Raw genomic sequence first — 144179 nt, forward strand, 5'->3', positions numbered from 1 at the left:
AACTCTTCCATTTGTTTCTAGAGCTAAGCAAAAACAACTTAAAATAAAATAATAAACCCACTCATTCTCAGCACTGGCATGCAAATAAACATTAAAATGTCCCACTCTGCTTCTAAAATTCTCATATTCCACACAATGGGTTTTGTAAAATGGAGCAGAGCAACTATGGAAATCTAATTATGCATTTGGAAAGGTGGAGAGGGAGTAATGTAGAATGGTAAGCAGTACACGCTTACAACCAATTCTATGGTTTTCAAATAACAGAGCTTGTAGATAATAATGAGCTATTTGCTAAGAAAGGAAAAACAGAGAAACTAGTAATAAACAAACACTGACTGCAACATGTGAACTAGTACAGTACAATTCAGTTTAATTTTATTACCTGTCATTCATACAGAAAACACATTTGTAATTCTCTACAATATAATGAGAAGTTTCCAGGAATGTGTAAGTGCAGCAAAGAGTTGGATAATCTTGTCAAGAGAGGTGCTGCTGTGCTTTTCCCCATACAGCAAAACAGAATTATCTGATATTTCACTCAAGAGGATAATGAAGTTGGCATGGTTCACACTCTGCACAGAGATTGGCACTGAGCCACACACTGCAGTTTCGCATTGACGTTCATGTGCCGTGGTGTTCAATTTGTGTTATAAATCTGTAAGTTTGTAGACTCATCGTACAAGCATAAGAATTGCTACATTGACTCAGAGCAGTGATCCATCTAATCCAGTGTCATGTTTCCAACAATGGTAAGCACTAATTGCTTCAGAGAAGCAGCAAGAAAATCCATACCATTATGAAGACACTGATTATAGGTAAGTTGCCTCCTCATGTGTGTCAGTGTTTAGAGGGCTTATGCCCAGAAGCATGAGGTTATATACTATCTATCTATCTATCTATCTGCAGATGTTCTCAATAATCACATAAATATGTAACATGTTATTGCATCCTGCTTAGTTCTTGACCCTAATGGTATCATGAGGCAGCAAGTTCCATAGGTCAACTAGGTTGCCAGGAAAAAAAGATTTCATTTTATTGAAGTTTTTGCCTTTGGTTTCACTGTATGGCTCCTCATTCTTGTATTCTGAGAAAAGATCAGTGGAAGTACTCATTTCAACTACAATGTTTCTTTCAGTATTTTGCTTTCTTCTGTCATGTATCTTCTTATTGGATACCTCTCCTAATCAAACAGTCATAATTATTTCAAACTTTTCTGATGAAGCTGTATAATTTTAGATAGTATGACAGGAACTAAACACAGTCTGCCAGACAAGAGCATACATTGTATTTACTTATTTTATTATCTGTGTTAGTCTGGTCTTTATGCCTATGTCTGCACAGCAACCTTATTTCAAATTAAGCACTGTTCCCTGTTTAACAGCACCTATTTCAAAATATCTATTTCAAAACAGGAGCTTTTCCTCCTGCAATTAGTTTACTGCTTTAGAACTAATACACCTGCTATTTCAAATTCATTTTTTGGAATAGTGGTCGCATTGTGCATATGCTAGCAAATTTCAAAATAAGGGCTGCTATCTTTCAATAAATTTTCTATGTAGACATAACGTATATTTTCTTCCACTTACATCAATCAAATTATTTTAAATAACTTGCAGTATTACAACACGTAAGGATATTGTGTTTGTTTTGCATCTAACATTTTGTTACATAAGAGCAGAAGAATGGCCCATACTGGGTCAGCTCAAACATCCTCCTAGTCCATTATCCTGCTAGCCAATAGAGACCAATTTAAAGTGCTTCATAGGAAAAAAAACTGATCAAGGAATCATCAGGTGAGCTACCCCCATTGTCTACTCCCAGCATCTAGCAATCAGAGGCTAGGGAATCCTGCTGATTTTCATCTGTCATTTTGTTTCCCTGTCACCAGTTCTGTGAGATCCCTTTGTAAGTCTTCACAGTTTGCTTTGGACATACTGAATGTAATAGATAGGAGTTTTAACATAAACAAAAGGTCGGATTTTTTACACACAATGCAGAATTAACCAGTTGAACTCTTTGCCAGAAGACATTGTGAAGGAGAAGAATACAAACAAGTTCAGAAAAGAACTAGATAAATTCATGGAAGACAGGTGTATTGATGGCTCTTAGCCAGGATGATCAGGGTTGGCATCTCTTGCCTATTTTCCCAAAGTTGAGACTGGGTCATGGAGATAGCTCACTTGATGATTACATGCTCTGTATATTCCCTCTGAAACACCTGGCATTGGTTACTGTCAGAAGAAAGGGCACAAGGCTAGATGGAAGTTAGGTTTGATCTAGTATGGCCATTCTTATGTTCTTATGACTTAATTATCTTCAGTAGTTCTGTATCCTCTGCAAAGTTGCCATACATATACCCATTTTTCCAGATCCTTCCTGAATATCTTGAACTGTTGTGGTCCCGGTGTAGATCCCTGGGGGACAGAGCTATTTACCTCTCATTACCAAATCACAGTCCCTGGTTCTCATGGGAGACTTTAGTCATCCTGACATTTGTTGGGAGACCAATACAGCAGCACACAGACAATCCAGGAAGTTTTTGGAGAATGTTGGGGATAACTTCTTGGTGCAAGTGCTGAAGGAACAGACCAGGGGCCATGCACAACTTGACCTGCTGCTCACAAACAGGGAAGAGCTAGAAGGAAAAATAGAAGTGGGTGGAAACCTGGGCTGCAGCGACCATGGGATTGTAGATTTCAGGATCCAGACAAAAGGAAGAAGGGTGAGCAGAAATATACAGACCCTTGATTTCAAAAGAGCAGACATCGACTCCCTGAGAGAACTGATGAGCATGATCCCTTGGGAAAAGAGGATGAAGGGGAAAATAGTTCAAGAGAACTGGCAGTATTTTAAAGAAGTCTTACTGAAGGCACAGGAATAAACCATCCCACTTCATAGTAAGAAATGCAAACATGGTAGGCAACCAGCTTGGCTTAATAGGGAAATCCTTAGTCATCTTAAACTCAGAAGGATGTGTACAAGAAATGGAAACATGGACAGTTGACTAAGGAGGAGTATAAATGTATGGCTGGAGAATGCTGGGGAGTAATCAGGAAAGCAAAAGCACAATTGGAACTGCAGCTGGCAAAGTTTGTGGAGAGTAACAAGTAGGGTTTCTACAGGCATGTTAACAATAAATGGCTTATCAGCGAAAGTGTGGGGATGTTACTGGATGAGAGAGATAACCTAGTGACAGATGATATAGGAAAAGCTGAAGTACTGAATGCTTTTTTTGCCTCCATCTTCATGGACAAAGTCAACTCCCACATGACGGTCCTAGACAAAGCAATATGGGAAGGTGGAGGGCAGCCATCTGTGGGAAAGGATCTAGTTCTGAGCTATCTAGAAAAACTAGATGTACACAAATCCATGAGTCTGGATTTAATGCACCCAAGGGTACTGAGGAAATTGGCAGATGTCATTGCTGCACCTTTGGCCATTATCTTTGAAGACTCTTGGAAATCAGGGGAGATCCCAGATGACTGGAAAAAGGCAAATGTGGTGCCCATCTTTAAAAAAGGAAAGAAGGAAAATCGAGGGAACTATAGACCAGTCAGCCTTACCACAATCTCTGGGAAAATAATGGAGGAAATACTCAAGGAATCCACTTTGGAGCACTTGGAAGAGGGGAAAGTGATCAAAGTAGCCAACATGGATTCACCAGGGGCAAGTCCTGCCTGATCAATCTGATTAGCTTCTATGATGAGGTAACAGGCTCTGGGGACATGGGCAATTCAGCTGATGTGATATACCTTGACTTCAGCAAAGCTTTTGATACAGTCTCCCACAACATTCTTGCCCGTAAGTAAAGGAAATATGGATTGGATCCTTGGACTATAAGATGGACAGAAAGCTGGCTTGATGGTTGGGCCCAACAGGTAGTAGTCAATGGCTCGAAATCTGGATGGCGGTGAGTTTCAAGTGGAGTGCCACAAGGCTCGGTTCTGGGGACGGTGTGGTTCGACATCCTTATTAACCTGGATGAGGGACTGGATTGCACCCTCAGCAAGTTTGTGGATGATGCAAAACTAGTGGGAGAGGTAGATACATTGGAGGGTAGAAAGAGAATCCAGAGTGACCTGAATAAGTTGGAGGACTGAGCCAAAAGAAATCTGATGTGGTTCAACAAGGAGAAGTTTAGAGTCCTGCACCTGGGGCGGAAGAATCACAACAATTGTTATAGGCTGGGGACTGACTGGCTCAGCAGCAGTACGATGGAAAGGGGCCTAGAGGTTATGGTGGATGAAAGGCCGGGTATGAGTAAACAGTGTGCCTTCGTAGCCAAGAAGGCTAACAGCATACTAGGGTACATTAGGAGGAGCATTTCAAGCAGATCTAGAGAAGTAGTTGTTCCCTTCTATTCAGCACTGGTGAGGCCACCTCTGGAATATTGTGTCCAGTTTTGGGCCCCCCCAGTATAAAAAGGATGTGGATGTGCTGGAGCAGGTTGAGTGGAGGGCAACAAAAATGATTAAGGGGCTGGAGAACAAGACCTACGAGGATAGGCGGAGGGATTTGGACTTGTTTAGATTACAGAAAAGAAGACTTAGGGGTGATTTAATAGCAGCCTTCACCTTACTGAAGGGGAGCTCTAAAGAGGAGAGAAACTGTCCGCAGTGATGTCAGATGGCAGAAAAAGGAGTAATGGTCTGAAGTTGAAGAGAGAGAGATGTATGTTAGATATTAGGAAAAACTACTTCACCAGGAGGGTGGTGAAGCATTGGAATGCATTGCCCAGAGAGGTGGTGGATTCTCCATCCCTTGAGGTTTTTAAGTCCCAGCTGGACAAGGTCCTGGCTGGGATGACTTAGTGGGGGTTGATCCTGCTTGAAGCAGGGGGCTGGACTAGATGACCTCCTGAGGTCCCTTCCAGCCCTATGATTCAATGATTCTATGAAACTGACTCTTTTTTCCTGTTACCTGTTTGCCATCTTTTACCCAAGTTATGGATCCATGAAAAGATTCTGCCTCTTATTCCATGACTGGTTTTTTCCATAAGAGCCATAAGTAGGGAACCTTGTTTAAGGCTTTCTGAAACTCCATTTACACTTTATCTACTGGATCACCTTTGTCCACATGTTTGTTGACCCCTCAAAGAATTCTAAGAGATGGGTGAGTCATGATTTCCCTGTAAAAAAGCCAAAAAATTGGGTTCCTCTGTGTTCCTGATAATTCTGTTTTCCCTATAGATTAATCCAGTTTGCCTCGTGCAGAAATTAGGTTTGCTGGCCAATGGCCAGAATTACCTCTAAAACCTATTTATTTTTTTTTTAATAATATCATTGTATTATGTATTATCCAGTCATCTGGTACAGAAGCTCATTTAAATAACTACAGTGAGTAGTTCTGCAATTTCATATTTGAGTTCCTTCAGAGCTTTTGGTGAATATCATCTATTCATAGTGACTTATTACTGTTTAAATTATGAATGTGTTCCAAAACCTACACAACTGACATATCAGCCTAGAACAAAGCCTCAGATTTGTCATCTGAAAAGAATTTGTCAGGTGTGGGACACTCCGTCACTTGCTCTTCAGCAATGACCAGTCCACAGAGCTTCTCTATGGCCCTGTCTTTTTGGGTTTTCCTTTAGCATCTCAGTCATTCAGTGACCTCACTCATTGTTTGGCAAGCTTCCTGTTTCTTGTGTACTTAAAATAGCTTTTGTGCCTTTATCTAGTTGCTCTTCAAATTATTTTTTGGTCTGCCTACTTATTCTTTTACACCTGAGTTGCCCAATTTTATGCTCCTATTTTCTTCAGTGGAATTGAATTCCAACTTTTAAAGGATTTCTGTGTGACTGTAACTGCTCCCTTTTCTTTGTTTCTTTTACCTGTGATGGAACTTTTTTGGTCCTCTATTTTTTTATTATTTTGGATGTACATTCAATTTGAGCTTTTAGTCCAGGGTTCTTTAAAGTTTCTATACAGCTTGAAGGCATTTCATTCTTGTGGCTGTTCCTGCGAACTTCCATTTAACTAGCTTTCTCCTTTTTGGGTAGTTCCCCCTTCTGAATTTAAATGTGATGGGATTGTTTGGTATTTTCCCCTCATCACCTGAGGAAGTTACATTTAATTACCTGATGGTCACTATTGCCGACTGGTTCAGCTCATTAACATCTTGGACCAGATCCTATGCCTTATGTAGCACTAAATCAAGAATTGTGTCCTGTTGCAGATTCTAGGGTTAGCTACTCCAACAGGCGACTGTTTACAGTGTTTAGATATTTTATCTTTGCATCTTGTCCCTTCAATACTGAGGTTTATTTATGAAAACTTCCTAATCTTTCAGAGCTTTTCACAGTCACAATTAGCATTACCGTCTCAGTTATATTTGTCTTGCTGTACATTTTTTATTCAGCCAGGCCATTTCTATCCATCTTGCTCCTATGGTACAACTTTATTTGTTTAAGATTTTACTGTGTTTGACTCTATGATAGATGGACAAATACTGCAGTGCTTTTACTCAGTTAAGGAGGTCCTGCCCAAAAGCTAGATTCATTGTGCCTTGACATTGTAGCCACTCAGATTCCAGCTGGAATGCAGGTAGTCTGTAGGCCACAAGCTGTTAAATTTGCCAAAACATACATTCTCTTGAGTGAAAAAATAGAAGCTTTTTCTAAGTTTTCCCCCGTTAGATTTCATACATGAGACTGTATTGATTCTAGCACTAGATCAAGGAAGTGGACATGAAGACTTCAGTGTCCTATTTCCAGTTCTTCAGCCTCCTTGCTCTTTGAGCTTGGGCAAGTCTTTTTATCTTTCTGACCTAAAGTTTACTCATTTATAAAGTACATACAGTCAATAATACTTACTTGATAAGCACATTATGAGGACTAATTAATTAATAGTGTAACAGCCTTTGATATGAAAGGCCATAAAGCATTATAAAAGGGCAAATGTTGTTGCTTATTAAAAATACCAATTCACCTTATATCATCCATACCAGGTATGATTAGACATAATGAGATATTAATGCTGTGGCATGCATTTGCCCTATCATATTTTTTCATAGCAAATTTTCTTCTGATTCATAATGATAGAGGAGGAAATGTACCCCATTCAACAAAAACAGCAACTGATTAAGTTATAATGGAATTGGATGAATTATTTCTAATATGCTATCCTTGAAGTTATATTGATTCATTCTTAGCGCTTACTTTATATGTTAAAAATTTATGATGCATTTTTATGGCTATAACTAGTCTCTCTCTCTCTGACACACACACACACATATATGAACTTCAATCCAAGAACAGATTGATGAGTTTTCTATTATTGATGCAAATGAATCTCTGGGTATATCACCTTGAAGGAATATATTAAGAACAAAAGTCAAATCACTGTCTCTGTACACTTACTGTCAGCTTAAACATGCTCATACTTCATTTGAGTTGTGAGTGAAGAAAGCTAATTAAATTGAATACAATTTCAGAAGCATCTATTGGCACTGTTAATCAGTGAACTCACTGGAGAACTGAAATATGGCAGTGCATTTTAGAGCCCAGTATACTTGTAAAAACAAAACTGAGACCAAATCAGAAGAAAATAGCAATGAAAATATTGCAATTAGACTAGAAAAAATATTAAACCATCACATAAATTAGCATGAATTGCTCCACTCTTCCAAAACTTCTTTTCTAAACAACCATTTACTTCAACACAGGATAAGAAGTGTCATCCACAGATAAGCACAGAGGAGTGTGAACCACAATTTAGCTTTTTCAATTCTCAGTGAATCTTATTGATGCTTTCTGTACACATGGATTAAACCCTCAGAGAGTAGCTTAAGTTTAAAATTCTCTTCTAGTCCAAACCATAGAAAATTACAGATAGATAGTTTCATTTTGGAATCCCTGGGACCATATAATGATATGTGAACAGAAGTCCAAGAACATACATATATACAATGACAGGCTTAAGAACCCTTCATCAATAGATCTCCAGCAGCTGGTCCACATTCCAGCAGCTTTTCCAGAAGCACATTCTAACATCTGAGAGTGCAGAGGGTCTCAAATTACAATGCAGTAATCCCTAGAGTTATGCAAAGGTTGCGTTCCTGTGCACCCTTGCATAACATGAATTTCGTGTAAGTTGGGAGAGGTGGCTTTTTTCCCTGGGGGAATGCACTTTCTACAGCTGGGGAAGCAGCAGGAGCACCTGGAGCCATTTTACAAGGTAAATCCTGGAGTTGGGATGGGGCCGTTGGGAAGGGTTAAACCTGCTGGTGGGTTGGGGCTGTGGGAGGGGGCAGAGGGATTAAGCCTTGGATGGGTTAGGGCTGCAAGGTGGGCCTGGGGGTGGTGAGCTGGGGCCGTGTGGCCCTTTGGGGGGTTGAAGTGATGCAGCACTTGGAAGGGGGGTAAGCTAGAGCAACGTGCAGGGAGTGGGGATTGCACCAGGGCTATGAGGGTCAGGGGGTTGACCTGGGGCTGCGTGGGGGCAGGGGAATTGAGCCAGGGCCAGGGGGAACACGATTTTGAGGGATTACTGTATGGTATCTTTAAATGGATATATCTTAGTATCCTGTCACCAGATTCTGAGAGGCTAATACATTTCACAACTGTTTGGGACCTTTGGATTATTGTGACTATGAAGTTGCACCCCCATATTTTTATGGAAATACATTTTTCAGTATGAATATGTATAATTCAGATGTGCTTTGTGTGAAATTGGGCTTGTGGCCTATCATAGGAAAGCTTGTCTATCCTGAAAGTGTATATTCTATTCCTGTATTTGAAGTTAAAATATGTGGTGTAAACCTGTTATTAATCTAGGTCGGTGATGTCCAAAAGAAATTCACCACTTGCCACAGCCCCACCCCACCCCGACCCCCTACAGCCAGGCACCCTCCCCCACCCCCAGCCAGGCACCTTAATCACACCCCCAAATCGACAATGATTCACTAGGGCCACCAATGGAGCTGCGCTGCATGAGCTGCCCAGCCCGCCGCACCGCCCCAGCTGCCCCGAACCGTGCAAGCTGTCTGCACTGCCCAGCTGCCACACAGACTAATCCACCTGCGTGAGCTGTCCTGGCCCCAGCCAGCTTCTGGAGAAGCCTCCTCACTGCAGCCTGTACGTGCTTGTCCCACCAAACGGCAAGGCATGTGTGCACAATGGCGGGAGGGATGCACCGTGTGTGGTTTTCCTGAGCCACATTTGCCACATCCGGCTGCCCATTCGCCACATGTGGTAAACAGACAGCATATCGGACACCACTGATCTAGGTGGAATAGTGAAAGCTATTAGTGTTACTTAACAAACTTAATTACCCTGTGCTCAAGTCAAGGATCTGTGACTAGTCTTTTTTTTCCCCTATATGCCTAAACTAAGGTTGGTCTTACGAAGACATGTGACCATGCCTCTGGTGCTGGCATCCTTCTTGAATTTTGTATTTTCCACAGAGTGCAGGGGAATGAGACAAAGACTTTGAACCCTGGGAAAACTGTATTTGAAATATCAGAAGCAAACTATAGTTATGTCTACATGAGACTAAGTCGATTTCAGATACACAATTCTAGCTATGCCAACTGCGTAGCTAAAACCAATGTATCTGCACTTGGCTAACTTGTCTGTCTATACGGGGAAGGTCAACTGGAGAGCTTCTCCCATTGACCTTCCTTACGCCTCATGTCTTGCTAGGAGTACAGGGGTTGACTGCAACCCCTGTGAGGTCAATCTCATGCACCAATACCAAATTCATAAAATTGAATCCTGGAAGATCTACCATGAGTGGGTTGATCTCCTGGGGTAGGTTAAACGTAGCCAAAGACTGTGTTCAGCTGGCTTCACAGACAGCTCCCAACCATAAGGGGAGTCATGAAAAGCTGCTACAAAAAAAACAAATGAAAAAAAAAAACAACCAATCAGCTCTGGCCTGACAAGATCTTTATCTGAAATAAAAACGAGGGTGCAAAATGATGATTTGTAAAAATTTCTCTTAGGGTTTCTCTACACTAGCCTCTTCCTTCAAAGGGGGCATGTAAATGAGCCAAAGCTGTGAATACCAATGATGTGCTGCACTGCATATGCAGCACCTCATTAGCCTAATTCTCACCCCATGAACTTTGAAGTTGCTAACTTCGAACTGCCAGCAAGCCCTGAAGCTGCAGGCACTTTGAAGCTCCTTTACTCCCAAAACACTATGGCTGTGTCTACACTTGCATTCCTCTTTTGAAAGAGGCATGCAAATGAAGGAAATTGAAAATGCAAATAAGATGCAGATTTACATATCTGACACCTCATTTGCATATGCTTCTTTACAAAGAAGAAAAGTAATGTAGACACTGCGCTTTCAAAAGTAAACCCCCTCTTTGAGACAATACTTCTTCCCATAAATATAGGGGAGGAGGGTTTTATTTGAAGATGGGGTTTACTTTCAAAAGAGCAGTGTCTACGCTGCTTTTATTCTTTCAAAAGAAGAGTAGGCAAATAGTGCCAGATATGTAAATATGCACCTCATTCGCATTTTCAATTTCCCTCATTTTCATCTCTCTTTTAAAAGAGGAATGCAAGTGTAGACGTAGCCTATGTGAAATTCTTAAAATGGTTATCACTGACACTTTTATTACTGTTTCTTTTATATTAAATGTAAGAGGAAGAAGAGCCCACTGTTTTCTTTATCTTTGAATAAGAGATTTCCAGTTTGTTGGGGAAACAGCTTTTAAAACTTTTTTACTTTTCCCCTTTTGCAAATCCATCACATATTTTTCTCTATTTCTGCTATTTCAAGCATTTTCTTTTTTTTACATTCATCTGTTTGAACTCTTGATTCTGCCTTGCTTTTTCTCTTTTGAATCTAGTTCATATGGTCTGCCATAGTATTCTTCCCAGCAAGTTAAAAATGTATTTCTTGAATTGATGGACTGTAAGATGAATAGAAAGCTGTCTATATTACAGAGCTCAACCAGTAGTAATCAACAGCTCTACGTTTAATTGGCAGCCAGTATCAAACAGAGTGCTCCAGAGGTTGATTCTGGTACTGGTTTTGTCCAACATTTTCATTATGATCTGGATGTTGGGATGGATTGCACCCTCAGAAAGTTCACAGATGACACTAAACTGGGAAGAAAGGTAAGTGTTGGAATTCGTTGCCTGGGAGGTGGAGGAATCTCCATCTTTAAAGGTTTTTAAACCAATTTTTCCTTGGTCCTACTTTGAGCAGAGGGTTGAATGAGATGACCTTCTGAGGTCTCTTCCAACCCTAATCTTCTATGCTCCTGACTCTCGCATTACAAAGCATTACATCATGTGTGTTCTTCTTTCACACATACAGTTCGTTATGATGATAGGAATATACATGATGACGCTGGGGGTGATCAATGGTCTGTATATCCCAGTATCCTGTTTTCCAACAGTGTGTTATGCCAGATGGTTCAGAGCAAAGGAACAGCACAAGGCAATTATTGATTCTGTTGTCCACTCCTGGCTTTACCCGTGACCATCTTAGCTGATAGCAATTGATCAATCTATTTTCCATGAATTTATCCAATTCTTTTTTTAGCTCTGTTGTAGTTTCGGCCTTCACGACATTCCGTTGGTAAGTGGTCCCATAGTTTGACTGTACATCTTTTCTTTGTTTTACACTGGTTAACTGTTAATTTAATTGAGTGATTCCTGATTCTTATGTTACATGAGGGGGGTACATAACACATCATAATGGACTTTCTTCACACCATTCATGGTTTTATAGATATCTGTCATATGCCCTTAATTGTCTCTTCTCTGAGCTAAAACATCCCAATCTTTCAGTCTGTCCTTATATGGAAGTTGCTCCATGCCCTAATGATTTCTGTTGCCTACTTCTGTACCTTTAACATCTCTAATGTGTCTTTTTGAGATGGGGAAACTAGAATTCCAGGCAGCTTTCAAGATGTGGCCATACTATGGATTCATATAGTGGTGTTATGATGTTTTCCATGTTATTTTCTGTCCCTTTTCCAACAGTTCAGAACATTCTGTTAGCTTTTGATTGCTGCTCATCAGAGACTATCCAAAACCCCTTACTTGAGTGGTAACAGCATATTTAGACCCCATAATTTTGTCTTTTTGAATGTGCTTTACTTTGCAGTTATCAACATTAAACATCATCTTCCATTTTGTTGCCCAGTAACACAGTTTTGTAAGAACCCATTGTAATTCTTCACAGTCTGCTTTAAATTTAATTATTCTCAATAGTTTTACATAATCTATAAATGTTGCCCCCTCACTATACCCTTTTTTCTTCCAGAATATTCATGACCATATTGAACAGCATAGATCACAGTAAGGATTCCTGGGGTGGGGGCACCATTATGTACTCTGAAAGTCTAGGAAACACAATTTATTCCTACTCTTCACTTTCTATCTTTTAACCAGTTTAACCAGGTCCTTACCTCTTATCCCATGACTGCTTGCTTTGCTGAAGAGCGTTTAGTGAGAGACCTCATCAAAGTCTTTCTGAAAATCCAGCCACTCTCCTATCAATTGGATCACATTTTCCCACAGTTGTTGACACCCCTAAGAAAATTCAAACAGACTGATGAGGCATGATTTCTCTTTACAAAAGCTGTGTTGACTTTTCACCCAATAAATTGTGTTCACCTATGTGTCTGACATTTTGGTTGTGTACTATGCTTTCAACCAATTTGTCTTCTGTTGAATTTAAGCTTACCATAATGTAGTTGACAGAATAGCCTATGAAGCTCTCTTTTTTTTAAAATGGCATCTCATTAGTTATCCTCTCATCAGCTGGTAAAGAAGCTAATTTAAATGATAGGTTACATACTGCAGTTTGCAGTTCTGCAATTTCATATTTGACCTCTTCAGAATTCTTCATTGAATGCCATCTGGTGCTGGCAAAGCATTATTTTTTAATTTACTAGTTTGTTCCACAGCCTCCTCTATTTATACCTCAGTCTGGAACAGTTCCTCAGGTTTATCACCTAGATAAATAGCTCAGGAGTGGGAATCTCCTTGACTTCAACCTGCCTTGAAGACTGATGCAAATAACGCCTTTAGCGTCTCCATAATGGTCTTGTCTTCTATAGTGCTCCTTTAGCACCTCATTCATCAAGTGGCCTCACTGCTTGTTTGGCAGACTTTCTGCTCCTGATATGCTGAAAAAAATGCTGTCTGTTTTCCGAATTGGAGGAAGGACAGAGAAGCTATGGGGGACCACTGGAAGTGACATAAGCACATGCTGAAGGCACACATGAAAAAGTGCAGCATCAGTGTTGATACCTGGGACACCCTTGCCCAAGACCGTTCCCAGTGGAGAATGGTAATCCATGAAGGGGGTGGTGCAATTTGAGTGGTCCCTCTGCAGTGCAGATAAGGAAGGGCAGGGAAGAAAAGAGCATCAAAAACTGCCCTGCACCACTCCAACAGCTACTAACACCTGCCTCTTCTGCAATAAGATCTGCAGCTCCAGAATTGGACTGATCAGCCTTCAAAGGACTCACAAATAGGAAGGTGAAATAAAAAATGTCTTACTCATTATCAAGTGATCACCAAGAAGAAGAATACTTTTTCAGGATGATGATGAGGAGGAGGAGGAGGAGGAGGAGGATGACAATGGAACACCTTGAGAGAACATTGTCTCTCCATTGGCCACTTGTTCAGTCTGTTCTATTTTGCGTACAGCTACTTTATTGACAAGTCAGAAAGTTCCCTGTTCACAATAGCATCCTTATCCAAGAAAGCAATTTGGCACACACTTAAGTCTCACAGATGTCCCTGAAGAAAGTATTTAGCTGTTTTCCTGGATAAGAACAAAAATACATAATAAGCAAAGGCAACGTGGGAAAGAAAGGACAGCTCATTCAATTATATAAATAGACTGACATTTCATACTGCCACAGAGGACAATTATGAATATCAAATATTTTCTATTTAAACCAACATAGCTGAGAAAACAATGTGTTTAAGCACAGTGTTTTGAAAAGAGATGCTATTTTGAACACTGTCTTTTCAATGGAGATTCATAACATCATTTAAATGTTGTTATTACTCTGTTTATTTGTGCACTGTTTATTTTTGTTCAATCACCTATTGTTAGCATAAGGTTTCAATAATTAGGCAAGCAATCTCAATAAATTAAACCTCCTGTCATTTCCTAAACCAAACAAGTGAGTCAACAACTATGATTAAACTGTCAGTGTTAATGTGTAGCTGTCTTTGGAATAATCATAGTTTCCTTTAAAAATGTGGGTAGAAAAATTTCTTCAATTGTTTGCACTAATTAAGTATAAAATTATTAGGATTCTTAAGTTAAAATTAGAAAACTATTTAGACGTATAATATTAACTTGTAATAGCCAAAATTTTAGTTCCCTGAATGTTGTTAAGATCAGATTGAGAATGTCCACTGTGCCTTTATTTTTCTTTTTAAAATATTGACCACATTGTTTGCAGGAAATCAGAATAAGTAATGTTTGTTAGGGGTAAAACCAACAGAAACAAACACAGAAGACCGGTGTTCGAGCCACATTGATAAGCAGAGTCAATGCTGCTAATAGCTAGCTGCTCATTAACATTCAAATATTATGGCTCAAAGATCAGGGGTTGAGCCCTTTCAGGAATGAACTGTTTTAACCTGATGAAAGTTAGGCACTGAGTTTATATGTATTTCAATAATTCCATAGCCCCAGCATCACATTTAAAGGTTTTCTAGTTCAGCATAGCTAATTTTACCTCTGGGTTTGCATTAATCTCAACCCTTCAGCCCCATATTGATACACCGGCGGTTATCCCTGCTCTATTAGCAGAAGACTCCAGGACCCTGTCCACTCTCCCACCTCAGCAATCCTGGGCATGTCCCAGCTGGAGCCAGCGTATGAGAGGCTGGAGAGGCACTCAGTCTGGGCTGACCACTGAGGGAAAGGAGGTACATCACTAGTTTCAGAAAATGGACCACCTGCACTCCAAAGCCTGTGAGGCCAGACGAATCAGAGCAGAGGGGTGACATCACAGAAGTTGAAAAGACCAGAGATTACAGATGCCAAAGACTCCAGCGACTCAGGTAGGAAGTGACCCAGGAAAACTTTGTGGGAAAGGGTCAGCAAGATTTGGACAGATCTTCACAGAGCTGGTGACAGGCAATCCTGCCATCAACGTGGCCCTGGGTCAGGACCTAGAGGATAGAGACGGCCTAGGATTCTGGGCCCTACCCTGGCCACCATCCACACTGGGGTGGTGGCCAAGACTCCCTGTTATAGTCATTCTGACCATAGGACAACACTACCCTGAACACAGAGGTTACAGTGACTCTTATCATGATAACAAGTGCTACTCAATTGACTCTGGCTGATAGGCTACACTGCCTTCCTATTCAGGCAATAGTAAAGGACATGGACACTGAAATGCACAGTCCTGAGACATAAGGCACCCTTTAAACTTGTCCAACAGGTTTTGATATGTCTCTTATGCACGCACACACACCCAGGGTGGTAGGGTGTGTCAGCCCCACAACACTTACCTATAATTATTATATATAATACAGATATGAATGAAGGCATCAAGTTATGTTTGATGTGATCTCTAGAGTTATTTATTACCTGAGAGTATTTGGATGATCACTACATAGCTCGAAAAACATTTGGGAAACCGAGATTTTTCACAAATTTTAGCACAAATCATTGCTCATCTGAAAATTGATACCAGAAGCCACGGTCTACATTATTGATTTATTATTGTTTTTACTTACTGATGTTTCTTATTTATTAGATATTCTTCTATATTGTTATTAAAACTTTCAATCATCTATTCAGGGAGTAACACAAAAATTATGTGAGTTTGGCATGCAGTCACATATGCATACATAACAAAAAGTTAATTGTCATAGCAAATATTTATAACTAGTGCCTGGGTAGCAAATTATATATGATACTTTAAGTCCTGACTAAGTCCTTGACAAAGCTATGGATGGAATGATTTAGTTGAGATTGGTCCTGCCTTCAGAAGGTGGTTGGATTCCATGACCTTCTGAGGTCTCTTCCAACCCTATCAGTATGATTTTATGATTACTGGCAAATATCCCTGTGGATCTAGAGGACACAGCTAAAGTTGGAAATGGAGCAGAGATCAGCCTTTTTCCCCTTTGCTACCCCTGTTGAAATTAAGGGTGTCTATATTGCAGTTGAATACCACTGTCTGAGTCACATCATTGGGCTGGGCTATATGTGGCTGTTTCATTGTTGTGTAGATATTCAGGCTTGGGCTGGAACCTTGCCCTGGGACTTCTCCTTTAGTATGGGGAGAAGAGAAGAAAGAGGGCCTTAAACTGTTTTAGCCTTAGCTCCCAATCTATAAAATGAGAATATAATAGCACTTCTTTTGTCAAGGACTATCTATGCAATGTGTCTCTATCGTATCTGATACAACTGGGCCTGATTTCAATGGGGATTCCAAGTGCTGCTAACAGATATGACAAAAATAATGCCAGCAGCATTAGGCACTAATATTTGGGCAACATTCTTCAAAAATTCAGTAACTTGGGAACTAGCTTTGCACATTGACATCCATATGCTCTGAGGCAGTCTTATTTGCTAGTGTGTTGCTGTCCAAATGTAACAGTTCATTCCCTTTGGCAGGCAGTTCACTGATGTCAACTGTCATGAAATAAGCTGAAACAAACATCACTAAGGGCGCCTATGTCTTATAGTCTTCAACTCAACTGCCAAGTTCACCCTGTATTTTTTTTTTTGTTACCTGCATACACATCTGCATCTAAGGAGGCTTTGCTATTTTGATGAGGCAAGGGCTGCTCGGACAATAACCATTATATTCCCCTTCTTGTTGCACCTCAGCTTTACTCTCTGCCAACACACAGGCCAGAATTCTGCCCTTACAGGACTTTTCAGAAAACATTACACAGAATGAAACTTCAGGGCTATTGTATGTAATATCCTGGTAAATGAATATTAATAGCCCCTAGTTAATGTCAGAGAAAGGCTGTGTCTAGATTGGTTAGAACTGTCGGCATAAGATATGCAAATTAAACAATGCATTTCTGTAATTTTTGCTTACAGTTCTGTCGGGAGAGGATTTTCTGACATTTGGCCTGCCCACATTGGGCTAAATATTGGAAAACTCTCCTCTGTTGGGACATCCTTTCTTCTCATGGCTGTGTCTAGATTGTCAGCAAAAGATACACAAATTTTGCAATGGACTTATGTCAGTGAAATTATGTGCTCATGATGATAATTTATTCATACTCCAAGTGACAATAGTTATGTCAACACTGCTAAATCAGGTGAGAATTCACAAATACTCTCCTTACTAACGGGTTCCCCAGTCATTCTGTCTCTTCAACAGAGAGTCCCTGGCTGGAGCTCATAGTAAAACTCAAGTTCCACATTCTCTTTAGCTTTCAGCCTGACTTATACTGTGCATGCTCAGTAAAATTGTGGAAGTCAGGTGCCCACATTCTGCGCCTGAACACACCACCATAGGCAAGCACAGATCTTCTTCAACCTCTGTTATCCCTCAGTGTCCGTGAAACACACCATAGAGGACCAAGGATTACCCCAATGGAGGGCCCATAGTAAGTAAAGTTAAAAGAGCACACACCTGGATCACAATTAATACAGGAACTGGGACCTTGCACTCACAGCAGACACATCATTTGGTCTTACAGGGATCAGCTTCTGTGTTCACTGGTCTTTGTCTCTGTATTTATGTCCTGACTTCACTCTTGCACACTTCTTGTGATCTATGATGTGGAGTTCCCACAAAGTAATTCCTGGACAGTAACACTGATTGTTTCTGGGCCCTCCCCTGCTCTCAGAATGACTGCAGAGAGTCAGACTATTTTAACTACAATCCCTGTTCCCTTCCTACCTCTTCTCTTCTTTTCTTTGGGCCAAGCAAAATTAAATGCTTCAGTGTAAGTCATGTGGAATATAGTTAACTACAATTCCACTGCCAATGACAAAACGATGACAATTATTAATGACAGTAAATTACTTATATAGTACCCAAAAATGTGTCAGGCAATTGACAGCAAAAACTCAAGCCCCGGCCCCATGTGTTTGCAATTCAGTGTCATTTTTGATCTGAGAAGGGACAACAAAATAGTAGAGAGATGTTTTGGTGGGAAAGACAGGGGCTACGATAATCCAATTGTGTCCTGTGAATGGTTTGCACCTGGGTCCGGGTGGCCTAGTGGCTAGGCCCCCTGGCCAGGCCCTGTTGGGTGGGTCCACAGCCCACACCCAAGAGTCTATGGGTTGAGTTTGGGGCGTGGCCCCAAGAATCTAGTTCCCCCTTTTGGCAGGACAGGAGTTCCCTGGGGAGGGGCTCCCGCTCCCCTGAGTTCCTTGGGGAGGGTGCTGGGCTGTGCCCTCCAGAGGCTAACTGTGTGGCAGTTCTGGCCGGGGCCTCCTGCCTCAGAGCCAGCTCCTGCCTCTTCACTGGTCAGCCTCGAACTGAGCTGGCTTCCCTCCCTTTATACCCCTCCAGGTCTGACACTGGCCTCAGATGAACAGGGGTGGGGCTGATTGGGCTAACAGGCCTTGTTTAATCCCTGCCTTTCCTGGCCTCCCTCTCACCCTCCTATATGGCCTTAGGGTTACAAGGTTAAAATAGTGCCTGGGGACTCAGAATGTCTGGGTTTAATTCCTGGTTCTGCCTTGGATACATCACTAGTCACTGAGGTCTCAGTGACTCAGTTCTCTATCTGTAAATATTTCCTTTGCTGTATTTAGGAGTAAGCTTTTCTTTTTACTAACATATAAGCAGTGATTCCAATCTCTGGATGTCTAAGTGCTATCTTAAAACAAACATATAATAAATAATAATGATGACAATAACGATAATCACATTCTCAGTAAAAGTATTTGCATGGCGTAGATTAACAAAAATATCTTTTTCTGTATATGACTGCGTATCAAATAGATAAAAGCTGGAGGCTGCTTAATGGTCATGGCCAGGGAATTCACTTCACTTAGATAAATCACCAGACAAATGTGTGCTGCCCACAAAGGTGGCATCATGATAGCGAGTTCCCTGAAGTCAACCACCCAGGGTACTATTTTGGGAGGCCAAGGGAGGTTGCAGCTGCCTGTACCAGGGTGCTCTTCCTCCTGTTCCCCTCATGATCAGTTTGAGTACATTCATCTCATTCCTGACTGTTGAAGGGAATGGGCAGAGTAATAAGTGACAAAAGCTCGGTACTTTCCCTTCGCTCCCCGATCCTGAGGAGGATAGGCACAGGACAACTAGCTTCCTGGGAGATTGAATATGACCAGCATTGAAGCCATTATCATTCACCAACAACTTCACTGGACTGGTCTTGTGGTTTGGATGTCTGATCAGGGCCTTCCAAAACAGGTTAGCTGGGTCTATACGTGAGTGCCCTTTCAAAATGGTGAAAATCCAAGTTTGACAGTCAAAATAGGGGCCATCAGAAGGGAGCACTTGCCACCATTATTGGATCAGCATTTCTATCTTCTCATTCGAAGTGCTGCCACAGGTCTTTCAAAAGAGAGGGTCCACATGGATCCTAGCCCTCTTTCAAAAGAAGGGAGGCAGGAAATGCTGCAGACGGGGTCCCATGGCCAACAAGCTTTTCTGGGGCTGCAGCCAGCCCCCTCTTTAAAGGTCTCCTCCCTCCATCCTCCACTCTGCATGAGCCAAGTGCTGCCAGCCTTTCCCAGCCCATTAGAGCCCATCAGAGCCCACCCGTGTCCATGATGGAGGCACAGCAACAGCTCCTGCAGGAGGACACCCTTATTATGGATATCTTGCTGGCAGTACTGGGCACCATCGCTGCAGCTGCACCCGATATCATCAGGTGGCTGGGTGGTCCCCCTGGGGCTGTGGGGCTCCGCCACCCACCAACATCTCTGGACCCACCCCAGCAGCACCGACTGTTGGGAGTGCCTGGTGCTGGGGGGAGTGGGGCGAGGAAAGGTGGCTGAAAATCTTCTGCATGTTGAGGTAGACCTTCGATGAGATCTGCCACTGGCTCGCCCCCGCACTCCGGCACCAGGACACCTGCATGCGGCCAGCCCTCACCCTGGAGAAATGGGTCAGGATCGCCGTCTGGAAGCAGGCCACCCCAGACTCCTACCACACCGTGGGACAACAGTTCAGGGTAGGCAAGGCTTTCTGAAGTGCATCAGCGCTTTGGATGGCAAGCATATCCCCATCCAGGCAGGCAAAGTTGGCCACCAGTGCCCTACAGGGTGGCCAGCAGCCTCTCCCAGGCTGACTTCTGCCACTCCATCTCAGCCTGGGCAAGCCGCAGGTGCTGTTTGGCCACCTCGGCCTGGCACTGGCTGGGTCCTCTTCAACCCGGCAGGAGACCCTCTGGCCATGGCCCTGATGGCATGTCATGTGGGGTGACATCTGGGCGCCTCCAAGGGCTGAGGTGGGGCTTTTGGGGACAAGGGGTGGTGCAGGGCTCTCCCAGCCCACAGATGGTGTGGCTGTGTGCAGAGGAGGACAGTATAGAATCATAGAACACTAGGACTGGAAGGGAGCTTGAGAGGCCATTGAGTCCAGCCCCCTGCCCCAATGGCAGGACCAAGTACTATCTAAACCATCCCTGACAGACATTTATCTAACCTGTTCTTAAATATCTCCAGAGATGGAGATTCCACAACCTCCCTTGGCAATTTATTCCACTGTTTGACCACCCTGACAGCTAGGCACTTTTTCCTAATGTCCAACCTAAACCTCCCTTGCTGCAGTTTAAGCCCGTTGCTTCTTGTTCTATCCTCAGAGGCCAAGAAGAACAAGTTCTCTCCTTCTTCCTTATGACTCCCTTTTAGATACCTGAAAAGCGTTACCATGTCTCGTCTCAACCTTCTCTTTTCCAAACTAAACAAGCCCAATTCTTTCAACTTTTTTTCATAGGTCGCATTCTCTAGACCTTTAATCATTCTTGTCAATCTTTTCTGGACCCTCTCTAGTTTCTCCACATCTTTTTGAAACTGCGGTGCCCAGAACTGGACACAATACTCCAGCAGAGGCCTAACCAGCGCAGAGTAGAGCGGAAGAATGACTTCTCGTGTCTTGTTCACAACACACCTGTTAATGCATCCCAGAATTATGTTTGCTTTTTTTTGCAACAGCATCACACTGTTGACTCATATTTATCTTGTGGTCCACTTTCTGCTGTCATTGTTCATAGACAGTCTCTCCCCATTCTGTATGTGTGAAACTGATTGTTCCTTCCCAAGTGGAGCACTTTGCATTTGTCCTTATTAAACTTCATCCTGTTTACCTCAGACCATTTCTCCAATTTATCCAGATCATTTTGAATTATGACCCTATCCTCCAAAGCAGTTGCAACCCCTCCCAACTTGGTATCATCTGCAAACTTAATAAGCATACTTTCTATGTCAATATCTAAATCATGGATGAAGACATTGAACAGAACCGGTCCTAACACAGACCCCTGTGGAACCCCACTTGTTATACTTTTCCAGCAGGATTGAGAACCATTAAGAAGTACTCTCTGGGTACGGTTATCCAGCCAGTTATGCACCCATCTTATAGTAGCCTCATCTAAATTGTATTTGCCTAGTTTTTTTATAAGAATATCATGAGAGACCATATCAAATACTTTACTAAAGTCTAGGTATACCACAGCTACCGCTTCTCCCCTATCCACAAGGCTTGTTATCCTATCAAAGAAAGCTATCAGATTAGTTTGACAGGATTTATTCTTTACAAACCCATGCTGGCTGTTTCCTATTACCTTACCACCTTCCAAGTGCTTGCAGATGATTTCTTTAATCACCTGCTCCATTATCTTTCCTGCCACTGAAGTTAAGCTGACTGGCCTGTTGTTTCCTGGGTTATTCTTATTCCCCTTTTTATAGATGGGCACTATATTTGCCCTTTTCCAGTCTTCTGGAATCTCTCCTGTCTCCCATGATTTTTCAAAGGTGATAGATAAAGGCTCAGATACCTCCTCTATCAGCTCCTTGAGTATTCGAGGGTGCATTTCATCAGGCCCTGGTGACTTGCAGACATCTAATTTTCCTAAGTGATTTTTGACTTGTTCTTTTTTTATTTCAACTTCTAAACCTACCCCTTTCCAACTAGCATTCACTATGTTGGGCATTCGTTCATCAGACTTCTCAGTAAAGACCGAAACAAAGAAGTCATTAAGCATCTCTGCCATTTCCAAGTTCCCTGTTACTTTTTCTCCCTCCTCACTGAGCAATGGCCCTACCCTGTCCCTGGTCTTCCTCTTGTTTCTAATATATTTATAAAAAGCCTTCTTGTTTCCCTTTATGCCTGTAGCTAGTTTGAGCTCATTTTGTGCCTTAGCCTTTCTAATCTTTCTCCTGCATTCTTGTGTTGTTTGCCTATATTCATCCTTTGTAATTTTTCCTTGTTTCCATTCTTTATACAATTCCTTTTTTATTTTGAGATCATGCAAGATCTCCTGGTTAAGCCAAGGCGGTCTTTTGCCATATTTTCTATCTTTCCTACACAGCGGGATAGCTTGCTTTTGGGCCCTTAATAATGTCGCTTTGAAAAACTGCCAGCTGTCCTCAGCTGTTTTTCCCCTCAGTTTTGCTTCCCATGGGACCTTACCTAGCAGCTCTCTGAGTTTACCAAAATCTGCCCTCCTGAAATCCATTATCTCTATTTTGCTGTTTTCTGTTCTACCCTTCCTTAGGATTGTGAACTCTATGATTTCATGATCACTTTCACCCAAGCTGCCTTCCACCTTCAAGTTCTCTACCAATTCCCTCCTATTTGTTAAAATCAAATCTAAAACAGCTTCCCCCCGGTAGCTTTTTCAACCTTTTGGAATATAAAATTGTCTCCAATACAATCCAAGAACTTACTGAATAGTCTGTGCCCTGCTGCATTAGTTTCCCAACATATATCTGGATAGTTGAAGTCCCCCATCACCACCAAATCTGGGGCCCTGCTTGACTTTGTTAGTTGTTTAAAAAAAGCCTCATCCACCTCTTCCACCTGGTTAGGTGGCCTGTAGTAGACGCCTAGCAGGACATCACCCTTGTTTTTCACCCATCCTAGTCTAAGCCAGAGACTCTCAACACATCCATCTCCTGTGTCTATCTCCACCTCAGTCCAAGTCTGAACATTTTTAATATATAAGGCAACACCTCCCCACTTTCTTCCCTGTCTATCCTTCCTAAGCAGGCTGTACGCTTCAATACCAACATTCCAGTCATGTGTATTATCCCACCAAGTTTCTGTGATGCCAGCGATGTCATAGTTATATTTATTTCTTAGCACTTCCGGTTCTTCCTGCTTATTACGCATACTTCTTTCATTTGTATATAGGCATCTAAGATATTGATTTGATCTTGCCTCCCTGTTTTGCCCTGACGTCTTTTTACTCTGACATTGTTGGCCATGTTGCCTGCCATTTCTGACCCATCACCCAGGTTTCCATGTTCTCCACTTACCTGTGGGCTTTGCTGCCCTGCCCCCGTCGAACCTAGTTTAAAGCCCTCCTCACTAGGTTATCCAGTCTGTGTCCAAATACGGTTTTTCCCCTTCTCGAAAGGTGAACACCATCCCTGCCCAGCAGTCCTTCCTCGAATAGCATCCTGTGGTCAAGGAAGCCAAAGCCTTCCTGGAGACACCATCTTCAAAGCCAGGCATTCACCTCTAGGATGCACCTGTCTCTGCCTGGGCCCCTACCACTGACAGGCAGGATTGAGGAGAATACCACCTGTGCCCCAAACTCCTTCACCCGTGCCCCTAGAGCCCTGAAGTCACTCTTGGCCTGCTCAGCATCATACCTCACAGTATCATTAGTGCCCACATGGATGAGAAGCATGGGATAGTAGTCAGAGGGCCTGATAATCCTCGATAACGCCCCTGTAACATCTCGGATACGGGCTCTAGGCAGGCAGCATACCTCCAGAGATGAAATGTCAGGGCGACAGATGGATACCTCCATCCCCCTCAGAAAAGGGTCCCTGACCACCACTACTCTACGTTTCCTCCTCGCAGTAGTGGCAGCAGACTTCCCAGACTTGGGGGTACGAGGCTTCTCCTCTGCTGTACAGAATGATTCTTTGTCTCCTGTATCAAGTACAGCGTAACGGTTTCCTAGTACCACAGTGGGAGGGTTCTGAGCAGGGGTGGAACACTGCCTACTGCCAGAAGTAACAAGCTGCCAGTGTCCACCCTGATCTATCTCCTCCTCCACCAGTCATTTATCAGCCATCCTGTGTACTGGGACAGTCACCTCAGCTGTCTCCACATGAATACTATCCAGGAACTGCTCATGGAGTCGGATACCCCTCAACCTGGCCACCTCCTCCTGTAGCTCCTCCATCTGTCGCCTGAGAGATTCCATCAGCAGGCACCTTTCACACTGGATGGTCCCCGCAGCCTGGATATGAGTGAGTGGGAATTGCAAGCTACAGTCCCTGCAAAGCCACACCAGGATCTGGGTAGAGGCATCCATGGTCAGGCAGTCTGTCTGGCTACAGGCACAGGTGGAGGAGACAGCAGTAGTGGTGGCAGAGGTGTTGCGGGTCTTCCTAACCATCGTAGGTCTCCCTCTGTCAAACTCCCTCTTAAACTCACCTGTCTGCAGCTCCCTGTCCACTTTGCTCCCCTGGTCGCCCTTGTCTCTGGCTTTTAAAGCCTCCTAGCCTGGGTCAGATCCTCTGCCTGTGAGTTACATAGGGGAAGGCCAATCAAGGGAACAAAGGTCACTGCCACAGAAACTGAAACTGAAACTGACCCACCTGAAATCAAAATGGCAGTTCAAATTCAAACAGATTCAAACAGTTAAGCACACTCACTCACCTCAAAAGCCAGCGCTCTCACCTGGTAGCTTCTGCAGCGGCAGGATCACTTGCTCTTCTTCTTAAACTCCCCTGTCTGCAGCTCCCTGTCCGCTTCGCATGTCAGTAATGTACCCCGGATGGAGGCGACCCACTTGTAACCCACCCACCCGAGCCCATTCCATGGGGTCCCTGTCCCCCCATAGGACACTGACCCCCCCAAAGGGCACTGACCAGGCCCCCATGGGCTGGGCTTCCCAGCCTGGGTGTGCATCCAACGGTCTCTTATTCAGATGGCCCTTCCTGGCCTGCAGTGTGCAGGCACTGACTGGCCACCGCCCCTGTGCAGCTCATGGCTCTGTCCACTGAAAGCGGGTGCTGGGCATCGCTGGTCGGCCACCACGGGGTGCCGCATCCCATGTGGGGGGTGGCCTGTGTGCAGCCCAGGACCACCAGTCCTGTGTGCGGGAGACTAGCCATTTTTATTCCCCCACCCTGTGGAGCAGGTGTGCGCCCCTCCCTGTACATACCGGAGGTTCCCTTGGCGATGTCCAGGGATGTCCAGCTCCTGGTTGCCTGGCTGGAGGAGTGGGAGGGGAGGATGATGGTCAGGTCCCCCTCCTCATTCGACCACTCCGTGGTCCCCTCGCCCTCCTGGGTCCCCGGTCCAGGCTGCTCCTCCTCCTCCGGCTGCAGCCCCTCGGCCGAGGTGTCCAGGAATGACAGGGGTTGGGAGCTATCCTGGGGACCCAGGATGCCCTAGAGCTCCCGAAAGAAGGTGCATGTATGCCCTCATGTGCCAGAAATGTGCCGCTGCAATATACATTGGCCAAACTGGACAGTCCCTACATAAGAGAATAAATGGATGCAAATCAGATATCAGGAATGGTAACGTACAAATACCCACAGGAGAAAACTTCAATCTCACTGGAGATTCAGTAACAGATTTAAAAGTAGCCATCCTGCAAAAAAAAAAAAAGAAAAGAAAATTCAAAAACAGACTCCGAAGAGGAACTGCAGAGCTGCAATTAATTTGCAAATTTGACACCATCAACTGAGGATTGAACTGAGACTGGGAGTGGCTGGCCAATTCCCAAAGCAGTTTCTCCTCTCTTGGCGTTCACAAATCTAAATTAACTCCTGCTAATGGGCCACACCCTCCCTGTCTGAATTGACCTAGCTTCTTCTTTCTTGATGTTCACATCTCCACATTAGGTGCTGATAATGGGCCATGTCCTCCATGACTGAAGTGACCTTGTCAGCCCTCCTCTTTACTGGGACTGCCTCCTTTTCATGAGCCTATAAATTTAGGCCCTCCCCTTCAATCCCCACTCATTCATCTTGTGAAGTGGGCCTTTGACCACGAAAGCTTTTGGTCCAAAATATCAGTTAGTCTATAAAATGCCACAGGACTTCTTGTTGTCCTGGTAGTTGAAACAAATGTTTCTCTGCTGCTGAGATTAAAGTGATCAACAAAACTCTGTGAAAGGTCTATATCCTACGTGTCAGCAGCAAATATAAAACATAATATAAAATTGATATTGACAGAAGTGCTAATATTGATAATCAGAATGTCATGCAGTATTAAGTCAAACACCTTACAAAAGTCTATTCCATGTATATTTATCTTTATCAACCCAACTTGTAATCTTTGAAGAACATTAGACATTAGGGAAAAATTCTTAACTGTCAGGGTGGTCAAACAGTGGAATAAATTGCAAAGGGAGGTTGTGGAATCTCCATCGCTGCAGATATTTAAGAACAGGTTAGATAAATGTCTATCAGGGATGGTTTAGACAGTACTTGGTCCTGCCATTAGGGCAGGGGGCTGGACTCGATGGCCTCTTGAGGTCCCTTCCAGTCCTAGTATTCTATGATGCTATGATTCTGTGAAGAAAAGAAATCATGATTACTTGAGAAGAACTATGTTTCATAAAATCATGGTGAGTGGAATTAAATCTGTGGCTACCCTTCAATTTTTTCTTAATCATATCCTGAATCAGAAGATATCCCAGGACTGGTTAATAGTTACTTTAAAATGGCTTTGTAGCATAGTTCTCCCAGTGGCTGGATTCCGGGCTAGGTTTACACCCATTGACTACTGCAGTTTAACCCCAAATCTGGACCTGTGATCAAAGAGCTTAACCAGTTTATTGTTTCTTTGGATTATTTAAAGTAAATTCCATTGACAATACAGTTTCAAAATCCAACAGAGATGTGGGGACAGAGGGGGAGAAAAAAAATCCAAATATGGAAAAGTTACATATTTTATCTTCTTGCTAAAGGATTGCCATATTTTAAATTATTTTATTTTCATAATTTTCCCTATTCATGAATCAATTGGAACAGAGGAAGTAATACAGAGAGACGCTTCAATGTCACAAGTAAGCCATCTGCTAAGAATGAAGTTCTACACTGCAACATAAAGTGCCTAACTAGAATTTATTTTCTAAAGGGCAACACATGAATTATATAAACAGGGGGTATTTTCTAAGTCATATTTCAGTGTAGTAAAGGTCATAAAACATTTATGCTTGTCTGATCTGGAAGTTACCCCCTAGAGACCTTTTGATCATATTCCAAAACCAGCAGCCAGGCTGAACAGAAGTGTGAGGTTTCTGTGTTTTTTTGTTTTGTTTTGTTTTTTCCCCAAAACTTCTCCATCACCACAAGGGCTCACACTGTTTGGGCCTAAAAGTAACATCAGAAAAAACTCTGAAAAAAATACACACACACACACACACACACACACACACACACACACACACACACACACACACACACACACACACACACACACACCCCATCACCACCAAAGAAGAGAAGATCAATGCTACATTTTTTGCAGGTTACAGATGATCTTCACCAGCTGCCCCAATAAGAGGAATAATGTATCCTCCAACATTTTTGTTCTCGTGTTCTTATAGATTTGATCTTCTCATTCTCCCTAGAATTATTGTGCTTCAGGGCATACTGTCTAGAACCAAACAAATGTACCTTTTTCTCTGGAGTTCTTATAGATTGCTTTTAAACATGCTGGAGTGAGCTGTCATTGATCTTATGAGACTAAATTCTGTCACTTTTGACTGATGTTGAATGTTACCTTCTATAATGAAACCCTACTTTGGATCAGCACTAGATTTTTATTATTATTTATTATTTCAATTTTTATTATAATAGTACCTGAAGCACTGACGGAGAACAGAACTTCATAACATTACCCAGTGCACAGGCACATAGTAAGGCCGCATCAACGCTGCTGTTCCTTTCAAAAGGGGCGTGCAAATATGGTGGCTCAAAATACAAATGAGACACTGATTTGTATATTCAGTGCCTCTTTTGCATAATGACAGCCACTTGCCAATCTGGAAGTGCTGTTTTCTAAATGAAAAACAGCTGTGTAGATGGGGTTCCTTCGAAAGCAAGCCCACTTTCGAAAAAACCCTTCTCCCTGAAAAAAATTCCTCTTTTGAAAGAGGAATGCAAATGAGGGAAATCAAAAATGCAAATGAAGAGCTGATTTACAAATGTCACACCTCACTTGAATAATCTCTTCTGATCACATTTTTGGAAGAGATTTTTTTGAAAAAAGAAAGCATTGTAGATGGCGTTCTTTGAAAAAAAACCCTGTTTTCGAAAGCACCCTTCTTCCTGAAAATAATTTAGGAAGAAGGGCTCTTTCGAAAGTGGGGCTTCATTTCAAAGGAATCCCATTTAAACGGCTATTTTGCATTTCGAAAATGGTGAGTGCACTTTTGGAATGGTGAGTGGCCTCCATTGTACAAACGAGTCACTGGATATGCAAATCAGTGCCTCATTTGCATTTTCAATCTGCCATGTTAGCATGCCGCTTTCAAAAGGGAGGGGCCAGTGTAGATGTATCTGCTGCATCTGCAGTACAGTCCCCTTTTGAAGGGAGAATGCAAATCAGGCAATTCAGAAATGCATATGAAACACCAATTTACATATCTCATGCTTCATTTGCATAATCCCATTTTCAAAAAAGAGTCTTTCTGAAGAAAAACAACGGTGTAGACAGGGTTCTTGCCAAATAAAACCCCATTTTTGAAAGCACCCTTCTTCCTAATTTTTTTTTTTAGGAAGAAGGGTGCTTTTGAAAGAACCTCATCTACAATGTTTGTTGTTTTTTTTTACAGTTTTTCCAAAAATGCGATTGGAAGAGATTGTGCAAATGAGGCATGAGATTTGTAAATCAGCATTTCAGTTGCATTTTAGATTTCCCTAATTTGAATTCCCCTTTCAAAAGAGGAATGTAGTATAGAAGTAGTCTCAGAGAGGTGAAGAAACTTACCAAGTGTCTTACAGAAAAATTTGAATTGCTGTAATCATTGCATCCTGGCAGGCCTACCACAATTGTAATCTTAATTGTGGGAGAGTTTATAAAATGTTCCAATTACTGATGACAATAAATGATGATGGAAAAAGGAATGAAACTAAATTGCTGTGTAGTAAATAAGGCATAAAATAGTGGACAAAACAATGAGAGAATGGGCTTTTTCACCCATCACTAGCAGGATACCCTATTCAGAAGGCACAAGGACAAATGCAGCAGCCACACCAGCTCCATTGCCAAATCCTCTCTTTCTCCTTCTCTTCTTCTGAGGCACTGCTCCTTTGCCAAGCCAGAAAGCAGAGTTAGGAACCCCAAGTTGCTGTGGGCTGAATCATCCACCTGAACTTGTTGGGGAAATGGGGAGCCCATACACCAATTCTCCAGATCATGCTGCATAGGGCAGGTGCAGAATCTGAGTTTCCATAGTTCCCTGGTCTCACTGAATGGTTCCTACTACTTGCCTCCTGACTGGGGGTATGGGAAAGAAAGAAATAGTGAGAGGGGGCACATGGTATGTCTGTGTTTGGGGCAGTGGTGCTAAGGCCTACACCAGCTTCCCTTCCCTGACCAGGAGGGAAAAAAAACCCATCATCCCTGGGTTCCTGGCAGGCAGTGAGCAGCACCTCAGAGAATCTGGGATCAGGATTAGAAATCTGCATTGTGGGACTGTCCTGTCCAATTTGGGATATGTGGTCATCTTACCCATCACCCCTCTTTTGAGGTTCTCAGTGAAAAAGGCATTGTGTGACGTGGGAAGGTGGCTGATTAAGGTATTTCTGAAGGAGTGGGAAGGGATGTCAGGACTCTAATTCACTCCAGGGACTCTCTTCTTCATTCATGAGCCTCAGGACTCATCACATTTTGGGACTGATTGACTACCACCAGCACACTATTGAATACTCCAGCTGGAAAAACAAGGGGCTGTATTCTGGTTTACTTTTACTTGTGTGTGTTTTTTTTCCATTCCTCCCCCATGCTTGTTAATATTTATATTCACAGGGCCTAAAGGCCTCATCTGAGGTCAGAGCTTGACCATGGTAAGCCCTGCACAAACATATAGTACAAGTCTGTCATTTTTTTGAAAAAGCTCATGGTCTAAATAGGCAAAGTGGGAGAGAAAGCTGGCACAGAAAATAAAGTGCCTTACCCAATGTAACATACAAGGTAACAGTAGAATTAAGAATAAACTTCAAATCTCTAGAGTCCCTGGCCTCTCCGCAAGACCACGCTGCCTTCCCACATAGGGAATACATGTTAATTAGGATTGCCTTTGTGCAAATGAGAGCAGAATTTAAGCTTCAGAATTGCTTGGCTCCACTTACTTCCTTGTTGCAGGGGAATTCCATGACTTGCTATAACTGCCTCATCAGCCATAGGTCTATGCAATCCTCATTGAAAAATATTTGTCTTCCTCAATCATACCGAACAGCCTAAAAAAGAAAAAGTGCAATTATATTTAATTTAAATCACTTAATTCTGGCTGCGGGTGTGGGCAGGAACATTCATTTCTAACCTTCCTCACTTCTTTCCTGTGACCTTTTTATCAAATTGATATGACTAAAAAGCACATTTTCATTACTTATGTTTTTAATTCTGGCATGTCTAGATAATCTTGTCTTTTTGACATATGACTCAGGGAGGAGGCCTACTTTCATGTCTTTATTGCATTTTTATTCATATTACCATGAATCTTACATTTCCAACAGGCACATTTTCAAAACAGCAGCCCTTTACGCTTGACTTTTTGGTTCACGTACCTGAGGAGTAACATCCGGTACTCGCTGATACAAATGTAACACCTTCTGTTCTGCAACAAGTTCACAGATGGAAGAGTTGGGAATGAGAATGGAGGAAGGAGGCCAATTATTTACATATAACAGAGAAAAGAAAACCAACCACATCTATACCTCCTAAAGAACAAGAAGAATTACAGAGGTTCTAATAATGACTGTGATTCTCAGATGCATTTTACAGGCCTGCCAATGGGTGGGTTGGGGAGTAGTTACCCTCAGGCTCGGCATTTCAAAAGGACCTAGAGCTCCATCTGCCACCACTGCCAAAGTAACAGCAGCTTCAGCTGGAGCTGAAAGCTGCCACTGTACTGTGCCTCAGCTGTGACAGTAGCTCTGAGTAAACATGGGGGAGAGCCCAGGGCTGACCATACTAAGCTATGCCCTTTCTGCCCTTGGCCCTACCCCTTCTGGGGGTGGAGAATGAAGCCCTCCTCTCACCTTACTCCCAGGCCAGCAACAGCTGTCAGCACTGCTGGTGTTTTGCAAAGTTGGTGGCTAGAGGAGCTGTCCATATTAATATTACAAGGTTGCAGAATCCTAATAAAGCCAAATCCTACCCTTCAAGGTGCCTATTGTGCTCTAGCTGAAGTTAATGAATGATATAGGTACATATTCAGAAAGCAAGAAAGAAAAGTTCAGGTGCTAGCCTGGGACTCAATTCTTTCCTGTGTCCTTGAGTTTTTATGGGACTTTTCATGGTGAAAGTCTTCTAGTCTTTCCATGCTTCAGTTCACCATCTGTGAAATGGAGAAATAGCTCTTCCCTACCTCACTTGGGTACTATGTTTAAATACATTAAGACTATGTCTATACTACAGTGATCTGTCAAAAGAAGATCTTCCAGAAGATCTCTTCCAAAAAAGCTTCTTTCAAAGGGGTGCATCCACACACAAAAAAGATTGATCAGAAGACTGATCCGCTCTTTCAACAGAGAGTGGCCACACGGCCCTGCTCTTTCCAAAGAACTGGGCCAGGGGTCAAAAAATCCAGCATCATGAGGATGGGTCTTTAGAAACAAAGGGCCCCAGGGGCATCTACATACTTTTTTTCTCAAAGAATCTCAGAAAAAGGCAATCTTCCTCATCTGCTTCATTTTTCTCATTTTGGATCAAAAGAGAACATTTTATGCAGTACTGGAGGGCCAACAGCCTTTGCCCCCCCCCACCCCGGGCAATGTGGGGAGAAACCCAGCTCTGCATTCCTGGAGTGGATGGACCAGAGGGGGGAAGGGCAGGGCCAAGGGCAGTCAGCCATCAGTGCCTCATTGAGTGCACACCGGTTCCCCCATACCTCCACCCATAGACCCTTGTGTGGTGCTCTAGCAGCAATTTAAAGGGCCTGGGCCTCTGGATGCTGCCACTGCTAGTATAGCAGCAGTGGTGGCCAGAGCCTTTAGTCCCTTTGAAGTGCCAGGCCCCAGGGCACCTGCCCCTTTGCCCTCTCCCTGCTCCATCAGCAAGACTGTGCAATGCTCAGCTATTCTGCTGGCAATAGGGCCTCTAAGTAGCCACACAAGATGGATTCACAATTCACAGAAATTAGACGTTGAAAAGACATATTAATTAACTAGGACTAGATCCTTCCAGCATTGCAGTCAATAACAAGCATTCTATTCAATTCTATTCTATTCTATTCATTCTATTCTATTCTATTCTTTCATCCATCCCCACCAGTACAGACTTATTGCACATACTGCCTTGCCAGTGCTCAGTTCTAATGGTCTCAAGGGAAAAGCTTCCATAACTTGTCGCGGGAGAACAGTCCACTAGATCTCATTGTCTTTAACTCTTTTTTTCCCTTAAATAATCTGCACAAAGCTTGTTCCTTTTTAGTTTTATTACGTGAATATAATATTAATGCCACTGTTGTGCAACTCATGGAACCAACGTATTTCCAACCTACTTCACTTTTGTATTATATTATGAACAAACACTATTTCATTCTGCCTCTCACTGAAAAGGAGCCCGTAGGCTTTTATATATTTATTACTTGACATATATAGTATTTTATCGTGGGGGGAAAATCAGACATTTCTGTGATAAAACTGGAATCTACTCTGAGACTTCAGCAACTCTGTACTTGCTTCTGAAATTATTGGCATTGCTTACACTGGCTCCAGTGTTGCAGTATGTGGCCCAGATAATGCACAACAGAATCAAACAACAACTTAGAACAGAAACTGATTTTCTATGTCATGCCAGCAGCCTGTGTCAATTACGTAGGAAGAATATGCCAACTGGCACTGGCTCTTGGTAAAAACACTAGTGTTAATCTCCCTATGCTTCCCAGAAGTGCTACTGGCTCTTTAATGGCCCAGATGGTTGAGTGCCTCCAGCAACAGAGGGCCCACCTTCACCTTATGCTGGGATTATTGGTTCACTGCAGGGGGAAAAGCGCCAGATTCTGGTGCTCAAGTGTTTCACCCTGCAGGCTCTCTGAGGTTTTTCAGTCGCTTACTAACCTGACAGAGTACTGCTGACCATCTCAGAGTGTGTCAAAATATTTTAACCAAAACATTCTTGTAATTCTGTGTGTCCATCCCACTGTGGAGGTTTGTGCATTCCAGGACAGAGCTCTTAGAAAATCTTTACCCTTTGAAATACCTGCCAGAGAGGTTTGAGCACTTTCTGCTATCTCACACACATTGCACAGGCATGAAGCGGCGAGCCACCACACGCCCACCTCACTTCCTCCCCATCACCCATACTTTTGGAAATCATGTGGTTCTCCCCATTTAAGGGCATCCCCACAGCCATGATATTCTGCTTTGTGTGCGGGGTGCCAGAAGCCTTATCTCCACAAGGATTGTACCATAGGAGCACTGAGCAGAGGCAGGATCCTCTCATAAGCAACTGCAAAAGATCTGGGAAGTGGACCTTCACCTGGTATTGTTAGCATCTTCTCCCTTGTCTCCTGATGAGGCAATTGTGGTGGAATCTATTTATCCATCTCTAGATGTTAGAACCCATCACAAGCTGTTGAGGAGTATGGCTATGGGACTTGATATACATTTAGAGAAAGTTTCATTAGCTGGTGGACATATTAAAATCTTCAGTGGGGGAAAATATGCTACCTCAGCCCCAATTTTCCTGCCCGTAACTTGCATAAGATTCGAAAGAAGGTAGTATATCCTTTGCGGGGGGGTCATGCACCTGCATAACCACCCTCTTCCAGGCTCTCCTTGGTCACTGCAGAATCCAATGAAAAGGTAAAATTGGGCACCAGACCTCAACCATTCGGAATAAAGAAGACAAGAAGTTGGACTTATTTGGGAAGAAGCTTTGTTCCAAAAGTGTGTTACAGATTTGCATTGCAAACCAGCAAGTTCTAATGAGACATTACAATTTCACTCTGTGAGATAAGGCTTTGAAACTTAAAGATAAGCCCTGAGATGAAGTGAAACAAGAGTTCGCCACTTCAATAGAGGAGGTCAAGCTGGTCACCAGAATGGCTCTGCAGTTGGGTCTTGATGCTGCACATTGTTCTGTGCATGCTATGGCCTCTGCTACTATGATAAGACACTCATCCTGGTTACAATCTTCTGGTCACCTCCTTCAGAGGTATAAGAGGCAGTTCATGAATAACTCTTTGAGGGGCTACCACTTTTCTCAGAAAAGACAGATGCAACTGAGCATAGTCTGGACACTCTAGATCAGTGGTCAGCAACCTTTTGCACTGAAGCCAAGAGAGACACATGAGCCGATTTTCATCGGCACATGAGGTGGGAGCTCAGCCCCACCCTTCCTCCTTCATGCAGCTGGGAGCTTGCTCAAAGCCATGCCACTTGTGGATTAACAACTGACCAGCTAGTACTGCCAACCACCATCTAAATGGTAAAGCTCTGCATCTTAATTTATTTATTAATGAAGCTGTTGTAAGTAGAGCTATTAGTGACTTTAAAAAGCATCACTGGCACTAAGACCGTACATAGAGGTCTAATTTCAGCAATCTGCCTCAGAAAGATTGCTGACCCCTGCCCTAGCTAATAGTAAGTCCATCCTGGAATTCAGGACACTGACCTTGGCATGGTCCCTCACAGTCTCACAATTCTATGTTTCTCTGATTGCTTCAAAAGTCTAGAGCAACGTGGAACCCCTTGGCATTTACACCCTAGCAGTGAAACAGAAGGCCGGCCACCCCCATCAGTCTCAGAATTTTCAGTGATCTACTCCTGAAGCACAAGACCTAGCAAGGAGAAGGAGCAGAGGATAAAGTGCACTCCCTCACCACCTTCTTCTGCTTTGGCAACTGCTGGTTCATCAAAGTGAGTGGCACCTTCCAAGGCATCCTTTTGATCGATAGGTGGATAACAGTCAACCACTTCCAAAGGAAACATACTTTATGAGTCTAGTTTTGCTAAACTTCTGTCCCACTGGAGTTCTAAGAATGGTGGAAGTGGGACATTTGCTTCCTTTTGTTTCTACCCCACTTTACTATTCCCTCTACCCCATCTCTTTTCATTGTCCACCCTCTACTTAGAGAGAAAGCCGTGCTAGTCTATATACTATTAAAACAAAAAAGCAGTACTGCTTTTTTCTACTTAGAAAGCATTTCTATGAGTGATATAATCAATTCGCTTTGTAGGAGCTGCAGAAAAGGTCCCTTCTTTGTTCAGAGGAACGGGTTTTTGCTTCTGATACTTCAGGATAGGCTCTCAGAGCCATTTTAGTCTAAGGTAATTGAACAAACTCTTAAAACAATCAACATTCTGGACACTCAGTTACTCCTTCTTTGGGGAGTGGTATGCTGATTTCAACTTAGGATGCCTACTTTCAGGTAGCAATTCAATAGGGCAGCAGAAAATGACCTTTGGTAGTCACCATTATTAATTCATAGTCCTTGCCATTAGTCTATTAGCTGCCCCTATTGCTTTTTTACAAGGTACACCTTCCTTCCCCTCTCTCTTTTGAAGTTGTTCCAATAGGAAGGAGCTAAGGGAAGTCTTGGCTGTCTCAGCCTGTATGACTATGTCATGTGTATGAGACTGAAGAGAGAGTTTAGGCTGCCCCAATGGGTGCTGCAAAGGGCAAAAACTCTGTTCAGTAATTGTGCTCTGTAGTGTACGAACACTACAGAGGAAGAGCAGCAGAAACAGACATTTTAGTAATCATTTTTTGATTTTGCTGCAAAGTGGGGTTTCTCAAAAACATATTCTCCTAGATAAACATTGTTTACAGTAACATTTTTCAGTGAGTTTAAAAAGGGATATTTTCATTTAGTTCAGCTTCAATTAGAAAATTTCCTTTTGTTTCGGTGTGAATACTGAAAAAATATTTTAAAATTTCAAATATTTATTTTCCTCTGTTGCCTTCCACAGCTGAATTGAATAGAAACATGGATTAGTATTCAAAAGGACCTTGCAAAGAAGAATTGGTCTGAATTCAACAAGATGAAATTCAATACAGATAAGCACCACATACTTCACCTAGGAAAGAAAAATATCAAATGCACAGCTACAAAATGGAGAATAATTGAAAGGGTGGCAGCACTGATGAAAAAGGACCTTGGATTATAGCAGATCACAAATTGAACATGAGTCATTAATATCATGCAGTTGTGGAAGAGGCTAATATAAATCTGAAGTGTATTAATAACAGTGTCATATGCAAGCATGGAAGATAATTGTTCCAATCTGCAGAACTGGTGAGGCCACAGCTATTGTCCTCTGTCCAGTTCTGGGTTTCACACTTTAGGAAAGATGTGGATAAGCTGGAGACAGTCCAGAGGAAAGTGACAAAAAGGATAAATGGTTTAGAAATACTGACCTGTGAGGGAAAATTGCATGTGTCTTCTTGAGAAAAGACTGAGAGAAAACCTGATAATATTCTTCAAATATGTTAAGGGCTGCCATAAGGCAGACAAGAATCATTTGTTCTACATGTTCACTAAAGTAGCACAAGGAAAAAAAAATGGGTTTAAATTTCAGCAAGGGAGATTTAGTTTAGCTATTAGGTAAAGCTTTTAGCTATAATGGTACCTATGTTCTGGAATAGGCTTTGGAGGGAGGCAGTGGAATCCCCACTAGTGGAGGTTTTTAAGAACAGATTGGACAAACACCTCTCAGCGTAGTCTAGGTCAGTTTCCATACTGCTGCATCCTGTTCAGATATCTGCTTTGTCTTGCACATCCCAAATTTCACCTCTCTTAAAAACTACATAAGAATACAAGTATCACAGCACACTATTACTGAAAAATTACTGACTTTTTCTGACATTTTACCATATACTATAAAATAAACCATTTGAAATATAAATATTTTACTTACATTTCATTGCACAATGTATTTGAGCACTATAAATCAGCTGTATAAAATTTTTGCTTCTCCTGGCTTTGCCAGTGCTTTTTACATCATCATCACAATCAACAAATATGGGCTCAGGACCCATTGGTGTCTGATGCCTCTCTCACTATTTCCTTCCATCTTTCCCTGTTCAGTGCAGAGTGGCTTAGTTTCTGTAGACTAGCCCCGCGCCAATCTACTATATCACCTACCCATTCTCTGTGCGGTCTGCCTCTCCTATTTGAACCATCCATTATGCCAAACACCAGGGTCTTGACTTTCCATTTGTCGTTCGTTCTGCAGATGTGCCCGAATAACTGTAACTTCTGTTGTATGACCTTCTGCACTCTATGGTCTTTCAGCTTGATCTTCCTATATAATTTCTCGTTGGTGACCTTCTGCATTCATCCTATTCTCAGGATTTTTATGTTGCCTGTTATAAATATCTAGATGAGTTGATGAACCCTGTGGAATAGTTCTGAGTATCCCCAGGGAAACAAGTATCTTGGATTGAGAACCACTGTTTTTTGGATACTTGATCCCACCCCAGCAGAGGGCGGATAGAGCAGCTGGCCTCTTAAGGTCCCTGGCAGTCGTAACATCTGGTGATTCTATGAAAATATTTTAATATTTATTGTGCCCCTCCAAAAGTGGCAAAATTTAAATTACTGCACATGCAGCTGGTTACTGTAAGGATGATCGTAGTAGAAATAAATACAAATAGAGATTTAGAGGTTCTGATTTGTATTGTCATTATCTGACAATGAAGGTGCTATGTGCACTATATCTGCTGCCCTAAATTGGAACCCACCAAATTATTATTTCTTTTCCCATGCATGCAGTCAGAAGTGGGGCAAACTTCAACCAAGGGGACTCTTTTGAAAATCAACCCCATCTTCGAAAGAACCCTTCTTCCTATTTTGTTTCAGGAAGAAGGGGTCTTTCGAAGATAGGGTTTGTTTTTGAAAGATCCCCATCTACACTGCTTTTTTTGATTTCTAAAGAACCTCTTCCAAAAAGAGATTATGCAAATGAACCACAAGATATGTAAATCTGTGCATCATTTCCATTTTCTATTTCCCTCATTTGCATTCCTCTTTAAAAAAAAGGAATGCAAGTGTAGACGTAGCTTTTCTGATTCAATACTACAGCAGTACCTAGCCTGATATAAATCACTATCCACACTGCTAATTTAAAAAAGTTTAGTTTCAATGCTTGTTCTTTAACATCCTCCCTAGTTACTGATGGAATAGAAGCATTTTGTTCTCACTGTAAACTACCACTTTATCGCTCTTCTTTTCCAATGGAGGACAGAAATATATATGGTATATTTCAGTCTTTTCACAACTGGCAATTCAACCATCTATATCTAATATCAGATCTGTATAATTATTAGGGTTTCTTTTATTCTTAATATGTATAAATAATTTCCTCCTAGCCTTAGCACCCCTCACTTTAGATTTTTAATCCCTCTATGGACTCTCTTATCAATTGTCTGTATTTCCTAACTTCTGGTTTGTTCTTATTAGTAACAGCATCCCCATTTTTTTCCATCATGATTTCATTATTGGTATTGTTTTTACTGATTTTAAATCTCCTCTTCACCTGGATAGCTTTTCACCCAAAGAATTGTTTTGTGATTGTAGTGATATGGGAGACACAGGGAGGAACGTAGGTTATCGCTAGTAAAGCATTCTTACATAATTCCCAATTATAACTTACATTTATACTATATTTTTTGTAAGTTTCCTGCAGCATTTAACACATCACTGCATTTCTGCTAAAGTATAAAGTTCAAACCCATGTTCCCTCTAGTGTTTTACATCCATGGGTGGAATCCATTTTGTTATGTGCACTAAGGTGTGTCAAGATGTGCACCACCATGGAAACTCATGTTGCCAGCTGTGGGTGTTCTGCTAATCACCCAGGCAGCACCTGAATCTCTTGGGAGGCTGCCCAAGCACTCAGCTTACAGGGGACACTGCAAGTCCCCTGAGTAACAAGCCATGCGGGCACAGGCCCCTGAGTATCCAGCCATGTGGGCGCAGGAAAGTTCCAGAATGTGTGGTGCCTCTGGGAGAGGGAAGGGAGGGGTTGTGCACAATTAGGGGGAGCGGGACAAAATGTAAGTGGCTGAAAAGAATTTTCTCAGCTTCTTTTACAAGCACGACCACCACCCACAGCCTAGCTGCCATGTGGTGTGGGGAGGAGGGGGCAGTGGCAGGCGACTGCTGGTGCCAGGAAGTGCAGAAAAAAAGTCAGCTAGCAGAAGTAGACATAGAGCCACAGACCCTACAACCACGCTAATAGCAAAGAAAGAAGTTTTTCAGCTTCTTATGCAAGCATGACCCTGCAGCCATGGGCTTCCAGGTGCCAGATTGAAATGGTCTTCCTCTTGCCTAATTCCTGTGCATCTGAAAGCAGTGGAGATGGAAGAGGCCAGAATGGAGAACTGTGGGGCATTGTGTGACACATATGGGACATGTCTGGAGGCTAGTGAATTCAATTTAAAGACATGATTTTCAGGAAGAAGGGGCCCCTGGAAGAAGGACTTCCTTCCAGAAGTTCCCCTGGTGCCGCGCTTCTGCACGGCGTTTTGGAGTCCAGAAGAACTGTCTTCTGGACTCCAAATCACGTGATCGTATGCTAATGAGGTGCAGGGAATTTGCATCCATGTCTCGTTAGCATATTTCGGACCGCGTATTACCATGCCACTTTCGAAGAAAGTGGCCTGTGTAGAAACAGCCTGGTAGAGTAGTAATACAGTAAACTCTTTCATATCTGACAGCCCCGGGATCAGGAGGTTGCCAGATAGTCAAATATTCTGGATAACAGAGAGGTATACCTAGCAATGCATAATTCTTAAAAAAAAATAGATATTAAGAAACAAACAAAAAGGTATGCAAAGGACTTTATTTACCAACAATAGCATTGTACACTGTAAAGTTATACTGCATGTGCTGTATTTATTTGTATTTACTTTCACTAAAATGTACTTATGGAAAAAAATAACTAAAACTTACCTGTGGTTAGACTGCCAGTTATCTGAGAATTCTGGATGATACCGTCTTGATATGAAAGATTTTATTGTACTAAGCAGTATTTTTGGATCTGAGATAAGAATAACCTAAACAGATAAAACCACCCTCCGGCCCACTCCAAATTATGGTAAATTCTGTAACGTCCCTTTCATACAGAAGCACGGTTGCTAGCAGTAAGCCAAGGAAAGGCAATTAAGTTGTGAGAGACTTAAGGAAATCAACTCTGTCCTCTTATGCCAGCTTCTCCTGGGTAAGGGTCCTAGAAGCTCTATTTGATGTAGCAATTACTATTCCCTTTCAGTGACCTTTAAATACAAGTATTTCAGCAGCTTGATTTTACCCTCTATGGGTACAAGATTGCTTTGACAGCTCTTTCTTTGTTTTGCAGGAGGTTTTCCAGCAGATCCTCAGAAGTCACAATATCTGAGTGAATCTACATGAGATTTAGAGCATCCATATATATTCCTTTGGCTTCCTTTTTAACGTTATTTTTCCTGTGACAGATATGGTCAGATTGGCACCAAACCAGCTGCTGCTCCCAAACTGGCTTCCAGTCTTAGCTTTTCTCTCTAATCTTTCCCTGCAGTCACATTTGTAGCAGGACCTGAGGTAATTTAGTGTATGTCTACACAACAGCATTATTTTGATGTAACTTTGCTAGCATCTGCACAACACAGCCGCTATTTTGAAATAATTTTGAAATAGTGGTTGGCTTATTTTGAAATAAGTAAATCTCATTCCATGAGGAGTAATGCCCATTTCGAAATAGCTATTTCAAAATAGGGGCTGTGTAGACAGGGAATAGAACTTATTTTAAAATAAGCCAAGGTGTGTCCAATGGATCTATTTCAAAGTAAGCTCTATTGAGACTGGCTTTTTGCTCCCATCTTTGCCAGCCACACATTCTTTAGTAACAACAAAAATTCCTGTGGCACCTTATAGACTAACAGATACTTTGGAGCATAAGCTTTCATGGGCAAAGACCCGCTTCATCAGATGCATGACCTTTGAATCAATAGGACAAATTGCCTGTTCTTCTATGACAAAGGCATTCATTAAACCATCAGCTGAAGTTACTGTAAAGATTTCAGGTCTCTTTTTTTCCAGAATGCTTTCTAATGCACCCGTGGAAGCGTCATACTGTGATGCCTACTATTCTATTTCAAATATCTTAGTCAGCAACTCTTTATTCCTACTTTTGCTTCCTAGAAGACATAGCCAGATATTAATACTGAAGGCTCCTCTTTAGGTAATCAAAATGTTAAATATTCAACGTACCAGAAACATCTGAAATATTAACCCAAATTCTTCTGTTGGTATCACATATTATATCATGCTACTGTAAATTGTTTGTGAATTAAGGCATATCCTCAACTAGGTTATATTTAATTTTCAATGAAGTAGAAAAGATGTTAATTCTAGCATGAAACAGAAATGATAATCTTTTTGAATAGATTCTTTTGAAAACACTGGCTCTTGGCAGTTAACGTAGTTTGGCTCCAGGATATGGACGGTAGGGGGATAAGATAAAAAGAACAGACATCAGTTCTAAATTCAGTAAACAGAGGAGGTGAGGGGGTCATTCTGCAGTTAAGGACAAAGTAATTACATCCCAAAGGACAGTAACAATTTTTGACACCTGCCCTCTCCCCAAGAGCCTTTGCTTAAATTTATTAACTATTTCTAGGCTTTATCCTGTACTTTGCTATTATCCTGTAACATATTATATTGTCTTTTCTTTATCTTCTCACACTTTCATGTTCATAAGGTATCCACCACTTTTCGTCTTGTGTTGGTCTCTTCAGAATTCTGAGTAGCATATTGATGGACATGACTTCTTTCTTTATGGTTCTAACTAATAGTTTCTCTATGGCCTCCTTTTTTTTCTCTTTACTTGTTGTGTCGCATCGGTGGCATCCTAAAAGCATGTCCTAGATATGTCCATTGTTGCCTTCCAACCATGAATTTAGTTGGTTTGCGTTCCTTAAATTTCTGATTGAAACAGGAAACACTTTCCAATGAACTTTAGAGGTCTTTCATGGGCTTTTACTTTAGAATGAGACAATTTTATCATTTTGTATTGTAGATTTCAATGAGCGTGCTCCATATAGGAGGATAGATATGAAATCCATATAAAAAATCTAATTTTCATGTTGGTGCCAGTTCTGTTACTTTCCCAAATTCTCTAAGATTTATGAGTATTGTTCACTACTTCAGATATGTTTTCCTTGGCATGGTGTTACCATTGTAGTTAATTATTTTGTATATTCCTTTAATTGTACCATCTATTCTTTTAGTTAATCCATATATAATGAATGTGTGATTAATTGATTTTAAGTTGTAGGTTTGTGAATATGAATAGGTGGGATAACGTTATAGGAATATAGGATTGTTAAACAAAATCTACAGGCATCGGGCCTGATACAGATTGGCAAGACTGACTGAGAAAGAAACTTGCAGTTATGTTCACTTCTGACCTCCTAGAAACTATGAAACAGTAGACGGAAACATATGCCATAATGAATCATTTAGTTTCACAAAATGATCAGTGACAACATCTTGGGGAATATTAGCCAGACCAAAAGTTGTTATGCTAAATATCTGACATAAATATTAATGAGTATATATTAACTCATAAGTATAACTCATAAATATTAATGAGTTAAGAAGAACTAAGCAAGTTGACTATGAAAAATGGGGCACCCCTAACATAGTGGGGAGTGAGGTATTAATTAAGGAGAAAAGAGTTTGAACCTTAGCGTATGTACAAGCCTTGGAAGATGTAATCATAAATTATGATAAAAGATGTTACCCAGCCTGTATCCTGAGAAGAAAGTGCGGTAATACTCTAGGATGACAATTCTTGGTGCTGGAGAATATGCAAAGGAGAAGGGTCCCCTCTTAGGTCCCCCAGCAAGAGATGTGAGTGATGCCAGAAATAGTGCTAAATACTTTGCATTATCTCTTTGTCTGTTATTGTATTTTAGCATTTTTGGGATTGTTCACTGCTTACAGGACTCTCACCATTGTCATTCGTGGTGCCACACCTATGTCTGTCCATGGTCCTGTCATAGTGTGTATTGTCATTTCTCACCTTGGCATTCAGATCACCCATGATGATAATGGGGTCATGGTGTTATATAGACTCCATTTGTGCCTGATGCTGCACATAGAAGGTGTCTAAAATTTCTTCACCAATGTCATTGGTTGGGGCATATACCTGGATCAAGGTGATGTTCACTTGTCTTCTTTTTAGTCTGACCCTCATCAGTCTGCTGTTGACAGGTTTCCACTCCAGCAAGCATTTCTCAATCTCCTTCTTAAAGATGATGGCCATTCTCTCATTATTGGAATTGTTAATAAAGGGACTTCTGCCAAGGATGACGCGAGCGAACAGTTTACCAGTGACGCTTAGGAGGGAGATTCCACAGTAGTTATTGCAGTCGCTTCTGTCTCCTTTGTTCTTATACAACGTTACAATGTTAGCGTCACGCATATCCTGTGGAACCTCACCCTCTTTCCAGCACAGGCACAACAGCTCATGTAGGGGTTCCAGGAGTGTGTCCGTGGCACACTTGATTACCTCTGGTGGTATACCATCCTGGCCAGGGACCTTTCCTACTGCAATGCTGTCGATGGCTGTCTTCAGTTCATCCACAGTCAGTTCTTGATCCAGTTCGTCCATTACTGGTAGGAGCTCGATGGCATCGAGGGCTGCAGCTGCAGGAGAAGTGCAGGGAGGAGAGGAAGCCACTTTACATAGCCTTCATTGATTTGACCAAGGCCTTCGACTTGGTCAGCAGGGATGGTCTGTTCAAACTGCTCCACATGATAGGCTGTCCTCCACGGTTACTCAAGATGATCCAGTCATTCCACGAAGACGTGAGAGGAACCATCCAATATGACAGCACATTATCTGATGTTTTCAGCATCAGGAGCAGCATCAAACAAGGATGAGTCCTTGCTCCGACACTCTTCGGGATCTCCTTTGCGCTCCTCCTGAAGCATGCCTTTGGATCTTCAACAGAGGGCATCTTTTTGCACCCAAGATCTGATGGGAAACTGTTTAACCTTGCAAGGCTGAAAGCTAAGTCTAAGGTGCGGGAAGTCCTCATCAGAGACATGCTGTTCACAGACGATGCTGGTGTAGTGTCTCACACAGAAGACCAGCTTCAAAAACTGCTGGATCAGTTCTCCAAAGCGTGCAAGGACTTTGGGCTTACCATCAGCCTCAAGAAGACAAACGTACTTGATCAGGATGTTGCTGAATCCCCATCAATCAGCACTGACAACTATACGTTAGAGGTCGTCCATGAGTTCGTGTACCTCGGGTCCACCATTACTGACACCCTGTCGTTGGACACTGAGCTAAATAGGAGGATCGGAAAAGCGGCCACAACTCTGTCCAGACTCAGCAAGAGAGTGTGGAGTAACAACAAGCTGTACACTCACACCAAAATGCAAGTCTACAGAGCCTGCATCCTCAGCACTCTCCTTTACGGCAGCGAGACTTGGACCCTGTATGCCCACCAGGAAAAGAGGCTGAACGTCCTCTACTTGTGCTGCCTCACGTGCATCCTTGGAGTATCATGGAAGGACAGAGTGCCCAACACCGCTGTCCTTGAGCAAGCTGGAATCCCAACCATGCACACCCTCCTCAGGCAGCGGCGGCTCTGCTGGCTTGGCCACGTCCACAGGATGAATGATGGAAGGATTCCAAAGGACATCCTGTATGGTGAGCTAGCCTCTGGAAAAAGACCTCCTGGACGCCCCCAGCTGCACTACAAAGATGTCTGCAAGAGAGACCTCATAGGGGTAGACATCGAGCTGGACAACTGGGAAGAACTAGCAGACAACCGCAGCAGATGGAGGCAGGGGTTACACAAGGGCCTTCAGAAGGGCAAGATGAGGATCAGACAGCTGGCAGAGGAGAAGTGAGTGCAAGCGCACAGAAAGCACACTAAGGATTTGCCAGACACCCACCACACCTGCAAGAGATGCAGCAAGGACTGTCACTCTTGTGGGTCTTCATAGTCACAGTAGACGCTGTAAATGAAGTCATCATATTGAAACTATAAAGGGCGCATTGCATAGTCTATGCAGACTGAAGGATGCCTACAGAATAAAGGGACTTAGGAAAGAATGATGAGTTATTATATGTGCTTCTACAGTCTCTCATTCTTACGATACAGACAATAATATTCCTGATGCTGTTGCACTCAGAAGATCAAACTTTTTTTAACCCTGTGAACTAGGAAACTAATCAATAATTCCTATGAACTAACCAATTATTCATTAATCAATCAATCTATCAAGCCACACAATTATTGCATAGATCGTTCCATATATAGGTTTAATGACTTGCTTTATCTAATTTATCCATCTCCTCTGATGTTTGTTGTGGGACACTGGTAATCACATATTTTGTCTTCACCTTGCTGATGAACAAATCAGCAGTGAAAAAGGGGAGTGGTGGTTTCAGACCTACCCGCCTTGAGGTTGTGTGGCTACTCATCCTTCTCCTTAAGGGAAGATTCCTCAGTTCTGGTATCCTGGGCAACATATTGGTTCTCCAGAACCATGGTAGTGGGGGGAGGGGTGGGAGCAGGGGTGGAACACTTCCTGTGTGAGATGATTAAAATAATTGGGTATATTTAGTTTGGGAAAAAGAAGGCTGAGAGGGACATGATAGCATCCTTCAAGTACCTGAAAGGAGGAGGGGGAAAATTATTCTACTTAAGTTCTGATGATAGGGCAAGAAACAATGGGATGAAATTGCAGCAAGGAAAGTTTAGGTTGGACATTGGGAAACATTTCCTAATTGTCAGGATGGTTAAATACTGGCATAAATTGCCTTGGGTGGTTGTAGAATCTCCATCATTGGAGATATTTTAGAGCAAGTTGGATAAATATCTAACGGTGACAATATATATGGTACTTGATCCTGCCATGAGGGCAGAGGACTGGAATTGATGAGCTCTTATGGTCCATTCCAGTATTCTATGGAACCGTGACTCTGAAGCTCACACTTTTTCTCTGTATAGGTGGCATCTGTATCGTTATTTGACATGGAAGTTACGTTGGTGACATCACTAAGGTATGTCCTATATATGCCCAAGTTCATCTGTTGATGCATGGTCTTATTTTAAACTTTTTCATCTTGTTTAACATGTTCTTCACTTAACAGTACAAAGTGTATGGTCATTGCCAATAGCAACTCTCCAATAAGAACACTTTTGCCTTTTATAGACATGGTCTATGTATTTTGGACAATATTTCTGTCAGAAATAAAAATAAGATCAGAGACAACCGTTAATTTCAATGAAGTGATCACTAGCTGTCATTTTTATTGCTGTACCTGTATCACTTATAGCAGTGTTTTGTAACCTTTTGGCTACGTCTACACGTGAAGCCTACATCGAAGTAGCCTATTTCGATGTGGCGACATCGAAATAGGCTATTTCGATGAATAACGTCTACACGTCCTCCAGGGCTGGCAACATCGATGTTCAACATCGACGTTGCGCAGCACCACATCGAAATAGGCGCAGCGAGGGAACGTCTACACGCCACAGTAGCACACATCGAAATAAGGGTGCCAGGCACAGCTGCAGACAGGGTCACAGGGCGGACTCAACAGCCAGCCGCTCCCTTAAAGGGCCCCTCCCAGACACAGTTGCACTAAACAGCACAAGATACACAGAGCCGACAACGAGTTGCAGACCCTGTGCATGCAGCATGAATCCCCCGCTGCAGCAGCAGCAGCCAGAAGCCCTGGGCTAAGGGCTGCTGCCCACGGTGACCATAGAGCCCCGCACGGGCTGGAGAGACAGCGTCTCTCAACCCCCCAGCTGATGGCTGCCATGGAGGACCCCACAATTTCGACGTTGTGGGACGCGGATCGTCTACACGGTCCCTACTTCGACGTTGAACGTCGAAGTAGGGCGCTATTCCGATCCCCTCATGAGGTTAGCGACTTCGACGTCTCGCCGCCTAACGTCGAAGTTAACTTCGAAATAGCGCCCGACGCGTGTAGCCGCGACAGGTGCTATTTCGAAGTTAGTGCCGCTACTTCGAAGTAGCGTGCACGTGTAGACACAGCTTTTCAGATGGGTGACCCCTAATTAAAATTCAAAAAATATTACAATCTTCCTTGTCTTTACTGTAACATTTACAGTAAAAATGTATTAATTACAATATGTTGCATATTTCAAGAGGATGTCAGAGAAACCTGACTTTGAAGGATAAAGATGTACATGGAGAACAACTGAAGTCTAGACTCTGAGAAAGGCTCACATCCCCCTGTCTGATCTGACTTGTTTTTGACTCTTTTGATAAATACTGTTGATACTGGGCCATTTCCACCTTGCTGAATAGAACTTGTCAGCTCTGGCCCTCCCTCTTACTGGACCCCACTCTATAAATACCCTTCTGAAACCTCCACCCCCACTCATGCATCTGATGAAGCTGGTCTTTGCCCACGAAAGCTTATGCTCCAAAATATCTGTTAGTCTATAAGGTGCCACAGGACTTCTTGTTGTTCTTGAAGCTGCAGACTAACACGGCCACCTCTCTGATACGATGTACTTGGAGTGGAGAAATGAGATTTTCTTTGTGTTAGGTATAACAAACTGTCCAATGCTTAACTATCACCCATTGCATTTCAATTTCCCCTCCAAGAGATTATCACCTACTTATTGAGAAACTCTGACCAAGACATCAGGGCCCTAGTGCAGTACTTTAGCAGTTTTCCTCTTTTCCTGAGTAGTAAATATAAATTGGTTTCTTCCCTAGTTGACTTCTGTATTGTTTATCTCTAAGATTAGATGGATACTTCCAAAGAAAGAGAGAAAGATAGAAAGAAAGAAGGAAATCTCATGAAACTCAAAACAGTTTGTGAATTATTTTTGTTCTGGTGTTTATTTTTCCCCACATATACTGTGATGACTGAAGTCTCATTATAACATATGTGGTGGCACTTACTGATGGTGCAGCTGTAAAATAACCTAACTCCATTAACAGATCTCAGTGTAAGTCCCTAGGATGCATTCACTTATAATACAACTGCACATGGGATTTCATCAAAATCCCACATGCCTGTGTCTCAAGTTGACTACATATCACGTAGGATGTCCAATGTATTATACACTAAAAAGGTTGAAAGATCAACTTTCTGTAAGGGGGGAAAAAAAAGCACTGCCGAAGCCTTTACCAGAACTGAAAAATATACCATAGTACTGAAACTAGGGTTTCTGGCTTGAACTAGCAATAATAACCCAGACACATGATTTTTGCCTTCATCACCTCCACTATGACAATTGTTCCAACACCACTGCAACTGTACTTATAGTTATTAAGCTGCATGCTTAGATTAAGTAAGGTTAAATAGTGTAATGTTGTGTAAAGTGTAAACTATGTTTGGAAAGAACTCTCCCTCCTTGTCTATCAGGGTTTCAGGTACATTACATGTTGATTAATTAATTTTCCCCAAAGTATCATACATATTCAATATCAAACTCAAACTGATTAATAATGCTATGAAGTGATTAATTTTCAAAATTTTGTGCCGACATTTCAAAGTTGTGATTGATGCATCATGACAAGCTGCATTTGACAGTCATCTAATTCCATTGTATCTCTGTGCAGTTTAAATTTCCTATATGCAATGACTCTTGCTCTTTCATTGCGTATTCAGTATTCTGTACTTTATGTGGCTCTTTGCATTTAATGAACAAGATAGTAGATTAATGCCCCACTGCCTTGTGGGTTAACCTGGGAAGGAGCAAGGCTAAGGGAGTAAACCCTGACAGAAAATCCAGAGGGGGGTCCTAAGGAGGTTCTGTGCCAACTTCTGGCATTGACCCGGCAACTCCTGCAGCTGACCTGGTACCAGACGTAGAGGTTATCCTCTCCTTTGGACTACATCAGTAAAGCTGAGAGGGGAACACTGGCATCCGGGCAGCCCAGGGTCCCAATAATTGCCCAAGCTCATGCCTGGGGAGATACTCCAGCATCGCTAACGGCGTTGAACCAACACGGGAGGTAACAGATACCGGTTATAAGCTCTTGCTCGATTGGTGTAGAGAACGAGCACCAGGGGTTGCCTTTGACAGTGGACAAGATCATCGCATCTCACTGGACAGTCACCACCTGCCTCAAGCTGGGCAGCCCCCAGCCAGAAGGGTACTGTCCTGCCACAGTTCACCTGCCTCACTGGGTGCGTGAGGCTTAAAGTTCCCAAACATGACAAGTGACTGAAATTTGAGCACCAGGCAAACCAATAAGAAAAGCAACATGAAAAGGAAACCATCAAAGTTTTAAGCTTGGAATGTGCAGACCATGCTGACCGAGTTGACTGAAGATCTTCAGGACATCAGTGACACCCGGAAGACCGCTGTCATCAATGAGGAACTGAAGAGGCTCCAAGTTGACATTGCTGCTCTGCAAGAGACGTGACTCACAGATTCTGGATCTCTAAAGGAAAAGGACTACACCTTTTTCTGGTAGGGTAAAGCCCAAGAAGAACCCACGGAGCATGGTGTTGGCTTTACCATCAAAAACACCCTTCTACGAATGGTGGAATTAGTCATGGGTGGATCAGAAAGACTCCTTCAGGTCATACTTCAAACTTGTGCCGGTCCTGTCCACCTGATCAGCGCTTACTCTCCAACCCTGTACACCTCACTGGAAGTAAAAGACAAGTTCTATGATGTGCTTAGTGCTGCCATAGCACAAATACCTGCTCGTGAAAAACTGTACATTTTGGGTGACTTCAATGCGAAAGTTGGAGCCAATCGTGACTCATGGCCTTCCTGCTTAGGCCGCTTTGGTGTGGGAAAAATGAATGAAAACGGACAACGTCTTCTCGAACTTTGCACGTACAACAATCTGTGCATCACAAACACATTTTTCCAAACCAAGCCACAGCACAGAGTGTCATGGAGACACCCACGCTCAAAACACTGGCATCAACTAGATGTGGTCATCGCTAGACGTGACAACCTCAAAAATGTCCTTCTGACACGCAGCTATCATAGTGTCGACTGCAATACAGATCACTCGCTAGTTTGCTCCAAACTCAAGGTGATTCCCAAGAAGCTGTACCACTCTAAACCAACTGGAAGGCTCCACATTGATGACAGAAAGACAGCAAACTCAGAGAGAGCTGAAAAGTTCAGAGAAACCCTCAAGGAGAATCTGCGCAGCAGCCCTGAGGGTGCTGATGTGACATCCAAATGGCAGCATCTAAGGGATACAATTTACAACATGGCCTTGTTGGTGTTTGGAAGAAGAGCCAGAAACACAAATGACTGGTTCGAAGCTAACTCCGATGAGATGATTCCAGCCATAGAAAATAAGCGTGCTGCGCTCCTGGAGTACAAACGCTCACTGAGCCAGAGTACCCTGCAAGCACTCAGAGCAGCCAGAAAAACAGTACAGCAGATGGCAGGCACTGTGCCAACAACTACTGGCTAGAGCTGTGCAGCAGCATGCAGACCAGTGCTGACTTTGGTAATCTCAGGGGAACGTACGAGGGCATCAAGAAGGCATTAGGACCCACCCAGAACAAGATGGCACCTCTGAAATCCAAATCCGGTGAAGTCATCACTGACAAAGCCAAACAAATGGAGCTCTGGGTTCAGCACTACTCCAAGCTGTACTCACGCAAGAACATTGTGGCTGATACGTTCCTCAATGCCATCGAACTTGTACCAGTAATGGATGAACTGGACCAGGAACCAACTGTGGATGAATTGAAGAAAACCATCGACAGCATTGCGGTAGGAAAGGCCCCAGACCAGGATGGTATACCACCAGACGTTATCAGGTGTGCCACAGACACTCTCCTGGAACATCTACATGAGCTACTGTGCCTGTGCTGGAGAGAGGGAGAGGTTCCACAGGATATGCGCGACACTAATATCGTAACCTTGTATAAGAACAAAGGAGACAGAAGCGACTGCAACAATTACCATGGAATCTCCCTCCTAAGTATCACTGGTAAACTGTTCACTTGCATCATCCTCGGCAGACTCCAGAAGATTGCTGAGAGGGTGTATCCTGAATCACAGTGCAGATTCCGCGCAGAGAGATCTACCGTTGACATGGTCTTCTCTCTGAGGCAGCTGCAGGAGAAGTGCAGGGAGCAGAGGAAGCCACTCTATATTGCCTTCATCGACCTGACCAAGGCCTTCTACTTGGTCAACAGGGATGGACTGTTCAAACTGCTCCACAAGATAGGCTGTCCTCCACGGTTACTCAAGATGATCCAGTCATTCCACGAAGACATGAGAGGAACCATCCAATATGACAGCACATTATCTGATGTTTTCAGCATCAGGAGCAGCATCAAACAAGGATGCGTCCTTGCTCCAACACTCTTCGGGATCTTCTTTGCACACCTCCTGAAGCATGCCTTTGGATCTTCAACAGAGGGCATCTTTTTGCACCCGAGATCTGATGGGAAACTGTTTAATCTTGCAAGGCTGAAAGCTAAATCCAAGGTGCGGGAAGTCCTCATCAGAGATATGCTGTTCGCAGATGACGCTGCTGTAGTGTCACACACAGAAGACCAGCTTCAGAAACTGCTGGATCGGTTCTCTAAAGCATGCAAGGACGTCAGGCTTTCCATCAGCCTAAAGAAGACAAATGTACTTGCTCAGGATGTTGCTGACCCTCCATCAATCAGCACTGACAACTATTCGTTAGAGGTCATCCACGAGTTCTTTTACCTCGGGTCCACCATCACTGACACCCTGTCATTGGAGTCTGAGCTAAATAGGAGGATCAGAAAAGCAGCCACAACTCTGTCCAGACTCAGTGAGAGAGTGTGGAATAACATCAAGTTGTACACACACCAAAATGCAAGTCTACAGAGCCTGCATCCTCAGCACCCTCCTTTACGGCAGCAAGTCTTGGACCCTGTACGCCCACTAGGAAAAGAGGCTGAACGTCTTCCACTTGCAGTACCTCAGGCGCATCCTTGGAATATCATGGAAGGACAGAGTGCCCAACACCGCTGTCCTTGAGCAAGCTGGAATCCCAACCATGCACACCCTCCTCAGGCAGCGGCGGCTCCGCTGGCTTGGCCACGTCCACAGGATTAATGATGGAAGGATCCCAAAAGTCATCCTGTATGGTGAGCTAGCCTCTGGCAAAAGACCTCCCGGATGCCCCCAGTTGCACTACAAAGATGTTTGCAAGAAGGTCCTCAGGCAGGTAGACATCGAGCTGGACAGTTGGGAGCAGCTTGCAGATGATCGCAGCAGATGGAGGCAGGAACTACACAAGGGCCTTCAGAAGGGTGAGATGAGGATCAGACAGCTAGCAGAGGAGAAGCGAGCGCACAGAAAGCACAGTAAGGACCTGCCAGACACCCATTACACATGCAACAGATGCAGCAAGGGCTGTCACTTTCGTGTGGGCCTTCACAGTCACAGTTGATGCTGCAAATGATGATCCCAAATAGAACCACGAAGGGCGTGATCCATAGTCTACGTAGACTGAAGGATGCTACTACTAGCCCATTAAATCCTCACTCCGCTGAAGTCACTTGCAAGACTTCTTTTGATTTTAATGAAGCTATGGTTTCATCCCTGTGTAAGTGATCATGTGATCCCTTTTTCTTAAGTTTTAGAAGAAATCAGAGATCAAATTCTCTGCTACAGTACATTTGGATTGCTCGACTGACATCAATCAAGCTATCCAATATTCCACTAAGAGAATTTGCCCCTGTTTTTTTATCTAGTCACTGAGTCAAAAAAGTGGATTTATTGTCATAAATAAAATGACATCCAATTTAGGAAGGGAAGAAATACTGAAGAGGTGCCTAGGGCACTCATAGATATATTTGTGCTTTTATTAGGACTGTTGAAGTGAGTTATAGCTCTTTCAATGTACTGTAATTTTAGAAAGGGGAGTCACAGAGGATCCAGTGATGCTACTGTATTGTTGGACACTATTAGCGTTCATTACTTGGGTTGTCTCATGCTTTTTATTAATTTGGTTGTCTCATGCTTAGCAATTATTAGAAATTTCAAAGTATATTAGTTTATTGTGGGAAATAAACTAAATCTAATCAATAGTTACAGATTGGTAGCCAAGTTAGTCCGTATCGTCACAAAACAAAGAAGCAGTCATGTTAAAGACTCACAAAATAATTTATTAGAGGGTCTGCCCCATGAAAGATCATCACCTAATAAATTATTTTGTTAGTCTTTAAAGTGCTACATGACAGTTTGTTTGTTTTTTTAAATCAAATCAGGTTATTCTGCCAGCCTTTTAGCTGTATAAGTAGAATGTGTCCCTGTTATCTTCACCCTGGATTATAATGAAATTTGGAGCTGAATGGTGCAAACATCCATGGATTTGTAACTAAAACATCTGTAGCAAGCTCAAACACCTGCATGACTTTGCTTAGTATGTGTGTTAAGTAAAGTAGCAAACTTCTCACCCTATCACCCAAGATTGTTTAACCAAACACTGTTGGACCAAATCTGTTCCTGTGGTAACTCTGTTGACTTCAGCACAGTTACACCAAAGACAAATATGGCCCATTGTCATAGTGATTGATGATTTGACTAAGTCAGGTCAGATTGGGGTCATTACCACAGGGGAGTTTTTGATAAATCCTCTTCACTGGCATTTTTTTTTTTTGCCATCTACTAAAAACACGTACATAAATAAGAACAGAAAAAGAGAGGAAGCCATGGTAGTCTATACACTGTCAAAACAAAAAAACATTCAAGTAGCACTTTCAAAACTTTGAAGTCTTTAAAGTGATACTTGACTGCTTTTTCTGAATAAATACAACAGTCTCATCAGAATTATTTATTTGGAAGGAAGAGGAGAAGGTAGTCAAGTCAAAATTAAACTCACTTATCATGTTGCTATCTATGAAGACTGTTCACTCTTTGTAACAGTAGGGCATGTTGCTGAATTCAGCATGTACATCCCACATTTCTAAGAGCTGTATGGAACATCCCATGTGTACTAATATAAAGATAGATCATTAGGAATCTGATAGCTCTATTTGTTATTACTGACGAACTTCCACTACCGCTTGACTTTAAGCTATAAACCACTGAAGAGAGCAACAACCTCTTGTGCTGATCTGGAGGTTAATATCATTCAAATCACTGTAAGTTTTCTCTGGTCTGAACAGTAGGGAAAATATTATTCGCAAACTCTCTTTTTATATTAGGGTGCTTTGAACACATGAAATAGAAGGGTTACTACTATGCACAAAGAGTTTTGCTATTTGCAAGTTCATTGCCAGTTATAGACGTTAGAAGGGCCATAGATACTGATAGAATGATGCTAGGCTTGTTTGACCAGACCTACTTTCTATGAAACCATGCTGTCACTAATTATATTTCCACCCTTAATTATGTATTGATTTTTTTTCATTATTTTGCCCTACTTCAATTTCAAACTCCTCAATATATAATTACTCTGTTCAGCCTGATTACCCACAATGTTGGTTTCCTTTTAGCCCTCTAGAAATCTTCTAGTGTTCCAACATGTTCAAAATTAACATCAACAGGCTAGAGAGCTCTTTGCCATTGCTTTGTGATCTGACACATTAATTACCAAACTGAAAAAGGGTAACTCCTTTTATTGTATTCAGATTTCCCTCCAGTCACTCACAGCATCACTCTGCCTGGCTGGTACTTGTATCACTTGTTCTGATTGACCATTGAATTGAGAACTCATTGAATTAAGAACAGAACAAAGCTGTCTTCTCCTAACTTGTACTTTCTTCTTCTCATATCATGTTTCCAAACTTCTCAGTGAGTCATCCTTGTGAAGAAATTACTCACTTTTACTCATTGTCCTAATCAACAACCATGGGCTCAGTGCCCTTTGGTGTTCAATGCCACCCTTACTATTTTCCTTCCATCTTTCCCTGTCCAGTGTGGAATGGCTTAGTTTATGTAGACTAGCTCCACACCAATCTACTGTATCATCTACCCATTTTCTGTGGGGTCAGCCTCTCCTATTTGAGCTGTCCATTATACTGAACACCAAGTCTTCAATTTTCACTTGTTCATTCTGCAGATATGCCCAAATAGCTGTAGGTTCCACTGTATAACCTTCTGTTGTAGGTTCTCTTTCAGCTGTATCTTCCTATATAATTCCTTATTGGTGACCTTCTGCATCCATCCTATTCCCAGGATCTTTCCATAACTACTCCTTTTGAATGTCAATATCCTTCTCTTTGAATCTTTTGTTGTGACCCATGTCTCACATCCATACAACATACTGCTGAGTATACACATCCTCAAGATGCTCAGTTTCATTCCTAATCCTAACCCTGTGTTCTCTTGTTCAATCCTATCTACACTGAGCTTCCTTCCTATTCCTTATCTCCAAATACTATTGTCTTCATTTTATCGATGTTCATAATCAGTCGATGTCACTTCCCTTCCTTGTTTAGCACCTGCATCGTTCTCGCTAGCTTCTCTTCATCTTCCTCAATGATAACTACATCATCCGTGAACTTCAAACTGTTAAATCTGATCTTGTGCACCAATATCCATTCTACCTCTTCCTTGATCTTGTCCATCACTCTCTCTACATGTGTGATGAAGATACTTGGCTATATTTTCCCAGTACCAATCAATTCATTTGTATCTATAGGCAGCACACCTTGCATTGTTATAGTTACACCAATGAACTGTGCACAGTGGGGGTAAGACACTACTGTCCTTTCTGATGCCAGCTGACATGTCAGAACAAGGGAGGGAGGTATCGGGAGATGGGAAGCTGCTTGTGACTGTTATAATTATGTGGATTAAGTGTCCTGAGGATAGTAGTCAGTCAGAACAGAATCCATTATTAGATTATCGGAGGGAAGTGATTTGTAAATTACTTTTTGATTATCAAGAACCTTACTTATCTTAAATGCATCCCTGTACTCTTATTAGCTAACATTAATCCTCAGCTAATCAGGATGCAGCTTATACAATTACTGAGAAACAGCCATATGGTAACTTGGCAAATTATATCTCCAGTCAGAACCAAGAGAAAATGTAAATGAAAATACTCCAGAACCAACATGCACAGGCCCTGTCAGTTGGAAAGCAACTCCATTTCTGCCCGAAGTCATTGTACAGTGGGATCTAGTTCTTAGTGGAGCTTCTCGGTGCTACAGTTATAAAGCATGTTCGAAACCATCATTCTCTAACCACTTCATGTGCTTTCATTAATTCAGTTTTTAACTCCCTATTGAAGGGGGTAAATATGACATGGCCCAGCAGAGAGGCAGAGTGCCTATTTCAGACTGGAGAAGAGTGTTATGTGCTCAGGGCAGGGCCAGAAATGAAGGTTTCAGGATGTGGGAGAGGGTTCCCAGGGTGTGAAGCAGGGATTTGGGGTGCAGGGGGATGAGGGATATGGCTGGAGGTGCAGACTCTGGGGTGGGGCCAGGGATGAGATATTTGGGGTGCTGGAGGATACTCAGGGCTGGGGTAGGATATGGGGCTATGGGGGGATGTGCGCTCTGGGAGGGAGTTTAAGTGTGGTTGGGGCTTCTGAAATAGGACAGAAAGTTGGGGTGAAAGAGAATGTTTGAGGTGTGGGCTCTCAGTGGCACTCACTATAGCCCTCCAGAAGTGGTTGCCAGCTCCCTGCAGCCTTTAAGCTCATGGTGGGTGGCCATAGGTGCTCTGCATGATACCCCTCTGCCTGCAGGTGCTACTTCCACTTAGCATTGGTTCCCAGCCAATGGAACCTGCACGGAAAGTGCTTGTGGACATGAGGCCAATCTGCTGAGCCTCCCTGACCACCCCTGACCCTAGGGCCTGAAGGACTCTGTCATTCTCTATTAGGAGCCATGCAGAGCCTTCCTGAGCCCTAGGCCCCACTGCAACTCTGTCCAGTCAGTGGTGCCGACTGGAGCCACTAGGGTCCCTTTTTGACCAGACATTCTGCTCAAAAACCAGACACTTGTTAACCCTTCTTATAACCATTTCTGACTTTTGTGTCTTGTTACATGCACTTAAAACTATTTCTTTGTTGTTCATACAGTTGTTGTGTTGATTTATTTAATCCAGTGTGTTTGAAGTTTTTGATAAACTCCATTTGTGATAACAGGACAAGGGCATATCATTTCTACTGAATAAATGTTGAGCTTTATACAAGTGTCTATTGTACAGGACAGGACTGGGCAGCAGCAGACATGCATTTCTGGGGGAAAATCCAAGACTGGAGGTGTGTAGGTGTCATCCAACAGTATAAGCAAGGCTGATTAGATATAGAGTGTAACCCAGGTGTGACTTACAGGCTGCAGTTACATGGAGATCTTCTGGGTATAACTAGTATGAGGCTGAAGTGGGAGTGACTGCAGCAGGCCACTGGAAGGCACATAAGATTGCTAGACATATGTAATGCAAACACCCATTCGTCTGGATCATGCCCTGGGTATGTCTCACAGACCAAAAGTTTTCCATAAAGATTTATTCTCTTTGTTCTCTAATTTTTTAAATTTCTCTCTCCAAATCTAGAGAGAGACCTGGGTACAAGTTGCCTAAAATAGGTTGAAAGGCCTGGGTCCACATTGCCTAAAACAGGAGTCATAAAACATTAACAGGAGTGTTGACAGCAAGACACAAGAAGTCATTTTTCCACTCTACTCAGTACTCATTAGTCCTCATTTGGAGTATGACATCCACTTCCGGGCACCACATTTCAGGAAAGATGCAGAGAAATTGGACAAGGTCCAGAGAAGAGGAACAAGGAAGATTAATGGTCTAGAGAAGATGAGGTATTAGGGAAGACTGAAAGAACTGGGCTTGTTTAGTTTAGAAAAGAGAAAAGAGAAGACTTAGAAGGGACACATTGTTCAAGTACCCAACAGAGGTTTATTAGGAGGAGGGAAAAAATGTTCTAGTTGGCCTCTGAGGATAGCACAAGGACCAATGGGCTTAAATTGTAGCTAGGGAGATTTAGTGTGGACATTAGGAAAAAATCAGACTTAAGCACTGGAATAAATTGTTGTGGAATCTCCATCAGTGGTTAGATAGACAGCTTTCAGGGATTGTCCAGATGGTGCTTGGTCCTACCATTAGGGCAGGAGGCTGGACTTGGTGGCCTCTCAGGGTCCCTTCCAGTTCTGTAAGTCTGTGAAAAACAATCAGAGAGAGTGAGAGAGTGAGAGAGAGAGAGAGAGAGATCCAAACCCATATCCATATCTAAATGTTACAGACAGCACTCATCTCCTTAGTGTTGTGACCCCAAATTCCAAATTTAGTGGTGTTTGCAACATAGGGGACAATTTCTGGTTCCTGCTCCATTTGTGTATAGGGGCCACAAAGGTATCACACACAACCAAATGAGAACTTCCTGTACACATGAACCATGCAGGACCACTTATTGCAATCCCCCAGTTGTTCAAGGAATCTCCTGGCACTACTCTTTGCCTCTCCACCTTCAGTGGGAAAGGCTGACCTAAATTAGAATTGATACAGAGGCTTCCATATTTGATGCTGGGAGCAGCACTGTTCTGAGCCACACCACTTTCTGAGAGCACAAATGTGGAATAGCTTTTGCTCTCCTGCCCCCAACAGTGATCCATAGCCAAGAATCTGCCCACAGATCCTTTCCATCCAGTTATTGTATCTTAATTTGCTACTCACGTTTATAAAGCAAATTTGCATCTCTTATTGTATTATCAGTCTTGGGAGCCATTTTGGAACAACATACTTTGCATATTGATTTATTTAGTATAATAGTTATGTCCTTGTATAAAAGGCAGGAAGAGGCATTGGGTACTATGACCCCTGGAATACAAATTGTACAACAGAAGCATTTGAATGGGGATTTTTGTTTTACGTATGCACAATTTGTAATTAATAATCTAAGGGATATGTCTTATATCGTAAACCCTTATAAACACTGGCTGCTCCAGGTCTGCTGTGATCAGAAAGACCAGCAGCCACAACAAGCCCCAGGGCAAGATGTGGGGGATCATGACTTCTCACCCCTTTGAGTGGAAGTGGTGGGGCTAAGCAACACCCAGACCATGGGTTGTCTCCTTCTCCCTCCACTGCAGTCTTAAGAGCCACCCGGAGCACCAGTGCAGTTCTCCAGCACTCTGGTGGCTACTCAAAGGGCCTGGGGCTCCAGCAACAACAGCTGGGACCCCCCGACCCTTTTGAATCACTGGGCTCTTGGCAGTTTCCCCTTGGCCCCACTCTTCTCCCCTGCCCCCCATTTGTGGGCTGGGCTCAGACACACAAAAAATAATCTCTCTTTGAAATGCAAGTCTTGTTTCTGTCTCAATTCACTAGATTCTTCATGACCTTTACTAGCATCACTTTACAGAGAGTGTTCAAAATCTTCACTTTAAGACCTTTTGGATATAGTTATTTGCTAAGTTCAGCCCAGTCACATTTTTTTACATCACAAAATCTGCCACCATCTCCAACTATGGTGGGGAACCACTCAAAGCAACTTTCACGATTGTCCTTTAAGTGTTTTAAACAGTAGGTTTCACTTTCTATCTAAGGCATTCATATGACTTTCATCAGCCAAGTATCCAAATTCGTCGGAGGCTTATAACATATGTCCCTCAGAACATCCCTGTAAAGTACTAAAGTGTTATTATTCCTATTTGGCCCAGGAAGATTGGTTGACTCGTACCAAGTCTCATAGGAAGTCTATGGCAGAACAGTGAATTCAATCCTGGTTTCTAAATGCTCAGACTAACAACCTAACCACTAGACCACTAGATCAGCCTTCCTTGCTGTGCCGATCACTCAGCACATTCCACCACTAGATCTTTGTCAGTATTTGCTGGCAGTCAAATAAGCCAGAACCATTCAGGAAGTAGCTGAGTTGTTCTTGTATTTTTCAGGTGCACTTTACATATTTGTACTGAAGGGAGAACATCCCCTAACTTAATCTGTAATGTAATATTAATACATTAGCATTTAACTCATCAGTGCTTCTGGCTTAGAAGATAAAAGAAGGGAAGTTTTTAAAACACAATTAGCCTGTAAACTTCTTGGTACCATTAAATAAATGTTTTGTTTTTCCTTTGTCCTGTGGCAGATTGCTTATGAGAGGTTATAAATATCATTTGCATTCACACATGAAGGCACAGGACTTCAACCAGCGGGAACATTTGTTGCTGATTAAAGATGGTTCATTATGAAAGTTAACAAAGTTATTTACAAACATCCCCATGTCCTGTGTGATAGGTGGGAGAGGGAGATGGGTGTGGGGGGCAGTGGTGAGGGGCATGTGTGTGTGGGCAGTGGTGGGGCATGTGAGGGGGAGGTCATGGTGGAGGGTGCCTGGGGGAAGGTTACTGGGGCACCCTGGCGAAGGCCATCCTGAGGACCACCCTGATTTACATCCCATCCTGGTTCACCAGACAGCACGGAGCATGGGCCGGCTGGTCATGTGCCATCACAGCCTTAGCAGCCCAACCCTGCATGAATCACTCATTCTTTCTCTCCACACTATTATGGAGAGCATAGCATTCACCACCACCAGGGGCACAATCCAGAGACTGACCTCCAGCTGCATGAGGAGGCACCAAAAGTGCCCTTTAAAACAGCTGAAAGCCCACTCCATCATGGCCCAGGCCTAGTTCAGGCACTCACTGAACCCCTGCTGGGTGGGGTCAGTTTGTACCACATAGGGCCACATAAGCCATAGATGCAAGTGGTAAGTGGCATCAGCCACAGTTCAGGGGGGCATGATGGTGTCCCTAATGGGGAGGTCCCATGGAGGGGATATAGGTTTCCTCCTGCATTCTGTGGCTTAACCAGGAGCTGTGGGAAATGTGGGCACCATGGGCTCACCCAGACCATCCCATGCAGACATCCATGAAGTGGTGATAGGCATCCATGAGGACCTGGAGGACCACAGAGTGGTGCCCCTTTTTATTGATATATCACCCTTCACTGTGGTCCAGGGCCTGGATGGGGGTATGGATCTCAGCCAGGGCCCTGAAGCAGCTGGGGAAGCCCAGGTCAGCAAATCCCTCAATGGCAGTGTCAAGGTCTCCTACATGGACGACCCTCAGCAGGAAGATGGGACTGATTGCTCAGATGACCTCTATGGAATGGAGGGCGTGCACACTGTGGAAGCATGTCAGGGTGCCCTAGAGCCCCCTATAATGGCCCTCACCCCATGCCCCTCCCCTGCCCCTTCCAGGGCCCCTGCCTCCCATCCCTGATGGTCTCCCTTGCCTGGAAGTCCCTGTGCCCTCACCATGGCGGGTGTGTGACCTGAACATCACTTACCTGCAGGAGGATAGCCCCAATGGTGGCCTTGCCCACCCTGAACTGGTGGCCAGCCGAGCAGTGGCTGTCCAGGGTGGCCAGCTTCCATATAGCGATCACTACTCTTTTCTCCAGAGGGAGTGTGAGCTGCATCCGCATGTCCTGGTGCTGAAGGGCGGGGCGTAACTCCAGAAATGTATCCTTCCCCATCCAGAGGTTCTGGAGCCATCATTAATCGCCATCATGCATCACCACCCGGCTCCACCACTCGTTGTAGGTGGGGTAGTGCCACAAGCATCAGATGGCATGAGGGATGGGGCACTGATGGTGCCTCATGATTAGTGCCTGCAGGACTGGAGCGGGAGCTGGGGTGGGGGGGAGCATCAGACTCCCAAGGAGGTGTAGGATGGCAATGATGATTGCAGCCAGCAGTCTTACCAGGTCACTGGTGGCATACCCAGTGGGGAGCTGGATGGGATCCATGGGGGTCAGTGGGTTCCTAGCTTGGCTCCAGCCACAGGGTCTGTGGTGCTGTGTCTTGCAGAACAGCCCTCAGAATGTGCAGGGTGGGGGAGTTTGGGAGGGGCCCTTTAAGGCAGCGACTGCCTGTGGGACCCAGAAGGGCTTGTCCACCATGCGACCGCATCTGCGGCATTTCCTGGCTTATTCTCTTGAAAGGGTTTCCATGGCTGTGTGGACTCTCCCTTTAGAAAGAGCACCTCGCCCTTTCAAAAGGACAGCTTGGAAGTTCAATCCACTTTTGGGTGTACACGTGCTCTTTTGAAACCTGATCCTTCAAATGATGCCTTCTGGAATATTGTCTTTCAAAAGCGTAGATTGTGTGGCTGCAGCCTAAGAAATGGTAAACCATGTATGGTCTCCCTAAAATGCTTGTTTTTGTTTTGCCCTCACAGAATGTGTAGAAAATGCTAACTGTTGCCACAGTGTTTGCATTGTTTTATCTTCATAAATCGGAGTGTAACTTCTTACCAAGGAATATGCAAAACCCATCAACATGGAGTCCAATGGCTCTTGTGCTGTCTATCCATGCTATGGTCACTAACCCTCTCATCCTCTTGCAAGTGGGTAAGAACAGATAAGGAAGGTCTGCTCCATCGAGGTGGACGGTTGGTTTAAGGAACATGTGCTGCATCAGGGATAGGACTGGCACAAGACATGTGCCCCTGGAAGAGAAGAGGAAAGGAAACTCAGGAGAAAGGTTTTGCCACATGACATACCCATACCCTAGGTTACTACTGTGGAGGTGCAACAAAGTGGTGATTCTTGCTCAGGGCTTGTTACAAAAGTCACAACTGAGCCCTGCCTTTCTACAGAAGAATAAATACTCCACTTCACCTGAAATCTTTTTCCTTCTTTTCACCCAAAACATCTTTGAAGACATGGGGAGCACTCATTTATCCATATCTCGATCCTTTATTAAGCCTGGCGTGGTCCTGTCCCTGTGCATGATATACCACCTTCTAACGAGGCACTGGCCTTCTGGTCAGGCCAAACTTGCTTGTGTTTGCATAATTTTGTTTGGTATCCTATCGCCAGATTGTCTTCTGCAGTATCCCAAACATTACAATGTTTTTGAATGTAGCTAATCCCATATTCTATCACATACTACTCTCCTTTTAAGATCTTCATTTGTCTTAAAATCATTCCAGTTTACACCAGCCACTTTTCAAAGAATTCTCATTTCTTCTGTCTCCAATGTTCTGATGTCATTTACTTTTAATATAACTGCTTCCAAACCATATCATATTATTTTTAATATGCTGGCCTGAACATGTTTACCTTTATACCAAACATAATATGTTATCAGTCCATACTTTTGTCAGTGGGCAACAGGAATTAATTCTAGGGCCTGTGTTATGCAGGTGGTCAGACAAAACTATTACAGTGATTCCTTCCAGATTGTCTTTCTATTTAATATGGTATTTTGGGTGCCTTTTGTAGGTGTGCCCATGAAACCACCAACTAATAGAGTGGTTGTCAGTCTGTGGCCGTGTCTACAGTATGGCCATTCTTATGTTCTTATGTTAAAGGTTTTCCCAAGACTGTCCAATGTATATATTGTCAAGGCATTGTTGGCACATAACAGCATATACAATGTTGCTGGAAGTGCACAAGAATGTGCCTTTGATCTTGTAACTAACATGGTTAGGTCCAGTGATGGTATCCCCAGAATAAATAAAGTTGGCAGTGGGGTTTGTTGCAAGGAAAAGTTCCGGGATTAGTATTACTGTGATGGAGCCTGTGGTTGCTGGTGAGAATATTTCTCAGGTCAGGAGGTTGTCTATAGGAAAGGACAGGCCTGTCACCTAGAGCCTTGAGGAAGGAGATAAGAATACCATTCCTAGTCCATCCACTAGGAGAGCTAGAACACAATGCATGCAGTTTTATAATTCTTTCTTTCCCTAAATACAACATCTCTTGAAGTCAACACAAGCATTTCCATGAAGTTGTTGCCTGAAACCTAGACATTTTTCACAGCACTGGGCAGCACTCATTGAGTCCATTTATTCAGCCTCGCCTTTTCTCCCCTATTATCTTTTCAGAGTTCATAAACCAAAATGTGTTTAAAAGGTCATATTTAAAATACATAGAGTATGTTACAAAGGACTTTTATTGTTTGTGCCACTGAAGAGAAAGCTGTATTCCCCATGCAGAAGCATCTACACAATAAGGTCATAATTTTAATGACAAAGCTGACATGCTCTGTGTTTGCAAGGCAATGTGCCCTCCCTCTCACCATGTAATCTCCTTCATCTGAAAGGAGAATGTATTTGTAGACATCTCAGTGGGGCCTAGAGCATTGATTTATGAAAATAAGGCACAAGAATACATGATTTTTTTTCTGACCTCTATCTCTTATTCCTTAAACATTTCTATTTTAAGATATATAAGATGAGTTGTCCCAATGTGGTATATTATTCCTTTAGTACTGTACTTTCACATTCCTAATACGCATACAAAAATCATCTGAATTTTACTTTGCATTGAATGGAAAATTCTGCGTTATATATTACTTTACCCTGATCATGATATATGAGTCTTGATTCAGTCTATAAATTCTCTTGAGGGATTCGAATAGCTACCTACAGGCACTTCATAAATAAGGGTAGATGACCAGATGAAATTGTAGCAGTGTATTTGAGAGTTCTTTGAAACATAATCTACTAAAGCTATACCAGTAGCTCATTCCAGCTCTTATTCCCAAAGCTGATGCGCTATACTTCTTCACATTCCACTGACCTCCAGAGCTCATGCTAATTAATTCTTCTCCAGAAACATTTGTGCTTTATAAAAATTCACTCTGTCTGTATTTTTTTATTAACAGTACTTACAAGGATTTTTAGATTCCAAAGGAAAATAAAAACATACTAAACTATCTGTTGCAAATGGATACTTACATTAAGCAAAACCAACTGGAGTTACAGAGGGGCTTCAAAGCCACATTAAAATGTAAGGATTGGCTCATATGTAAATAAGAGGGGATCCTGTTCTTACATACATTTTTTTAAAAGATGAAATTCAAAATTGCCTGTTTAACCCTTCTCTTGTCTTTCATTACCCTTTTAAGTGCATTGGTCCTATTTCTTGTTTATGCTCTCTGGCCATGTTTAGAATATAGGGTTTGTCAGCAAAATGGCTGTTTTGCTGACAAAACCATGGAGTGTCCAGATTCCCAAGGGCATTCCATTGACAGTATATAGACAGAACACAACACTTTTGTTGACAGCTGTGCTCCACTCACCACAAAGAAGAACACTTCTTTCAACAGACATCTATCAACAAAAAGCCAGTCTGGACATTCCAGAGGGCTTTCTGTTGACAGAAAGGGCTTCCAGGACACTGGCCAACCCTCTTTGCTATGTGTCCAATTGGCTGTTTTGCCAAGAGAGTGGGCAGGCACTCTGTCCACTCTCCGTAAACACAATGGATCACTCTTTCCATCCACTTGGCGGTCTGTCCGTGACCTGTCGACAGAAGTTTTGTAAGAAGAGATCTTCTGACAGAAACTTCTATGAACAAACCTAGACAAAGCCTGTGAGTGAAATCTACCACTTTGCCAAGGCTCATTTCAGAGACCTACACAACACTTAATTCCCACATAAATACCTTCCTAAAGGAGATATGGTAAAGGCTTAAATTGGGTCAAAATTTCACCTCCAAGGCAACAAAGGGATGACTGTTCAATCTGATTGAGCTAACCTACAGGTAAGAACACTGACTGTGGAGAAACCAAGTGAGATGACCATTAATAATAAAGAAATGTCCAGAACAACTGGACTGCTGAGATGACATGTACAAATAATGAGATCATTGCTGAACTTCGCAGGATAGAATGAATTGCCCTTGACTCTTCTCTTCTAAACCAAGGGAAAATTCCCTGACACAATCATAGCTAGAAAAACAAAAATCTCTTCAGTGACGAATACCATCTAATTTATCTTTAGCCATCTATGTCACAAATAAGGGAGTACTAAGAATTACCCCAGAAAACATAAATATGCATAAACAGCATCCATCCTTCTCTTCTTCTTAAGGCAGTTACGATACAGAGTCCACTTTTTCTCAATATAGATCCCAATAGGTTTTTGCCTGATCATTCTTGAGCATCAGGAGCATCTGGATGACAGCAATAGAATATTAGCAATCACGTTTTAGCATTCATCAGTCTGATCTGCCTACGACTGACTCATTTGCTGTTTCTGCTATTACTGTAATAGCATGATATTGTAACATGTATCCTTTAAAAAAATCAAGTAAATTTTAAGGCCTAGATTCCTTTCAGAGCTATCCACAAACCTCATGCAGCTTATTTTCAGTTTACATTCCTTTATATCCTTTCACTAACTAATGCTCTGTGTCAGCCAAATAGTTAGGGAATAAAAATCATTGTATACTAAAATTGTGAGTTTATTGGAAAGGATTATTTTAAGCAGAAAAAAAGTACCTATGAGACAGAAAATGCATTGACTAAAAAAAAACCTGTAAATGACTAAACTATCCAAAGTACTGGAAATGATCTAAAAATAATCAAATAGATTAGGAAAGAGATTTTTTCTGAATGTATTCTGCAGTAAAACTTTCCTTTAAATTGTAAGCAAAGTTGTTGATCCCACACAGTTGTCTCATTTCTTATCAGCTTCTGGAATGTCAATTCCATTATTACAGTAATAGCAGAAGCACCAGATGAGTCACTCGTAGGCAGATAAGGGCGATGAATGGTAAAAAGTGATTGCTAATAGACTATTGCAATTGGCCTTCAGCAAGAGTCCACGACACTCAAGAAAGATATACCAAATGTTATAAGATACTGAGCTTCTGTAGGCCACTGAATTAAGTAATCAATTTCACAATGATGCATCTTTACCTAACAGATGGCTTAATAACTACCTTGTCATACCTGAGAGACAGTTGGTGAAGGGACATAAGAGGAGTCCTTCACTTTCTGAGTATGTGACATGCCATTTGAACTTCAAAATATTGATAATTTCAATCTATAGAAGCTGATCATATGCAGTGCTGAACCACTTCAAATCCCAGTGATCCTTATAGGCTATGACTCTCTTATGAAAAAACTTCTTCCAAAAGAGTGGGTCTGCACACAAAAAAGCAGATCAAAACAGTAATTCATTTTTTTGATCGATGGCATTCACATAGCCCCTGCTATTTCGAAAGAATGGGCCAGGGATCAAAAAATCAGGCCCCATAAGAATGTGTGTAGAAGCTCCACATGAAATTTTTTTTGAAAGGAGATTTTGAAAGAAGGTGCTGTTCCTGAAACAGGAGTGGAAGAGTGCTTTTGAAAAGAGTGCCGTGTTCTTTTGATTTAATTTTGAAAGAACACTTTTTGGCCGTTTCTACCCGAGCCACTTTCTCCGAAATTGGCATGCTGATAAATGGCTTGAAAAATGCTAATGAGGCATGGATGTAAATTTCTGGCACCTCTTTAGCATGCAGTCACGTGATTTGGAGTCCAGAAGAAGATCTTCCGGACTCCAAAACAGCGTTTAGAGGCGCAGCTCCTGGCGGAACTCCTGGAGGACTTCTTCCAGACTCCAAATCACATGCCTGTATGCTAATGAGGTGCCAGAAATTTACATCCATGCCTCATTAGCGTTTTTCTGTCCGTTTATTAGCACGCGAAAGTGGCATGTGTAGAAATGGCCTTTGTGTGTAGACACTCCATTGGACATTTCAAAAGAGCCTTTTCTTTCAAAAAATATTTCAAAAGGACTTGCTAGTGTAGATTTATATGATTTTTATGTTAACTATGACATAGCTCTGGCATAAGAGCAACCAGAGCCTGGTGTTGGTTGTAGTCTGCAGCTTGCATCAGTACAGGACTCCACCTTCCAAAAAAGGAGAACTGCTGTAGATATTAATCTCTACAGCCATACTTTCAAAAAACATCCACTCAATGTGTGGCGGCAGTCAAAAAGCAAATAGACTGCTAGGAATCATCAAAAAAAGGGATAGGGATCTTACCTCCTTTTAATAAATCCATAGTATGCCCACAGTTTAATACTGCATAAAGATATGATTGCCTCATCCCAAAAATATATATTGGCATTGAAAAAGGTTCAGAAAAGGGCAAAAAAATGATTAGGGGTTTGAAACAGGTTCCATATGAAGGATCATTAAAAAGACTGGGCTGTTGAGCTTAGAAAAGAGGAGACTAAGGTAGGATATAGTAAAGGTCTATATAATAATGACTGGTGTGGGAAAAGTAAATATGGAAAAGTTATTGATTTGTTCCTATAACATAAGAACTAGGGGCCACTAAATGAAATTAACGGACAGCAACTTTAAAACTAACAAAAGGAACTTTTTCTTTATGCAGCCCATAGTAGGCCTACGGAACTCCTTGCCAGAGGATATTGTTGAAGAACTGGAGTTTAACAGAGTCCAATCAAGAACAACATAAATTCTTGGAGGTTAAGTCCATCAATTGCTATGAGCCAGGAAGGTAGGAATGGTGTCACTAGCCTCTGTTTGTCAGGGGCTGGAACTGGATGACAGGAGAGGGATCACTTTCATGTTTACCTATTCTTCCACTCCCTCTGGGGCATCCGGCACTGGCCTCTGTTGGAAGACAAGATACTTGGATAGATGTACCTTTGGTCTGACGCAGTGGGGCTATTCTAATGTTCTTATGTTCATTCCCCACATCTCTACTTCTAATCACCTGCTCCAAAAATATAGTGTCTTCCATCCAAGAGAAAAATTTGTGAGGCCTCACTGCCCCACTTTCTTCTAGTGCTATTGTTATGCTCAGTTTATAAAAGGGGAAACAGGTACAGATATGGTCCATGATTTGCCTGAATTGACATGGAAAATCCACAGCAAAGCCTACACAAGAATTCAGATTTCCTGAGCCCCTAATCCTAAAAAGCAGCTTCATTAGTTTTTAGGAAGACAATGCACTCATTCCACCATAGTCATAAAAGTACCAATGAAAAGGACATGTAAAATAGTACCAACTTTTGATTCTGTGATCAAAGCACCACACGTAGGCCGTTTCTACACAGGCCACTTTCTTTGAAAGTGGCATGGTAATACAAGGCCCGAAATATGCTAATGAGGTTTATATGCAAATTCCCCGTGCCTCATTAGCATACGGTCACGTGAGTTGGAGTCCAGAAGACCGTTCTTCTGGAGTCCAAAACGCCTTTTAGAAGCGCGGCCCCTGGGGAAGGTCTTCCAGAAGGAAGTCCTTCTTCCGGAGGCCCCTTCTTCCCAAAAATGCCTGAGTTCTCCAACAATTCATGTTCATTGATGTGTCTGATTTTTCTTCTTTTTACTGTACTTTCAACCAATTTACTTAATACTGAAATAAGTCTTAACAACCTGTAATTGCCAGGATCACCTAAAAATGGTGTTACATTAGGCATGCTCCAGTCATTTGGTACAGAAGCTGATTTAAATTTTAGGTTACATACTACAGGCAGTAGTTCTGCAATTTCACATCTGAGTTCCTTCAGAACTCCCTTGGGTTAATCTCAACTGGTCCTGGTGACTTATTACTGTTTAATTTATCAGTGTTCTAAAACCTCCTCTATAACCTTCCTGCTTGTCAGTTTGCTTATGATGATATTTATATCTTTCATCCTCAGACTATCCATCTAGTTTATATCAACATCTTTCATGCTCTTTTTAGAGTGGCTTGGAAAATTCACAAGCATTCCTAATCAATGGACTTGAGGAATCATTTTTCATTAACCAGTGGAGTGCCAAAGATGCCAATGTTTGTCTGAGGTATTTGTGAAATTAGATAAAATTTCTGAAGAACTCAACTGTTATTAGATATACCAGGATATTCATTATGATTCAAGAAATCAAGAATTACAGTTGTTTGATGCATACTTGCATACAGATGGTTCAATAATGAAGAATTTATTCCATTGTTAATCAATGTAGAAGTTGTAGATTAAATTTCTAGTAGCAAGAATGAGATATTGAATTGCATTGATTGTAAATTAGATACATGGCCTCCAGACCACAGCACATGAGCATGCTACTCTAATGTATCGAGACCAGGCCTGTCAACAGGGCAGAGGGAGACCAACATTGCCTTTAGGTGTGGCATTTCAAAGGGGCTTATCGCTCTGGCTGCCATTGTTGTACTTTGGCAGTGCTGGTGGTCAGAGCTACAGGACCATTTGAAGTGCCATGGCAGCACTGCTCCGGCTGTGCATGGCAGTGGGGGAGTGGGAGAACACAGCGCTACACTCCAAGCACTGGTGAGAGCTGACTGCCTTTCACTTGCCCCTTCTGCTCTTGGCCTCAGCCCTTCCAGGGCAGACAGCCAGGCTCCCTTGCCATCTCGCCCAAGGGCCTACAGTGACTGTTGGAACCATTGCTTGAGACTACGGGATAAAATGGATCCCTATATAGAACTATCAGCTCCTTTAGATAGAGAAATGATAAGAACTAATAGTTGGATTTCAATGGGCTGCATGCATGGGATGGCGTTTAAAGAAAAGGAAGAAGACAAAAGAATAAATTTAATTAGAACATGACAAATTTTAGTTAGTGCATTGGTTTTATTAACTTCCTTAGAACTTATAATTTATGTCCTTAAAGACAGCATTAAACTAGAGTGAAGACAAATCAGTAAACTGTTTGGAAAATGATAAAATCTATTTTACCTGCAAGGAGTTGAGAAATGCTATTGTCTTCATGAAAGCAAGCTTGTCACTCTTGTTGATGATATCACTTTCGTTTAGCCAGTATTATTTCACCGTACAATGGCTCCGAGCCTTATAGTTTATATTTGTCCAGTAATATGTCTGATGAGTGAAATTGTAGAGAAGTGAAGAAACAGAAGAGGATAAGCCTCATTTTAGCCAGTACTGGGTTTTACTATACCAGGAATCAAGTGCAAAGGAAGTCACTGTGCTTAGGCAGCTATATCAGACTATATTTATAGTATGCTGCCAGCCAAAGCTGCATAAAAACCAAGCTGCTTGGAAATGATGATTTTTTCCTTAAAAATTGAATTTTCAAAAAAAAAATTACCTGTATGGAAAACTTATGTTTTCTTGTAATTATATTCATCTTTAAATCTTTCTCTTCTAAACCTATCTTCTCCAGCTCTCTTCTTCATAGTACCACCCGTCAAACAATATGGTAGCTCTTCCTAGTAGAGCATGTTAGATCATGGTCCCTTTTCACTTTTGCACTTTGGTCATAGCTCAGGCATTAGAGGATGTTCATCCCCTGGACTTCATAAATTGTCATAGTTCCTTTGTTATCACTGAAAGGTAGATGAGTCTGCCTCAGGGCTTTTACATGCACAAATGTAGAATGTTATGTTACTGTGTATAAATGCCACTTATTATTCATCTCTCTTTACTTCAAATATAGGTATATAAGTGTTTGGCTGGGCTTTTTGAATATGCAAATCCTGCTGCCTGAAACCTTCCAAACACAGAGTTATTATTGAAGCCAGTGGGAAGGCAGTGCCATCAGAGGTGCTCTGGCTATGAGCATCCGGAGCTGTGACACCGAACCACTGTAGATGATTTTTTGTCACTCTGCATGACGAATGCCCAGTTTGTAAGTTTTCCTCTAACAACCAACTATAGTTCCCTGGGATTGCACTTGATAGAAGCTTGATGTGTGATAATATTATAAAATTGGCTTGATGTTCTTAATGAAAGCATAACACTTACAGATGTCAAGATTTTCAAATGTTGTTATAATAATTTTTAATATAATATTATTTTTATGAGTCATTCTTGTGGAATTATCTACCTCATAAAATCAAATCCAAGTCACAAAAAGCTCTTTTAGCTTTTTGTGAAATAAATAACAGGAAATATTCTGATTATTAAGCATTGGCAAAACATCTAGCACTAATAACAGTACACTTTGATAAGCTGGTTTTGAATACACATTTTTGTCTTGATTTTTGAACTTCTGTGAATCCTCTTATTTAATTTGTTGGTTGACTTCAGATATTTGTTTTGGAGACTTGGAGACTCAAAAATACTGTAGAGATCTCAGATGTCCTCAATTTTGTCTTGAGCCTCTAAGGTCAGGTCCTTTTTCAACTCCTTTCTTCCCAGGCATCCTCTCTCTCCAGGCCTAGAAAATGCAAAGGATCCAGAGATTCAGACATTGACCAGACATCTTACATTAAGGACACTGCAGCTTGTGGGGACTCAACTATGTGAAAAACCTGCACATATCTCCTCTCTCCAATCCCCTAAGCCCCACAGAGATCTTCCTAGTTTCCTGCCTAGCCTCTGAGATACCATCACCACCACCATGAGATCCCTGCCTGTGCCCATCCTGGCCAGACACCCTAAGAGGGTGACCAGACAGCAAGTCTCCAAAATAAATATCTCTGGCACTGAAAGTCTCCAGCAGTCTCCAGGAACAAAGCTCTGAGGCTATGTCTATACTTTCTGGCTGTTCAACGCACTATGACCGATCTTTCTGATTTTGATTTTGCCAGGTGTGAGAAGATATTGCAAAATCAATCTCCGTCCATTAACCCTGGTACTCCATGCTACCATATATCATGGAGTAAGGGACATCAGCACAAGCCCATAGAGACCTGATCTGCACTAGGGCAGAAAGTCTATTCTGATACATCAATTCTAGCTACACTAATGGCGTAGCTAGAATTGCGTATCTGGAATCAACTTTGTTCCCTAGTGTAGACCAAGCCTGTGAATCGCTCAGCAGGCCCCAAATCTTTTTCCCCTGTCCCTTTTCACACTTGCCTTCCTCCTCCTACTCTTGCTTTCTCAGGCCTTTCTCCTCTCTCCAGATGGAATCTGAGAATCAGATTTTTCCCAAAATGTTGCACTTCTTCAAGGAGTTGGAGCTCTGGTTGAAATATAGAATAATACGCACACTTCATTGATTTAGGAGAGGAGTGGCTTTTTTATTTAATTAACGAATGCGCATGATAATATGGGACTATTGGCAAAATTGCAGATGAAAGAAAACGCATATTAATGAGATACTATTTCAAAATCTCATTACAATCCTGATTCAGCCAGGTATTTAAGCACATACCCCGGAATTAAAACCAAGTCAACAGGACTAATCACATTCTTATAGTTAGGCCTGCTTAAATTGAGGCCTAACCATGTAGCAATTAATGCAAATATCTATTAGTTTTTCTAACATCAACTTCATTAGAACTCGTTCCTAGCTTCTAGTTTGAAAGAGACTACATTGTATTGTGTGTCACACCTCTTGAATAGCCTGTCATACGGATAATCTGGGAAAGCAAACTCAGAAGCCAGGAATGAGCTACAGAAGGCCAGATCCTCAACTTGTGCGTATCTTTTGAAGTCGGTAAAGTTTCCCCAGTTTATATCAGATGAATATTTGAACCATCATTGCATTCATATATCTGATGCTTCATTTCCAGTGTCAGCCTCTGTTTTCTTTTACTCATTATTAAATGATTATGAATTATTTGATGATGATGATGATGATGATGGCTCCTAAGGAGTCTCAGACATGGCCATGGATCCCACTGACTAGAAGCTGTGTAATTACAGAACAAGAAGAGACCTTCCCTTCCTCTTCGAAAGCCAGATGTATCTCTCTGACAACCTTTAGTAAGTCCTTTTATCGGTGCTAATTGACTTTATGACACTAGACTAATTGGTGTGCAGTTGAGCCAGTGTTGTGCTCCAAAAAACAAGCACTGATACTGTGCACTGACTCCTAACATAGAGGATTGCCAAGTATGTTTTGTGGTTACTTCTGGTTCAGGATTTTTATATATGTGTAAGTAAGACAAACTCCATGCCCAAACTCCTTGTTGAATTCTTCTGCAATAGGAAGCTGACTTGCCAGGCTCCAGATGTGTTGCCACATTGTAGAGTGGTGATGCTAATGGTAGAAAAAAAAGTATAACACTATACTAACTTTTCCAGAAGTCCCACAAATTTAAATTATTTAGGACCAGGCCTTTTTAATACATTACCAAGATATTTTACTTTAAGGATGTCCCCTTCAAGTTGGACCAGATATTTACAGAGGAGAAAGATATATTTAAAAACCTGAGACATTTCAATGTATTTTATGTAATCTGTTCTTCTGAACTTCATTTAAATGTGGTAATACTTTTAAAAGCTGCTGCCGTACATGGCTCATTGCTGTGAGAAAATCTCTTCAACAATTCATATACATTAATAAATAAATCATAGAAGGTACTTGCAAAGCCCCCATTACTGTAATAACAAAGCACCTCACCATCTTTAATGTTCTTGTCCTCAGAATGCCCCTGTGAGATAAGGAAGTGCTATTATCCCCATTTTATAAATGTGAACTAAAGCACAGAAAGAATAATTTGTCCAAGCTCAAGCAGAAAGTTTTTTGTGGCACAGCAAGGTATTAAAACCAGCCTGAAGAAACTCGCAGGTTTGCACTGTAACCATTGGACTATCTTTCCTCTCCCATTCCTCATCATATGAAATAGTGCAGAAATCTTAGGCCTTAGCTTCACACATTCAGAATTCCCATAAAAGTTGTTGAATGGTTGTCTAATGTTTTCCGATGGTGTCTATAAATCAAAACATCATCTAGACAATGGTGACACATGCAGCTACCTAATAGTGAAAAACTGTCATTCATTAATGCAAGAGAGACAGGCAGAGCATTTGTCAGGCTGGAAAAATAAGACTGAGAAGTTGTCTATTCTCAGAGCTCATTTTAGTGACACTTGGTCCTAATGCTTGTTTTGTTATGTTTGGTTTTTAATTCTCACCCTACTATACTAACAACAGCTAATAGAGTAGCTGTAACCTTAAGAAACATAACAAAACAAATCTGAATGTTAGAAATAAGTAAAAACATTTCAATAAACCTAAATTGAAAAAAAGCTGTGTGATGTGATTTAAGGAAGTCACTGAACAGTGACCATTCCATAGTAGGTAGAGATGTCTAAATAAAATTGTTTGCTGTTTGTTTTACTTTACTTGGAATCACAACTCCAATTCACGGAAGGGTCAATTAAGGTCTTGGTATGTAAGGTTGATAAATAAGTTCTCTATTGTTTACTCTTAGGTACTCTAGATGACACGTTAACAACTGAAGTCCTCTCTGATCTCCATAGATTCTGAAAATCCAGTGGCACTTTTCATAAGAGTAAGAACCTGACTTTTCATTCACATGTGCAACCATCTTTGACTGCAATAATAAGGAAGGACAAATAAGCTGGGTAATAATGTGGCACATAGAGAACTGGGTTCGCTCCCCAGCTGCACCACCAATTTCCTGTGTGACTTTGGGCGAGTCACTTAGTCTCACTGTGCCTTAGTTCCTCCTCTTTAAAATAGAAATAATAGCTTTGTTTTGCCTCATGGGAGTGTTGTGAGAATAAACACATAAAGAATCATAAGGCACTCAGATGCTATGTTAATAGGAATCATAATATTCCTGATTAACAGTGTTGTCAAAGCAGGTTGTTTAGCAGGGTTACTAGGGTAATGCCTAGTCAGTTCTCTGCCATTTCATTGATCAAGCTGTGTTGCCTCCCATTATCTGCCCGTCACATAATAGTTTCGTGCCCAGAGGTCTGTAACACCTTGGTTTAATTTCAGTTGTTGGGTTAGTGTGTAGATGAGGGATGGTGTTGGTAGCCTGTGACACACTGGAGCTCAGATAACTACCTAATAGTCCCATATGGTCTTAAATTCTATAGATGTGCCCCAAATGTCTCTTTTACTCATTGTGCTATATCATCATCGTAATCACAACAACCATGGGCTCAGCGCCTATTGGTGTCTGATGCCTTTCCTTCTATCGTTCCCTGTCCAGGGCGGAATAGCTTAGCTCCTGTAGACCAGCTCTGCACCAATCTACTATATCATCTATGCATTCTCTCTGGGGTATGCCTCTCCTATTTGAACTGTCCATTATGCTGAATATGAGAGTCTTGATTCTTCATTCGTCGTTCATTCTGCAAATATGCCCAAACAGCTGTAACTTGAGTTGTATAACATTTTGCAGTAGGTTCTTTTTTGGCTGTATATTCCTGTATCATTCCTCGTTGTTGATCTTCTGCATCCATCTTATTCTCAGAATCCTTCTATAATAACTCCTCTTAAAAACTAATATTCTTCTCTTCAAATATTTTGTTATCACCCATGTCTCACATCCATACAACACGCTGATGAATACATGCATCAAGATGCTCATGTTTGTTCCTAAGCTAATCTCTTTGCTTTTCCAGATTTTATCCATCACCTTCAACCTGCTCTTGCTTTCACTATTTTAGTCATTATTTCCTTCTTACAGTCTAGATCATATGTTAAGTTGCTCCCCAGATACATGAACTTCTCTAGGGTTTCTACTTCAATCCCACTACACTGATCTTTCTTCATTTTTCCTTATCTCCAGATACCATTGTTTTTGTTTTATTGATACTCATAACCAGTCTGTACCACTTCCTGTCCTCATTTAGCACCGGCCCCATTTTCATTAGCTTCTCCTCATCTTCCTCAATGATAACTATATCATCTGCAGACCTCAAGTTGTTAGTTCTTATCCTATGCACAGATATCCTGTCTACTTCTTCCTTGATTATGTTCACCACTCTCTCTAGATGAAGATGCTCAGCGATATATTGGATCTCCTTGTCTCATACCTCTACTCATTCTAAACCAACTTCCAATCTCTCCATGCATTCTTATCACTTCCTCCACATTGTAACTGATATCCTTCAATAACCGTATCAAGCCGCTACCCTCTCCGTACTATTCCAACACCATCCAAGTCACTTTCTGATCTATACTGTCAAATGCCTTCAGAAAATTGATGAAGCAAGTGTAGATGTTCTTGTTCCTGCATCAAGCTTTCTTTGCTATCAACCTTAGTGCCAATATCTGCTGTATGGCACTTCTATCTTTCCTGAATCCTGCTTGTGCATCAGCTAGATGCTCTTCTGTGATCTTAATCTCTCCATTAGTATCATCATCATCACCTTCCCTATATGACTTAATAGTGCAATTGTTCTGTAATTCTTGCACTCCAATGCACTTCAGTTCTTGTGTACTGTCACTAACACAGATCTCGTCCATTCCTTAGGTGCCTTCCCTTCTTTCCATGCTATACACATAATTCATGTATTTCCTGAATCATATTTTCTCTGTCATATTTAATCTTATCTCCTGTCATCTTATCATTCCAGGGCTCTTGTTCTTTAGTCATTTCACTGCTCCTTCCACTTCCTCCTTCGAAATATCGGTCTCGCTCTAGATGCTCGGTGGAGATATTTCTTTCTGTTCTTTGATCAGATTCTCTGAGACACTTGAGTTCAACTGTGATTTTAATGTCAGTGCAATATCTTATCCATTGCTGCACAATCTTCTCCTTGTTCGTGAGTACCTCTTCGTTCTCGTCTTTGATTGCCATCTGTTTTGGCTACCACTTCCTATTAATATTCCTGATCATCTTATATGCCTCCCTGGTCTTACATTCACAGTAATATCTCTCTGTTTCTTCAAACTATTCCTCTAACAATTTCACCTTATTATTTCTGGCTGATTTCCTTACCTCATTGTGTTTCATGCTATATTGCTGTTCTGCCCTCTCTGAAAAATCCCTTCTGATCTTCAAAGCTCTCTTCTCTCAGACCAACTTCAGGGTCTCCTGTGTAATCCACTTCTTATTGATCTTCTCTTTTTCCAGAACAGTCTTCTCAATTGCCTCTTCTATCGCTGTGCCTGGTCTCTTCGGCTCTCTTATATAGGTTTTTCTCTGTGTCCACATTCCTAATATCTTTGAGCGCTGGCTCTGTATGCAATCCCTATTTCTTTCTTACCTATTCTCGACCCATCTCTTATTTCCTTAAACTATGTCTTACGCTTTCTCCTGAGTTTCATCTTGTTGTTTGTGATCACTAGATGTGGTCCGAATCTTTATCTACTCCTTGGAATCATCAGGACTGCTGTACTGATGTTACCCATCATCTTCTTATTAAACTCATACCCATCATGTTCTTGGACTTCCCATCATTTGATTACCATGCCCACATTCCTGGAATCTCATGTTGCACATCACCATCTTATGCACCATAGTAAACTCTAGCAGTTTCTTGCCTCATTCATTTTTTTCTCCATATCTAAACCTTCCCATGACTCTCTCCCAACCTTTGTTATCTGTGCCATCCTTCACATTCCAATCTCCTCCCAGAACATCTCTCTTCAGTATCTCCTCTAGCATCTTTGTCAAGCCTTTATAGAATAGCTCAATCTCTTCCTCCATACTGTCTGACATGGGAGCATACACCTGAATGACTATGTTGCTATTTTCCATCAATGATCTAGCAGTATTATCTGTTATGTTAGATGACTGCTTTTCACAGGAGGAAAAATACAGATAAGAGAAATGTCTGAGTAGAAACCCAGGAGGTTTCAGGTTCTTGTCTCCAGTCTCATATATCATAACTGCACCACATGCTCGTCATGGCCGTGTGTAGGGTATGGTGCTTCAACAAAAAAAACTTGCAGCATCCACACTGCATCATGCAGCTATACATCTAAGTGAAAGGCTCCAGCAGCAGGAGATACAGCAGTGGGGAGCTGATGGAGCCTTTTCCTAATGCCAGAGTCTTTTACTCTGGGGCTGGGTCTGCACGTGCCCCTTCCTTTCGAAAGGGGCATGTTAATGAGCAGGTTCAAAATATGCTAATGAGGCACTGCAATGAATATGAAGCACCTCATTAACATAATGGCAGCCATGGTGATTCGAAAGTGTGGCTTTTCAAATTGTGTGCTGCCTGCGGAGATGGGAACTTCTGAAAGGACCCCCCCCCAGTTTTTGAAAGCCCTTCTTCCTATCTGGTGATCGGAAAAAGGGCTTTCGAAAACTGCAGGGGTCCTCTCGGAAGGTCCTGTCTCCATGGGCGGCGCGCAATTCAAAAAGCTGCACTTTTGAATTGCCATGGCTGCCATTATGCTAATGAGGCACTGCATATTCATTGCAGCACCTCATTCGCATATTTCAAACCTTCTCATTAACATGCCCCTTTCAAAAGTAAGGGGCACATGTAGATCCAGCCTGGTAGTGAAAACTCCAGCAAGAAAGAGGCAGCAAAACACTATGCTGACAGTAACAGAGAGGAAGCCGTGCTAGTCTATACACTATCAAAATAATAAGCAGTCAAGTAGCACTTTAAAGACTAGCAAAATGGTTTATTAGGTGAGCTTTCGTGGGACAGACCCACTTCTTCAGACCATAGCCAGACCAGAACATATTGAGTCTGTTCTGGTCTGGCTATGGTCTGAAGAAGTGGGTCTGTCCCACGAAAGCTCACCTAATAAACTATTTTGCTAGTCTTTAAAGTGCTACTTGACTGCTTTTTGTTTTGACTATGCTAATAAAAATAGCACTATGGGAAGCAGTTCCTGGGCATGCAGGGAGCTGCATAGCGTAATACCCAAAAAGTGCAAGCATCACTTTACAGTCCTCACCTACGCAACACCTCACACTCTACACTGCTCTTTATACCTATGCTAAGAGAGTGTGCAGTATATATACTCTAAACAGTGCTGTAAGGTTTGTGAAATGTAGATGTATCACCTGATACCAAGTTCTTCCAGGACCACTAGCTGCCCACTGAATTCAGTACCGTTGCGCCCTTTTGATTTCAATAGGCTTTGGATCTGGCCTTATGTACGGTTTGTCACTGGCAGACCCCCTAACTCCCTTCTGAAGCGGTAAAGCTGTTCTTGGGAAAATAACACTGATCTGAGCTCTCCTGTAAATTGCCGCACATTCCTAAGGGATGCAGCAACCATTGAGAGCTCTTTGGAACAGAAATCAAGCTGCAGCTCTCCTCCAACTTACCATGACCCTCCTGTCTTGAAGCTCCCAAAACACAGGTTTGTAATAAATTTAGTGGTGGGACAGAAGTTTGTGCCTCATCACTCTACTTCAATGTGTATTTGTTCCCTTTTTCTCTGTAATGAATCAGGACAAGAGAGTTACATACACATATAAATACTTTCACTTGAAGACTACAATATAACACGGGGTCAGAAACCTTTCTCAGATGGAGTGCCAAAATTTGAACTTTTCACTTATATGTAAGTCCTAGTGCTGGTGATACTTTTTAAAGTCACTAATAGTCCTACTTGCAGCAGTTTCATTGCTAAATAAATTAAGATAAAGATCTTATTGTTTAGCTGGTAGTTGGAAGTATTAGCTGCAATTTTGTTAACCCACAGGCTTTGAGCAAACTCCTAGCTGCATGGGGGAGGAAAAGTTGGGTTCCTGCCTCACATGCCAATGAAAATTGATTCACATGTCACTCTTGGCACCTGTGCCAGAGGTTGCTGAACCTGATATAATGTTATTTTGTGGAATTCAGAAAGATAGCACCAAAGAACCCAAGGGCACAGGGAGTGAAAAAACTCTCAAAGGCAGAGTCACTGCATCCCATCTGTTTTAAGTTAGTTCTTGCTGGAACAACTCCAGTCAATTTTTCCACACAGAGACCCATAGCTTGCAAGCAGGAGAAGGAAACTTGCCTTCTCTTAAAGTGATAGATTGCAATTCCTACACCGTTCTCGGAGGGGATCTTTCAAGATAAAAAGAACAAGAAATGTATTGACGAAATACATTTTCATTATAAAAGTATATGGATTTTCCCAAATTCTTCACTACTGAAACATGATCATACTCTGAGATAGACAGCCTGATTCTCTTCTGTTATACCAATTTGCACAGATGTAACTCAGCTGACTGTACTGGTATTACAACAGCATAAAACTGTTAACAGTGTAGAGAATCAGAGCCTAAGAGATTAAATCTATAAGGGTAGGTTGTTTCATCTGAAATACTTTGTACCACATAAATTTTTCTTCAAAGAATAAGACGGCTTCATTTGGATCTCACTTCTGTGGGTGTAAGTCAGAACTAATGCCATTGAACTTAGTGAAGCTACAATGATATAAACAAAAGGAGAATCATACCAGGTGCCTGCTTCTCTGGGGTTAAGGAGTATACAAGTTCTGAGCTATCTGTTTTTATAAATTATGAATGGTTCTGGAATTCTGTATCTTGATTATACATATTTTAGCACAGGACCTGAGTTAGGAGAAGGCATTTTTGATATTTTTTTCTTCTTCAGTTTAAAAATCTACAATACAAGCAGATGTCTGAAATCATCACTATGGATTCAGAATATGATGATTAAAGAGGCATGTTATTGCTCTAAATTTTTAAATGTTACAATTTACCGAAGGGTAATTGTAAATTGAAACAAGCTGTAAGTATGTAGTGAAAGAAATGCAGAAAAGATAGGCATTTCAAATGGTTTCAAAAAGGTCTCAAAACCTAGCCCTGAGGTTTTTTTTTAACTGAAGGGCAACGTAGAAATAAGGCTGAGGTATTTCTGCTTATCTGTCTTTGTGGATGAGGTGCCTCTTGTAATTTATTATGTGAATGCCCTTCTTTCAATAAGAGCTAACTGAAATCAAGCACAGGACTGAGACTGAAAGATGCACACAGAGAACAAAAATAGCAGAGGAAAGTATATGGAGTGAAATGAGGAAATACAAGATAAAATATAAAAAAAGGAAGAAATAGGAGGACAGACAATGAGTAAGCCAACAAAGAGGAAAGAAAGGAATTTACAGTATGATATTGGACTCATCACATTTTTCTATGTTGTTACCACTAATATAGCCCAGGAAAAAAAAAACAATCTTATAATCTGAAGAAATTCTGTTGCAGCAGCAAAGGAAGAAATATATATATATATGATATGATATATATATCACTCCAGCAGATGAATAATATACTGAATTGTTTCTGTCACAAGCTTCTCCTGTTCTAACATAGTTTATATATTCTGTCCTATGTTTCTTTATTCATTGATTATTGGAAAACCTAGTATCCTAGTATTCAGTTCCGCTAATTGCCCTTTTAGAGATAAGGAGATGATAATCTTAGGGAGAAAAATAGCAATATATTAATTGTCTCAAGTAATAAGTCTAACGTCTCTTTTGAGTTGTAAGATTCATTGTCTATTAGAGCTTATACACATCTTCTCACAGCCAGATTCCTTCATACATACACACAGACTTATTTGTAAATTCTAGTCTTATGGTGATTGATTTAACTGAAAATCTTTTTTCAGATTTAAAAATATATTGGGGCTGATTCTCATTTATGAGTGTCGACCTTTTACACCACTCTGGGACTGCGTCTTCTGAAAGGGGTATGGTAATGAGTAGCCTGGAAGATGTTAATGAGGTATAGGTGTAAATTTCCCATGCCTCATTAGCACATGGCCACATGATTCCGAGTCCAGAAGAAGCTCTTCCAGACTCCAAAATATACGTGTAGATGCACGGTCCGTGGGGATATTTTACACAGCCACAGAAGTATCTTAGAAATGAAACAAACAAACAAACAAACAAACAAACAAACGACAGAGAGAGACAGGAAAGCATAAAAATGGGCATATTCTAGTTTATACTTTTCTTTCACACATTTTCCTTTTACAATTAGCATTGAGCTGATAAAGGTAAGAAATTACCCTGCCTGGACAAGGAACTGACACAACTTCAGACACCAGATGAAACCAAGTTTTCATTCAATACATAACTATTTTCAAAATATACCTATCTAGAGAGCATATTCTGACAGCCTTACATACCCTGAAGTAGAGCTGTTTGCATTAGTTAAAGACAACTATTCCATGTTTTTGGTTTTTTTTCAGTTTTGTCAGAATGTTTCACAGGAACATGACTATTTGGCTAAAGATGCTTGACTGTTTATAATATAATATAATATAATATAATATAATATAATATAATAACATGAAATTAAACACAATAACAACATCTAAATGAAACATATTAATACCACCCAGAAGGAATTTTTCAGAATTTTCATCTTGGGGGAAACTTTGAAATTTCAACTTCTCGTTCCAACTGGGAATGAAATGTTCATGTTTCCCAAAGGTCAGAAATCACAATTCCTATCTGGCTCCCCTCTTTAGTAATATTTACTTCTATGAGTAGTCCCTCAGAAATCAATGGGACTGCTTGGGAAATACAACTCAACATGAAGAGGGGGCAGAATCTGACCTTTTATCTGAGGACTCGGTTGTGTCCTGGCCTACACAACAGCATGAAGTAGGCTAACAGCTGTCCTTACATCTTTGTATATGCTACCAAGGAGAAGGAGAAGGAGGAGATAAAGGGCAGCTTCAGAACAGCTGGACTGAAAGCTACAGAGAGTAATCAAAGCTTTGGTTCATCCCATTCTCTCCCACCTTCTTACCACATTAACCAACACAGCTGAACTAATTCAGTGGTGGAAACAGATGGCTGATGCTTAACCCAACAGCAAATTACTACCACCTTGGGCCATGGCTACACTGGTCCCTTTTGAAAGGGGTATGCTAATGAGCCAGTTTGGCAGATGCTAATGAGGCGCTGCCATGAATATGCAGCACCTCATTATCATAATGGCAGCTACGCGTGTTTCAAAAGTGCCTCTTTCAGAACACACCCTGCTCATGTAGACAGGGGCCTCTCTTCCCAAAGCCAAATGAGAAGAAGGGAATTTCAAAATCTGGGGAGGGGCTTTCGAAAGGCCCCTGTCTACATGAGCAACATGCGTTTTGAAAGCATCACTTTCAAAATGTGTGTGGCCTCCGTTATGCTAAAGAGATGCTACATATTCATGGCAGCAGCTCATTAATGCAGTGGCTCATTAGCATACCTCTTTTGAAAGGCAAAGGCTAGTGTACCCACAGCCTTGGAGTACAGGCAGGGAATTGTGGTTTTCTGAGTCACAATTTCTTTGCAGTGATGCTCCTGGGTAGTTAAATATCTAGCCATTGCTATGAGATAGTTCACTGGCAATTTAGCACAAGAGAACTAGTAAGCAAGTGGTACTTCATGGTCCCAGCAGCACAATGGGATCATTGCGTGATTAGAACCAACGTGTATGAGTGGTATATAGAGCTCTTACATTTACATCTCCATAGAAACTTAAATTCATTTTTCCGGAACTGTTGCTGGAAATACTTAAATCCATGGTTCCAATAATAGATGGAGCAATAAGCTGATTTAATGAAGAAGTCAGATGTGTCATTCCAAAGTTTGAGATGCCAGAAAAAAATCAGTTAATAGACAAGGATAGTGGAGTCAGTGAATAATGTTTGGTTCCTTCTGACAGCATTTTAACTCCACTTCAATAGCTGATTTAACATCTATCTGTCATTATAAAGTGTTTTAGTGCCTACCCACTTTAAGCTATTGGATTCTTGGTGATTTGCAGTTTTCAAGATTTGGCTTGGGTACACGTTTTAAAAACCAAGCAATTATGTAAATCTGACGTTTTCTGAAGCACCTTTAAAATGCAAGCAAAATGCATTATTACCTGTGCTGGAGGCATATACAGTAAGATTAAGAAGGGCGAGGGAGAAACTAGTAGCTACATAAGTGGTCATAGTTAATCTTCAAATTTTATTGATAAACATTTGATGTTTTTTAAATCATATAACTTTTAATCAAAATTGTTGCTCTTCAAGTCTTTGGAAGAATTAAATAATATAACATTTGATTAATTCTTTTTAATGTGCCTGTCCACTGATAATTTTATTGCCTGAAGAAAAAAAACTATATTTTTCTATTTTTCCATTTTTTAATTTACCATATTCGTCCATGTCAGTGTGTAACAGAGATCCAGCACCACCTCCGTTCCCTGAAGAAGTGATACTGCCAAACTGTAGCATTCCTTTGTTCATTGTCCAATATTAAAACAATGTAATCATGAAAAGTCAGGCGAATAGAGCAAAATGAAATAGTGGACCTAAAAGCATTAATTTTTGACTTCATCTTTTCAGTTACAGATGGTGAAATGATAGAAGGCAGTCCGTTGATTGTCACTTGTTCAACAAGTGCTGTACAAGATGATTACTCACCTCACCTGAATGCAAATAGGATAACAAAATTATTAGACAGCTGTCTATAAGCTAGAGCTTGTTAAAAAGTAATATATTTTCCATGAAATTTTCTGAATGATTTTTTTTATGAACCAAATAACATGTTCCCATACTCCATCCTTTTTTCATTTCCCCTTTGCTCTGTTTCTTCATGTTCAGAAATAAGGCAGAAGGACAGAAGAACTGAAAAGGCAGAGAACCCTCCCTCCCCCAAATCACTTTTTTTGTTTATTTTTATGGAAATTACCATTTTGACAAAAAATAGGGGGACCGTATTTTTTTCACAGGGAAAATGGAACAATGCATAGGACTGGCCTGAGGCTCTCTCTGGCCAGCACAAACAGTTTTATCACTTACTTCTACACTCTGAACATCCCCCTACACCATACTAGAGCTCACTCCTAATTTTTTTGGCAAACCTGGGCATTTGCCCCCTTTTCTCTTGCCAGCAGATGATTAGTTAACAAGAGCAAACAGGACAAACGCTCATTTTCCCCATAGAAATTGGGATAGCCAGGATAGGGCTTTATAAGGGACTGTCCCATCCAAAATTGGTCATATGGTCACCCTAGCCAAAAAGTCTTTTCCATCAAAAAATATTTTTGACAAATAAAATAAAATTGACTGGTCCTAAATGTACTTTTTCAAAGTTTTAAAATAAATTGCCATAAAACATAAAACCTCTTCTCAATGCACTGTAAGATTCAAGCATGAAAAAAAGCACAGATTTGAGGTTAAGTTCTTCTGGCATGACTGTAGTTACTGATTTGCCCCTGCTAAGAATCTTGTCCTTTGTCTTTACCATGGTGAGCCCAACAAATTAGACAATTTTAAATGCAGCATATGTGCAATGTGTATACACTTTTTGTACAGTCATCACATGCCAATATGTTTGGATAATAGTTTTCCACTTTCAGCGGAAAATTTCCTTCTGTTTTGGAGAAGGAAGAGCCATGGAAATTATTAACATCACTAGCTTTAGAAAAATACAGGAATACAGGAAGGTCCATTTTAGAAAATGAAATTAGTTCAGTTACATGAAATGTAAAACTATCAGCACTACCACATCCATATCTATTTATCTGCCTACCCAATCACCACAGCAAATGAATACTCTTTAGGAATTTAAAAGCAGAAATGACTTTTGTTGCTTGACAAAAGCCTCTCATATCATGTTGATAATGAATGAATTAAAGGAATCCTCTCTTTCCTCCTTCTTAGCCAATAGGGCTATATCTAGATTACAGCAATTTGTTGACAGAAGTTTATTTCTATCAACAGATCATCACCAAACTGCCAAGTGGATCACAAGAGCAATCTGCTCTGTTGATCCAGACTGCCCAGCTGCTCTCTCAACAAAACAGCCCAGTGGAAGCACAGTAGACAAAGCTGCATGGTGTCTGTCAGCAAAGGGCCCCTTGGAAGGTCCAGACTGGGCTTCTGTCAACAGATTCTGTCGATGGAGGCATTCTGCCTCATGGGGAGCGGAATGAGACTGTTGACGAAAGTGCTGCATTCTGTCAATTTATTCTCCACAGAACACCTTAGGAAACTAGATGCTCCCTGGTTTGGTCAACGAAATGACAGTGTATGTGTAGCTCAAGAGAAAAAGATAAGTTGATGTGTGTATGTATTTGTGTGTTATGTAGAATGAATGAATATAGTACGTGTGTGTGCATGTATTTATGTGTGAGAGAGAACATAGAATAATAGAATCATAGAATCATAGAACAATAGAGCTGGAAGAGACCTAAAAAAAACACCAAGTCCAGCCCCCTGCCCGAGGCAGGACCAAACGTATCAGATCAGTCCAGCTAGGGCTTTGTTGAGGTGAGACTTAAATACCTCCAGGGATGGAGACTCCACTACTTCCCTGGGTAGACCATTCCAATGCTTCACCACCCTCCTAGTGAAAAAGCTTTTCCTAATGCTCAACCTGGACCTTCCCAGCTGCAACTTGAGACCATTGTTCCTTCTTCTGCCATCTGTGACCACTGTGAACAGCCTCTCTCCAGCCTCTTTGCAACCTCCCTTCAGTAATTTGAAGGCTGTTATTGAGTCCCCCCTCAGTCTTCTCTTCTGCAGACTAAACAGTCCCAATTCCCTCAACCTTCTTCATAGGTCATATGCTCCAGCCCCCTAATTATTTTAATTGCCCTCCGCTGGACCCTCTCCAGTGTGTCCACATCCTTCCTATAATTGGGGGCCCAGAACTGGACACAGTGCTCCAGCTGCAGCCTTACCAAAGCCGATCAAAGAGGAATAATCACTTCTCTGGATCTACTGGCAACACTCCTCTTGATGCAACCTAATATGCCTTTAGCCTTCTTGGCTACAATGGCACATTGTTGACTCATGTCCAGCTTCTCATCCACTACAACTCCCAGGTGCTTTTCTGCAGAACTACTACTGAGCCAGTCGGAACACAGCCTGTAACAATGCTTGGGATTCTTCTGGCCCAAGTGCAGGACTCTGCATTTGTCCTTATTGAACCTCATCAGATTTCTTGCAGCCCAGTCTTCCAATTTGTCTAAGTCATTCCAGACCCTATCCCTACCCTGCAGCATATCTACCTCTCCCCCTAGCTTGGTGTCATCCTCAAACTTGCTGAGGGTGCAATCCAACCCCTAATCCAGGTCATTGATAAATATGGTGAACAGAACAGGACCCAGAACTGAACCTTGGGCCACTCCACTAGAAACCAACCTCCATCTTGACATTGAGCATTTCATCACTACCCACTGGGCCTGAATTTCTAGCCAGCTTTCTATCCATCTTACCATCCATTTATCCAATCTACATTCCTTTAACTTGCTGACAAAGATATTGTGGGAGACCGTATCAAAAGCTTTGCTAAAGTCAAGATAAATCACATTCATTGATTTTCCCTTATCCACAGAGCCAGTTATCTCATCGTAGAAACTAATCAGATTGGTCAGGCTTGACTTGCCCTTCATGAATCCATGCTGACTATTCCTGATCACTTTCCCCTCCTCCAAGTGCCTCACAATGACTTCCTTGAGGAGCCCCTCCATGATTTTTCCAGGGACTGAGGTAAGACTGACCGGTCTATAGCTCCCTGGATCATCCTTCCCTTTTTTAAACATGGGCACTACACTTGCCTTTATCCAGTCATCCGGGATCTCTTCTGATCTCCACGACTTTTCAAAGATAATGGCCAAGGGCTCGTTAATGACATATGGCAACTCCCTCAGAACCCTTGGATGAATTAGGTGCAGGCCCCTGGATTTATGTACATTTAGCTTTTTTAGATAGCTCCTAACCTGTTCTTTGCCCACCAAAGGCTGTCCACCCTCATTCCACAGTGCATCACTTATCATATTAGTCTGGGAGCTCTTCTTGTCTGTGAAGGCAGAGGCAAAGAAAGCATTAAGTACTTCAGCTTTCCCTACATCATCTATCACTGGGTTACCTCCCTCATCCAATAGGGGCCCCACACCCTCTCTGATCACCTTCTTCTTGCTAACATGCATGTAGAAACTTTTCTTGTTATCCTTCACATTCCTCGCGAGTCGCAATTCCAGTTGCAGTTTCACCTTCCTGCTAACTGCCCTACATTTTTGAGCTATACATTTATATCCCTCCCTAGACATCTGTCCTAGTTTCCACTTTTTGTAAGCTCCCCTTTTGTGCCTAAGTTTTCCAAGGATTTTCCCGGTAAGCCAGTCTGGTCTCCTACCATATTTACTTCTCTTGCTGAGCATCAGGATGGTTTCTTTCTGCACCTTCAGTAGGGCTTCCTTAAAATACTGCCAGTTTTCCTGGACTCCTTTTCCCTTCATAGCAGCATCCCAGGGGATTCTGTCCATCAAGTTCCTGAAGGAGTCAAAGTCTGCTTTTCTGAAGTCCAAGGTGTGGAATTTACTGCTCTATTTCCTTCCTTTGGTTAGGATCCTGAAGTCTACCATCTCATGATCACTGCTTCCCAGGTTGTCACCCACCTCTACCTTCCCCACTAGTTCCTCCCTGTTTGTAAGCAGCATGTCGAGCCATGCATGACCTCTGGTCAGGTCCTTCAGCACTTGTACCAAGATGTAATCCCCAATGTTCTCCAGAAACTTCCTGGACTGCTTCTGTACCGCCGTATTGGTCTCCCAACAGATGTCAGGGTAATCAAAGTCTCCCATGATAACGAGAGCCTGCGATCCGGAAACTTCTCTCAGTTGTCCAAAAAAGCCTCATTTACCTCATCATCCTGCTTTGGCGGCCTGCAGCAGTCACCAACCACCACATCTCTAGTGCTGCCTACACCACTAAGCTTGACCCATATATTCTCAACAGGCTTTTCTCCCTCTATGTACTGGAGTTCCAAGCAATCATAGTGCTCTCTTACATACAGTGCAACTCCTCCTCCTTATCTCCCTTGCCTGTTCTTCCTGAACAGTTTATACCCTTTCATGACAGTGCTCCAGTCATGCGAGTCATCCCACCAAGCCTCTGTTAATCAAGCCACAGTTCTTGGACTGGGCCAGGGCTTCTAATTCCTCCTGCTTGTTGCCCAGGCTTCTGGAATTGGTGTACAAACACCTTAGATAAACAATTGATCTCCCCGTACTCTCTACTTGAACCAGCAGTCCACTTTTATTGTACGTTCCTCTTTGCATTTCTTCCCAGTCTCCAAGTTCCTTTCTCCCCTCAGGTTTTGGTCACCATCCCCCAGCGAACCTAGTTTATAGCTCTCCTCATTAAGTTTGCAAGCCTACTTGTGAATATGCTACTTCTTCTCTTGCTTAGGTAGAACCCATCTCTTCCCAATAATCCTTGTGCCTGGAACAGTGCCCCACGATCAAAGAATCCAAAGCCCTCTCTCCGACACCACCTGTGTTACCATGCATTTACTTCCTCACTTCAACGCTCCCTACCTAGCCCTTTCCCTTCAAGAGGAAGGATGGATAAGAACACCACTTGTGCTCCAAATTCTTTGACCCTTCTTCCCAGTGCCACGTAATCCGCAGTAACCCGCTAAAGGTCATTCTTGGCTGTATTGTTAGTTCCCACATACAGAAGTAGGAAGGGGTAGTATTCTGAAGGCTTGAGTAGTTTTGTAAGGCTCTCAGTGACATCCTGAATTCAAGCTCCCAGTAAACAGCACACCTCACGAGATTCCAGGTCCAGTCGGCTGATGGATGGTTCAGTCCCTCTTAGGAGGGAGTCCCCAACCACCACCACCCGTCTTTTTCTTATGGCCATTGAACCCCCACCGCTAGGACTACACATCCCGTGTTTTGCAGTAGAAGCAGTTCCTTTACAAATTTTTCCCCATCAATCAGAAAACTACTACATGAGGTCTTTGTTATAAATTGCTTCACTATAAGTCATTTCACATGTACATTGTTAATGATTCAGGAAAGCAGATTCATTGTAAGTTGCACTGATCTGCACTTGTGTCATTTAGAGTATGAGGGACCAAAAGCCAGGAACATAGAAGAGCTTTGTGATGACTGGGTGGCAGATGCTATAGTGCTGGGCTCCTGGAAGTGAACCCTGAAGTCATGGGGGACCAGTGGGGAGCTGGGAGGAACTGCCAGGTAGTTGGGGAAGTGGTGGGAAACTGCAGAGAGCCAGCGGGGAGTTGCAGGGACAGGCGGAAGCTGGCAGGAAAGTTTTAGGAGTTGATGGGAAGCTTGCAGGGAGCCAGTGGGGAGTCACAGAGAGCTGGCAGGGAGCTACAGGGAGCATGTGGAGACTGGTGGGGAGCTGTTGGGGACTGGTGGGGAGCTGGCTTATCTTTTTCTATTTATTTAGTTAGTTAGTTATTATAAGCTGTTTATTTATTTCTATTCTGTATCCATGTATAGTTTTTGTGAGTTATAGATACATTATATGTATCACGTGTGTTAACTGTATGTGTTGGGAATGTATCTCAAGCTAATTACATTGCTCCTTATGGATGTTAACTCCCCTTAATAAGTAATTTCACTATAAGTTGCATTATTAGTAGAGACTGAGAATCCAAATCTCTTGGATGATTTTGAAGATCTCAGCTTCTCTGTTTAATAGATCTGAGTGCTGAAAAACAGAAAGGAAGGAGCTGCAATCTGGGGTACCTTCCAATTCTTCTTGAAAGTTGTAAGGAAAGTCCATTGACTACCTAATTTATTTCTGCCAAATGTAACTGATTTGAACAAATCTGCTGTTTCAAACCTAACCTGCCCCTCTGCATCTAGTCATCCATATGTGCCTGTTTCTACAATATATCCTTCTGGACAACTTTTCAGGCTGAACATATCCAACACTTAGGCTCAGTCTACACAATTGGATAAAGTTGACATAAGTTACACAACTCCAGTTATGTGAATAACACAAATGGAGTTGATGTACCTTATGTCAACTTCTTGTGCTGTATGCAGCATGCTGGGTGATTGATTTAGCAGGTCTTTACTAGACCCACTATATCAACCTTCCCAGCATCTACAGGAAGATTGCTATTTCGGGATACAAATGTATTCCAAAATAGTAATGTTGTGGCTCTCAAACTAGTGGTAGCTTTTTGAGCATGGTATTCTCGTTCCAGAACCCCTCTTTTGTAAAAGAAGTAACAGAACTTTCAAAATAGCTGCACCAATTTTTGGTGCTGTTTGGATGGCACCAAGTTTGGAATAAGGGATTTCAAGATTATTTATTCAATTTGCATAGCACAGCCTAACTATTCATTGCTTACGAAAATAGATGTGAACTTCTTTTGAATTTTACCTTAAGTTTGAACTTCCTGTATTATAATGCATGGTTTGGGGATAAGTATATTATGTCTATAATATGTTTCACCCCTTTTCCTTTACTATTGATACAAATTATGTATTAATATGGAGTTTTTGTTTGTTTATATGTTTGATGACAGTAAGAAAACATGTAATATAAAATAAGAATTTGTTGCAAGGTCAGGAATTCATTTAATATTTAATTTATTCAATGGATGAAACCTATGTCTTTCAGACAACTATGTAAAGTTGTTCTGGACACATATTTTACTTCATGGGTGACCTTACCTGCTGATGTGAATCTGTATAGATCCATTGAAGACATTGAGCTATATTAGTTTATACCAATTGACTATCTGACCCATTTATTTTAGTTTAATTTTATTACAGATTTATTTAACCATTCTGGATTTTTATTGTGATCTTCAGTAGTGTTGAGTGTTAAACATGAGGTCCAGTTTATAGATATGCCTACACTGAATCTCAGATTGAGTCTGTGAGATTGATCTACCAGCATTTCCAGTTAGGTCAGAAATAATATATGTCATTCCTAACCATAAAAGGGCCATGGTGACAAACTGATATGCATGATAATAAACTAAGATAATTGCTATGCTAACTTACTAGAAAAAGACACTCCAGCATTGATAATTTGAGGAAATACAAAAAGGAAAAAGCAAAAAAAGAAAAAAAAATCCCACAAGGAATATGCATCAAACATAATGGTGCCCGTGTAACATATAAAAGTTGCATCCCAGCCTAAGGCAGTAGGAGTTGGAGAGGTAGTTCTTGGGAGCTACCAGAATGCTGGTCATTGGTGACAATGGGGAAGATGATGGCTAACATTCAGGTTGTTCTACAATGGATGGTGTGATTATGGATGTTTAGATGTACATTCTCTGATATCTCGATGTATCTTACTAAGTCAAGTATTTTTGTGACAGTGCCAAATGTATTAATGAATTCTGTAAAGCATTCCTGTAGGATCTGTGTTGAATCTGTGCACATCAGGGCTTTGACCTATATAGTAATTTGAATAATTCTGGGCCTGATCTTGGGACAAGAACCTGGCAACCCTCAAAGTAATAATTGGGATTCTTGATAATCTCTATGATTAATACATAATTTGAAGATAGAGCAACAGCACTGTGTATAAAGCTATGAGGAGAACAAGTTTAGGGTTATAAAATGGCCTTCCCATTATTTATTTCAATCATTACATTTCCTCCCCGGTCATATTTTGAGGCTTAAATTCATTTATCAAGAATTGATTTGTAGACTTGCTTTAACTTTCCTTTCTTTTTCTTTTACCTATTGCAAAGCTCCTGGAGATGTCAGAAAAAAATGTGATATTGCAGATGAAAGCAAATAACTAAACACATTGACTTCTCATTCTTGTGTAGTAGATCAATTATTGCAGATATCCTTAATGAGTTAAAAGTCTACCTTTTCACAGAATTCAGTGTAAAATGCTGTTGGAGTAAGTAGGAGTTTCAGACCAAGTCATAAGTCAGAATAGGATCCGTACATAATGAAGAAAATATTATTTCTCCTGGTAGTTGTGTAAATGGTAATTCACGTTAAGCTATTGTTGCTGTGGACTTCTACATTTCATGGTCAGCTCCTATCTAGCTAAAGAAATGTGCCTCTTGCTGACACTTATCACAGATATTTCAAATAAATGCACTTTTTCTAGAGGAAAAATGGGTGTAAATCAGTTCAAATGTTTGTCTGGAAGTTGGCAGTTTATCACCTAGGTGATGATCCCTTTATATTTTTACTTTTCAGTGTGAAACATAAAACAATTTCACATGACAGAATGACAAAACACCATTTTCCCCTGCTGAAATATTTAACCCTTATAAGAGATTATAATTCAGATATATTTTACATTTGAGATTAACATCCAGGAATCCCAAACCTCAGCACTGAAGCATTAAATAACTATATATGGCTCTGACAGTAGAAGTTTGCTAGTAAGGCATATATTGAGGAGGATTCTGTCTCTGAAAAAGGAAAAGCAGCAAAACAATTTGGAATTTTTAAACGATGGGGACATTTATTGCTGACATTTTGCAGTGTTCTAGTCCAGCACGCTAATTTTGCCGATTTGACTTTCAATGGAGCCTGACAGATATGCCCCTTTTGTTTACTAATCCATTGTTAATCTGAGTAAGAATCTTTGTGCTCTCCAATTTAAGGTTTGGCCAGGTCATCAGCTGGTGTAAATCTGCTGAGCTCTCTTAACTTCCATAATGCTACAGAGGTTTTAGTCTGTGGAGGATCTACCCCACTGTTTGTAAAATACAGATATTTCCTTTGCAACTGTTTTTTGGCTTTTATTACAATTGTTTTATTGCATGTAAAGAATTTTTGCCCAGAACATGCCATCTTTGTTGCATGCTGCTCAGTTCCAGAGAAGAAGCTGTCAGACAATGACAATAACTAATGGCAGCCTAATCTATAGCTCCTGTTAAGGAAAAAAAAAAAGGATAATGATTTGTGGGTAGGTGGTAGGTGTATACAGCAAAGTTGTTTTGAAATAACTGTTGTTATTTCAAAATAACTATCCTAGCATTTACACAATGCAATCATTATTTTGAAATAATTTTCAAACAGTAGTTGGCTTATTTAAATTTGGTGAACCTCATTTCACGAGAAACAGCTATTTTGAAATAGGTGCTCTTAGGAAAGGGAATAGAGCAAAAACAATGAGAAGTCATGTGGCACTTTATAGGCTAACAGATTGTTTTGGAACAAAAAGCAGTCAAGTAGCACTTTAAAGACTAGCAAAATAGTTTATTAGGTGAGCTTTCGTGGGACAGACCCACTTCTTCAGACCATAGCCAGACCAGAACAGACTCAATATTGAGTCTGTTCTGGTCTGGCTATGGTCTGAAGAAGTGGGTCTGTCCCACGAAAGCTCACCTAATAAACTATTTTGCTAGTCTTTAAAGTGCTACTTGACTGCTTTTTGTTTTGATAGTGTATAGACTAGCACGACTTCCTCTCTGTTACTATTCAACATGCAAGATTGTTTTGGAGCATACGCTTTCATGGGCAAAGACCCACTTCATCAGATGCATGTCGACAAAATCTGGCACATCTGCCAGTAGCGTTATACCTCTCCCCAGTCAGGTATAATTCCTCTCTCAGCAGTGTTCTGTCAACAAAACAGCTGTGTATATGCTCTGGGGCCCTTTTGTCAACAGACAGGATTTCCGGTTCACCAGGCATCCCTGTTTACAGAGCTTCTGGTCAGACATTCGGTTGACAGAGGGCTGGGCAGTCTGTCTGCTCTCTGTTGACAGAGTGGATTTCTCTTTCAATCTGCTTTTATGTGTAGATGTGGTCTATCAACAGAAGTTTTGCTGGGATATCCCATCTGACAATGTCTTCTGTTGACAGAGGTTTCTTGACTTCTTTGTGTTCAGATACTGTATTTCAATATAGCTAAGTGCTATTTTGAAACATATTTTTGTGTGTAGCCATATTATTGCGAAATCAGCTATTCTGGAATAACTCTTCTTGAATAGTTTATTTCAAAAAAAGGCTGCTGTGTAGACATATTCTCAGTCGTTATCACCCTACTATACTGCTGAAAAATTCCCTGAAGATTGGGACAGAAAATATATGTTAAATCTCCTTTCCTATAAATATTTATGAGGGTTTCTTTATTAGAATTCAGGGATGAATGCAGAAGCCATTGCATTTCATTAACAAGCACTATATTTTTACTTAGTTCTCTCTCCAAATAAAACATATCCTTTATCAAGAATATTTCACGATTCTATTAGCCAAGGTGTAGGTCTAAATTGGTACGTTGGCATGGAGGATAGGATCATGGTGTGGCCTTCATGTTGCAATTTTCTTAGAACTCTTTTAACTAAAATGAAGAGTATCTGCCAAGAGTAAAGAGAGTACTGGAATAATTTTGAAAGGAACAACATATGCACTATTTCATCTCTTAATGAGGACATTATCTGGAAAAGCAGCATACAAATTCTGCCTGAGACTGTGTTTATTTAAATGTATGTCCTGGTTATTTTAACACACTCACCCTCTATTTGCAGTTAATTCTTACTTGATGCTCTAAGACCAAGTGCATATGTGTAATACAGAGCCATGAGATACAACATGAGAGCCATGAGATACATCTTCAGTGGGAGGCAAAATCTTTCAATGAACGAACGGCTGGATTAAATGACTTCATGAGAGTGTCTATCATAAGATCCAGCTAGAGCTCACTTTGGAGATGGGAGAGTGAGTCACTGATCACCTCATTAACTCTGCCCAGACTACCATGCCTTTAATTAGCAGAGTGAATAAGCAATGTCATTTCCTTTCCACTATAGTTCATTATGTTAGTATACTTATCGGAATCATGTGCAACCTCAGGTATGCTTAAAGTTTCAAAATCACTAAATCAGTGATACTCATATTTTCCTTTCCCTGTGAGAAATGTCATGTATATTAACCACATGTTCCACAAGATATCGATAGAAGCAGCAGCTTAACTGTGCACTTATGTGAAGTGAATAGTAGAGCTGGTCAGGAAACATGTGAAATGGGGCATCATACTACAGGAGCACAAATCAATATTTCATTTAGTTTGGATCTATGTGGTTTTTCATTGTTTCCCAAGTTTTACTTTGAGTTTGAAACTCCACAGTTCTCATGGTTTCACAGAATTCCTTCTGATTTCAATGTAAATCTATACATTGGGGGAAACATCCTTCCCCATATTACTCACTGGTCCTTTAAGTTCAACAGGGCAAAGTTTCTATCCAGCAATAATATTTTCTTTTCTATTTCTTCCTTTGCATCTCAGCTTGGGTACAGGCATTCTTCTGGTAAGACTCCAGAATTAGCAGATGTAAGTGTTCTGGGTGCCAATTACGCCACATATCAAGAGCAATCTATTATTTCCTGTTATAAATAGTTTGTGAAGCAATAAATAAATGTTGAATAGCATTGCATAGATTCATAGACAATTTACTACATACACATGAGATTTTAATAGTTCACATTCATCTTTAATTGTAGCCTACACAGCTCAAAATACTTTATGTGAAAAGGCTATGTCAGGTTTTTATTATTTTTCAGGTCAAGAATAGAAGAGGTGGCACCACAGAAGCAGGCATCACGGAACTGATTACAGAATCAAACAATGTGAAACCAAAGTAATAGATGCTGATATACTTGCCCATGTAGGATAGCATCTTATTCCATAAAACGTTCTACTGATGGTTCTGGGTCTTTCAGTGAAGGAAATGGCAGGGAAGGGAGCGATGGAATAGGAGGCTTCAAGAATCTTTGAAATCTTTATTCTGAAAATAAATTTCTGGCTTCAGTGGGACAGCTCATGGTGTAAGGTACTATGCCACATAAGTAAGCACAGTTAGCATAACATATCCCAGAATTAGACTGAGAACTCTTTAGGGCAGGGACAATCTTTTTGTTTTGTCCCTCATACAGTGTCTAGTACAATAGAGGTGTGGTACATGACTGGGTCTCCTAGGTGCTATCATAATGCAAATAATAATGCAAAGATAACCAAGAGACCCTTCAAGAAACAGTGAAAGGAAAAAAAAACATCACAGTAACTTAATTAAAGGCTATCACCCATTCTAATTCAACAAAGATATAAGTTTGAAAGATGTATTGCAAACATACACCCTCACCCACTTTCATTCAGCACTGGTTCAAATCATAAGTCAGTCCACTGAAGATGTACAACCATTAAAAATCTATGACTTTAACATGATCTTCTGTAAACATTCCTTTGTGGGCAAAGACCCACTTCATCAGATGCATGTGTGTTGGGGGATGGGGGTTCAGAAGAGGATTTAAAGAGGGAGCCTGAGTCAATGGGCAGACCAGAGTTGGCAAGGTCTATTCAGTCACAGAGGATGTGGCCCATTATCAGCAGTTAATGTGGAATTGTGAGCATCAAGAGAATCTACAAATATCATATATGTCATCATGTGCCAGCAATGCCCCACTGCAATTTACTTTGGCCAAACTGGATGGTCTCTATGTAAAAGAATAAATAGACATAAATCAGACATCAAGATGGTAATGTGCAGAAACCTGTAGGAGAACACTTCGATCTCCCTGGACACTCAGGGACAGATTTAAAAGTAGCAGTCCTACAACAAAACAAAACAAAACAGAACACAAAACAAAACAAACTTCAAAAAAAACTGCAAAGAGAAATTTCAGAGTTGCAATTCATTTGCAAAATTGACTCCATCAACTAAGGATTGAACAGAGACTGGGAGTGGTTGGCCCATTACAAAAGCAGTTTCTCTGCTCTTAATGTTCACATGTCCACATTAGCTACTGATAATGGGCCATATCCTCCGTGACTGAATAGACCTTGTCAACTCTGGCCCTCCCCTTGACTGATACTCCCTCTTTAAATGATCCTCTGAACACCCCCCGCCCCACCCCATGCATCTGACAAAGGGGGTCTTTGCCCTTGAAAGCTTATGCTGCAAAATATCTGTTAGTCTATAAGGCACCACAGGACTTGTTGTTGCTTTTGAAGATACAGAAGAACTCAGCTACCTCTCTGATACTTGTAAATATTCAGCCATAGTTTTCCAGCACTAAACAGTATATACACAAATGGAAATATAAACATGATAAAAATTCCAGTAATAGTCATAGCATTATAATGAAAAGACATGTAAAAGTTCATTATAAATTAAATTTTCTTTTATTTATAAGTGAAACATTTCATAAAGAAATGTTATTTTTAAGTTGATGGGGACCAATTTATTCTATTTTAACTAAAGTTTGATATAGGAATTGTAAATTTATTTACAATTGTTATAAAGAAATAATCATATGATAACTTGTGATTAAAGTTTTTTTCTTCAAGCGGTTTTTTCAGTAGATATTGATGTGCACCTTTTCCCTGTTTTTGGGATTCCTGCATTTTTTATGTCTTTGAAAATTGCTCAAAGGAATATAATTTGGGTAAAGAAACAATATGTTGCATATTTTTTTTCATAAAAGTACTCTTACAATAGTTATGTGTCAACTGTAGAGGGGTCCCAGGTCCTGCTTCCAAGCTGAAGAAAGGATAGCATCCAAAGTTAAGACTATCCAGAATTTGTATTTTGTTACGTTAGCTATTGTGGGCCCCTACACCACATATCAACACTACTGAAAGTCCCACACTTAACACCTTAGAGGACTGCTTGGATTGGAAAGTGGAAGAAAATCCTCCCCTGCCATTCTGCTTCCTACTCGCCTCTGACTAGAGGATGAGGATGACTTTTTTGAGAATGGACTGCTCAGACAAACCCCAATTTGATCTTCAGGCTTGTCTCCACTACATGGGGGATTGATGCTGCAGCAGTCATTCCACTGGAGATTGATTTATTTTGTCTGCTTGGATGCAATAAACCAGTCTCCAAGTCGACTTCAGTATTCCACTAGGCCAAGAAGAGTAGCTGGAGACAATGGATGGGGAGGGCCTGGTGGCCTTACCGTGTTAAAGGTGGTGCAGTGAGTAAGCTGAAGTTTCATGAATTAGATCAACAGGAGGAGGGGGAGGAGTAGAGTAGGAAAGGACTCAGGGTTACAGGACAGCACAGTCTGTGCCTCCCACGAAAATGCTCCAAACATGAGAATCAACCAAAGCCCAGAGGGAAGTCAGTGCCTAGATCTTAACAGAAAATTTAATGGTGTGGATAGTCATTTGAATTTTTTCTTTGCTAACAAAGATGATTGTTCATGATTTCTGGGTGAATTCCTGTCTCTGTGAAAGCTGCCGGAGTGGTCTCCACCCCATGACAACTGGTGGACATTTGCAACTAACTACCAGAGAAAAGTCCTCACTCTGTGTACATGTCATGCTGTGTATGAATGGCTAGTTACAAACCCATACATTACATAAAACTGGATGAAACTTAGTTATAATAAAAATACTAGCCTGGCTACAGTGGTGGTATGCATGCATAATACAATTATTTGTATTTTGTTATTATTTTTTATAAATGTGTATCGCTAACTTGCCTGGTTATTCACCTCAAGAATAATTGAATAGAACTGAGAACTACCCTAGTCATTGCACCCCTGAAAAATTAGGGCATCTTTTAATTTAGGTATTTAATTTAATATATGCATTTAATTACCTACATTTAGAATATAAGAAAAGTTTGTCAGGAATGTATAAGCAATGTACTTTATTGCAGTAAGTGAACATAGTAGATTTCTTTACGAGAGCAACCTTCAAAAAGAGTTTAGCCAAAAATGCCATTGTGACATCTTGCAGCAATGAAAAGTGATCCATCTTTACTTTGTTGCCTAGCCAACCAAGGTATCCATTTATTATTCCCCCACATAGGAAGTTTTTGAAGAGATAGCTTTGAAAGTTCCCTTTATCTTCATTAAAGTGCCATACATACAAGATGTCAAAAGTTGCATTATTGAATTTTAACAGTTCTGTGGTGTTAACAGATCCTACAAAGTTCTCAGAAATGAAAATATATATTTGTGCAGTACCTGTAGCACAGCAAATGAGTCCCTCAGTCAGCTTCTCAGGGCTCCTTTATGGTTCTGCCACTTAGAAATTGACATATCAAAAGTGACTTCTATACTGATTAGTTATCTATAAGTTATTTCTTTGAGTCACATAGGTAGAGCATTACATCAGCACCTTGCTGCATGTTCAATATACCCTGTGTGGAACTCTACCTTTAAGATCTGCCTGGATTGGACCGCTGAAAAGTGTGAGGTAGTAGAACTAGAGCAAGTGTGTGACTGCTGTTGCGTAACTGCAAAGAGACTAAGAATGACCATATGGCTCCTCAAGAAACCTTGCTGCTAGAAGAGAAAACCATGTGTGTTTGCATCCCCAGATATGCCCTTCCATATAGGTTCCCCTGGATCTTCTTTGTTGTGAGCACTTGCCTACTTTCCACTTCAAGACCCCCTTGTACTCTTCTCCCCAGAGAGGTGAGTTGCAGAGAACTCTTCATGCTTGCCTTGAGCTTTCCAGAATGTATGATGTTCATCTAGAAAACTATCTTTGGGATGAAAGATACTGACTTGTCTTTCAAATAGTATAGAATAAGCCTAAAGAATATTCTTACAAGAATAAACACCTAGCTGTCTTTTCATATGCCAGTTGGATTTTTCTAGTAGTTACTGGTTACTTCACAGTGACCGGGAAAACCTCAGTTTTTGACGGTACAGTACTCTAATTTCACCACTAAAGATCTTTTGCCAATAGTTAATGGTAAGGTGATAATTTAATGTGTGTGACTTACTGCAGGAGGAGCCATATTGCAAGACATATTGTAATGTATTGCCATCAAGTCAACTTTATGTCATTCACTAATATGCAAACAGATGCTGTGCAAAGCAAATAAAAACTGAGTACCTGAGAATTCACCTTCCTTTCAGTCATTTACATTTAAACTATTCATCCATATCTGATATACACTTCATCTAACTCCTTCATTATTTTTCGTGAGAACAGTGTTTAGCCCCACACAAGACACAAAATAAAAATAACCCCACCCTCACCTCCAACTACCATCATTCTCTGTTCCCAGGATATTGCAGCCTAGAAAGTCGCGTTGCGATGACTGGATGCACTGGAAGACCCAGAGTAGAATATTCAATCGTTTTGATTGTTTTTTTTCTTCATTCATGTTTAAGTAATTTGTATATTTTGGGGCTACTGGAGAAGATTTCAATAAGAAAGTGTTAAGAAGTCTGCCACTGTTGTAATAGCAAGTTGGTATTCATTATTTATGACTGCAAGGGTAGTAGATCCTCCCAACACACCCAAAAAGAACACTGTTCCTACTATCGAGCTTACAAGCTAACCCCGGACATTCAACAGGATAGGCATCAACCAGGAAGAGGACAGAGGAAGCTGTACCAGTGAAGAATAACTCAGCAGTGGCTAATGCAGCTGTCACCATTCGGTGTGTTCTCAATAAGTTAAAAATAATGATTTAGCCATTACTGTTCACATTTATTGTTTCTTAAATATCTAAATTGGAATATATGTGATAGAGATGAAAATATGGATGAATGCACACTGAGAGACAGAGACAGAGAGAGAAAGTGTCTGTGTATAAATGCATTTGAAAAGCTGGACTGAGGGAATAATCACAGCATAACCCACAGCTGTGTCAAGTATAATTGGAATAATGTTCATCTCTTTTAATGAGGTCCCCTGTCCTGTATTATTGGTAATGTAAACACGCAGAGCTGCATGTTCTGAAGTTCAAGAACTCTCAATGCATAGAAAAGCAAACAAACCATCAACTGCCACCGTTTTTTATGGTAATTATCTTGTGAACAAGTCTGCCAGTCATTTCCTCCAAGCCACCCCCATCTGCCAAAATCCACCACTGATCACACTTTAAGTATTCTCATTTTAGAGGCAAAATATAAAATTATTTTTCATTGCCTTCTGTCCAAGCCTCCAGCAGCCATATTAACAGTCCCATCTGTTCTTTTCCCTCCTTAGTCCTACCCATATCCCTGTTTTCAGTATGCACAATTTAAGGCAAAAAAGGTGCAACATAGAACCACTGCATTATACTCAGTCCAATCCAGTCCACAGCAGGACTTTGTCTCTCTCACACACATGTGACTTCTCTTCATTTTAAGCACATCTTTTTCCTAAATGAAATGAATTCTAAAGCACTTATGTATGCTCAGCCACTCATATCTGTGAACTGGCTGATCATTGCTAATGTGATAAATTTGCTCAGGAACAGAGATGTCAGAACTGTTAAATCACTGGGCCTGACAGCACACGCTTTAGCTTTTCAGAGCTGGGCTTCAGGCAACAAAATAAAACATGTATACGTATGTCTTATAGTTGTCACCTCGCATCATGTTTCACAGTTCTAACATTATGCAGCAGTGACAGCTACTCTGGAGTGAAGCGGTGCAACTGAGTTTCCATTATAAAACCAACTTTAGCTATCCTCGCCCTGCAGAACCCAGAGAGGTAAAAAACATATTTGCCTCAAAACTGGTTGATTAATTCTGAGGTGCAGGGTTGAATGTATCTAGAAAACCTGCATTGAGTCAGACAACAGTTCAGTTATGGTGTTCTAAAACAGAGCTGTTGAAGACAGTTTGAAGGGCCTTTCTTCAAGGGTGCCATTTCGGGAGGGTAGGGTGGGGTGGAGGGAGGCTACAGTCATGCTCACTGAGACGCTGCTTGCTCTTCTTCCCCTTCCCCTGCCTATCAGACCATGAAAGGAATGTGAATCCAAATGGAAATGAAAAACAAGGTACAAAATAAAAGTGATCTCACTACAGCAACATTACAAGACATATTATGGGACCTGATTCAAAAACTCCTAGTGACTTCAATACGTTGTGGATCAGGATTGGCTGTCTAAATCATTCAGATCAATCCTTCTAACTTTGCAGGAGGGTTCTCCACAGAGTGCCTTTAAAAGTTAATGATGAATAGTCGCTAATTGTAGGTTGGCTCAACTCCTGCATTGTACCTTGGGAAAAACTTCCTCCTCACTGAAAGTCCTGTCTTAACTTTACAGCTAACCTGCAGGTTTCTTTTCACATAATCCGGGAAGTCATGTGACCTCTCAGGCTATGGCTACACTGCTGCCTTATTTCAAACTAAGATATTTTGAAACAGCTATTTTGAAATATCTTATTTTGAAATAACATAACTACACACAAAGGCCGTGGCTACACAACATTCTGTTTCAGAAGGGGCATATAAATTACAGAGGTTCAGAAATGCAAATGAAGTGCTGATATGAATATTCAGAGACTCATTTGCATAATGACAGCCACCCAGCTCATTTAAAGTGCTGATTTTGAACTAAAGCAAGCTGTGTAGCCAGGGTTTTGTCGAAAGAGTTCCATGATTTCAAAAGCATCTTTCTTCCCCCTTTTTTTTTGGGGGGGGGAACCCTGGCTTTCAAGGAACCCTGGCTACACAGCTATTTTTTGTTTGAAATCAGCACTTTCGACTGGCTAGGTGGCTGCTATTATGCAAATGAGGCACTGGCTATTCATATGGGCACCTCATTTGCATTTTTAAAGAGCTGTAATTTACACGACCTTTCCGAAAAGGAGGGATAGTTCAGCCATGGCCAAAATTCATTTCAAAAGAGCACACAACTATTACAAGATAGCATTTCCAGATCCATAGCACTATTTTGAAATAATGTCATTGGAGCCAATTATGGCTTATTTTGAAATAGTGCTAATCCATGTTTTAAAAACTCCTGTTTCAAAATAGCAATTTAAAAATAGATGTTATGCCTCTCATTAGCTACTTCTATGCTAGACCACACTTTAAAAAGGGCACTTTTTGAATATGAGGATTTGAAAGATGCCCTTTCAAAAGATAGAGTCCACACATGAGCCAGGGCTGGCACTGTCAATTTACCCTTTTGAAAGGGCTATCCGCCCTTTTGAATGGGGCCATCCACTCTTTCAAAAGAGAGCATCTACACTGTCCCAAGCTCTGTTTTGAAAGAAAGAGCCAGGAAACATCATGGACAGCGTCACATGGTGGACAAGTCCATCGGGGCCACAGCCATCTGCTCCTTTAAATAGCCCTTTCCTAACACCCTCGCCCTGCACAGCACGAGGCCTGCAGAGCTGCCACAAGGCCAGCAAATGCAGTGCCCACATGGCTACTCATGGAGCAGCAGCAGCAGCAGCAGCAGCAGCAGCAGCAGGTGACCCTGCTGGCCACTGCCAGGAGCATGATTGCCCTGATGGCCACAGTGGTGGTGGTCACCCTGCACCCTGCATCTCCTGCTGGGGGTTGCTTCACTGGCATGGCCATGGATGTACCAGACCTGCAGCTCCTCTGGCACCCCTCCCCTTGATGCTCCACCCACTCTGGAGATACCCCACCAGCTGCGAGTGGTGGGAGCACCTTGTCATGGGGGAGTGGGACAATGACCAGTGGCTCCAGAATTTCTGGATGTGGCGGCAGACCTCTCTGGAGCTGTGCCAACTGCTGTCCCCTGCCTTGAGCATCAAGATACCTGGATGCAGCGTGCCCTCCCTGTCGATTAGAGGGTCACAATAGGTATCTGGAAGTCAACCATTCCAGACAGCTACCACTCCATGGACCACCAATTTGGTGTGGGCAAGACCACAGTCAGGGCTGTCATGGTGGAAGTAAGGAAGCTCAAGCCGCACACTCTCCAGGGGGAGGGAAAGTCCAGGAAAGGGGCCCAATAGGGACTGGAAGCTCAGGGGGGCTTGGGAGCCTGTGGGGTCTGCAGTGGCCTGGGAGGCCAGGGTGGCAGAGCTGGGGGGCCTGGAGTGCAATCTGGCATACCCTACATGTCCTCACAGGTGCATATGTCCCTGCTCCCATGCAGGTGGTGCGTGCATTGAATGCGATGCTTCTCCAGATGGTAATCTGCATTGGAGACCCGGAAGCAGCCATTGCAGGCTTTGCAGCACTTGGGTTCCTGACTTGCTTCAGTGCCCTCAATGGGACCCATATCCTGATCTGCAACCCAGAACACAGCGATGGGCAGTATATTAACTGAAATGTGTACCACTCGGTGGTGCTGCAGGCCATGGTGGATAGCAGGGGAAGGATCCAGGACATTTACATGGGCTGGCCTGGCTACACCCATGATGCTTCAAGAATTCAGAGAAAGATACTGCTCGGTGTCATCACATTGCCCCTGTGCACAGTGGTGGATGCAAACGTCCCTCCAGTCCTGGCTCATGTGGCCCCATATGGGCCACCCCACCCCAGCCAAAGACACTTCAATGCCCAGCTCAACCATGCCCACAATGTGGTGGAGTGCAGCTTTGGGTGCTTGCAGGGCTGGTGGTGCTGTCTCATGGCCTGCCTGGAGGAGGGCCTCTTCAATGTCCCTCAGGTGGTGGGTGCCTGCTGCACCCTGCATAACATCATAGAGAACAAAGGGGAGGCCTTCATGCAAGGGTGGGTAGCTGACTCCAGCTCAGGCTATCTACAGCCAGCTGCCGCCTCTAGTCACCAGGCCCACCATGATGGGGTCCATGTATGGGAGGCCCAGCATCAGCACTTTGTACTGAGGCCCCAGTGAGCACTGTCCCAGCCACCCCCACAGGGTGCATCGCACATTCCCCTTCACCCTGTGCACTTCCCATCATCACTTCTAGCACTGTCCCTGACTTCCTGCACACTGGTGCCCCCAACGAACAAACAACATATGAGGATGTGGGCAAAATAAACTGTTATATTGTACAAAACCAAAACATTTTCTTATTGCGTTATATGCATAACATTACCATACAACTATTTACAGGAGAAGGAGGCTAACTATGTACATGGGCAAGGAGGAGAACTATTTTCAAAGGGGAGGCATGGGGGACCTTCATGGGGAGCCCTTACTACTGGGCAGAGGTGGAGGACCTTTACCCATGCCATCCCTGGGATCCATGCCCCCCCTGGTTCAGGGTCCCCAACAGGGCTGGGATGGGGCAGGGAGGATGGGGAGGTAGGGCCAGAGGTCCACCTCAGCTGGGTCATTGGCCACAGCAGGGCCTTTCAAGGGGGGCTGTTGGGTGGAGACCCTCCAGGAGGTCTGGCCAGTGGTGCTGCAGTGGATGGGTGGTGGGAGGTGTGGCAGGGGAAATCAGGGGTTGGTGAGGGATGGCAGCAGGAGGGAAGCAGGGTATGGCGGGAAGGGTGACGGGAGGCGGCATCTGAGCCATCAGCTCCCAGAATGTGCCTGTGACATCCTGGAGGGTCCCCATGAGCTCCTACAGGCTACCCGGTACCAAGTGGCCTCACCTTCCTCCTGGCAGAGGCACTGCTCTACCACCTCCACTTGGCACCGGATGGAGGCAGCAATCTGGTGGTCTTCTGCGGCCCATCTCTGGCCCCTCCTAGAGTGGGGATACTCTGGTGCAGGAGGTGGTACAGGTTGGTCACTGTCCCTCATCTCCAGGGGGCTGTCTAGCACAATGGAGGGTGCAAGCCTCTTCTGGCCCTCTGATGGCACAGCCGCAAGAATGAGTGGCAACATAGTGGTGGTAGAGTCCCCGTCCTGCTGGGGGCAACCCCCTTGTGTGGTTTGGCCCTACTAACCCTGTACCCCTCAGAGTGTGCCATAGCACTGTCCATGGGAAAGGGTGCTGAAGACCAGTGGCAGCTGTGATGTCATCCCCAGAACTGGGCTGTGGCTGGCCAGGATCTGCTGGGGTTGTGGGAGGCCTTCAGGAAGATATGTAGCCCCCACCCTGTGATCTGGTACATACCTGAGGGTCCACCACCAAGGTTGGGGGATTCCTGGCTGGCTGAAGCATGGCTGGAGTTGCAGGAGGGGAGAGTGATAACCAGCTCACCCTTCTCACTGGACCACTCAGCAGCTGGCTCCAGCTCTGGCTCTGGTGTAGTCGGGGTGGCCAATGGTCCCGACTCCTCAGCATTCCTGGGCTGGGGCTGCTTGGCTGAGGTATTGAGAACAGCAGGTTGGGAGGTGGTATCCAGGGGTCCCAGGAGGCTCCACAGTTCCCAGTAAAATGGGCACAAAGTGGGTGTGGCCTGTGATTTGCTGTCCAAGTCCTGAGCCTGGGCATACCCCTGCTGCAACTCCTCGACCTAGCTCCTCACTTGGTCAGGAGTGTGACCAGGGTGGCCACAGGTAGTCAGGCCCTCGGTCAGTTGGGCAAAAGTGACCATGTTCCATCGCTTCATGCCCATTTCACACAGGACCTTCTTCTCCTGCCAGAGGCCCAGCAGGTCCCAGAGCTCACGCTCCATCCAGGAGGGGACATACTTTTCCCACCACTAGCTGGACCCTTGCAAGCCCTGGACATGTTCAGAGGGAGTACCCTGTGGCTCCTGACTTGGCTGGGTGCTGGCCATGGTGCTGCTGTAAGCACTGCCTGGGTCTTGCTGGGGCATGCAGAGGCAGAACGTGCAGTGGCTGCTGCCTGCACTCTCTCATCTTCCTGCCACAAGGTTTCTGGTTCTGTGCAGCTTTAAAGGCTGCTGCACGCACAGCCCATAGAGCCATGCAGGCGCTGAGCAGCACATCTCACTGTCCCAGCTGATTGGCACCATGGCAGACCCCACTTTTTTGAGAGAGCGGGTCACGGAGCATCTACACATGTCTTCTTTCTAAAGAGGCATTTGAAAGGATGGGTTTTCCTTATTTCACATATGGAAGAGCGGATTTGAAAGCTGGGGTATGCCCCATCCATTTCGTTTTCAAACGAGCACGCTGTGTGTGTAGACGCTCTGCAATCTCTTTTGAAAGAGGGTCTGAGATTTCAAACATAAAGGTTAGTGTAGATGCAGCTATTTTGAGGGATATCAATTTTGAAATAATGCACACACTATCTTGGATTTATTTTGAAATAGTAAGTGTGTAGTGTAGACGACTGCTCGGTTATTTCAAAATAATTGCTGTTATTTTGAAATAACTGGGTAGTATAGCCGTCACCTCACTGGCCTGGTGAATGCATCTGGGCATGCATTTCCCAACATTTAGGACCAGGACCCCAAGAAACCGATACTTTAAGGTATGCATATGTACTCTGTCACTGTTGACTTGGTTCTTACTTTAGGTAGGATCATTTGACACCACTCTGAAAGCCACAAAGGGAATGTAACACACACACACACACATATATAGATATAGATATAGATATAGATATAGATATAGATACTCTCACTTGTTAAACTCGTTTTCACATTAACATGATGTAAATGGCCTTAGCTTAAATGAGAATAATGTGCTATATCTAAAAATGCTTTGCTCTGTTGAATATAGGGAATGGTATGTAGGATAAACTACAGAAGACTGCAGTGCAAAGAAACATGTAAAGGCAAAAAAACTCCATGCAATTATAAAACTAAAGGGACAAAGCCTTCACTGCTGTATATGGGTGTATCTGATTTAAACTGGCAGATGACTGAGCCCTGGGAGATGGAGAGAAAAATGTGGCAGCACAAAGAAGGATTTGTTTTAAGAGGGATGAGGTGGGTGAGCTAATATATCTTTTACTAGACCAATTTCTGTTGGCAAGAGAGACAAACTTGGCGTTTACTGAGAGTTCTAGTTCAGATCTGCTAAAAAGGCTTAGTCTGTCACAGCTAAACACAAGGTGGAGCAGATTGTTTAGCATAAACGGTTAACATATTTCAAGGGACTGATCCAAGTGAAGTGGCCTGATATCATCCCTCTAGTCATGAAGGTGGATAGACAACTGATATGTTCCCACACTGGGGGCACCATCAAAAGAGGACCTGTGCATAGGTGGGTGGCAGCTTCCTTCCACCTTAGCTATCAGGGATGAGAACCAGCCAGCTGGAGCCCCTTTGTTCCCCACAGAATGTTTTTGGCTCATTTGGATGCTGTGCTGGCAGTTAGGGCAGCAGGAGAGAGCCAATGTACCCTCTCCCTTGTTGCCTGAACTTTAAATTATAAAGAGTCTTTATTGATTGCCTAAGAAATCCCCAGTTATAACTTTGTAGGTTGGCATGTTCTTCCCCCAAGATTAGGCCCATTATCATTGAAATGATGATAAAGCTGGGAACCCCAATGTGTTCAGTTGCAACACACACTATCGAAACTCATATTTGCCAATATAGTCTGTTAACACTTTTTACCAAACACCCCAGCTCAGTAAAGTCATCAGAGAAACCACAGATTGTACATCTGCACTTACACATACTCAGACTATCCCACGCTGAACAACCTGAAATGTTATCCATCATCTTCTATGTCACCGTCACCTTCCCCCTCATCACCAGTGGCCATCATTCTGGCATGTACCAAGGACTACACCTCCTTCTCCTGCTGCCCTGAGGCTAGACTGCCACTTTTATAATCTGTTACGATGATGCTGTTATGTTTGATGCATATTCAATGGCGATTTTTCCCCCTTTCTTTTGTATTTCCTCACCTAACTAATGTTAAAATGTCTTTTTTTCCCTATAGGTTAGTGGATTGATGATCTCCATTTACTTTCATACACAATTTGGCCTATTTGTGGTTAGGTATCACATTTGTTATTTCTGTTACTTACAAAAGTGTATGAATTTAGGAATAACCTATGTCAATCTACTTCAATGCTGAAGGTTGTAGCCATATATACCTTCTTCTTTAGCTCATCACTATCTGTTTAGGTGAATGAGCCAAAACAAGTGTATGCTAACTTTGATTAGCTCAACATATAGGATGTAGTCTGTAGGTTCCTTTCATTACAGCCAAAATATACTCTAACATAAACCTATAAACCTATTATAAAAACAAATAAGCGAGCCCATTAGAAAAAAAAGGAAGGAAATATAGGCAAGTAAGCAGGCTAACTTTAGATGTCTTTCGTGTTCCTATTACGTGTGTCATTTTGCTTCCACAACACTTCTGTGGCTGAATCAATTAACTGTGTTTAATACAGTTTGTACCTCCCTGGTCTGGCATTCTCAGGACCTGAGTGGTCCTGAATGAGGGAATTTGCCAGACCAGGGAAGGTCAGGCCTCTGGGCTCACCAGAGGAGCCACCCATCCTGGCCACCCAGCTTCCTGCCCCCAGGCTACCTGGGGGACTCCACTTGGCTTGGCATAAGGTTCCATACCCCCTGCCCAGTTCTCCATCCCTGCAGGGCTGTTGGTGGGGATTCCCAGTCACGCTCCCTGATGAACTATGCAGCCCCAGCCAGCTCCCTGCGAACGTGGGGTTGACAAAGTTTCTTACCCCTGGTGGAGCTCCCTGCAAGACTCCACAGGCCCCCGCTAGGCTCCCCTCACAGGGCTCCCAGCAGGACACCTCAGCCCTGCCTGACTCCCTGCCTCTCTGGGACTGACAGCATGGATCACCAGCATGGCCCTTCCAGTTCCCTGCTGCCACAGGGCTGCTCGCACTCCTCAGACCCTCCTGGGCTCCCCTTAGCAGGACTCCCCACGGTGGGGCTGTCAGCAGGGCAGGGCTCCCTGGCTGACCTCTCAGCAGCAGGACGTCTCAACCTGGCTTCCTGTAACGTGGCTCCTTGACCCCACCCTGTCTCTCTACCACAGGGCTGCAGGTGGAGCTCCCTGACCAAGTCAGGCTCCCTGCAGCTGGGCTTCAGGCCAGGGTTCGGGCAGCTGAGCCTCTGTGTTCCAGGTACTCTACGGTTCATCTTCATCCATGGCCCTGCCAAAAGGTGGATGTTGCTGAGTGAGAGATTTTCAACCTTTACCTCCTCTTAAACTCTATTGGCAGCTCCCCAAATACTTGAAGGGTTCTTCAGAAAACAAAAACAAAAAACAAAACAGTCTTTTAGCACTTTAAAGACTAACAATATAATTTATTAGGTGATGGCCATTTGTGGGATAGACCCACTTCATCAAACCTGGAAAAGTTCCCAATAATAAAGCCCATAGGTTTTTTGCATTACTGGTGACCATAATGCAAAGCAGAACATAAAGTAAAGCAGTGAATGTAATAAAGGCCAGTTCTCACCCTCCCACTCCCTCACCCACCCCCAAGCAGCTGAGTTCGGGCAGGGAGGAGGTGGCCACTGTCTCCCCAGCTGGACTCTCTCTTTCAGAAGTGTCTCTATCTTGTTTTCCATTCAACTGCCAGGGTTGGTGGCCAAACACGCTGAGGAAGAGCGAAGCAGGGGAGAAAAGGACGGAGCGCCTCTCCCTCCATGCCCCCACAGGCTAGTGCAGGAGGGCATTTGGACACCCAGACCTCATGCAAAACCCCCATGTGTCACCTCTGGGGAAAGAGAAGAAAGAGGAAAAGAAACATTGTTATGGTTCATTGTGAGTGGATTATAGGTTTTTGAAATAAGAAGTAAACCCAGTGAATCTATTCAGTATGTTATTTTTAGAGTCTAGCAAAGTTATGAATTTAAGCTCCAGTGCTCATCTTTTGAAGATTTCCTTTGAGAATAAGGATGGAGAGGTCATACATAGAGTGATTATTTTCTGAAAAATGTTCACCTGCAGGTGATACAGTGTTTTGTCTTTTAACATTTTCCAGTGTGAATTCTTCAGAGAACATAGTGATTTTCTGCTTTCACTCATATAGTTGTTATCGGGGCATTTAGTGTGTTAGAGGAGGTACATCGCATGTTGTAATGGGTATGTGTCTGACCCAGGGAACTTGAAAGAAAGTGATGTGGGGTATTGATCATCCTACTTGTGGAGATATGTCTGCAGGTTTTAATGTGTTTTAAGATGACATTTGATAAAAGATGGTGAATTGATGTTAATAAAACTGTGTGACTCACATACACAGGGCTAAAGTGAAAACAACCCAGAGAAAGGTTTGTAAACAAGGCTGCTGCATACAGCCCTGGCACACAGCTACTTTTCCTCCTACTCCTTCTCTTTGATTCCATCTGCAGGCAAAATGCATCATGCAATAGAATGAGACCTTCTGAAATCTGTGAAAGGGAGGAGAAAAATTGCAGTGTTCATGGAGACGCCGGTCACAGTATTACTTATTGACACTAACAGCAGTACATATATTGGAGCAATTGGAACATATGGACACTGTGGTGATCCTGTCAGCATGCTGTCACCAGGCAGGTCTCTCAAGTGAGGGCCAATCTTGCATCTCTTAGGCTATGTCTACATGTGCACGCTACATTGAAATAGCTTATTTCGAAGTAGCAACATCGAAATAGGCTATTTCGATGAATAATATCTACATGTCCTCCAGGGCTGGCAACGTCGACGTTGAACGTCGACGTTGGGCAGCACCACATCGAAATAGGCGCTGCGAGGGAACGTCTACACGCCAAAGTAGCACACATCGAAATAAGGGTGCCAGGAACAGCTGCAGACAGGGTCACAGGGCGGACAAGCACTTCCGGGGCAACAGCTAGCCGCTCCCTTAAAGGGCCCCTCCCAGACACACGCAGCCTGCACAGCACGCGGTCTGCAGAGCCATAGGCACACACACCTCGAGCGACGCAGGCATGGACCCCCAGCAGCAGCAGCAGCAGCAGCCGCCAGAGGTCCACCCACCCGACCCTGTAGGAGCAGTGCTCGCCCTGCTCCATGCCATGCAGGAAGCAGCTGAGCACATCCTTGCCACAGAGGAGGAGCTGCCCGCAGGGGAGGAGGAAGCAACCCCCAAACCCTGCAGCACCCCGCCCCCCCCTCGCCTCATATGCCCCCAGCTGTGGAGCTACCCCACCAGCACCGACTGGTGGGAACGGCTGGTGCTCGGAGAGTGGGACAACGACCGCTGGGTCCAGAACTTTCGCATGAGCCGGCAGACATTTCTGGAGCTATGCCAGTGGCTCACCCCCGCACTGAGGCACCAGTACACCTTCATGCGGCGTGCCCTCACTGTGGCGAAATGGGTCGGCATCGCTGTCTGGAAGCTGGCCACTCCAGACAGCTACCGATCTGTGGGCCAGCAGTTTGGCACTGGAAAGGCCACCGTCGGGGCTGTCCTCATGGAGGTAAGAGGACCCATGGGGGGAAGGGGAGGCAGCCCTGCCAGGGGAGGGGGGCCCTGGCAGGGGAGAGGAGGGGAGGGGAGTGGAGGGGGGCCCTGGCAGGGGAGGGCCACACACACCCTGCACACCCCTCATTGGTGCTCTCCCATGTGCTTCCCCTGCAGGTCATCCGCGCCATCAACGCCCTGCTCCTCCACAGGCTCATGAGGCTTGGGGACCCGGATGCCGCCATCGTGGGCTTTGCCACCCTGGGCTTCCCCAATTGCTTTGGTGCTCTGGGTGGGACCCACATCCCCATCTGCGCCCCGGAGCACAGTGGAGGATACTATTTAAACAGGAAGGGCTACCATTCTGTGGTCCTCCAGGCCTTGGTGGACAGCCGGGGCCGTTTCTTGGACATTAATGTGGGCTGGCCTGGCAGCACCCATGATGCCCGGGTATTCCAGAAGTCGGGCCTGTGCCGCCGGCTGGAGGCGGGGACCTACATCCCCCAGTGGGAGATCCCTGTGGGGGACACCACCATGCCCCTCTGTGTCTTCTCAGATGCGGCATACCCCCTCTGGCCCTGGCTCATGCACCCTTACACGGGCCACCTGTCAGCCAGCCAGAAGCGCTTCAACCTGTGCCTGAACCACGCGCGCCAGGTGGTGGAGCACACATTTGGCCACCTTAAAGGGCGCTGGAGGTGTCTCCTCACCCTCCTTGATGTGGGTCCCACCAACATCCTCCAGATTGTGCGCAAGTGCAGCGCCCTACACAACCTGGTGGAGAGCAAGGGGGAGGCCTTCTTTCAGGGCTGGGCTGTGGAGGCCGGCACGGCCGATGTGCAGCCACGCGCTGCCCCCAGTCTCCAGGTGGACCCTGAAGGGACCCGGGTCCGGGAGGCCCTGCGGGCCCAGTTCAATGAGGTCACAGGGTGACTGCTGGCAGGCCCCCCCACTGCACCCCCCCATCCTCCACAACTCTCCCTGCCCCTACGCCCACACCACAGAGCACCCAAGAGCACACACCCCCCACTTTTCTTGTAAATAAAAGCAGACTTTTGTTCGTCAAATCAAATACCTGTAGAACTCTTATTATTATTATCAAGACTAACTATTTACAGGCAAAATCAAAATTATATATATGCATTATAAATAAGATAAGATGAAAGGGGAAGACAAGGAAGGGGAGAACTATGTACATGGGGGTCAAGGATCAGAATTACAACAGGGGTCTAATATCAAAACTATTTACAAAAGAACATTAAACTGGGGGGAATATATACAAAGGGGGAGGGGGGGCCACGTCCTGGGCCCCGCACCCCCTAATGTCCAGCGCTGGGGGTTGGCGGCCGCTACCCGTGCCTTGGCCTCAGCCCTGGCCGGGGCTGGCTGGGGGCCGGGCGGACCAGTAGATATGGCCGGCGGGTGTCAGCTGGCCCCAGGTCCCCCTCGGCGGAAGGACCCTCGGTGGCAGGTAGCGGTGCGACGGCGGATGGCGCAGTGGGTGGAGCAGCGGGTGGAGCAGGCAGGGCGGGCGCAGCGGCAGCCGGTGCGGCATGGGGGTCCAGGTAGTCAGCGATACGGTTGAATGTCCACATAAAGACCCCCCATGCCTCCTGGCGCCAGGCCAGCGCCCGCTTCTGGAGTTGGAGGCAGCGCTCCTCCACCTGCAGCCTCTGCTCAGTGACCTCCAGCTGCCGACGATGGATGGCCAGCAGCTGGGGGTCTGTCGTCGTCGGGTGGTGCTGCTGGGTCCGCCATCGTCCCCGCCATGGGGCTGGTCAGTCCTCCGCTGAGGGACTGGCCTGGAGTTATGGCCCTGGTGGTGTGTCCGGGACCACTGACACCTCGCCGGCGCTCTCCGGTCCTTCCGATGGTGCAGCTGCGGAACACGGGGGGGGAAAGAAGAGTGGAGACAGCCGTTAGTGTGGGCCCCGAGCCGTGGCCCTTGTCCCCCCACCCCTCTGCTGCTGGTTCCCCGTCCCTCTCCGTGGGAGATGCTGCTGCTGATGATGATGGGTGTGCCACCCCCTCCCCCCCAGGGGACCCTAGAGGTTCCGCTCCTCCCAGCCCCGGGGATGGGGCATGGCACTGTTGTGCTGGGGGGCAGGGGCTGATGCACTCTTCCGAGGGACGTGCCACTGCTGTCCTTGGCGCCATGGTCATCTGGGCATGTGGAGGGCCCTGGTCATGTCTATTACCCCTGCCCCTCAACCCCGGGGGTGTGCACCAGAGGGGGTACATACCTGATGGTCCACTCCCACGATCGGGGGACACCCAGTGGGCGGACGCCCTACTGGAGCTCCGGGATACTATGGCGATCCGCAGGCCAGCGTCGCTGGAGGAGGACTCCCCCTCCTCCTTCTCCTCCTCCGGTGCCCCAGGGGTGGGCTTCTGTGGGGGGGCCCGGGGTGCGGGGCTTACCTCCGGGGCGGACTCCACCTCCGGGGCCTGCTGGGGCTCATCAGCCGAGGTATCAAGAGTGGCCGGAGGGGAGGAGGTGTGCCGGGGGCCCAGGATGGCCCCAAGCTCTCTGTAAAAGGGGCAAGTGACAGGGGTGGCCCCAGATCGGCCGGACGCATCCCGGGCCCAGGCGTAACCTTGCTGCAGCTCCTTCACTTTACTGCGTACATGATCCGGAGTGCAGGCAGGGTGACCCTGGGCGGCCAGGCCCTCGGCCAGCCAAGCGAACGCATCCGTGTTCCGCCTCTTGCTCCCCATTACCTGGAGCACCTGCTCCTCACTCCAGAGCCCAAGCAGGTCCCGAACCTCGGCCTCCATCCAGGAGGGGCCCCACTGCCGCTTCCCCGCCTGGCTGCTGGGCTGTGAGCCCTGGCTCCCCTTGGGGGGGGGTCCCCTCGGGGTGCTTGGGGGGCTGGGGGGCAGCCATTGCGGTGGGTGGGGGTGTGTGGGCATGGAGGAGTGTTCAGGCCGGCCTCGTGGCTGTGCTGCCACCTGCTCACTCTCTCAGCTTCCTGCACAGGAAGGCAGGGGGCAGGGAGCTTTAAGGGGCCACTGCACGCGGCGACCATCGAGCTCAGGGGCTGGGCAGAGCATCTCTCAACCCCTCAGCTGATGGCCGCCATGGAGGACCCCGCTATTTCAATGTTGCAGGACGCGCAACGACTACACGTTCCCTATTTTGACACTGAATGTCGAAGTAGGGCGCTATTCCCATCCCCTCATGGGGTTAGTGACTTTGATGTCTCGCCGCCTAACGTCGATGTCAACTTCGAAATAGCGCCCAACACGTGTAGCCTTGACAGGCCCTATTTCGAAGTTAGTGCCACTACTTCGAAGTAGCCGGCATGTGTAGACGCGGCCTTAGAGTCAAAGAGCAATGTGTGGTAACATGTTGGTTGGTCTCAGAGAGGACACTTCCATCTACGGGGGGATAAGCCTGTAGCTGAGTCTTGTATTTTACATGAAATTGCCATCTCAATGCAAGAGCAGGCTGGCCCCTTTCCAGTGTTTATGCTGAGTGCATCTTTCCTTAGGGCTATGGGACAAATTGTCACTGCTCCAAAACAACATACTCAAGGCATAATATGCTAAGTGCAAGGGCTCACTATGCCAAAACATGCATTTTTATTTGGTTAATCAGGCAGCTATCTTTGGGTCTAGTTCACTAAAATAATGCCTGTTTCTGTAATTTCATCTCCCCAAAATTAGTGTATTTTTATTCCAGACATGGCCTGAACATCTTTGTTTTAGTTGGGGTATGCAGTGTTCTTTTTCTTTCTTTCTTTCTTTCTTTCTTTCTAAAAATTTCTGTGAACAACTCAGTGAGCAGTTAGATAAGCTAAAGGTTAAAGCAAGCAGGCAGGCACATATGGAAATCCTATCTGGAGTCCAGAAGACAGTTGTCTGGCTCATTAGGAGCTCGTGGCTGGAATGGGCATGAACCTTCTTTCAGGGTAAGGCCAAAACCTGATGGTGGAATGCAGAGCAAGTGACTTAGAATAATTAATAATAGCACTGCTAGTACATAATCAGTTTTAGACCTTCTCATTGGACAATTAATAAATGGATGAAATGTATATTATTAAGTGTGAAGGAGAATTCCTCTGGTAAGGGTGAATCCTCCTCTTGATGCACCACTAGAAGTCAAAATATAGTCAGGGTCCTAGAATCAAAGAAGCTTTTGAATGATTTCTATTAATCATTTAAGTGGCAATGGACTTCAGTATTGCCCGAGTAATGGTTGTAACCAGGAAAGTGGGAATATGAAGAAATATTCTATGTCCATAGTTTTTATTATGAGCTACTGGGGATAAGCTTGATGGTTTGGAAGCAGAGCTGGGTGAAATTTGTTGAACATGTGCTGAAAAATGCCATTACAGCCAAAAACAATGGAAAGAAAATATCAGACTAGTCCAAATGTTTTATTTTGACATTTTCCACATGAAACATTTTGACTTTTCTTTACAAAAACAAAACAACAAAATGGTTTTAGGCCAAGTGAAAGAATAACATTTTTTTTTCATTTTAGTGAAGATAAAAATCCATTTTCATTTGGCTTAGAAGAGTTTGTTTTGTGATTTGAGTCAGCCCCCACACAAAATAATCAATTATTCATTCAGCTATTTTTGAAAACACTCTAAGACAACTGAGATGCAGGTAAATACTCTCATAGGAACAGAAGTGGAGACAAAATAAAATTAATGGGGTGAGGTGATGCCATCTCACCACCACAAGACTGGGCCAAACCATTGAATGCTCATATTTATTTGTATAATAGAATTGGTGAGCTATTTTTCAATGTTTGGTTCCTCCTTTGGAATCTGACACCCTGGATGTGTATACCTGACAGGTTTTCAAGTTGCTAATACTTGGAGACAACTAGGGAAGTCTTAAAGCTTTTCCACCAACAGAAACTGATATTTACAGCTTTAACTGCAGGTTAATGAAGTATTTTGCTTGGAAACTCTTAAGTTCAGCAAAAGGACAGCTCAGAATGACCTTTTCCTTACAGCAGTGCTCTTTCTTGTCATGTTTAATATTGTAGCTGTACTGTCAATAGTTTCTAGGGACTGGCACTCATCCAACTTGAGGCTAAATTGTTTTACATCAGTACAAGTACTTACATCACATTCTGTTGTCATGGTACCCCACACATTATGGTGGGAGGGAGCTTAAATTTCAGATGAATTGCAATTCCAAATAAGAAAAATAACAAATTTAAGTGTGTGGGGATTCAGCAGGTTAACTGTATCTAAAATGAGAAGTGGGGAAGAAGGAAGAGGATTTGTCTACAGCAGAGGTCAGCGACCTTTCTGAGGCGGAGTGCAAAAATTTAACCTTTTGACCTCTATGCACAGTCCAGGTGCCAGTGATACTTTTCAAAGTCACTAACAGTCCTATTTACAACAGCTTCATTAATAAATAAATTAAGATGCAGAGTTTTACCAGTAAGGTGCTGGTTGGTAGCATTAGGTGGTCTTTTGTCAATCCACAGGCAGCATGGCTTTGGTCAAGCTCCCGGCTGCATGGGGAAGGAGGGTGGGGCTGAGGTCCCACCTAGCGTGCTGATGAAAATCAGCTCACTTGCCACTCTTGGCATGCGTGCTGGGGATTGATGACCCCTGGTTTACAGGGTGCATAAGATCATAACAACAGGGCTGTGAATTCTGGTGTGTGCCTGTGTGCAGGGATCAACTGGCCTGTGTGGACCCTACAGGTCATCAACATATCTCCCGGATTAAAATTATTTAATACACTTTACAACTTTCCACACAGGTGAAATCTCCTTTAGAACTCAAGCTTTGGTTATATCTGAAGAAAAATACCTAGAATAAAAACTTGATTGTTAGGGGCCAGAGGTTGGGTTTGTCTAGAAGGGATTTGAAAAAGGAAAACACTGAAGCCCCTTTTGAGAATTACCTCTACGATCTCATCAATTTATACTGAGACCATGACTATGAAAATTGATCAGCTCTGCAATGCTGCTCGGCAGCATTGATGCATTTCAAACCATGCAACTTCTTCCAGAAACCTTACAAACACACTTTCCAGGCTAGCATGCTACAGGTTTTCACAACAAATCATAAAATTATAGGGTTGGAAGAGACTTCAGGAGGTCTTCAAGTTCAATCCCATGGTCAAAGCAGGACCAGCCTCAACTAAATATTCCAGTCAGGACTTTGTCCAGCCAGGACTTAAAACCTCTCGGGATGGAGATTCCACCATCTCTCTGGGTAACCTGTTCCAATGTTTTCATCACCCTCCTGGTAAAATAGTTTTTCCTAATACTCAGCCTAGGCCTATCCCACTGCAACTTGAGACCATTGCTCTTCACTCTGTCATCTGTCACCACTGAAAACAGCCTCTCTCAATCTTCTTTTAATCTCCCTTCAGATAGTTGAAGGTTGCTGTCAAATCCCACCTCAGTCTTCTATTCTGTAGACTAAGTAAGCTTAAATCCAGGAAACTTTCCTCATGAATCATGTGCACTAGCCCTCTGCTCGACTCTCTCCAATGCATCCGCATCCATTTTAATGGGTAGGGTTCAGAATTGGACATGATATTCCGGATGTGGCCTCACCAGTGTCATAGAGTCATAGAATCACAGAATTCTAGGGCTGGAAGGGACATCAAGAGGTCATCTAGTCCAACCCGCTGCCTAAATAATCACTTCCCTAGATTTGCTGGCAATGCTTCTACTATTCCAGCACAATATGCCATTAGCTCTCTTGGCCACAAAGGCACATTGCTGACTCATGTCCTCCTTTTCATTTTGTGTAATAAGGCAAATGATTCTTTTGTTATCAAAAATGGATTGCATTAGCTATCCATTTCCTTATTACTAACCTTGCAGTTAGGTATGGGCCATTAGAAAATCTTGCTTCCAGTCAGCACTCTCCAGTACTGTTACTCAGATAGACTCAAAGAGACTGGGACGCCAAAATGTTTTGCTTTGACATTTTTGGTCACTTCCCCACCCAACTTAAAAATGGTCATTGTTGGAAAGCAGAGTTCCTCCCTTTTAAAGAATTTCACAATCCAATGAGCTAGCCTTACACTTCTCTCATGTGTCAGCACCTTAGACATAAACATCTAATGTGGCACTCTGTCAGAGCTTTATGATAATTTGAGTACTATGTGTAATATCCTCTAACCTAGTCTGGCTGCAATATCCCCAAATAATTACAAGGCAGTGAAGCATGACAACCTTTTGGGTTACTATATTTGGCTGTGTTTGGCCAAGCTTTGCTTTTCCTAATCCTCTACATCATCTCCCTTCAAATTTCCTTTTAACTAAAATTCAGGCAGCAGACCAGCCTGTCATTTCCAGAAATACTTTTTTCCTCTTTACTAGACATCTTCCTATTCCAACTTGCTAATGTGCAAATCCCACTTGAATATCATTGTCTTCTGCCATACCGTGTTTCCTCTTGTATGTTGGCTTCTGTGCTTAAAACGGCTTCTTGTTGTTTGTAGGCCAAGCTATTTGCTTGGTCTCATTCTATTCTGCTCAGGTTCTTATACCACACCTGTCATTGTAGCAACTGACAACCAAATCTTCCTATGACGTGCACTTCTATCACAGTAACAGAGAAGTAGCCGTGCTAGTCTATATACTATCAAAACAAAAAAAACAGTACAGTAGAACTTCTGAAGAAGTGGATCTGTCCCATGAAAGCTTGTCACCTCATAAATTATTTTGTTGGTCTTTAAAGTGCTGCTGGACTGCTTTTTTGTTTTGACTTTTATCATAAAGATCTTCCATATGGATGTATTGACATACAAAGGAAGGATGTGTTGTATTGTCATTCTTAATTTTGCAATGCATCATTAACCTGTAGAACTTCCACAAGGGCATAATTTTGGCAAATGCCATATCTTTGAAAAATTCCAAAATGATGATATGAATAAGAGCTGCCATTGACTAGAGCAAAATTACAATGACTATCATGCCTCATGGGAAAATGTTTGCTTCATCAGTGCCCATAAAGCAGTGTTCTCCTTGTGGAGGGACAAATAAAACCAAAAGAACAGGCAATTAACTGATTTACATAAAAATATTTTCTATTACTAATGTCTTTATTCACTAGTTTAAAATCAATGCAAGCTTCCACCAGGTGTGTCTGCCCCAAGCTCTACTTAAGTAAATTACACCTCAACTTATTACCTTTCTGTGAAACACACTCTGCCCTTTCCCCTCCACAACGCTAACTCTTTCAGGTCTGTTACTGGTCTGATAGATTGGTGCTATTGCTTTGGTCCCCTTAACTTTCATCATGTTTTGTCCTCTCTAGGACAATTGTCATGACTTCTGAAGGGGCATTTCCAGGAATCCTTGCTCCTCTGAACCTCAATGAGAGAACAGCATGGAGACTGCATTTCCCTCAACATGTCTGCACTGAAATTAAACACCTGCAGCTGGCTCAGGCCAACCATCTGGGGCTCAGACTAAGGTGCTGTTTAATTACAGAGTAGAATTTTGGACTCAGGCTTCAGCCCCAACTCTGAGACCTATCTACTTTACAGGGTCCAAGACCCTGAGATACAGCCCAAAGCATCTACACAACAAGTGCTTCCTTTGCCTGAGCCATGCAAGTCAAGTGAACCAGCATGGGCCATCCATGGGTTTTTGTTTGCAGTGTAGACATACCCAAGGTCACTGCTGAGTGTTGCATCCCACTCTGCCATTGGAATTCATTTATCTGGCACTCAAAACACAGCCAGCATTAGTAATTTCTCCTAAACACCAAACAGCCCACACTCAGATGCCTCTTCCCTTCCATCCCCCCACAAGTGACACTGTGTCCTGTCTTACATATATTTTTTCCTGGAAGGAAGTAGCTCTTGTACAACAGAGTTCTCCTCCTAAACCTTGATGTGCCAATATACCCTGTCATTCTGTCAATTTTACTACATTCTGTAATTTACAAGAGAGGTCATAGATGTTATCTGTGTTGGCCTATTAGGGGGACTGCTGAAGTAGGAAGCTGGACTATATAGACCACCAATCTGTTCCAGGGTAGCATTTTTTTTCTATTGTTGGTGTATGCCAACCTCATTGTTACAGAAGCACAACATTGTTAAATATCTTGAATGGAGAGCTTTCTATGTGTCTTAGATGACTGTGGCAATGTGGAGATTTTTATAAAGCTAACTGGCAAGTGAAGGTTATTCAGAAAACAACAACACTCTTGTAGATTAGAAGGAAGGTAATTAAGGAGTCTCAGGGGTCAGCAAGTTTCTCATTTAGAAGGGAAACCACACTATCTCATGAAACTGTTTTGTCTAGAGTGTAACCTGACAAGTCAGGCTATTTTTCTGTAAATTATATGCTGTCATTTAAATACAAGCATATAAACCTACTTACTGCAAAGATTTCAAAATGTTAATACACACGGAAAACCTCTCTTTTGCTGGAAGTTGGTACCAATTAATGAAAAATAGATCTCTGCATAAAAAAGAAAGAGGGGAAAGAAGTTTATATGTTCCCTTTTCTTTTCTACAGACCCTACAGTCTTCATGATTCTTAATGGTGTCAGACAAACTAAAACATTGTACATCAGGAAAAAATAAATACAGCCCGTAGTGTGATATTTACAATTTTCCTAAATGCACATAAATAACATGTAATAATTGGTGTTTCCACCACATTTTTAGTTTGAATAGTCATAAAAACACAATGATGGATCAAGTGACTATCTTCATTAGTCTAAGCATAAATTTGCACAACTGGTACAGTAATAGCTGTGGTCCATCAAGAATTAGTTAGGTATAAGAAGTAGGAAGGCCATTTATCAGTTACCTATCAAGAATTCTGAAACAATGAATTGAGGTCTACTGCTCAAGTGATAAATTTTTGCACCTGCCTCTTTAAAATTCTTGGAACTAGGAAAGTGGGAGAAGCAACAAAATTCCACAGATAGAAATTTGTGTTGAAAAGAGATTATGAATGTAAGACCCTCACAAGAGACATCTCAGGGGGCTACAGAAATAGAAATTAAATCAATTATTCTCCTGCTTCAGGTCAGTTACCGTGATAAGGGAGACATGTAACAACACAGCATTGTGAAATGTGTGTCTTGATTCAGTGGAGCCTAACTTCAAGCATGTGATTTGTCACATTAACATTAACATAATTATTGCACTTCATCTTGGGTGTGTGCATAAGTAATTTCCTGCAAGAGTGAGAACTTGGGATGAATGGAAGGGTATGTCCAGACAGCCAAGTTATTTCAAAATAACAGCTATTACTTTGAAATAACTTTGTTAGAATCTACATAATGCAACCTTTATTGTGTGTAGATGCTCAATTTCAAAATAGCTGAGTGCATTTGGGCTACATCTACACTACAGTGTTATTTCAAAATAAGTTCTTCCATAAAACATCTTGCAAAAAGCTTCTTTCGAAAGACTGTGTACACGTGCAAAAAAGGTGATGAAAAGCTAAAGAAAGTCCACACAGCCCCCATTCATTCAAAAGAATGGGCTAGGGATAAAAAAATATAGTACCATGAGGACTGGTCTTTGAAAAAAGGGTCTGCAGAGAGTCTACACATGCTTTTGTCAAAAGAAGCTTTTGAAAGCAGACATTCTCCCTGACTTGGGAGTGGAAGACAGCTTCCAGAAGAGATCCACATTCTTTTGATTTCAGAAGGAAAGAATACATTTTGTATGTGGATGTTCCACTTGTTCTTTCAAAAAGGGGTCTGATTTTCTGAAAGACCTTGCAAGTGTAGACGTGACCTTTGGCTGCAGAAGTGGAATTCAAATAAGCAAGATTGGAAATGCAGGTGAGGTGTGCATTTACATATCTCACTCCTCATTTGCATATTCTCGCATGATCTCAGTTCCAGAAGATCCTTTTCTGTGAGCAAAACCAGCCATGTATATGGGATTCCTTCAAAAACAAACCTTGTTTAAAAAAAAAAACAAAACTTCTTCCTATTTTGTTTCGGGCAAAAGCATTCTTTCAAAAACGGCATTTGTTTTCAATGAAACCCTATCTACACGGCTGTTTTTACTTCCGGAAAAGGCTCTTCCAGAAGCAGGAATGCATGAGAATATGCAAATCAGTGGCAAGAGATGTAAATCTGTTCCTCATCTGCATTTCCATTCTTGCTCATTTGCATTCCGCTTCCAAAAGCAGAATGCAGTGTAGCTGCAGCCTTTGCATGTAGCAGCGTTATTTCAAAATAAGCTATTCTAGAAGAATTCTTCTGGACTAGCTGCTGTGTAAACATACCCTAAACTAGCTAGAATATTGGATATAGGTATCTAAGGGTAGGAAGAAAAATCCCACAAATTTGTATTTATGTATAAGAGAATTAAACTCCTTATAGAAAATAATGTGCCTGTTTTCCTCAAATAACAGAATTACTTGTCTGTCAATTTAAAAAAAATAATAATTCTTGTTTGTCAGTAGGGAGATAAAGGCATAGAAATTCGAATTAAATCAAAGCTTATCACAACCACCATTAGTCTATTAAATATGAATTGAGAGTCTTAGCAAAGCTGGCTTTGTCATGAGATTTTTAATCATTCCTGTCTCCATTCTGGCTAGAAATACCAAAATGTAAATTAAAATGTTATGGGTAGGCTAATTCTATCATATAATAAATGCTACAGCACCTGTGTGAGACTGTCATGTTGTGAGATCTTTTTGATGGGATCAGTATGTAATCACTTATTCCCTATCTTCCGGATATGTGGTACCATTTCACAATAAGGCTATGTCTACACTAGCACCCCCCTTTCGAAAGGGAGATGCTAATGAGACACATTGGGATATACTAATAAGGTGGTGCAATGAATATGCAGTACCTTATTAGCATAATGGTGGCTGCAACAATTCAAAAGTGCAGCTTTTGATCGCATGCAGCTCGTCTACCCGGGGTCCTTTTCGAAAGGACCCCATACACTTTGAAATCCCCTTATTCCTATAACCAAATAGGAATCGAAAGCTGCACTTTCGAATTGTTGCAGCCACCATTATGCTAATAAGATACTGCATATTCATTGCACAACCTCATTAGTATATCCCAATGTGTCTCATTAGCATCCCCCTTTCGAAAGAGGGGGCTAGACATAGCCTATGTGTTATATGCTGACCTAATTTTTTCTCCTGTTCATAGTAGTATGGCTCCATTAATTTTAGTGGAGTTACTCCTGATATCCAGAATAAGCCTCCTCATTATCTCTCTTCCAACACTTATATACACACTTCTCCTTATCCAACAGTGGAATAATCTATCACTATTTCACATTATTCTTTCCTATTCTGTGGACATTTTCTTTTTTCTTCAGATATTACCATTTTTCTTTTAGCTTACATCAAAACTCACAGGGTTAAATAATTCTAAGTGTTTTGTTTACTAGTCTCACATATGTCAAGCAAATTCTTGATGTGATCCAGTTTTTCGAAATATTCAGTAAGAGATGCAGAGGAAGCCTGGGAGTTCTTATGTGTGTGGTACTTGAGACCTGTCAGAGAAAACTAAGAACAGGCTTATAGAATTTTAATGTTGGATTAATGTTGTATTTGCAGTAAACTACATTAAAGGGTGACTGAAAGTTTAGTGAAGAAAGTGAAAAATAAATGGCCTTTTTTTTAACCAGTGAGTTCAAATGTTCATCTTGCCCTTTCTGTGAACCTACTATTCATAGCAAACTCTTTTAACCTATATATAATGCATGAAGGAATCTGCACAGAATAACATTACATGTAGATGATTGTGTGACAGACTTTTAGAACCATGAAAGCCTTGAATTCCCAAGTTCACATTACTGGGAGTTAAAAGGGTATGCCATAATGAGTCTAGAGTGAGCATCACCTCACAACACCTAATGGAAATTAAATAAAAGTAGAGATTTCAAATGTTGCTCAATCTGTTCACTCCTAAATGTCTTCTATATTTTACAGCTCTGCAGTTTATCCCTAAACACACATATAATATGTTTTGTAGGTTCTTGTATAACCCTTACTGGAATATACCTAAGATTTACAGGGTTACTTGGAAAAATACTGTCCTGTATCAGCTTTAGAGTGTGCCTGTGTTTACCAATTTTACAAAACAATGATAAATATTGCATGAAGTATGCCTTCGGAGGTGTCATTTGAAGACTTATAATTCACTGATGAGTATTGTCCTGATAATATAGCTCTGTCCAACATTAAAATTAAGATTCTATTGTATGAGGTTATTAACATATATTGCAATTCTGGAGAACAGAACAGTCCAAACCAGTTCCTCAGAGGAGAAAGGGAAACTGACTCCTCAGGCAACATAATCAAATGAACTATTACCAGTTGAGAGGACTTTCTTTAGTGGGAAAAAAGGGTGTGATTGAGAAATGTACATTTTAGTAACTGAACCATTGGGGAGTTCCACATGAGATGTCGAGGAGATGCCTGAAGCCCAAGTGGAGAGGATTGTCAAAAAAAGAGAAAAATATACAAAAATTAGGAACAGAGGACACAAATTATCTGTCTTTTTTCATCTCTACTAAAGTCAAAGGAATATCATTGAACTCCAGGGCATAGTAATGAGGGAGTTTACGATATGCTAATAAGGATCTGATATGAATATGCAGTGCCTCATTAGCATAAAGGTGGTCGCGTGCAATTCAAAAATATCACTTTGTAAATGCAAGCCGCCCGCGTAGACAGGAGCCTTGAGAAAGGATCCCCCTGCTCCCTGGACTTCGAAAGCCCCTTTTTCCTATTTGGTTTTAGGAAGAAGGGGCTTTCAAAGTCCAGGGGGTCCTTTTGAACTGCCCCTGTCTACACAGGCTGCGTGTGTTCCGATAGTGGTACTTTCAAATCACGCATGACCACCATTACGCTAATGAAGCACTGTATATTTATGTAATCACCTCATTAGCATTTCTGAACTCCCTCATTACCACGCTCCTTCCGAAAGGAGGGGGCTAGTGTAGATGTAGCTAGTGAATGGACCAGTCTGAAAGGCTTTCAGGCCGTAAGATTGCTATAATACATGGTAAAAGACATGTTTGAGTAGAGTACATTTAGCTTGCAAAGCTGCAAACTAACAGGGCTACCCCTCTGCAACTTGTAAAGTTGGATGTTATTTGACCTTTACCTTTTCCTTTCCTGTAACCAATTGGGACTTTTATCACTCCTGTCCTGTAATCACTTTAAAGCTATCTTTCTATAGTTTATATACTTGTTTTATTGCTTCATCTAAGCTGGTGTGTTTGTATTGCAGGGTTTGGGAACAACCATCTGAGATAATTGGGTTTGTGCTTTTCATTTTTTATTAATGAAATGATGGACTTTCTATGAATTCGTACTGCACAGGAGAAAAGAACTGAGCTGTGCAAGGTGTACATTTCTGGGACTGAGAATTTGCTGTTGTCACCCAGCAACATAACTGAGGAGTGGCTGGCTAGAAGCACTCATTAATATTCCACTGGGGGTGATTCTGTATGTTAGAAGTAGAAAGTGATTGTTCTTACAGCAAAGCAGAGTAAAAGTCACCTTATGCTGGAGAGGGGGTGACAGAACACAGCTGTTCAGCTATCCAAACTGTACCTTGGGGAAAGTCATAAGGGTACAGCAATTATTTTCAGTATTCTTATTTTAATGTATTCTTTTTTTGTTGGAGGTGGTAGGTTGGTACAACTTCCATTGCGTAAGTCATTGTTTAATATAAGATTTACTGAATTTGACAACCACTAAATATTCATGAACAATAGCTTTTGAGAGAGGGAAAAGAGCTATTTTCTTTCTGATTGTCCAATTTATACCCCTACCAGGGCCAGAAAAGATTTTTTTTTCTAGAAAGAACCATTGAACTGTTAATTATATTTAGAATAAGTTCAGTATACTCACAGGTGCCACTTACTAGAACAGGACGCTTGATCCAGTTGCCTAGGTGAAGGTATTCGTTTTACAGAGATGTTACGTCTTGGGCTCGCTAAATACCATACTTTGATACTGTAACAAAATAGTGTCACAGTTCAAACCTTTCCTGTTTCACAGATCAGTAGCTTAGGGCAACCACTATGTCATCAGAAAGTTTTCCAGGGATCTCATTACAGTGGGGGATCATTCTTGACACTACACCACTTATGGGGTACATGATAGACTGGAGACGGAGGAAAGTGATTAGGGTCCAGGTCCATACACAGGCAATGCAAGATATGTGTTTGTGAGAAGTTTCTTGCTCTGCTTCCCCTTCTACTGCATACCCCATTCAAAGACCAGGAAGAATATAGCCACTGACGAACCTAATTCAAACATCTCTAACACTGATAGTATCATTACAATGTTATTCACCAGTTCACTGGAAAAATTAGTCGAGTACATTATTTACAATCTTTATTCAACCAGTTCTGCTCTTCTTGGCGAATTTAGAGTCATATCTACTTACTTAAGTAATCAAAATGAGTTTTATTGCTTTTTCACTCTTACTAACACAAAGAGACAAAATAGATGAGATGGAGATTCTATTCATTCCTTTACATCATAGACAGAATTGTCCATTAATTTACAGTCACTTACAGTGGGAAATCCATTAAAAGCAAGGGGGTAGAGGCAGAATTGTCATTGAAGAGACAATTTAGTGTGCAGAATGTGCATTACTAGAGAAAACTGGAAAGGAGGAAAGAACCCAGCTGGATTCCTTACTCCTGGATTGAATTTACAAAGGTAGCAGTTTGAAAAAATAAGATAAAATAAAATAAACATACCATCTTGTTTACTGGTTATCTGAGAATTTGAAATAGCAACTAGGAGACAGAAAATATGGAACCTACAATGCTATTTAGCAGATTTACTTTGAACATTAAAATAATATTTTAGTTTATTAGCTTAGTTTATTTCCCCATACAAGTACAGACCTGCATTCTTCTAAGCTGGATTTAATTACTTTCTGCTTATTTTACATGATATTATTTCTGTGTCTTCACTAGTACATACAATACCTCCCCTCATTTAGTATAGTATGTGCATAATAAGATGATGTTTACCCCAAATCATTCAAAATTTATTATATCAAATAACCGAACACTGATCACCACCTTATCATTAGCCCAGATGTGATGAAGCAGTTAGAGTTTAAGAGACAAAATAACCGTGGATAGAGCATAAAGTTACATATTCTATATTTATTTATATATATAGATATATAGATATGCATTATATATCTATATCTAGACTAGATCTATCTATTCAGATATAGATATATAGATATATAAAAATAAATATACAGTACATGGCTCAATGTCCTCCCCCTCTCCCAGAGCCAGGCACTCCCAGCCCTCGCAACCCAATCCCCATTCTTTCCTCCAGATCAAGCACCCCCTCTGTCCCAGCCCTAACCCAAACCCCCACCCCTCCTCCAGAGCCAGGCACCCGCAGCCCTCCCCAGCCCTTTCCCAAATCCTAACCAAATGCTGGCGACTCACTGGAGCCACCACCTCCATGGGCTTCTCCCGCCAAATGGGGGATATGTGTGCAGAGTAGTGGTAATTCCTTGCAGTGCGACGTTTGGAGCAGGAGCCACATTTCTTCACTCAAAGAGCTTCAAGTGGCTTGCAGGCTATGGGTAGGCCACCCTTCATTAGACCACCCCACAATTCAGAAACTTTACTGTTTCCATTATCCTTTGTTTACTATAACCTCATATATTTTTTCAATCCATGTGATATCCAATTGTATTACACAAATACATTAACTATGTTAATAAACAGAAAACAAAGAAAAATGACCATTGCTAGTACTACAGCTAATTGTCTGATGAACAGGTATATTTATTGTAAATATGTAAAAATGTAGAAGGCTTGTGAGTTCTACTGTCAGATGCTGTCCTTATCAGTCAATATTATTTCGGTAAATCTATGATAAAAAGAAAAAAAGAAAAGAAAAGAAAGTATCTGCCTATATATTGTATAAATGCTTGCAAGTACTGTAATAAAACATGATAGTAGGATCCTAGACTAAATCTAAAGCTTTACTGTTAAGATAGTACACAGTACATTTACAATCACATAAAGGTTTTAAGTTCTACATACTCCAAGAGGAGCTCAAGATGGGATCAGTCATCTAAACCTAAGGGTATGTGTACTAATGGTGGAGAAACATGGTTTTAAGGTAATGTGAGGTCCTGAAACAAGTCCCATTCAACCTTTCCAGATTACTGTACCCTTTTCAGGAGTCAGATTTGTTTTGCATATCACCGAGTTACTAAAAAACTATTTATAAAAAAATGCAAAAATATCACAGAAGACTACTACTTGCTGACTTTCTACCATCCTATTATCTAATAAATGCATTGGAAGAGAAATAGTGTACCTACATTTCAGCATAAGGCATAAAAAGCTGTAGTAACAAGTCATTGTCTGAATGAACTTTAAGATTGTATTGACTTCACTAGTGTTTTTAATGTAACCTCTTGTAAAACTAGGCAAATATCTAAATGAGTTGATGCATCCCCTGGAAGACTTCAGTGTACCCCGCAAGGGTACTGGTTGAAAAACACTGATCTACTCAATATACTACTTTTTTTTTTTTATTTTTGCAAATTGGGCCCAACACCTGCAAAAACTTATACATAAGGGCTGTATCTACACTAGCCCAAAACTTCAAAGTTTACCAATGAAGCGCTGAAATACATATTCAGTGCCTCATGATAATGCCAGCAGCTGCTGCACTTCAAAATTGATGCGGCTCACCGCAGCGCAGCTCGTCCAGATGGGGCTCCTTTTCGAAGGACCCCAGCAACTTCGAAATCCCCTTATTCCTAACAGCAGATAGGAATAAGGGGATTTTGAAGTTGGAGGGATCCTTTCAAAAAGGAGCCCCATCTGGACGAGCCGCACGGCGGTGAGCTGCGCCAATTTTGAAGTTCCACGGCTGCTGGCATTCTAATGAGGTGCCGAATATGTATTTTAGCACTTCATCAGTAAATTTTGAAATGCCCGTTTGCATGGCCATTTCAAAGTTTTGGACTAATGCAGACATAGTCCTGGGTACGTGAAATTTTTCAACCCATTTTGGTGGGGGAGAATGCACATTTCATTATACCAAACTATGCTGTGATTTTAAAGTTGGTTTTGCTCAATTATTTCTTTGGAAAAAAAACTCTTATTGTTTGACATTTTTAGAATAAAATGTTTGAAAGACTTCTAAAGAGTTATGTTTGCCTTATTTTAAAAATGCAAACATACTTAAAATGGTCAAAACATTTGAATTTTATTGAAATGAAGCATTTCATTTGATCACAAATGAATTTTTCTTTGACTTTTAAATTTTTAAAAAAATTTTAAATGCTTTTTTGAACTTTTTGAAATTGCCAGTTAACTGAAAAATCCTCTATTCCCACCAGCTCCCCTTACATATGGTGCTTCAGTTTACTACAATAAATAGTCTCACTGAAAGTATATGAGGAATCTCTCTCTCTCTCTCTCTCCCCCCCTTATTAGGTATTGCTATAAATATAATTAATAGAGAACACAGAGTATGGCTTTGTTCCTTATAATAAGAATAATTTATTCATTTTATGGTCATTATTATTTTAAGAAGCAAGTCCATAGACAAATTAAATAGACATGATACATAAAAAGTGTTATTTCTCTTTCAGTGAATGCTTGTTTCATGCTTTGCTTACAATATTCACTTCAAAGCTAGTAATGGCATCAAAATTAACAGTTTATAGTCCATTTTATAGGTTTTTATTTCATTAATGAGTATATAACTTCGAGTGCCCATGGCAATTTCTAAATGTACTGCTCATAATGCTGAGTATCACTTGATACCTATTCAGAAGAAAAGATAATTTTATCTCTATTAAATTTTAATTCATGTTGAAAAAGGACCCAAATTTGAAACACAATTTACATACGGTTAAAGACTATACAATTGCTATATATTTTATAGACTGAGTCTCTCTGTCTGTCTGCATGATATGTGTTCAAGAACACCTCTTGAAACATAAGACCTACAACCAAGAAATTTAGTGTGCAGCTTCCTCTTACCCATGCCTGGAAAGCAGGATATGATGGCTGTCCCACAGTTTTCCAGAACATGGGAAGGGAGGGGCACCAAGAAGAGGGACAACTTACATCAGATTCACCACAGAGGGCTGTGACCACAGGGAAAAGTGATTATGTAAAGGGACCACTGGGAGCAGCAGAATCAAGAACACAGTGACCATGTGGATACAGGGCACTCCACCCTGCCTTCCACTGGACAGATAAATGGCCCCCTGGCCCTCAGCCCCAGTCTCTATACCCCCACATCTCATTGACCCTTCCCCTGGGACTATCCACCCAGCTCCAGACACTGGGGCCAGGAACCCTAGCCTGGCCCTGCCTGCCACCCTAATCTCCAGGACAATTTCTCCCTCTCCTGCATGCTGGCGCCAGGAACCCCCACACATCTGACATCAGACTCCGAGTATATTGCCCTGCCAAGTCCCCAGTGTCGCCCCTCCACACACACACTCCAGGAGTTCAAGACAGAGCCAGAGCCAGAGCCAGAGCCAGAGCCAGAGCCAGAGCCAGAGCTTAAGGTGTGACCGGCCCTAATGCCCTGGCCCCACCTTCACCATCCCTGTAGCTCGGGCTCTGGGGAATGGGAAAGTGATCCAGTCCTGGAACCTGACCACATCCCCTCCCCCAGGACAGGTAGGAAGCCGCTTCCTGACCCAACCCCCACAACTCATTGTCAGGTGGGGGTGAGACTGGCAGCTGTGCCAGGAATTGCCACCCTCACCCCCAAGAACAGGTGGTGGGGAAGGAGCTGCAGCCCAACCACCCCGCAGCTGAGGACAGGCAGGAGGTCTCCAAAGGTTGTGGCCCAAAATGGCCCCACCAGGGACTGGCAGGGGACCAGTAATCAGTCCCAATTACCCCTCCCCAGCTTCAGCTCCCCCAAGTCTCCCAGAATCTGCTCTCACCACTGCACCTCCAGCCCCTGGCCACAGCTCTGTACACATCTAACTCACTACTCTGAGCCACCCCATAACCACTCTCCTGCCCTGACTCCTGCACCCGCACTCTCTTCCCTGAGTCTCACTATTTAAATAACGTAGGGGGCCGCAATTTGAATAAAACATGTACATTTCCATATAATTAACAAAATACTTCTGTTAAAGACCCAAGCAATGCTGGGCACATCTGCTAGTAAATTAATAAATTAAACCTTGCAGATAACGCATGTAGGGGCTAGAAGTGACTCATCCCAAAAAGCTTCATTTGGAAGCTGAGGCTGGCAAATTCAGGCCTTAAAGGAGAGCATCCTGCAGAAAGGAGCTGTGAGCATGGAGGGGTGAGAAAGGCTGTTAAAAGAAACAAGTTCTGAGACGCAAATACACAAAAAATTCAAAGTAGGTTGGCAGATATTTTTAGATCATGGGCTGAAGCTCATGAACATCATGAAAAGGCAGGGCTGTTTAGGGTCTGAGGTTCTTTAGCCTAAATTCTACTTAAACCACTTTCAATTTTGAATGAGTTTTAAGAGTTGCATAGGCTTTTGGCACTCGTGAGTTCACCTTCTGCAGTATTGTGGAGGAGTTGGAGAACTGGATCCTCACACATTAAAATAGAAATATGCAGGGGAAGATTTGCTTAGGCTGGGTCTACACGTGCCCCTTCCGTTCGAAAGGGGCATGTTACTGAGCAGGTTCAAAATATGCTAATGAGGCACTGCAATGAATATGCAGCACCTCATTAGCATAACGGTGGCCGCAGCGATTTGAAAGTGCGTCTTTTTGAATCGCACGCTGCCTGTGGAGACGGGACCTTCCGAAAGGACACCCCCCCCCAGTTTTCGAAAGCCCTTCTTCCTATCTGGTGATCGGAAGAAGGGCTTTTGAAAACTGGGTGGGGGTCCTTTCCACATAATGCACTTTAATTCATAGATCTATACTTGTTAAATGTGCGCAAAAGCAAAAGTAAAATACCTAGCAGGTCTTATTCTCACCCCTGCGTTATCAATGTGGCATGGCCAGTCTTCTCTCAATCCCTTGGGAAGAAGTCTTTTTTCCTTTTTTCGAGGAGGCAGGCATCCCCTGGACCTCGGGAGACAATAACCCTCCTGTCTGGCAGGTGAAAGTGATTGGAACTCAAAAAGGGGTCTGCCAGACAGGCAGGTATACCTCTTGGGTCACGTATGCTTCTTCCTTATCTAAAGGGTGCCAGTTGAATTAATCATCCTGTGATGCTGGTTCTCACAGGGAGTTTAAGGGCTTAGTTAGCACCTGTGAGGTGGAGACAATTTAACAATTTAGGGCATATTTTCTTAATGGGCCGGAGATTCCTCACCTGGGACCAAGTGGGCGTATTAATCTCAGGTATCACTGGCACCAATTAAGGGCAGCCCGAGGCCGTGGTGGTTTGTTAGTCTGTTGTTCTTTGTTGTCTGGTTTCGGCCCATTCAGGGTCAGTCTGGCTCTTGCTCCAGAGCATCAAAGACTTGTGCTAGGAGATAAGAACAATTGCACTCTCGGGCATTCCAAGACAGGGCCGTTCCTTTTAACCCTTTCGTGCCTGAAGCACCTAAGGGAAGCAAGATGGAGTATAGCAAAAGGTGGGGGGGGGGCTTTGTCTGGCTACAACTACTCCCAGTTCCATCTTTGTTCCTCTGATATTTCCCAGAGTGTTCTTGGGCGGGAGTGAAGAACACCAGATGATGTAAATCCCTCCCTTATGCAGCTTTAGCATACCATGGGAACCCTTTGTTTCAAAGCTTAGTTCCTAGACCAGTTTGTGGAAAAATACTGACAACTCAAGATGAAGTCCAACGTCATGCGGTCAGACCACATTTTCTTGTAGAGCGATAGCACCCATTACTTAAAGGCGGTCAGTAGCATTCTCAGGAATACTCACCAGAGCTGTGTCTACACGTGCATGATACTTCGAAGTAGCGGCACTAACTTCGAAATAGCGCCCGTCGTGGCTACACGCGTCGGGCGCTATTTCAAAGTTAACTTCGACGTTAGGCGGCGAGACGTCGAAGTCGCTAACCTCATGAGAGGATCGGAATAGCGCCCTACTTCGACGTTCAACGTCAAAGTAGGGAACGTGTAGACGATCCGCGTCCCGCAACATCGAAATTGTGGGGTCCTCCATGGCAGCCATCAGCTGGGGGGTTGAGAGACGCTGTCTCTCCAGCCCATGCAGGGCTCTATGGTCACCGTGTGCAGCAGCCCTTAGCCCAGGGCTTCTGGCTGCTGCTGCTGCAGCGGGGGATTCATGCTGCAAGCACAGGGTCTGCAACTCGTTGTCGGCTCTGTGGATCTTGTGGTGTTTAGTTCAAGTGTGTCTGGGAGGGGCCCTTTAAGGGAGCAGCTGGCTGTTGAGTCCGCCGTGTGATCCTGTCTGCAGCTGTGCCTGGCACCCTTATTTCGATGTGTGCTACTGTGGCGTGTAGACGTTCCGTCGCTGCACCTATTTCGATGTGGTGCTGAGCAACGTCGATGTTGAACATCGACGTTGCCAGCCCTGGAGGACGTGTAGACGTTATTCATCGAAATAGCCTATTTCGATGTCGCCACATCGAAATAGGCTACTTCGATGTAGGCTTCACGTGTAGACGTAGCCCAGGTGGGGTATAAGCCATAATATTTGATGCGGTGGCAACTCCAAGAATTTGGTAAATTGTCACAGGTCACAATTTTGTATGGGGTTTCCGTCCAATGGGAGCTATGAGAATTTTGATGGGGGCAGGCACATCATGCAGAGACACCCGTGTACTCCAAGGGGTGAGCCACACAGAAACACACACGCTAGCTTCAGTTGCCGGCTGTGTTGAGTGGCATGTGGAACCACGGCAGACAGAAAGCCTGTGCAAGTGTCCTGCTAGACTGCAGTGATCCAAATCCAAATGTTTGGTGGGCTGGAGCCATCCTTTTGGCCATATTTGCCCACCACTGTCTTATGTCCTATTGTTTTTCCAAAGGACCCATGATCTGACTAGTCCCTTTCCCACCTAGCTATCTAAATTGAAGACATCTTGTTGAGTGGCTGTTACCCAGACGTAGCTATATGTGAAGTGCAAATAGGAGCTCAGCATCGGTAGCTCAGTAGCTTAGCCTGGTAAATCCAGGGTTGTAAGCTCAAGACTTGAAGGGGTAAGGGGGGGGCAAATAGACTTAAAAAAATCTATTAGTCGGGGGGTGTGCTTGCTTATGCCAAGAGACTGGACACAGTGACCTCCTGAGGTCTCAATCTCCAACCACTTTTTTTTTATTTTATATTAGATTAACTATAGAATACTAGATCTGGAAGGGACCTCAAGATGTAATGAAGTCCCATCCCCTGCCCTCAAAGCACACCTCTACATCTTTCCTAAAATGTGGTGCACAGAACTGGACACAGTACTCCAACTGAGGCCTAATCAGAACAGAGTGGGAGAATTACTTCTCGTGTCTTGCTCTCAACACTCTTATGAAGATATGCAAATGATGCATGCATACAAATAGGATAATCCTATTCAGTAAATCATAACTTTTCCAGTGACATCTCAAATGACTTATCTTATATAAAATATATATCATTATGCTATAATCATATCATAATTGTATTACTATTTAAAATATGGGATGCAGTGTCACAAGTATAGTTTGCTAATCATTCTAATATACTTAAAACAACTACCTTTTCCTAATTTTCAGTTTTTCTTTAAATAATCTATTATGACAGATACAGCAATTTCCTGAAAAAGCCTTGAAATGCCTTAGGCTGGGTCTACACGTGCCCCTTCCTTTCAAAAGGGGCATGTTAATGAGCAGGTCTGAAATATGCTAATGAGGTGTTGCAATGAATATGCAGTACCTAATTAGCATAATGGCAGCCGCAGCAATTCAAAAGTGTGGCTTTTCGAATTGTGCACCGCCAGTGGAGATGGGACCTAACTGTGATGGGAAGAAGGGCTTTTGAAAGCTGAGGGGGGGTCCTTTCGGAAGGTCCCGTCTCCACAGGTGGCACATGATTCAAAAAGTTGCACTTTCGAATCGCTGCATCCACCATTATGTTAATGAGACGCTGTATATTCATTGCAGTGCCTCATTAGCATATTTTGAACCTGCTCATTAACATGCCCCTTTTGAAAGGAAGAGGCACGTGTAGACCCAGCCTTATTGTATTCAGTTCAAGTATTATTCTGGGCCAGAATTGCATCTAACATTCTAGGAGAGTGTTGTCACAGACCTAAAACCATGAAATTCAAAAGACTGCATTGAAAAATATTCCAGCAAAGTATGGGTTCTGAGACAATAAGTTGAAGTGGATTTCATGGGGAATTACTAGGAAGAAATGAATGCATATTCTCCAACTCTGGTAAAGTAAACCTCTCCTCTTCCCCACAGCCCAAACTCTACTGAAAGACCAATCACCTCTTTTGATAGAGTATATCCTTCAAAACAACAGGCCAGGGACTGAAAAAATCCAGTACCATGAGGATGGGTCTTTCTGAAGAAGGGCCTGAAGAGTGTCTACGCACACTTTTTTCAAAAGAATCTTTCAGAAAAAGGTTCTTTTCCTCACCTAGGAGAGGAAGAGGGCTGCTACACAAAGGTCCGTGATCTTTCAATTTCAGATTGAAAGAGCACATTTTGTGTGTAGATTCCCCACAGGTCTTTTTCGAAAAAGGTTGAGCTTTTTCAAAGAACTTGCTAGTGTAGATGCGACCGTTTGGTGTTTTGTCTTTGACTTTAGTGGAATAAGGATTCCACTCTCCAAATCCTCCAATTTTGCAGACATACACCTTCACCACCAAAACCAACAACATTAACAAAAAGATTTTAATAGTTTGAAAATTAATAGTTTCAGCTGAAGTTCGTGTCATAAGAACATAAGAACATAAGAATGGCCATACTGGGTCAGACCAAAGGTCCATCCAGCCCAGCATCCCATCTGCCGACGGTGGCCAATGCCAGGTGCCCCAGAGAAGGAGAACAGAAGACAATGATCAGGTGATTTATCTCCTGCCATCCATCTCTTGCCCTTGTTCTGAAGGCTGGGGGTACCATACTTTATCCCTGGCTAATAGCCATTTATGGACCTAACCTGCAAAAATTTATCAAGCTCTTTTTTAAACCCTAATAGAGTCCTGGCCTTCACAGCCTCCTCGGGCAAGGAGTTCCACAGGTTGACTGTGCGCTGTGTGAAGAAAAATTTCCTTTTATTAGTTTTGAACCTACTACCCATCAATTTCATTTGGTGTCCCCTAGTTCTTTTGTGTCCATTTGAAATGAATTGGCAGCTTTCAAAGTCAAGGCCCTGCCTCCCCTGTCCCAACACACACAGGAGTTCAGGTCACCCCAGGTCTGGACACAGCACTGTTGCCCAGCCCCAGCCCTCCCACCCCCAACCCACCACTTCCTCAGAGCTAGGGCTGGGCTAGGAGCATGGCTTGACAGGAGTGGGGTGCTAGAAGGTGTTGTTCAAACTTGCTTCACCCCAAGGATAGGTGGAGGGAGGCAGGAGCTGCAGCCCAACCTACCCCTCCAGTATTGGCTGAGGGCCTGGGAGCTGCAGCCCAGACTGCCACCCCTGCTGGAGCTGGGTGCTGACTGGGCCCTTCTGTCCTGGCCCTGGGTACAGATGTGAGGGTGCTGGGAGCCATGGCCCAAACTGACCCCCTGTGAGAACAGGCATGGCGGGGCTGGAGGCCACAGCCTCACCTGGTCACCCCATCCTCCTGGGACCAGGCAGGGGCGTGAGGGGGCAACTGCTGTCTGACCTCTCTTACCCTGCGGGCACAAGCAGGGGAGCCAGGAGCTGTGGCAGGACCCAGCCCCAGTGGGGACAGATGGGGGCCAGGAGCCTTATCTCAACCTGCCTCCTCCAGCACAGGCAGAGACAGGCAGAGAGGCCAGGAACCATGGCCCAAAATGGCCCCCTTCAAGGACAGGCAGGGGGAACCAGAGACCGTGGGACTCACCTGACCATCCCCTGTCCTCCAGAGACAGGCAGAGGGGTCAGGAGCCATGGCCCCATCCCCAAATCCCTGGGGCTGCAATGGGAGTCCTTGGTCACCCTCTACCCCCACCCATATATTTCAGCCTGCTGCTGGAGACCTCTGCCCTCTGTCCCACCCTAAGTCCCACCTCATACACAACCCACAACCCTGCTCCCTCTACCATCTGCTCCCACCCCCTGCCCTCACTCCTGCACCCTCCACTCCTTGACTTCACACCCCACTCTCCAAGCCTCTGCCCTCACTCCTGTTCCCCTATGCCCTGGCCGCAGCCCCCCACATACATAACCACCTACCCTGAGCCCCCTGATAACAATCTCCTGCACCTCCACTCCCTGCTCTAAGTTTCCCTCATCCTGCTTCTTCCACCCCACCAACTCCCTTCCTTGAGCCGTGCTGTCTAAATAAAGCCCGAGGTCTCTATTTAAAGAAACCCATACGTTTTCCTTTTCATTTCAAAAAGAAAGAAATGACCTCAGTTAAGGACCTGTGTACATCTGCTAGTCTGGTTAGAAAGTTAATCATTTGCATAAGATCACTGGAGCTCCACAGAGCTTGCAGACTCCAGGTGTGCCAAACAGATGTCTTAAGATAAGGAACAGGAAAAGCATCTTTAAAAAGAAAAGGGGGAAAAAAGGAAGTAAATACAGTGTACTTCTATTGTGAATGAGACTTGACCTAGCTCATCTTAATATACTTCCTCTAAAGGTTTGGAGGTTTAGAAGGATACAGTGCAAAAGCACAAAGTACTCTATAAGACTCTTTATTACTTCAGCAGCACAAGGGGAACATAACTGAAACTGAAGCATCAGTATGGAGTATTCCATAACATAGCAAATATAAAGCAAGCAAAGGAGTAGACAAAATATATCCGTAAACAACTTTCTATTGAACAAACTCTATTTTTGATCTGGAAGAGTCTTATTGTGTTAACCTTATTATGGAGTATGTTGCAATACAAAGATAAAAAGACTGGAAGGTGCAAACTTAATTGGCTGGAGAGTGATATAACTATGCAATTGTCATCAAAGCTAGACTGCTGGTGTGCTGAAAGTATATTGCTGATTAGTGACAGAGAGTAGCCGCGTTAGTCTGTGTTCTATCAAAACAAAAGAGATGCACTTTAAAGATTAACAAAGTGATCTATTAGGTGATGAGCTTTCATGGGACAGACCCACTTCTTCAGATTATAACCTTACCAGAGCAAATGTTCAGACCTCTGTGCTTTATATATTGAGTCTGTTCTGGTAAGGCTATGATCTGAAGAACTGGGTCTGTCCTGCGAGAGCTCATCACCTAATTATTTTGTTAGTCTTTAAAGTGCTACATGACTGCTGTTTAGTTTTGATTGCTGATGTTGCTGTAGGAAGGTGCTTTATGTTTGCCTTATCCATACTCCAGAAAAAAATTCCAATAGAATATTTCTGTTTATTTTCCCTTGTTTAGAGTCACTTGGTTGTGACAGGAATAGCTTGTGTTTGTCTCCCTGAAGATGTTTAAAGTTGTCCTAAATCCCTGAGGACAAACAATTAGGGAGCCTAATTGTACTGCTGAAAACAATCATTAGGATTTTTCCTTCTCTCTTTACTCTTTCTTGTTTTGGTCCTTTTGTTGTTGAAACAGAGGTAAAATTTCGGATCAAGGAGGCAACAAATCTCAGAAGTGAGGCTTTACTTCCTATCTAGCAAGGCATGCTCTACAACTGATAAAAGTCATCTTCCAGTGTTGACTGGGTGCTGGTTGGTTTCCAACTCTCATGACCTGTGACTCATAAATTGTGTTTAAAATGAAACTGTTGTGAAGTTCTCAATAATTTGATGATAAATGTTGCTGAGGGAAGAGCTCTGTCCCCGTCTTACAGTTTCAGTGCTTAGAGAGGCTACGTCTACACGTGCACCCAACTTCGAAATAGCTTATTTCGATGTTGCGACATCGAAATAGGCTATTTCGATGAATAACGTCTACACGTCCTCCAGGGCTGGCAACGTCGATGTTCAACTTCGACGTTGCTCAGCCCAACATCGAAATAGGCACAGCGAGGGAACGTCTACACGCCAAAGTAGCACACATCGAAATAAGGGAGCCAGGCACAGCTGCAGACAGGGTCACGGGGCGGACTCAACAGCAAGTCGCTCCCTTAAAGGGCCCCTCTCAGACACACTTTCATTAAACAGTGCAAGATACACAGAGCCAACAACTAGTTGTAGACTCTGTATATGCAGCACGGACCCCCAGCTGCAGCAGCAGCAGCCAGAAGCCCTGGGCTAAGGGCTGCTGCCCACGGTGACCACAGAGCCCCGCAAGGGCTGGAGAGAGAGTATCTCTCAACCCCCCAGCTGATGGCCGCCATGGAGGACCCCGCTATTTCGATGTTGCGGGACGCGGATCGTCTACACTGTCCCTACTTCGACGTTGAACGTCGAAGTAGGGCGCTATTCCCATCCGCTCATGGGGTTAGCGACTTCGACGTCTCGCCGCCTAACGTCGATTTCAACTTCGAAATAGCGCCCAACACGTGTAGACGTGACGGGCACTATTTCGAAGTTACTGCCGCTACTTCGAAGTAGCGTGCACGTGTAGACGCAGCCAGAGTGTGGCATCTACACTAGCCAGCTACTTCGAAGTATCTGGCACAATGTCGAAATAGCACACATCAGCTGCGTCTACACGTGCACGCTACTTCGAAGTAGCGGCACCAACTTCGAAATAGCGCCCGTCGCGTCTACACGCGTCGGGCACTATTTCGAAGTTAACTTCGACGTTAGGCGGCGAGACGTCGAAGTCGCTAACCTCATGAGGGCTACGTCTACACGTGCACCCAACTTCGAAATAGCTTATTTCGATGTTGCGACATCGAAATAGTCTATTTCGATGAATAACGTCTACACGTCCTCCAGGGCTGGCAACGTCGATGTTCAACTTCGACGTTGCTCAGCCCAACATCGAAATAGGCACAGCGAGGGAACGTCTACACGCCAAAGTAGCACACATCGAAATAAGGGAGCCAGGCACAGCTGCAGACAGGGTCACGGGGCGGACTCAACAGCAAGTCACTCCCTTAAAGGGCCCCTCCCAGACACACTTTCATTAAACAGTGCAAGATACACAGAGCCAACAACTAGTTGCAGACCCTGTATATGCAGCACGGACCCCCAGCTGCAGCAGCAGCAGCCAGAAGCCCTGGGCTAAGGGCTGCTGCCCACGGTGACCACAGAGCCCCGCAAGGGCTGGAGAGAGAGTATCTCTCAACCCCCCAGCTGATGGCCGCCATGGAGGACCCCGCTATTTCGATGTTGCGGGACGCGGATCGTCTACACGTCCCTACTTCGATGTTGAACGTCGAAGTAGGGCGCTATTCCCATCCCCTCATGGGGTTAGCGACTTCGACGTCTCGCCGCCTAACGTCGATTTCAACTTCGAAATAGCGCCCAACACGTGTAGACGTGACGGGCGCTATTTCGAAGTTACTGCCGCTACTTCGAAGTAGCGTGCACGTGTAGACGCAGCCGAGGAGATAGGAATAGCGCCCTACTTCGATGATCAACGTCGAAGTAGGGACCGTGTAGACGATCCGTGTCCCGCAACGTCGAAATTGCTGGGTCCTCCATGGCAGCCATCAGCTGGGGGGTTGAGAGATGCTCTCTCTCCAGCCCCTGCGGGGCTCTATGGTCACCGTGGGCAGCAGCCCTTAGCCCAGGGCTTCTGGCTGCTTCTGCGGCAGCTGGGAATCTATGCTGCAGGCACAGGGTCTGCAACCAGTTCTCAGCTCTGTGTATCTTGTGTTGTTTAGTGCAACTGTGTCTGGGAGGGGCCCTTTAAGGGAGCGGCTGGCTGTTGAGTCCGCCCTGTGACCCTGTCTGCAGCTGTGCCTGGCATCCCTATTTCGATGTGTGCTACTTTGACGTGTAGACGTTCCCTCGCTGCGCCTATTTCGATGTTGGGCTGAGCAACGTCGAAGTTGAACATCGACGTTGCTGGCCCTGGAGGACGTGTAGACGTTATTCATCGAAATAGACTATTTCGATGTTGGCTGCACGTGTAGACGTAGCCATCATGTCTACATGTGCCGTGTGCTATTTTGACGTTGAAATCAACGTTAGGCAGTGAGACATCAAAATCACTATTCCCATCCGAAGATGGAAATAGCGCCCTACTTAGACATTTAACGTCAAAGTAGGGTGTGTGTAGACGATCTGCGTCCCGCTACTTCGAAATAGGGGGGTCCTCCGTGGCGACCATCAGCTGAGGGGTTCCGAGATGCTCTGTCCAGCCCCTGCAGGGCTCTATGGTCACCACGTGCAGCAGCCCATAGCCCAGGGCTTCTGGCTGCTGCTGCTGCAGCTGGGGGTCCAAGCAGCGTGCACAGGGTCTGCAACCAGTTGTCGGCTCTGTGGATCTCGTGATGCGCAGGGCAAGTGTGTCTGGGAGGGGCCCTTTAAGGGAGCGGCTTGGGGCTTTGCTGGCCCCTTATTTTGACGGGGAGTGTTTATGTGTGTGGATGCTCTGCATTTCCTTCCGGGGCAGCTCCCCTCGCTGTTCCCCATTGCTACTTCGACGTGGAACGTTGACAGCACCAGCCCTGGAGGACATGCTACGTCTACACGTGCACCCAACTTCGAAATAGCTTATTTCGATGTTGCGACATCGAAATAGGCTGTTTCGATGAATAACGTCTACACGTCCTCCAGGGCTGGCAACGTCGATGTTCAACTTCGACGTTGCTCAGCCCAACATCGAAATAGGCACAGCGAGGGAACGTCTACACGCCAAAGTAGCACACATCGAAATAAGGGAGCCAGGCACAGCTGCAGACAGGGTCACGGGGCGGACTCAACAGCAAGTCGCTCCCTTAAAGGGCCCCTCCCAGACACAGTTGCACTAAACAACACAAGATACACAGAACCGACAACTGGTTGCAGACCCTGTGCCTGCAGCATGGATCCCCAGCTGCCGCAGCAGCAGCCAGAAGCCCTGGGTAAGGGCTGCTGCCCACGGTGACCACAGAGCCCCGCAAGGGCTGGAGAGAGAGTATCTCTCAACCCCCCAGCTGATGGCCGCCATGGAGGACCCCGCTATTTCGATGTTGCGGGACGCGGATCGTCTACACGTCCCTACTTCGATGTTGAACGTCGAAGTAGGGCGCTATTCCCATCCCCTCATGGGGTTAGCGACTTCGACGTCTCGCCGCCTAACGTCGATTTCAACTTCAAAATAGCGCCCAACAGGTGTAGACGTGACGGGCGCTATTTCGAAGTTACTGCCGCTACTTCGAAGTAGCGAG

Source organism: Carettochelys insculpta, chromosome 3, assembly GCF_033958435.1.
Source record: "Carettochelys insculpta isolate YL-2023 chromosome 3, ASM3395843v1, whole genome shotgun sequence".
NCBI classification, from domain to species: Eukaryota; Metazoa; Chordata; order Testudines; family Carettochelyidae; genus Carettochelys; species Carettochelys insculpta.